At 41.6% G+C, this 144,179-nt stretch overlaps 2 protein-coding genes across 9 annotated transcripts; one reads left to right on the forward strand and one right to left on the reverse strand.

Annotated features, from left to right (window-relative positions):
* Positions 1–10,659: 10,659 nt before the first annotated feature.
* On the forward strand, positions 10,660–92,967 carry PIGG (phosphatidylinositol glycan anchor biosynthesis class G (EMM blood group)). 8 transcript variants are annotated; one of them, XM_079330880.1, is made up of 13 exons: positions 10,660–10,910; positions 13,933–14,138; positions 15,113–15,322; positions 16,824–17,012; positions 18,553–18,691; positions 22,315–22,527; positions 30,347–30,564; positions 32,972–33,253; positions 40,352–40,809; positions 47,751–47,942; positions 52,567–52,876; positions 62,608–62,771; positions 92,543–92,967. In XM_079330880.1, the coding sequence occupies exons 1-13, from the start codon at positions 10,751–10,753 to the stop codon at positions 92,766–92,768; spliced, it is 2,967 nt and encodes a 988-aa protein (XP_079187006.1). In that variant the 5' UTR covers positions 10,660–10,750; the 3' UTR covers positions 92,769–92,967. The 8 variants fall into 8 exon arrangements, 7 of the variants coding, with proteins under 7 accessions (XP_079187006.1, XP_079187011.1, XP_079187012.1 ...); XM_079330882.1 differs by lacking the exon at positions 92,543–92,967 and adding an exon at positions 65,075–69,940 and having other exon boundaries at positions 10,666–10,910; XM_079330881.1 differs by lacking the exon at positions 92,543–92,967 and adding an exon at positions 63,817–64,368 and having other exon boundaries at positions 10,666–10,910.
* A 39,481-nt stretch (positions 92,968–132,448) lies between these two features.
* On the reverse strand, positions 132,449–138,572 carry TMEM271 (transmembrane protein 271). Its single transcript, XM_079330894.1, has one exon. It carries the CDS (start codon positions 138,527–138,529, stop codon positions 137,444–137,446), a length of 1,086 nt encoding a protein of 361 aa, XP_079187020.1. The 5' UTR covers positions 138,530–138,572; the 3' UTR covers positions 132,449–137,443.
* Between the last annotated feature and the right edge of the window lie 5,607 nt (positions 138,573–144,179).

Genomic DNA, 144,179 nt, shown 5'->3' on the forward strand with positions numbered 1-144,179 from the left:
AGAGACTTCTGATGCAGCCCAATTATTTTCACTTTGGTTTTACAAGTGCTAGCCTGACTTGTAGGCAGTTTGAGGGTAAAAGTGAAAAAAAAAAAGTCTATGTTACTTCCACAGCTTCTTACTGAAACCCACATTCTCTCGTTCTTCTTCCCTATTTGATCCAGCTTAAACTGAAGGTCTTAACATAATATTCATAATCTTTCAGAGAAATCTAAGGCTCTGAAAGAAATGCAAAAATGTATTGCCTTTGCTACTTTCCTACTTCCCTTTTTATATATGCATCTTGGGATTACAAGCAGCTGCTCTCCGTTTTTGTTTGCACAACACCCAAATCAGCAGATTCTGTTCATCTCTGGGTTTTCTATATTCTGCTGAAAAGCCTGCATTTTCTAGGCAGCCATCAAGCTTGCATTTCTGCAGGAGCCCAGACTGAATCTGCCTGCCTAAAGGCAGCACCAGGTGCTTTGTTCTTGCACCCTCCTTTCCCTCATTCTGAAACCACTTCTGAAGAGACACAGCTGTCCTTACAAGGGATCTCTGCTTCCATTTGCATCATCTGCACCAGCCTGGAAGGCTGCATATTCCCACTGCTTGTACAAACAGCTATGTGGCAGTGCTTGCTGTATCCCATGGGAGGGGGGCTGGAGCTAGATGATCTTTCTTGTCTCTTTCAACCCAAACCATTCTGATTAAATGATTCTGTGATTTTACTGCAGTCCTTAAGCAAAGTCTCAGGCAGTCATTTGAAAAGAACTGCTTCAAACGTGGGATCAGTGTGCCCTGGAGGTTTTGTGAAATAAATTTCTGTTGTATAACAGAAACGCATAGTAAAACAAGAAGGTCTGAAAGCATTTCTCCATTGGTGCTACATCATATTGTGCTTTCCTTGATTTCCATAAAGAGTCCTGTTTCCTACAAGCTTCAAATTGAGAAATTCTTTGTATCAAGAATGTCTAAGAAGGCTGCTGCTTGACCACAGCTCTTGAATTTAGATATGTGTTGGTGTTCCTTTCCTGGAGCAGTCCTGACTGTTAATAGAGCACAGTGTGCCACTCAGTGCCTGACCCCAAGACTGACCCTGTGCAAGTAATCATAACTTCCCACTGAATAAAGTTCTACTTATTCTGAGTGAAAAAGCAGGTCCTTCATTAACTTTGCTGTCTTTTGCTCATACTATTCTTATGAGAGAAGTCCCCAGATGGCACTGTTTGGCCATTTAATGTGATTTTTTCTTGTCTGCTTTTTTCTTTTTTCTTTTTATTTGTTTTAATTTAATATGCAATGCCGTCTTTGAAGAAATGCTACAGATTCTCTCTCTACAGAAGGGACTGCTTCCTAGGAGCCATGGCTTGATGATGGAATTATTTATTTCTTCTTGTTTTCAGAGTCTCCCCCATGAAAACACTTCATTCTTTTTGAATGTCAGTGTTCCAGAATTCTGTGCTCTCCAGGAGCCCCTGGCTCCCACAATAGATCTCCTCTCTTGCTATAGAATGTTCTTCAAGTATTGCAGGCAGCAAGGAGCTGTCAGCAAGGCCCTGCTGTATTTGGCTATGTGGCATATCCTGAAGCATCATACTCACAGCCTGCCATCCTTCTTTGCAGCTCCAGATTCTCATACTTATACTGTCAGGGGTGTTTACATTTCTTTCCTTTTTTTTTTTTTTTAATGTCTTTTTTTATGGCTGCATCCATTGTTAAGTCACACTTCAACTACTTATAAGAAAACCAAGGTGACTTTGAGAAATTTTTCTCCAGAGTTTTAAGCTAATAACGGTCTTCTAAACTATTATTAACTATTATGATGGCTACTGCTATGGTTTGAGAAAAAGCCAAATAATTTTTCTTGTGGCACTCAGTACCATCAGGAAGGGGAACTAGAACCAGATAAAAACAGGATAAGACAATGGACAGAAATACCTGGGGAAGGATGTCATCCATAGTGGCAATGAAACCTGTTCTTGAGTGGAAATAATTAAATCTAGTAAGGGAAATGATGAGCTTCAGATGCAAAGAATGTATCTATTCAATAAAGTCATGTTAACACAATAAAATAAGGGAGCCAAATTTATAGGTACTCAGTTTGGGATTCTGAGGAATAGTGCTGACTACAATAGCCCATTCAGAGACAGGACTGATCTGTCCTGTCCTGTCAATAGTAACCTGTTTCCATTTTTATTAGTGATTTTTGGCACAAGAATTAGAACTGGATTTTTTAAGGTAAGAGCAATGATAACAACATGAACTTAAGTAACTCAAACTGATAAAATGATCTTGAGAACCAGCAGCTAGAATCTTTGTGTTCAGCTGGAAATACCTCAGAGGTCGTTCAAGAGAAACAAAATGCACGACAGCATGCTAGTTATGATCAGAGAACAGCTGGGGCACAGCTGGGAGAAGCTCTTCAGATATATCATGGCCACTGCCAGCAGAGAGGAAAGAGACTCTCAGGGTCACTTGGGCCCTGCTGAAACCTTCTTCAAACACTGTGGACAGCACTGGTCACTTGCAATATTGAAATGAGACTCATGTGACAAACTATAACCTTGGTGGGTGCAACACAGCCGAAAGGGGCCAAAGTCTGGGGACAGTGCTCTCTACAAAGTGCGAAGGGGGATGAAAAAACTGCTGGGAGTGAGAGGAGCTAAGGTGGATGACATGAAGCTCTGGCATGTGAACAAGGAATCTCCAATATGCTGAGGGCAGAAATTCACAGCTTCCTAGCAATTGTAATTAATCTTCCTGGGACAACCTAAGAAGCCCAAATAACATCAAGATGGGGTGTGACAGGTTTGTGGAAGTCAGCATGTAAGATGATAGGAAAATGATGAAGTTTGGCACCTTCATTTACTTTCCTGTGCCATATTATTTGAAAAAAAGAGATGCAATTTTTCATAGTTCATTCTTCCTTGGAGAGTTTTTGGGACTGAACTTAATAACTATCACAAGTAAAGTAATACAAAAAGATCCCTCCAAAAACAAACCAGAGAGAGAAAAAACCAACGAAAAAGATCTTGACCTGTACCTATTACATGGTGTGGTTCTGGTGTTCTGCCAGTGTTTATAACTAAACTCACAGTAGAATCTGCTGCAGTTTAAAATGGAGTGTGTAAGGAAGACTCCTACTTCAATAAAAGAGGATACTCAGACAGCTGTCCTAATAATACAAGGAATGGAAAACCTTTCTTACTAAGGGCTGAATAGAAATCTCATCTTCTTGACAGTTTTTGATTCTTGGTTACAGTAATTCTTGTGCTCATTGAAAACTTTCAAAACTCATTAAAATGAACACAAAACTACTTTTTTTTTTTTTTCTTTTCCTACTGTCAGGAGCACTGGTGGTTTTTCAACATATTCCAAAAGCTCAGACAATTCCAGTGTTGCTGAGACCCAAGTCTTATTCTCCATCCACATTTTGAGAACAGAGGCACTGAAAACAGCCTAAGTAAGGGAGAAATCCTGCTTAAGCTTTGTTTCATTTGATGGATATGCCAGAAGCTGTTTTGGAAATGAAAAAAAAACAAACAAAAAACTTTCAGTTTACTAGTGCAAGTAAGGTTAACAACTTGCAATCACTTGTAAGGAGTTCTCAACTTATTTCTTCTAGAAATATGTTTTACAGGCTTATAATGTCTCTGTGTGTCACTGGCAGTCCATCTTAACATTTTAATCCCCTTATCAACTACAAAGAAACATGCAGAGAGGCAGCAATGTTGCATGAACTGAGGAGGCAGATGGCTGAGTAAGGTAGAGAGGATCTATGAAAGGCTGGATGCCATATTGAGCCCCTCAAGATTTCAGCCTCTCAAGATCTGAATCAAACTTCACAATTTTTTTTGTTGTCATCAATGAGCAGATGTCGCTAGACAGTTATGATTAAACAACTGCACTGTGAACATTATATGCTTGGCTAGTGTTTGTTTCAAGGAAAAGGGAAGACAATCCCAAGATGAATGGGCTGTCTGGATGAGAGCCACCAGGAGTAAGGTCAGGACTGAGCTGGAGGAAATTCCAGCAGTGGTCCACCAACCCAGTGACCACTGACTCCAAACAGACCCAGAGTCAGACAGAGAGAAGAACTGCACCTGCAGACTAATTAACGCAGCAAATAAGGGGTTGAGTACTAATTAATGAAAGTCACGTGATCTGTCAAGTCAAACAATGGAAGCTGCTGCTTTGTTTGTTAAAATGCACAAATCGTGCAAAGTTTTGATGACTGGGGAGCCAGCCTTCTGCCAGCTACCACCCTGCTCCCTCCTTGCACAAACCAGAATAAGAGGTAGAAATACCTCACCTGGCTGTGTGAGTTGGCACTGTGCAACAGGGAAGCAGCCTGCAGCTGGACAAGAGAAGCACTAAAGCAAACTTCTGCCTTATTAGACCTTAGGAACCCATGAGACGTCATAATTTGCTCAATTACTAGGCGGGGGAAGCAAGAGGTCCAGGGCAGGCAACACCTGACAGCTTTCCTCCAAGGGAAACACACCACTCTGCCATTGCAGAAGCAATGGGAAAACCATAAAATCAATAGTTGATTCAGGGCATGGAGGGAAGAGGGTCCAAGTGAGATGACTCTGGCCCTTGAAGAGCAGGCAGATTTTCCCACTGGGGAGGAAATGGGCACATCTGCGTGGCAGGCTATTACTCTGTGACAAAACTAGCAGAGCAAGAAATTCTAGGTACACAGCACTGGAAGAAATTTATCCTGAAACTATAAACACTTGAAAACCTTTTTCAGAATTTACTGATGCTAGAGCTTGATGATGCTGATTAATTACCCTAGGTGACTAAAGACAGCTAAGTTGCTGTTTCTTCCCTCCTCACAAATACTTTTGCTTTGGATAATTTACCAGCTGACAGTTTCTTGTTTCCCTGACCTCCCTGCAGCCACCAACACGTCCTATTAAGGCCCCTTGTATAGTTTCAGCTTCTCCCTCAGCGATGACTTGGCTATTCAATGTGAAATTTGACAAAGTGCACACTTCAGTTAGCAAGCACACCAACAGCCTGTGCTCTCCCCATCTGCCAGCCTTCCTCACTCTCTGCTTCCTCAGCTCACACACTTGAAGAGCATCTGAGCATTAAGATGAGCAGGCTTATGATGCTGGCTTGGTACAGCATGGCAATTCCCTGCAGTGAAAACCAACACATAAAGACCTCTCTCCTGGAAACAAGCCATAGCAGTAAGAGGTGTCAGAGAAGAAGCTGGTTTCTGAAACAAGAAGTTCTTACATTATGCATTGGTATTTTTTAGCACAATGTAGTGCTTAGCTAGTAAAAAATATCTAGGCCTAAAGCACATAAAGGCAGTGTCATTGAACATCTGGCACCTGCAGGTGAATCACTTGAAAAAGAATGCTTCAGCTTAGAGAAGGCAAGCTTAGTAAGGAAAGAAGTCCATGAAGATAAAAAAATGCCTTAGTAGAATATTCTAGGAAGATTATTCTAGTAAAGTCATATGTCATGGAAGAATGTGGCCACATTTCCTACTTCATCATTGCAATTGTTTGTCACCATTGCTCATAGGCACACAGAAAGGGAGGATTTCTGCAGCATGAGAAATTCTCAGTAGGACAAAGAGCATGTGACTAAAGAAAGTCCTGTAGCACTAGGAGGATCAGGCAAGCAAGGAGGACTGGAGGGAGTTGAAGTCATCACCTGCATGCTGAGTATAATGTACTAATGTCATGGAGGAGCCATAGCTAAGCAGGAAAAGTGACAGTCCAGTTTCTTACAGTTGCAGGATTCCCTTGTAACCAGGATGCAAATATATGGTTGTTTTGTACATGTTTCTGGATGGGATGCTTTGGCACCTGATAAGGAGTCAGCTTACACAACAGGCAGTTTCCTTGGTAGGAGCATTGACAATGTCTGTTTGCTGTTTCCAGTCCTCATTAAATCTGGAAAAATGCAATATCACTGGGTTCCCTGTTCATTACGTCTCTAAAAACAGCTAAAGCTGTCAGGAAGAGCAGGAGAGAGACTGTCAAACATAAAGCACGACTGAAAAAGCTTTTACTTTAGGAAGAAACAACAGATTAGGAAAGAAAATGGAATTAAAGCAAGATAAGTGAGCAAAATTGCAGGGAGGAGAGATTATGGCTACTTTTCATGCACCATGGAAAGATGTTGCTTCAGTTGAGCCCTGATCTGGCTCCTTCTCTCAGTGCCTGCTCTGAAGGCTAGATGACTGACTCTAACTTGTGGAGTCTGTTGACATTTGGGGGCAGTTTCAGACACTTATACTACCAGAATCAGTCCATCTACTAAGTGGTTTTGGAAATGTTCCTTGAGGTTTTACTCCTTTTCATTCCCATTTTAACCAGTTAATTTAGACTGAATGAAAAATTTACCCTGGGTCAGCATCCTGCGATCTGTTCTAATCAGCAGCACACATGGGGTTCATGAGCAGTGACCCCAGCTAACAGCTGCAGCCGGAGAGAGCCTGCCTGGGTGAGTGCACAAATGCAGCTCCAAAGCCAGGGCTTTCTTAAGCAGGAATGACTAGTTACATCTCTGTACAATCCTGTGTAGAGAAAGAGGGATGCAGATATTGCTACTAAGCCATGTAAGCTTTGAGTGCAAGACTCTGGGGGAAACTAACAAGCAGCGTCTTTCTTCAATTAGTTCCTGCTCTGCAGCTTTGCTTCCCCTTCAAAAGCAAGTAATCTCATACTGCGGCAAGCAACAAATCTGCAGTCTACAGAAACAAACCAGGCTCTGCCTCCCTACAGCTCACCAGCTCAGGGGTTATCAGGGGTTATCTTCTTCAGGGATCCCTGGTTGCCTCAATCTCAAATCCCATAAGCTCTGCAAGCAGGGTTTCCAAAATAGCTAAATCTGAAGCTAGACTTCTGTGCATGCGTGCACACGTGCATGTGCGCACAAAGACAATCAATTACTTGATGTGAGTTAAGCTACTGAAACAATTTTTAAATTTTTTTCTATGTGAAGAAATTCCTGTACAGTCTCAGATTTCAGCAGCTGGGTTTACAATGCAGTGCTTCTGCTTTGTCTTTTGCCTCAGCAACTACAAATCTCTGGAGGCTTTGCAGTGCACCAGAATGGAGGAAGGAGAGTCACACTTCAGCAGACAGTCTTTTATAACCTTTTCTGATGTTTTACTGTGGCTTAAATACAGCAGAGACCTGACATACATTCAAATTGCCATGTACTAAAGAATGGAGAAACGATAGGAGAGAAAAAATTACTATGTGCCCTTCTGAATTTCTAAGTACATCACAGTGCTTTCGGAGTGTAGATCACCTTGGGAAGTCTTGTTTTTTTATTACAGTTTCACTTAATTTTGAATTAACTCTTTCTCACATCCCTTATATGCAAAAATGATTTCTTTTACTTATACATGTCAATTTTGCCACTGTCCATATTCCTGTCCACTTGTGTGTTTTCCAATAGAATATTAAATGTGTTAGGGACAAGTTTAAGAGACTGATTACAGATTACTGACTACAGAAAAGAGATGCTTATTTAAACCATTGGCATGACGTGTACACATATCTGACATTGTCAGTGTCAGAAGAAATGTGCAGGTTTCACATAAATTCACATATAATGAGACATGAAATCCTGTTAAATTAGGCCCAGAGAGGAAGAATGACTGAAGCAGTTTTAAAAGCAAGGTTGAGAGCCGCAGATACTCAGAACTTATTGACAACAGGTAAAGAGGACTGAGAGCAAAACTACAAGGGAATTAGTCAAAGTAACACGAAGTAAGAGAATGGAAAAGTTGAAAAAAACTCTGAGAAAACTGATTCCATATTGTCTGTATTTGCAAGTAGAGGAGAAGGGCAGATAGGGCCTGTTTTTCTGGTGAAAAAGTGAAAGAATCAGGGGATGCAGACATGCTGAGTGCTGACTAATGGGCAGTGTTTCATTAAGTGCTGGCAGAGGACGCAGTGACTGTTGGAAGGGGGTGTGGTCCTTCCTCGTGGGACACACCAAATTTTCATCTTACCTACTTTTTACTAGTTGCCTCTGTAAAGAAAAGCCGGAGGGATGCCAGAGAGATTAACAATACCACCTGGGCACTTTAAATGTTGGTTGAAAAGACACTTACCAAAATATGTTCCTACTGGTTTAGCAGAACCAGCGGTACATATGCTTGTTGAAGGCTGGTTGGCTTTTGGTCTGCTGATTTCTCAGCAGATTTGGGAAAATGATTCTAGAAAAGGCTTTGCACAGAGCACTGAATCCCTTCTTTATGCTCAACACACAGAAACGTAAGTTTGCTTGAGTGGCTCTTCACAATAGCAGCAGTAGCAACGTGCTCTCCTGTAGGGAAAGATGCAAATTCATCTCCCACAGGGATGAGTTGTACTGTGCTCTAAAATGCTTGCTGCATCTGATAAAAAAAACCTTCAGAATCAAATGAACTGCAGTACATTGCACCTTTCCTGAAACTGACATGAACCTTTAACCTTCCAGAGGCAATTTAAGTCAGTCTGTACTCCTTGACATAAATTGGTGCCTGCAACACTGATTGTGTGCTCACAAACTGGGAAGCATACAAGCACTTCCTCTGAATGCTCATGAAATCACCAGCTCTCAGGGCATCAATGTGTTATGCACAACAGAGGAGGTTATACCCAAGAGCTTGTAGAACAGTCACAGCAGTGCACAGCAGTGATTGTCAATATATTATGTTGTAACATGCTTGTCGACTCACAGACAGTCAGACTTAAAGTCTTGTACAACGCTCAGGATTCTCCCTGACTCCTGTAGTTAAGTGCCACAGTAATGGACTTGAAAACATGTTGCTGCAAGAACTTGCCAAATGGTGATGGTACTCAGTAAATACCCAGTGATAGGTCCCAGGGAGTGTGAATCACATGCTAGATACTGCTTTTATATATGTGGAGAAATCTTTTTTCCCAAGTGCAGAAATTCTGATCTTACATGGGAATTCAAAGGTTTGAATAATGGGAGAAAGATGCAATTTGGGGAATTTCCACTTACTGAAAGGCAAAGTAAACTTCACACTTGAAATAAAAATAAAACAGATATTTCTTAGATGCTGTTTTGTGATGCATAAACATTGCCTATATTAGGTTGCTTCGTATTTGTTAGGCAACTTTTCCTAGTTTCTGGTTGGAGAGTCTCACTAGTTCAAGCTTTAAAGGAAAGGAAACACGCCCATAGAAAGCAACAAATACAGCTTTTCTTGGACATATAAATAATGTAGCTTCAAGGCACATTACCTAAAGCCATTTTAAAGTTTGAATACAATGGCCTAAGGTTGCCTTTTGCCATTTCCTACTGATTAAAGCAACATTCCCTGCATGTTTCTTCTGAATTTCAGAAGAAATTTTGAATTTTTGCAGTGCTCAGAATCAGCTGAAGGTAATTACTGAATACTAACTTTCATGGACCTTCAGATTCATGCTCCTGCAAAGAAACAATTGAATGGTGTCTGCAAAAATGCAATTCCTTTTAAAAATAATGTTTTTAGATAATTTTAAGAAATGAAAACGTTAACAGTATTCTCAGTAGAAGCCTGAAGTGGTAAAAGTGGAGAGAAAAACCACTTAGGTAACCTAAGTAGCTAACCTAAAGGCAGCATAGTGTTCAGGGATGCTCAGACGTAAAGAGCATGAATCCACAGGGCTCAGGCTCCTTGATTTTACTCTCTGCATTTGGAGACTCCAGGAAAGGCCAAATACAAAGCTTTTATTCTGAGCCGCTCACACATGCTTTTCACATCACAGCAACTTTGCCTCACGGCAGCTGTTACAAAGCCCAGAATTAATTAATTAATTAACAGAATTAACAGTGAAACTGGCAGCAAAACCAGAAGTTGACCAACCGCAGCAGGAAAACATTTTTCTAAGCACAGCACTTGGCCTGTGCTTACACAGAACAGACCGCGGTTTGCGCGGAGGGAAAAGAGCCAGCGGGCAAGGCGCAGGGCTGCGGCAGCGACACACGGGAGCACGCAGCCGTGGGCGGGGGCTGCAGGCTATCTTCTTATTTGAGTATACATAGTGAAACCAGTACAAACTCTTCTTCACTTTGCAGAGTGTCTTCGGTTTCCTTTCTCAGAAAATCTAAGTTTTAAAACTTACTTCTCATTTCTCTGCCGTGATCTGCCTGTTTGCGTGGGGCAAGATTCTGCCTGACAAACACCTGCAACAGCCGCTGTCCAGGACTCCTTCCTCACCTGCCAAGCACTTTTTCCCCATCAAACCTCCTTTCCCTCCGGGCCGCGGGGTGGGATGAGGGGCTGGAACACGGGCCCCTGGGGGTACGATGTGGAGCTGGGTCCCAGGTGTGGGACGCGGGACCGGGATGCGGAAGTGGCAAGCGGGGGCTGGGATGCAGGCACGGGATGTGCAATGGGACGTGGGCCCGGGGAGGCGGGATGCGGAGGTGGGGGCTGGGGGTGGGTCCGGGTGGAGGGATCGGAAGCGGGTCCGGCAGAAGAGATGCGGAGACCGGAGGCGAGTCCGGAGGCGGGGTGCGGGGGCCGGAGGCGGTCAGGAGGAGCGATGTGAGGGTGGGACGCGGGGCTGTACTTCCGGTTCGGTGTCGCCGTTACGCGCTCGCGGAGGGGCTGCGGAGCCTCTGGCCAATAGCGAGGCTCGGCGGAAGCGCGCGGTGGCCGCTGGTTGGCGGGCGGCGGGCCGGAGGCGGGACCAGGCGGGAGGGGCGGGTCGCCGCAGGTGCCGCCCCTCGGAGCCGGCGCAGCGCTGGCCGTGCCGGTCGGTGCCGCCGTCGCTGGTGCCGAGCCAGGATGCGACTGCGCTCGGGGGTGTTCGCCTCCTCCTGCCTCCTCGTGCAGGCCTTGGGAGTCGCGCTGTTCCTCCGCGGCTTCTTCCCGGTGCCCGTCAGGTCCGTGCCCCGCAGAGAGGCCCGCGCGGACCCTCCCGCCGAGCCGGCCGCGCCCGGCACAGGTAAGGCGAGCAGCTGCCGGGCGCGCCCTGTCTCTCGGTGTCGCGGAACGTCTTTCTGTAGCGCCCTCGTGTTTCCTGAGCGGTTTCCGGAGCAGTTTAGAACTCACCTTGTTTTCACGTAGTTATGGATCGTAGGCAGGAGTGTCTGCTCGCAGTTTGAAGGGTGGGTTTTTCTGTTTCCCTGAGTCTGTTGGAGCCTTGATACCCGGTCCTGTTCAATGGCAAGTTGTTAAATGATGCCGCCTTAGCTAAATCTCTGCACGCGTTTCCTTGTGATCATTCGCTGGCTGTGTTGTGGCGAGATTCATTATTTCTGTGATGTTTCTGTGGTATAGGGGTGTCTTAATGCCACCCTAGTGAGACTTCTAACTCCTCAGTAGTGGCAAAGCAGCTGTGGTAATGCGGGTTGCAATACACACCGTATTGCTGTCCATCACCGTTTGTGTGAAATCACTGTCTTTACAAGTCTTGCTCTGTTCCAGAGCTGAATTTGTGAACCCAAACTTTTCAAGAATCTCTTTTAGGAGTCAGTAGAAGATGTGCTAATAATGTAGTCTTATATGTTCAGTCACAATTCACTTGGCAGCTGGATCGAGTGGTATTTTGCTCATAGAAAGCTCTTGATCGGGACACCTACTTATGTTTAACTTTGTGGAGCAGGACTGTAGCTGCCAAACTAGGTCTTTAGCTGCGTGATATTTGCTGTTAATTCTTCTGAAGTGTGTGATGTTATGCCTGTGGGGACAGGCTTACTTAAATTGTGAGACACAGTGGAGAGAACAGAAAGTTGTGTGATTTAGAGTGTGATGTGCTGGTATTGGTTAATCAGGAACACTGAAAGAATTTAATCTGATAACAGACTGAGTGGTTTCTGCTGAAAAGCAGGTTACTGCCACAGATATTTGATAGGTTGCTGTGAGTGAAATATTGCATTCACATGGGATTATTAGTAGGAGACTAATGTAGAAAGAGATCATGGGAAGGAGATGTTGGACAATTTGGTTCTGAAAGGACTGTTTTGTGTTGAAGAGTGGAAGTGTGTGCCACGGGGCTCTACAAGCAGTTTAAATTTAGGCATGTCACAAGCAAGCCTAGGTGTAGTAGGCAAAAATGAAGGCATAGAAGAACACTTACTTATTGTAGTTCTTGGTTACAGTATGTGTGCACAGGGGTGCCTGGATGGTAAGGTCTAACGGCAGGGTATTGTCTACTAAACTGTGATGCAGAAAGGTTACAATCTACTTTAGACCTATTCCAAAAATAATCTTTCTCCAGTGCTTCTGTAACTCCTGAATGTTTCACTTTGTGAGTCCTGACTGCCACTGAGTGCATGCTGTCTTGCATGCTGTGAGAGAGCTGTGATACTGAATTCTTGCAGCACATTATCGTAATAAATTCCTGGTAAAGAACCTGTTGTTTTCTTCACAGAAGTTCAGGTTCATTTAAAGTAACTGTTTTCTAAGTAACCCTGGCAGGGATAAATAAGCATGCTGCATGGCAAGATTTGGACAATGTGTTGCTATAGCTCTCTTACAGTAAATATTTTCACATGCCTTGTAAATGACTCCAAATTAATTTGAACTTCTCAGCAGTTTGACTTTGTGATAAATCAAACGGCAGGAGGAAGTTAGGAATAGGGTATATGTGTTTGTGATCTGAGTATTTTTGGTGTCCAGCAAGCTTTCTTTGGCTAAGCAAGTGGATGGGGGAAAGATATAACTGAGAGGACATTCACTGGTACCTTCTTGGTTTTCATGGAGAGCCAAAGCATGCCTGCTAAGTTAAGATAATTCAAGTCCTGGAAAAACAAAATTATCAGTTTAATTAAGATTGCTTGCAGTTAGCATTTTGTTGTTGTTGTTGAGATTTCCTTCTTATCCCTGCTGTGCCCTCCTCCTCCATTTCCTGATCTGGGAAAATCACCAGCAACTAGTCGGTCAATGTCAGTTTGTTGATCTTATCTATGTACCCCAAAATACAGTTTATGAAGTTGTTTTTGATGTTGTTGTGTTAGACACACCATTATCTGCAAAATTTCCAAATTGTCAACCACTTAAACAGATAAAAACCTTTAAAGGACTCTAAACAACTGTAAAACCCCTAACTTCATATAAAGCTGTGCACTCGATTCAGTGTGATGGTGTCTGGGTAGAGGCCTGTTGGGTAGGATACATTCTGTTTCCATTTTGCCCTTCTGTGTTTTTTCGTGATAGAGAAATGAAACCTGTAGAGGCTGGGGCAAAAATGCTGCTGTAAGGGCTGAATGTCACCGTGTGGACCAAATTCAGTGAAGATGAGGAGTTGCTGTGGCCAGAATTAAGTCCATGCAAGAGAAAGAGGTGGGCTTGAAGGCATGGCATTGCCTACTGTTTGATGCACAGCAGCATTTTTCTGTACCCACCTATATACCTCATTCAGGGAATTCTGGAGTTGGATTTTGACCTTGCAACTGTCATCACTGAACTAGCATATCATAGTCTTCTACCTTGAAGGGAATGAATGTGCACAAATCTATTTCATACAGGTTTCAGTGAAATTGTCTCTTTATTTGTAATCTTATGGTGAGATTTCGTGAAGAGTCATTGTTTATATTGTGATGTGCAAAATTGGGTGTTAGCACAGGTGAATGCAATGTCTTTTTTCTAACAGAAGTTGTCTGTGGGACACAATTAGTTCAACTTTACTGGAGAAAAAAGAGAGAAAGTAGCAGCTATTTGAACACTCTCTTACAAAGCTTTTTCTTAGTTTTTCCAATTTCATGTCACACATTCCATTCACATCTTGTTTTACTTCCTAGAAGTGGTGTTAGAGTTGTTGTATTATTCCTATGCTGAATGGCTTGAAAACTCATCTTCCTCAGATTACTTCTCAGGTTTGCTGTTGCAGCATCTCATTTCTGGGTGTAGAATTAATAAAGAATTGAAAAACACTCATTTATGTTATTAAGTTGTCTATTAACTTCTGTCTAGTCTTCGGTAAAATTTGTTGATGACTTTTATGTACTCTGGTTTTTTTTGCTTAGGAATGGTTTCTAACTGGACTAAGATTCCTCCACCGCTTTTCAAAAAAGTTGTCATTGTGCTGATAGATGCTCTAAGAGATGACTTTGTGTTTGGATCCAAAGGTAAACAGTTCATGCCATATACTACTCAAGTTGTTGAAAAAGGGACTTCCTACAGTTTCATTGCTGAAGCCAAGCCACCCACCGTGACTATGCCTCGAATTAAGGTAAGTGGGATTTTTTTTCTGTTGTTTCATTGGAAAAGCTTTTGAAGTATGAATTGTTTCATATGGTTGGAGTTGGCATAAGGGATGTGTTTGTAGTGTTTGTGCAGTCTATGGCTGAATGTTTCTTTGCTGTAGTAGTACATATGATAGAGTCCTGATTTGCCATGGGCAAGAGGTTGAGGCCAGATAAGGCCCTAGTGCAGGCTTAAATGATTGACATAGCCTCTTTATTTGTAATCATGGGAAGGCGGTAGTCTCTTAGTTGTCTTCTATCTAGGAACATTTTTATTGTATTTCTCTGTGTTCATGTAACTTCTGAGAGAAAATCCAGTTTAGTGTGAAATTGTTTTGTCATAGGGATGTTTCTGAAGAGCTTAAAAAGGAAATTCTGCCTAGTTCCAGGTAACTAAAAGATTGTGATGATGTCATCAAAATACTTGATCATCGAGGGTTGTCAGTGGTAGATCTGAGTAACACCTCTGCATTGAAGGAGCTGAGGGAGTAATCATTGGTAGGTCAACTAGCAGGCGAGTGAGAGAGTGAGGAGGGGGGAGACAGTCTGATAACTCTTTGTAGGTGAACTTCATTGCTTTTTCTAGAAGTTTTTTACTTTTGAAGGTACTGTCATTGTTAATGTTGAGTCAGTTTACTTACACCTAAATTGCCTTTTGCTGACCAGTAAATGAAACAAATGTCAGTTGTCATAGTTATCAAGTCTTTTTTTTGTCCGTTAATTTAGACAATAATATTTTTACATTCTGTAAAGCTGTTATCTCTGGCATCAGCTAGCACTATGCTGTGGCAGATGAGGTTATGTGGCAAGACAGCCTGTGTTCTTTTACTTTGTTAGGTTTCCTTACTAAAAACATAATTTATCTGCCATCTGGCTTATCGCTTCCTCCCATTTACCTTGCTACTGTCTTCTGAGCACTGGAAGTTTCTTGTTTAATGTGTCTCTTTTCTTGTTTCATTAGGCTTTGATGACAGGTAGCATACCTGGTTTCATGGATGTTGTTGTGAACCTCAATTCTCCAGCTCTGTTGGATGACAATCTGATATGGCAGGCAAAATCAGCTGGGAAAAGAATAATATTTTATGGTGATGATACTTGGGTCAAATTGTTCCCAAAGCACTTTGTGGAATATGATGGAACAACATCATTTTTTGTGTCAGATTTTACAGAGGTGAGAGGTTTTATATGATCCCAAGTTAAATAAATTCAGTACAGACAGTGTCAATTTTTGAGAATGAGTGAGTAAAGCCACCCTTGTTATGAAATATTCCCCTGGCAATTAAATAGAGATTGACTTTGTATGTCTTTTTGATGTGGGCACTGTAAATCTAAACATTTAAATCCCTCATGTGTATGCTGTAAAAAGTGTTGGTATGCTATATCAATAATCAATTTATCACTCTATAACTTTCCTTAACATACTATTTTCTCACAAACTTGTGGTTGGAAGGTAGGCTAGTTGCTTTGCTTAAAAATTCTACTATCCACATTTTCAATTTGTTATCAGATATTATAAGTTAGTGCAATTTTCAAGACGTACATTAATATATTAGCTTGGCCTCTTAGAGGTATACTTTTATAGTATTGCATCTCTCTTGTAATTGCAATAAGAGCAGTGTTTCTTTATCTTGTCAAGTAGGGAGCATAGAAAGTAAGTGAAACAAATACTGAAAATTCTTACTCTGGGCACTTTAGAAGAGTGAGTGCTTTGGCAAATTTACTTTGTTTTTGAATCTTTGTGATTTGTAATACCTCAAGCCATTGACCTGATGCTACTGACTGAAGTATTTTATTATTTAAGGAAGTTAGAAAGATCTAACGTGAATTGGAAGACACGTTCAGTTGGTTATGCTGATAAGACTTGCAAAAGCTCCAGCTTGGAGAAAAAAAAGTACAAATATTGTACTGGATCTATGGTTATGTGGCTCACAAGTGCTTTATGAAGTCCTTATTGTAGCTTACATAGTCTGTTAAAGACACAGCTTTTTATAGGTTTTTTTGCTAGTTATATGCAGACTCAACAAAGTAGTATCACATGGGAAATGTTGTAGGGATTTTTAATAACTGAAGAGAATATATGCAACTAAAAATGTATTGTCAACCTAAACAGGAAAGCAGGTGAGTTAGGCCCTGAATAGCACTTTCCAAATAGTTTTTCTTTCTCACTGTGTTGTCAGTTATTTTACTCCTAGCAAGTACAGTCTTCTTGTGTTTGCAGACTAGGCAAAATAGAGTTGAAAGATCAGGGTTTGTTGTACCTCTGAGCTTCCCATCACTAAACTGAGATTTTTTTTGTTGTACTTGTGATACTTGATGTATTACATGTGAAGTGATAATCTGGAGTGTGAAGGGTGAAAGTGACTAAAAAGTTCTTGAAACAGCTTTTTTAAAAGTTTCTGTGGAAACTTGGCAACCCATTTGCCTTGTCTGTATGTAATCTGCTGCATCTTTACCAGAAAAGGTTAAATGGGGTGAAGAATCTATTTTGTAAGGCAAATATATTTGGCTGCCTTACATTGAGCTAATATATTTTTTTTTCTTATTAGCATTGAGAGTGACTGTGATCTCATCAATTTCTATGGAATTTTGGCTATTGTGGCTAACTTTTTTTGTGCTTTATACAAGAGGGATTTTTTTTTTTTTTACTTATAATTATTTTCCTTTTCTTTGAGGTTGATGATAATGTTACCAGACATTTGGATAGAGTGTTAAAGAGAGAAGACTGGGATCTACTAATACTACATTACCTGGGGTTGGACCACATTGGTCACATGACTGGGCCAAACAGCCCGTTAGTGGGACCAAAACTTCGTGAAATGGATAACATACTGAAGAAGATCCATATTTCCCTTCTTTCAAAGGTAGTACAGCTTCCTTTTGGGTCAGTGTCCATTAGTTGTGAACTGTCATTAAAATACTTGTTGATTGTTGTTGGTAGCCTCTCTATTCACAGACTGAAGTGTTTGTTTTGTTCTTTGCCTTCCTGGGCCGTTTCCCACTGTAGCATTTTTAAGGATTTGGTGACTGACCTTAGTAACATCTGTTAACAGCTTTTTCTGGGCAGCTCTGGGAAATAACACCCTCTTGTGTCTGGGAAGAGGAGAGGAATACCTACCAAAATTCTCTCATCACTTGTGAATTAAAATGGTTGCTGGTGTGCTTTCTAGTAATGAAATTCTGCAGAAGGAGTAACGGGCATATGTAACTAATGGCTCTGATGTCCACAATTATGAAGGCATACCAAATTCTTAGATACTTGATAAATTCAAATGGAAGGGGTTGTCTTAATCTGCATTTTTTATGGTAAATGTAGCACATCTGAATCTGGTTTTAGATTTGTAAATACTGGTTGTCACTTACCTGAGCAGTCTGGATGCTGAAATACCAAGTTCCTAGTTCTAGGTGGTGTGAAACTTTTGTTCTTTATTTTTGGCTACTTCAATTCAGAATAGCTGATCATGAACTTTCATTAGTATTTTTAGTCAAGTGGATACTATTACATGGAAAGAGAGGTTAAATCCTGTGTGAGAAAGTTCTGTGAATGTTACAGTTGTTTTGCTGCTGTTTTTAAGTATCTTTGCTTTTGCCATTTATAGTCAAGCCTTTATTTCAGTTTTAGAAAACAGATATAATAAAAGTACTTTATTTTTTTTGGATAGAATAGGTGCTAGTAATAACTAGAGATGATTAAAAAGTACTTTGTTATTGAATTACTTAATTTTCTGCCACTTTGATTCATTAGATCAAAATTCTTGGTCAGGCCTCGCTTAAGTTTTTGTTTCTCTTTATTCAAAAACATACACATCATTCAACCCCATTCTTCAGGAATCATTAACAATCAGTTTTCATTGACTGTTAGATTTCAAACCCCAAGTCAGTCAGATTTCAACCTCTAAAGCCCTTGGGAAACTAGAGACTATTAGAAATAGGATTATTTTTTAATATTGATATTTTGTTAATATTTACATTATTAATAATTCAGCATGTATATTAAAACTTAGTGAAGGTGAAGAAATGAAGAGGGGAATATTTCTGTGTTAATGATGCTCTTCTGTGATTCCTGATTTTCTTCTCATGGTGTGATAGCCTTTATTTAATCTTCCAGAGAGTTTCTTGTAACTCTGTAAATTCAGAGGTTTTTTGAAAAGCTTTTTGTGTGCTTTTTTTTGCTGAGATACTGACAAGTGTGTTTGATATGAATGTGGCTTAACTTCTGAAAAATAGTTATTGAGTCACACTTAACTGCAGCCATCTCTTGTTATCTGCCCCAGGCTGAGTAAGCTTCAAAAATGAAGTTCATTTTGAAACACATTCATGTTTGAAAATGATGAAGATAATGAAATTATATAAATGAATTATGTTTGTATGGTAACTTAGATTTTTTTTCCCTGTGATTTGCAGGAGGAAGCTTCTCTGCCCAATCTGTTAGTTGTTTGTGGGGACCATGGGATGTCTGAAACAGGCAGTCATGGTGGTTCTTCAGAAGGAGAAGTGCACACACCACTCCTGTTTATCAGCTCTGCTTTTGAGAAGAGAAGTGGTAAGGATCAAAGAAGCACTACCTTTTTAGAACTGTCTTTAGTTTCAGATGGAATAGAGTTAGTTTTCTTCTTAGGAGCTGGTACAGCACTTTTTTTAAATTCAGTATGGCAATAATGTCGATAACACACTGGTGTTTTAAGTGTTTGCTTTGAATCAAGGACTTTTCTGTTCCCAATGCTCTACTATTTGAGCAGGTACAAAACAAGCCATTAAGGAGCATAGCAAGGACAGCTGACCTAAACTGGCCAAAGGAATATTCCATACCATGGAACATCGTCCCCGGTATATAAACTGGGGCTTCCAGTCATTGGTTGGGGATGGACTGGGCATTGGTCAGCAGGTGGTGATAAATTTTACTGGGAATCACTTGTTTCTCTTGGGTTTTATTCTGCTCCCTGTCTCATTTTCATTACTATTATTAAGATAATATTTAATTTTGTTTCAATTATTAAACTGTTCTAGTCTTGACCCATGAGGTTTACCTTTCCTTTCTCCTCCCCACCAGAATGGGGGGTGTGAGTGAGTGAGTGGCTGCGTGGTACTTGGGGTAAGGCTCCAGTAGATACCAGTGCATAGCCTACTCTCTTAGGATGGGAACACTACTACTGTATATTACTGTAACAACAACAGCAATAATAATTATATGCAGATTATAGTAGTTATTATTGTAATGGAAATGGGAGAGGGAAAGAGGAATAAAATCTGGGAGAGGGAGAGGAATAAAACCCAAGAGAAACATGTAATGCACAATACAATTGCTCACCATCTGCTGATTGATGCCCAGCCTACCTTCAAGCAACAATCCACAGTCCCCTGTCAACTCCCTCCAGTTTGTGTGCTGGCTGTGATGCTCTATGGCATGGATTATTCCTTCGAGCAGTTCGGATCAGCTCCTCCAACTGCGTTCTCTCCCAGCTTCTCATGCTCACTGGCAGAGTACAGGAAGTGGAAAAGTTCTTAATTTAGAGTAAGCCTACCTTACCAACATCAATGTGTTATCAACATTATTCTCATTCTGAATCCAAAACACAGCCTCTGTACCAGATACTAGGAAGAAAATTAGCTCTGTCCAAGCGGAAACCAGGAAAAGAACACACTGGCAACTCTAGTTTATATTATTCTGGAGTTCTTATTGAGAAATGCTTTGATTTGTTCTATTTGGGAAAGTCCATTCCGTGTGATCCAAAACTCTGGTTTCAGCCAAAGTTAGCATCTGTATCTTGGTGAAACCATGAATCAAGCTTTGTAATGACTGAGAAAATTGTGTATTTCAGAGATGATAATCTTTTACAGCACTATCCTATGTCAGTGTTGAGAGCTAATGAGATCTGTTGTCAGGATTCTGGGCTAATGGTAAATAAATAGGTGTAGATGTAAAATCCTGTTTGGGGTGGGTCTAAATTTTGTCTTTCATGGCCAGAATATTTTCTTGACCTCCATTCTCCTCTCTGAGACAGCTAGGATAGAGGAATGAATGGCAATTTCTCACAAAGAGGTAAGCAGAAGGAGGAAGAAAGCCCTTGGGCAATTCAAGACATACAGATAACAGAAAATAATAGAAAATAATCCTATTAGAAATAGGATTGTTTTTTAACATTAAATTGATCTGACCCTTGCAAAAGGGTGAGATGTGATGGTGCTCATAACATGACTATTAATTACTAAATCTTAAGGATGGAATATAGACCATGAGTGTGTTTACTGTGTGGGCTGGTTAATTTTATGTAATTGATGTGAATATATATATGCTGCTGAAGCTGATTTTCTACTTGTAGATTATAATAAAAATGAAACTCAGATAGTTAAAGGCAAGAGACAATAAAGAAATGGAGTAGTAGAGATTCTTTAGTCTACTTTGTAGAGTTGTGCTTAAATAGACTCCTTGACTGATTGAATCCGCACAATGTAGTTATACCAGGAGTAAATATTTTCTCCAAAATAATACTCCCTTCTGCCTTTCATTCTGCCACTTGCTCGTTTCCATCTGATTTCTTCTAAAACTGGTGTGCAGAACCTTGATTTATTTATCTTGCTGGAGGCTCCTGCAGCACAGTGGAGGTAGATTTTCCTGTTGTTTGTAAAGTTGTTATTGAGCTGCAATAGAAAGCACTGCTTGAGGAGTCATTGACCTCTTCTCAGATCTGTAAACAAAACAAAGTCAAGAGTGGATCAAAGCTTTTGGTTTTATTTTAATTTTTGAATTTCACTAGCACGTGTTGACAGCCAGGCCACAAGAGTATAGATGCTGTAAATGCAGTCTCCTGCTCACTGGAATTTTTTTCTATGAGGTTTAAACTGAATGAGAAGTTTTTACAATACAGTGAAATATATCTATTTACCTGTCTTTTGGTATAGAGTTTGTGATTTCTAATGTCTTTATACATTTCTAGCGGTTTATTTTTCATTGGTACAGTAATTAGGATTCTAGTGACTGCTCCTTATGATCCTACTGTAAACAAAATGTACTGTGGTTAATTTGGTAGACCTCAAAATAGTAATCCTGTGGGCTTTTTGCATTTAGTATGCTGTCAGGGTATTACTTGTATAGCCTTCTACAGAGATGTGTCACCCATGACTGGCTAAATGTGTTTGGTAGTTTGGCTTTTTTTAACCAGTTAAGAACTTGCCTTTAAATATAAAAATCTGAAAACTGCTGACATACAGGCACTAATGCAAAGAGGCTTTACGGATTATAGATGGCATTCTGTACAAGTATGGGATTAATTGAAACTAGATGAGAAATGAGGGAAATTTTAATGCTCTTAAAAGGAGCCTTGAGAGCAATAAAGACTATATAGAATTCTCTCTATACTGTATTTAAGTCAAAATACTCAATGCCTGAAGTTACAAAGAGGATAAAATAAAAGCATAGTAGAAAAACACGGTTACCTAACTAGTTCAGCAGGAAAAGAAACAGCTGGCAAAACAATCTTAAACAGAAGGTTATTTACGTTAATAAAATCATTCATGTCTGTAGATTTCTGTGGGACTGAAGGCGGATTCTGATAGTGGAATCTTACACAGTGCCCTCTAAAAATCACTGGGTTTGCCTGCATGTAGCCATGGATTTTGAGCCTTAACGTTCTTTACCTGATGTCTAATTCTGTTTGCTTAGCAACCTGATATTAATTAAATCTTAAGCTGTTGTCATTATATCAAGAAGCTTCTGGAATACTGTCAACATTATTTTAGATTCTCATTCTTTGTTCATGTATTAAATTAGCCCACTTTAGTACTTTCTATTGTTTCTAATGTAAAAGTTATGAAACCCTCTTAGGACGTAGGCTGCAACTTAATATTACGGTGATGTACTGGACCATCTGTTTTTTTACTTGTATAACATTTATGTTGTGTTTACAGTAGTTGTTAGCATTGAAGAGTGGTGCTGGCTAAGAATTTAATAAATATTGGATTACAGCAGCAGAGGATAGCAGCTGAAAAAGATCAGTCAGCTCTCTGCAGACCACTTAAAATAGCTGATCTAACACCAATGGAACAATTTTGAAACTAATAAGGTGCCAGCTGTCTCTGGAGAAATAGAACGGACCTGTTATTGAAATACTTCTTTTCCTCTCTCTTTTTTTTTCTCCTTTTTTTTTTTTTTTTGTTTGTTCATTCTAGCTCCTCTAGCCCAACCTGAACATGTGCAGCAAACAGATTTAGCTAGCACACTGGCAATAGGTCTTGGCCTACCAATTTCAAGAAACAGTGTTGGGAACCTCATATTGCCAGTTGTTGGAGGCAAGACAATGAGAGAACAGCTACGTTTTGTGCACTTGAATGGGTTCCAGCTAAGCAGATTGCTGCAAGAGAATACACCTGCATATGAAAAAGGTAAATTAGCTAAAAAATTGTTACAGATATACTAAAAGGAGATTGTTTATAAAACAATTTTTAAAAGTTTGGACTTCTAAATTGCTTGTATGGCGTTGCACTTTTGAGATCAATATTCAGAACAGATGTACTGAATTTAATCTTTATTGCAACCTATTTTGATAGACTCCTTCTGAACACAGTTTTTTTTTAAAATGACTACTAATATTCCTGGCTGGCAAAAGAGCAAAAATAATGGTGTAGTAAGATTAAAGTAAGTCTGCCAGTGTAGTTAAATCTTAGTGGTTTCATAACAGCTCTTTGTGATGTGTCCTATATAGGGCACTGACTCTGAGCTATTTGGAGAGTTAACACAATGGACTGAATTTTCTAGTTTAAATAAAAGGATGCTTCAAGTAAAGCTTGATATAATTTAGGGTAAGTTATCTTTTTATTTGATTTTTATGTCTTTACTTGGAATGAGAACCTAGAGAACTGCTTATTAAAAATGTGTCTATGTGTGTTTTGGAGGAAAGATTAAAAAACAAGTAGAAAAATTAAGCCTAACCTAGCAAAATGTGGTATTTCATTAGGAAGCAAGATACACATTGCAGTATAAATAATGAAGTTATTTTGATAATTTTGTGACAAAAATTGAGTCAGAGGGTGGAGGAGAACGTTTTACCATTAACATTAGAAGATGTTGTCTTAAAGTGACTGTGAAGCTTGTAAAAACAGATTTATAATCTGTTGAATTATTAAAATAACTAGATGAGAATGCGGAGTTGTTTTACAATTAGGAATAATTAAAGTGAATAGCAACATAAATTTTAGCAAAATGATCATTCTAGGTCAAGAATCAATTATCTTTCAAAATCACAGTTTCTAATCATAATTAAACTTTGTCCAGGAATCTCAACAGAATAAATTTTCCTTGTTGCAGCAACATGCCTATAGCAGGATCCATGCTCCATATCTTCTGACTTTTTTTCTGCACGGATTTCTTCACTTAACCCAGTTGTGTCAAGTGAGGCACTTGCCCTGTTGAGGGGTTTCAGGATATGACTCTGTTGCTGAAAATGCCATCACAAAACTCCATCTGACAGTATTTCTGCAAATACCGGTGAAACAGATTGGGGTTTCTACCACCTTCTGGTTTATATCTTCATTTTAATTTTATTTTTTGTCTGAGAACAGCTTAATTTCAACTTATATCTTTCATCTGAGAAATGAAAGTTAAAATAGCTGAGGATAAAAATGTGAGAATTTTTTATGCTTGCTTATGACTGCAAACTTATTGGAGGTGCTGTCTTACTGGAAAGAGTTCAGAAGGCAAAGCATCCACAGTGATTTTCTCTCCTTTCAGTAACAGAAAGTCTCAATAATATGGTGCCACTCTAGGTCCAAGTCATGGTAGCTTTTTTAACAGTGTCTTAATGTCAATTTCCAATGTTTCTGTGGACTTCTTAGAGGGATCTTGTTTTTCTTAGAATGTCCTAGATGTTCAAGGCTACGGGTTAATGCTTTGGTTTGTTCATTTAAGACTGGCAGGGAAACAGTACATTCTGTTTGTTTAGTGTTGTTTCATTCATGTGGATCCTACAGGCTTAGAAACACTTAAAGACAATGTCACCAACTCAGTGACTAATACATACAACTTAGAAGCATGCATTAATTGCCATTTGTTTTGCATGGCCTTTAAGTGAAGATAAATATTATCCCACTACAGGCACATACACATCTGTCAGGATTCCCTTAGAAAGATGTTACCTTGCAGAAAAGTTGTTATATTCAGTAATCTGATTCATGTTCAGGAAGGTTGCCTTCTTTTTTAAAAAAGGCAAAACGGAGGATCCTGGGAACTGCTTAACCAGTCAGCCTCACCTTTGTGCTTGCTAAGATCACAAAACAGATCTTCCTGGAAGACATATTGGAAACTACTGACACTACTTTGCCATGGGCAAATTGTGCCTGGCTAGTTTAGTGTCCTTCTATGATGTAGATGCATGAGTGGGCAAAGGATGTGTCATCTATTTAGACTTCTCTAAGGACTTGGCTAAGACCTCTATGAACATTCCTGCTGCTGTTGTTAGAGTGATATGATTTGAGGAATAAACTCTAATGAATAAGAAACTGGCTGCATGTCTGGAAAGTCAGTGCCTTAATGTCTAATTGGAAACCAATAATGAGCAAAAGAGTTCTCCATTAACAGTACTGGTGATCAGTGAGATAATCTTAAAAGCAACTTTCCAGCCTATAATCTGCAATTCTAAGATTGTAAATTGGGAATGTGAGGAGGGAAAATTGATCTTTATGTGAGAGAGTGGTGACAGGCATGTAGCTGCGCCTGGGAGTGGATGATGTAATATTCTGAATCATGATTAGTGCACAGACCAACATGGGCAATATTGTACGGGCATCTAGTTCAGACAGTTGGATTGTATGGAATTTGTAGCTTTTCGACAACCAGAGGAAGTCCTACGTTCACCATCCTTGGTCCTCATGTGGTGCATCAGCCATCCTGTTGCAATTTGGGCTAGGTACTGGACAGTGAGATGGACTGAAAAGCGGCTCAGCTGCTGGGGTAATGTGAGTGTGATCAGCAGCACGAAGTCCTCCTGAAGGCTGCTGTGATCAACCACAGGGATTCACTGAAGTCAGAACTATTCAACATCAATGATCTGGCCAGTGGGACAAAGTGGTACCTTAGCAAGGGAACGACACAGTAGAAATCTCTGAGGTGTTTAATGCTATACATGGGTCTCCTGCCACTCAGAGGCACCTTAACAGGCTGGAGAAATGGACTGACAGGAGCTTCTTAAGGTTCAGCAAAGGAAAATGCCAAATTCTACATCTGGGAAGAAGTAAAGCCAATGTACCAGTGCAGATTGTATTTTGATTGACTGGAAAGAACTGGAAGAACCACCATAAGGTGACTGGGGACACCCAGCTGAACATCAGGCAGCAGAGTACCTTTGTAAAAGGAAGGGCAATAGCATCCAAGGTGGCATTAGGAGGGTAGCTATCAGCTGGTCAGTCCTGCCGCTTGTATCAGTTGTGGTGAGCAGATATCAGGAGTCTTGGGTCTGGTGCTAGGCTTCTAATTTAATGGATATAAAGTGCATGGCCATGAAGGTGATGAAGAGACTGGAACATCTGTCATACAAGGAGGGGCTGAGGGTGCTTGGACTGTTCAGGAGGGGCCTTATCAATGTAGGTAATATGTGATGGGAGAGAATAAACAAGGGGGAACCAGAGTCAGATTGGTGGTCCGCACAAAAACTTTAAAGGAAACCTTTTTAGGTAAGATTTGTCAAACACTGAAGTGAGTTGGCAGGAGAGGTTGTGTAGGCTTCATACCTGTAAACATTCAAGACCTGACTGGACACAGATCTAAGCAGTAATCTTTAGCTCACCCTGCTCAAAAGAGCCTTTTGATCTTTATTTGCAAAGCATCTGAATGCTCATCAGAGTTGTGCTGACAGCTCTTGGGCTATATAATTTCTGAATTCTGCAAAGTCTGCTGCCAGGTTTTTTGAGGGAAAGAAACCCCAAGAGATAGATAGAGTCAGTTGGACATTACTCACATTTGCTTAGTTGGACATCACCCGTCTTGAAACTGCTGCTGCAGTTTCAAGCTTTCCACTGCAGATTCTCAGCTAATAGTAACAACTAGTAGAACATAACATTTCAGTTTCATGCTAAGAGAAATCCCTGTGACTGGAACTTCAGTTTAAAGTGAAAGATATACTTGAAAATACTGGCCAGGATAGCATAAGCCTTGCTGCTTTAAAAAAAATATATATTTTCAACTCTTGAGGTCAAAACTGTCTCACGTAACAAAAACCTGTAAGATTTACTGAAGGGGAAAACATGGCATTCCTGTCCAGTGCTGTAATTTACAGCACAGGGATTAGAGCACCAGCTGTTGGGACCATGAGGATGATGACTGAATCAGTGATAGTAGGAAAAGACTTGCCCATTTTAAGCTGTATCATAAAATATGAATTCTTTTATGATGGAATATTAGTTTCCTTCATAACACATGGAGATGAAGTCAGATGTCATAGTCAGATGGAAAGGCAAAATGACCTTTATAAGTTACTTCATAAAGAAGCCATGGATTTCCCTGGATTCAGCTGCTCAATTGTTAAAAGCAAAGTGTAACAGTACACAAAAATTTCATTTCATCTTCAGGTGTGTTTTTGATATATCTGTTAATAAATAAAGAGCAGAAAGAAGACAGGTCCCCCCTGCCATGTTTGCTCATATAAATGTGCATTTTCAAACTAAGAGGTTGAGCAACATTTAATAGGACTTGGGGTTTGCTTTATTGAGGTACAAAAGAATCCTTACACTTAAACCTATCTTCAAGGAAACTAAATTTTAAATGAGAAACTTGAAGCTTGACTAAGGGCTTTATTATTTAAAAACATTTTTTTTTAAATATGCTAATAAATTGTAATGTGAGGCATGAGGTTTTCCTTAGATGTGGATACCTGCAGCTAAAGAAAAAGTCAGAAAAAGGAGAATGAAATAGTAGCAGAAATTAAAAAGCTGAAAGAAGAAGTATCTAAAAATATACTTTGGGTTTTTGAGCAAGTTCATACCTCAGTGTAAGATAGGCAGCCCTAGTATCTAGCAATGCTTCCCTCATGGTCTGAATTTCTGAACATGTAGTTGAATGATAAACTAGGACTTTTTCTTTGAAAGGCATTTTCCTGTGGAATGAAGAGTCATGCTTGAGAGCAAGTTGGGTGGTGTTATTAAAATGAGTACAAGCTTTTCAATTTGGGACTGATCCTGAACTTGTATTAAATTAAAATAATTTGACTTTTACTGGGACATTTGTATATTGAAACTGGAGAAGTCACTTTTACATTATTCATTCTTTCCTTTTAAATGGAAAATCTTTTAAAATGATTGCTTCCTGTGACTGGAACTAAGTGAAATTGTTGTCAAACAGATGCTTGCAAGGCTTATCCATCTGGTTGTGCTAAGATGCTAGTGAAGCTGAAGCACAAATTGCTAATGTAATACTATGCAAGTAAAACATCACCAGTGCTTTGCCAAGTGTGCAGCTGGTCAAGCTTGCTTTGAATTTTGCTTCAGTTTTGACTTGTCTTATCAGTATCCCATATGGGAGTGGCTTGCCAATATTACCTGCCTGTTATCAAAATGCTTCTGTAACAACTTAGTGTCCAGACCCTTCTTATTTTATGCTTCCTGCATATAGATGTGCCACTGAACCAATGTAACTGGAGTTCTCAAATGACATTTGGTAACCATGGTCTTTTATTTCTGTCTGCAAGATCTTTAAATGATTCATTCATGAGGGTTTGACTGAAAGTCAACTTTCGTAACACAGACACAATGGTTTTGGTGGGCAGTTAACATGGAAGGAAGTGGATGAGAATGAAGTGAAAATGCTAAAAGGAATGATGAGGGAGACTAGTCAAGAAGCATGAAAAGGGAGCAGGACAAGAGCTGAAAATGTTGAGGGAATTTATTTATGTTTGAAAATATAGCTTGAACTCATTTCAGTCTTCTGTATAATGAAAAAATGTTATGTCAAATCTCAGTTTGATTAAAGCTCATTTTAGATGATCATTTGTGGATGTCCTCAAATGTATGAATATTTAACTCTTATTTCAAATATACTGGAAGAGAAACTTTATAGCAAAGTTAAAAGAACTAGAGGAAGGAAGTGAAATTCTCTGTGTGCACTGGCAGCTGTCTTGATACACAGGTGTTTGCTGCTGGCTGGATTGTATTTTCTAGCAGATCCCTGCAAGCCACCTGCATAGCATAGCAGAGTCAGCATGCCTTGGAGTCTACTAGAAGTCATGGGAAAACAGACTGGACATTTTGAATTAAACATTGCCTTTTAAAATTCTCACTTTGAATTCAGCCCACATGTAGATGATGAAGTGTCTTGTATGATAAGAGACTTGCAAATAGTAAGCGTGATTCTTTCATGACTCTGCAAATTGTGAATAAAATACTTCATTCAACTTCATTCACTTGAAATAAAATTTAAAACGTTTCTGGTTTAATAATGTACTTTTGCTGGAAAGGCTTAACAAAAAAAAAAGTGGTTTTTTTCCAAAGTACAATACACTGTTCATCTATGAGGATTGAAAAAGAGCTGTAACTTAAGTCTTTGTGACATCAAAGTTATTTCAGTCATTGTTTTAACCTTTCTTGTCTGAAACGATACAGCAAATGTTTCACCGTTCTTTCAGTTAAGAAGAGAAGAACTGCAAGTTACATAAAAATTTCAAAATCAATGTTTTGTACTTCAGTTGTCATTACCTTTCAAGTCAAATTGCAGGGAAATAGCAAGTTCTATTAGTGTGAAGTGAAATTAAACATCTCCTTTTCAGAAAAAAATGCAGATAAGTTTGAATTTTCATGCACAGCATAAGTTCCAGTGAGATAGGAGTTTCTGAAAGTTATGCTCTTTCCATGTGTTATCAACTGAATTTGAATTGTGAATGCATAGTGTATTCAGTGAAAATTCAGTGGTATTTGAAGAGCAGAATCACAGATTAGGTGGAGTAGGACTGGATCACTGCAGGTTATCCAGTCCAACCACCCTGTTCAAGCAGTGTTCCCCATGGCACATTACTTAGGAATGTGCCCAGAAAACTTTTACATATCTTAAGAAAAGGCCTCTCAGTTGTCTTTTCTCAAGGCAGAGGAGACCCAGCTCCCTCAGCCTTCCCTAGTAGAAGAGGTGCTTCATCATCCTTGTCCCCCTCCACTGGACCTGCTCCAGGAGCTCCCTGTCTCTCTTGTCCTGAGGAACCCAGAACTAGACACAGCACTCCAGATGTGCCTCTCCAGGACACAGCAGAGGGGCAGGATCACCTCTCTCAACCTGCAGGCAATGCTCTTCCTAATGCACCCCAGGATCCCGTTGGTCTCTTGGTCCCCAGGACGCTCTGCTGGCTCAGGGACAGTTTGTTGTCCACCAGGACCCCCAGATCTTTCTCCTCAGAGCTGCTTTCCAGCAGGTCACCCCCAGCCTGTGCAGGTGCCTGGGGTTGTTCCTCCCCAGGCCCAGGACCCTGCACTTGCCTCTGCAGAATTTCAGATGTTTCTTCTCCTCCCATCCCTCCAGCTGTTGTGGTCTCACAGAAGGGCTGCACAGCCCTTTGGGACATTGGCTACTCCTCTGAATTTTGTGCCATCAGGGAACTTGCTGAGGAGGCATCTGTCCCTTCATCCAATCCATTGGTGAATAAGTTAAACTTCATTGCACCCGATGTCAACCCTGAAGGGACACTGCTACTAACAGGCCTCCATCTAGATAAGACTTTACACTGCTGATTAAAACCCTCTGTGCTCTGCCATTCTTTCAGTTCTCAATCATCCTTCACTGTCACTCAACCAACCCATACTGCCAACTGGTGTGTGTTGTCCCCTTTGGTGTTTTCCCTAAACATCGGCTATTTGTTTATTTCCTACTGAGTTTATACAATGTGTTCTGGATAATGAGTAATTCCAGTGGACAACTTTGCTTTCTTCACCTTCCCCCATCCCACAGTGTCTGGAGCATTTGAATTTTTTGTCCTGGTAACTCATGGTAAAATTGAATGGTTATTTCAATAAGTTTGTCAATTGTTAGAGGTCTTGACAATTTATTAGGTTAGAAGTTTTGCTTTTGCAGGAAGGTAGTGCAATTTTTTACCTGTGAAAAAATTTTCAACTGCCATAGCTATTATGTATTTTTATACACTACACAAGCAAATATAAAAATATGATCACATCTCCAAGTAATATTACTTTGTTCATAGATCCTGTTGCTTCTTTTCTTTTCTCCCCTTCTTTCCAGATCCTGGATATGAACATTTTAAGATAGCAGAAAAATCCCATGGTAATTGGATCAAACTGTATTTAGAGGGGAATAATTCCGAGATACTCTTAAATCTTGGCAAGAAAGTCCTGAAGCAATATTTGGAGGCCCTCAAGACTTTGAGTTCTTCATTAAGCAAACAAGTGGCACAATATGACATGTATTCGATGATGGTGGGGACAGTGATCATTATAGAGGTATGAAAATAGATCTTTCTGTGGAAAAGATAAGTGCACAGGAGTAAAGTATCTTGTGGTTGGATATGTAATGTATACACTTCCTGGTCTTTAAAACTACTGAGTATGGGTTCTTAGGGTTGGCTGGCATTCTGCGTGGACAGGATTAATTCTCCTTTTAAAGTAAAGTCTGGCCTTTAGAATGATCAAAGAGTGCTTTTGATGGGAATTACTTACATTTTAGTGTAGCTAGTTACAGTAGATATGCAGTTGTGCAACAACTTCAATTACTTCCATAGTTAGCCTTCTATTTTTGAGTAGCTTTACTACATTAGGAAAAAAAAATCTGGCAAGTAAATGCCTTGCTGTTTCTCTATCTAATCTTGAGTGTAGCTGCTCCAAACAGGCAATACCTTATATGGATAATTTTCACAGGAATTGTTGTTTTTCCAGGAGTTGTTCCTTGTTGTGATAGATTTAGAGCCCTGAAATAAGTACTTGCTGCAGTGTTACTTCTTCTTATTTCCTGTAGTTGTAATATACACCATATCGTTAATTTTAAGTGGATCTGTCCAACTGATATTTGGGAAAAACTCAAGAGCTGAGTCTCCTTTGTCCTGGCAGGGCTCTGTGCCTTGTCTCCCATGCACTGCTCTCTGCATACAGAGTGCTTCTGAAACGGCTTTCTGGTAGGCTGCTCAGTGGGGTTTGTCACTCTGCTGATCACTTCACAGGAATGAGTTCCACGGTGCCCTTCTGTAGATGAGATGTAGGTTCTGTTCCTGCTCTGCAGATGGAAGATCTGGAGGTGGACAAAGTTTGGTGCAAAGCTGAAGGTGCATATCTTTCTTTGTTCCTTTGTTTTCAGAACCTATGCGTTCAAGCTGTTGACATTTACTTTAGATCTGAAGTACTGGACTTTTTTTTTTTTTTCTGGAATGCAGTTGTAGATGCTTACTATTTCTGGAAAACAAATCTTAAGTGTTATATGCAATCAGCCTTCATCAAAGAAATATGCAGCTACTAACCACAGAAATTTAAGACTCCAGCAAAATGGCTGGAGTTTCTTCTTTTCTCTGGTGCAATACTCAAGAAACTGCCTTGCTTTCCCAAAATATTCTTTTCTTGATATCAATTTTCCACCTTCACTGAATAAATAAGAGTAGAGAAACTCAGATGTCGCTTCAAACTGCACTGTGCTATAAATTCCAATTATCCTGCATTTCAGATGAGGAAAATACCTCTGAGACATGAACTGATAACAGTGCATTTGCTCAAAAAACCTAAATTTAGCTTGGTAGATATCTACACTTTGAGCATGTTCCTGCCATGAGTGCCATTTTTGTTTTAATTTTAAGTGATGGGCTGAAATGTAAGACTTAAGTTTTGAGTGTGATACTCAAAGCTGCATATTTTCATAACAAAATGAAATATGGAGTAGAATATGAAGAAGCAGTAGACTACTGCAAAGCTTATTTTTTTTGGCCTGCTTTACTGTATCTCACTGTAGTGTGGGAAAAATTTTAGGCATAGGTTTTCACAAATGGCAGTGAAAGATTATAGGTTGACAATGGTCTGATATGGTTGTTTTTGTTTTGATTTGTTTTAATTTTGCCCTAGCAACAGCTGATTAAGGTCAGTCTAGTCCTAACTCCATCTCTGCAACTTGCAAAGCATTTTAGTGTGTGGCTGAAGTTCCCAGTTTTCCCACTTCCTGATAAAGGTTTGTATGTGAGTAGCAGGAAGTTTCATTGTGTTGTTCATCTCTGCTGCAGCAGTTCCGTAAGAGAAAACTTGGAATTCTGCCTGTTCTGTGTGCAGGTCAGAGCAAAGTGAAAGTAAAACCAATAGATTCAATTAAGATAAGGAGAGGTACACGAAGTAAATACTGGGAGAATCGGTAAGGTAGAAGTTCAGCATACACTTGTGTGATAGTATGAGAACTTCCCCTTGTTTGGGAAGCTGTTTAACGCAGCAGGATCTCATACATATGTATTTCTCATACAGGAAATAAATTGCCTTTGACAGAGTGTATTAACCTCAGGCTTTTACAGGTGACAAACAATGGGTCAAATTTGTTTGCTTAGAAACTATTTTCATACTGGGAGTTCAAGGTCTTTTACAGGAAATGAAGGTCATACCTGTCATTCGTTGCTACAGGTAAGGAGGCAAATGATGATATATTAAACTTGGAAACTTGTGTGTTTAAGCCTTTAATAAACGAAAAGAAAATACTGGGTTCTACCATTTCTGTGATAATATTTTACTGGGGAAAAGAAATCCAACATAACTCTTCACAGGTTTTTTTTAAATGAAGTATGCATATTAGCAGACTGATGTGGATGACAAGAGCATGATTTTTTCTGTGAATTTTTACTGTTTAGCTAACCCCAGTTTTGAAAGTATTAATCCTCTGGTTTTTTTCTAGGTTCTGCTACTGCTTTTGCTTAGTGTTCCAAAAGCCCTGAGCAAGCGGGCAGAATTTGAAGTGCCCCTCTCCCCTCCACTGTTCTCTCTGCTGTTTTACTTGATATGTCTGATGCTTTGTGCTGTTCATGTCATTGTATGCACATCAGCAGAAAGTTTGTGCTATTTCTGCAGTATGTCCTGGTTAACAGCAGTTGGAGTGATGATGCTGATTTCTGCACTCACGTGTGGTATTTTATCTGCTATTGCAAAGATTTTTGAGAATTCCAGACTTCCACCAAAGGTAAGAACATGTATTAGTTATGGTTCAAAATGTCTTATCTTTCATGTGCGGTCTTTCATATACCGTCTTTTATCTTTTATAATACTGTCAGTTAAAGTTTTGTTTTCTCCGTGTGTGCTTAAAGAAAATCTTATTTGTTATGTAGTATGAATATGTATTATTTTTTGAAATTGTGATTGAGATGTGCTGTTGTCACTGTGGCGTGGTACCGACCGTGGAAGATCTAAGAATTGCTTGTTTTGACATAATTAGAAAAAAAAATTTAAAATACTGTACAGTATTTTTTGGTTGGCTTTATGAGATCAGAAACAGTTATGCTGGTACAAATCCTATGTTTTTACATAGTTAGGTTTCACAGTTGCAATTAAAGCAAGATGTAAAATATTTTACAACAATATTCATAAAGGACAGTGTTGATAAAAAAGACAGTAATGCTCTTAAGAAGAATATACTTTGCCAGTATGCCTTTTCTTGTATACGTTTTGGGTTTATTAATGTTTGGGCTTTTTTTTTATAGTTTTGAAAATGCAATAGAAGGAGCTAATTTAATCTGTCTTTTCTCCTTCTTTAGCTTAAGGCATAGAGTTTGTCAAAAATCTTTGGAGTTCTCTAAGTGTTCTCAGTGCGACGAGTTACCTTCAGTATGTTACTTGATGAGTTTTATTGTGTTCAATAGAATACAGGTAATTCCAAGAAAATAGAATTTGCAATGTCTTTTTTTCCACTGTGAAACTTAGTGTGCCAAGAGCTGTCAGTCACACCATAAAACAGCTTCTAGCTGTTTTTTCTACTACTTGTTAGTCATATTTTTCAAAGGTCTCTGGTGTTCAATAGCTTCACTGGTCATAGTACTCCATTTGATGGTGCAATCTCTGCAGTACAGTCTTTCATCAATCTATGTTTCTAAGAATCAAGCTTGGGGGTTTTGCACTTTTTTTTAAAATGTGTGACAAAACATGGCAAATACACTGCTTTAGTGATATGACAACATGCTCTATTAAGGAAAAAAGCAAACATTCTGACTTGAAGAAACATTTTGTAACAGCTGTATTTCTTACAATTCAGAAAATTCAGTATTCCTGAGCAAAGATTAATTTTGTACTCTGTGTGGATATGTGCTGTAATTCCTGAGTTTAAATTTAAATCTAAATTTAAATCTAAATTTAAATCTAAATTCTTGTAAGTATGGTTGCTAATGTATTTTATGCAAACTCTACCAGATTGTATTTTTTTTCTGTAATTTTGGGCTAGTTGTTTAGAAGAATATAAGCTTGAAATAATAATCAATGTTCCCATGTAGAAGTCTTATGTGTACTTGGTATGCAATGATAAACAAACACAGCTATGAAAGATAGACTTGTTTTTCATCTTGTTACTAGTTTTTCTAATTTTAGTAAACAGTAGAAATCTAAATATGATGCATTTTGTAGACTTGCGTAAAATTTACGTACATGCCACTTAAGTAGCAGGGAGAGCAATGACAACAGCTAATACATTTCTTCTCCAGATGGATAGTCTCAGAGAATCACAAAATGATAGAATGGTGTGGGTTGGAAGGGATATGCAAGACCATCCATTTCTGAATCCCTTCCATAGGCAGGGACACCATGTTGCTCAGAGCTCTATCTATCCTGTTCCTCAGGTATGGGTCATCCCCAGCTTCTCTGGGTAACCTGTTCTAATGTCTCAACACCCTTCCATCATCTGCTTCAAGTTCATAATACACAAATGAGGTTTTCAGCAGTGTTTTCTAGGTTTGTGTGTATGTTTGTTTTTCCAGGGCTGAGACAGATAGAAATAAAAAATACTGGATTCTCCATCCCATATTGGTCTGTGATCATATTCCTACCTAAGATATATCTGAAAATGTGGGAATCTTATATATTATGTATATATATTATATATATATATATATATATATATATATATAATTATAATTATATATATATTATATATATATATATATCTTATATATATAGTATATATTATGAAGTTTAGACAGTAGGAATTCTGGTTGGGACAAACACGACTTTGTGTTCAGACCTGTAGAAATACATTTTTGTCATCCTATTTCACTTCTATTCCATAGATGACTGAATTGCTGGATGTATCTCATTGCATCAGTCAAGGAGGCTTTGCTGTCTCTGTTCAAGTTCCAAAGAAAGCTTGAAATATTTTGTAGGTTTAGTTAGTATGTGTCTTCATTTCAGACATGTATAAAAGCAGTGATTTGGTTCTGATGAGGTTTTTTCAAGTCTGAGAGCTGTTGTAGAATGATATGGTGATTTTTTTTTTGGGGTCTACTTAGACAAATACAGAGCCGAGAGAAGGTGAAAGGAGCAGTGTGTGAATCTGGTGCTGCTTCTAGTGCAGATGTGTTCCAAACACTCATCTCTGTCTTTCATCCCCTTTCCAGTAGAATGCCTAGGTTTTGGGGGAGAAATGGGTTATTTTTATATACAATGTGTTGATCTCAAAGGGCCTTCTGTGTGAATTGTGGATATTACTTATGCTAAAATAGCTCTCAATCCAAGTGTTTTATGACATGTGCATCTCCACATTGTGAATCTATGTGTGGGTTCACTTCTGAAAGAATTCTGAAGCCCTGGTCTTCTGATGGTGAGTGTGGAATCCTGAATCTTGGCCTTTCTGCTTAAAAAAAAAGCTAAAAAGCCTTTTCTAAGCTCAAGCTATACAATAAAATTGTAGGTATTTTAAAAGTAATTAAGATAAGCTCTCCTGTTAATGGCTTCAGAGCCTTTTTCCTTCAAATTGTTTCCGTTCACTTCTAAAGATTTCTCTGAAGTGCTTCTCATTTGTAATGCTTTTCTTTCCCCACTGTGGCTGAATATAGAAACTGATTACCAAGTTCATGAATTTTCTGAAGACCAGTGCAGGCAGTGTTAGCATCTGCTTCCTGACTGTTATTTATAGATTCTGATTGCTGTGTTTCTAGCAGAACCAGTCCCTTCTTTTAATGATACTTCAGGCTTTAAATAGTTCTGCAGCCCTTTATGAATTCCAGAAAACTGTTAAAAATTCTAACTTCTTGTTCGTAGTTTCACTCTAATTGCTTGGTAGTTGATTTAGGCATGGTATTTACTACTACTGATTCTGGGGATTTTTTTTGCACTTTTTCAGATAGGAGAAAAAACTATCAGTTTTTTGAAATCAGAATACAGAAGTTAAGGCTTGTCAAGTAGAGATCTTGAGAATTTTCATTATGCAGAATCATAGTGGGTTTTTATCACATCTATAAAATGTCCTTCTTTCAATTTATTTTAAAGCACTTGTTAATGTAACAGTATTTTTGTTTTTCCTCTTTTGTTTGCTATTCTTGATTAATTCAACAATGTTACATTTTTATGCAATTGCACCTAAAATACTTTTTGCATTTTTGACTTGAGGGAGAAAAAGGCTGATTGGGTGGTATCTTTACCAGATAGCGTTGAAAAATTATCCCAAACTGCTGTGAAAATGTAGGAACAAGGGTGATTTGTAGTACTTTGTCATGGAAAAGTTACCATCATAGAGAACCAAGACTGGGTTCAGGGAGCTTGAGTATCAGGAAGGAACATAATGGTAAGTGTTTAAATTGTGAGTGATGTTGAGCATGAAAAATAAAATGTTTTTCATCTGAAAAGTAGTTGCAGAATTTCTCAGGCATTAACTGTAGATGGTTAATCACAAAAAAAACCCCAGATAACTGAAATAAGACTCAGAACACAGACTACAGGAGATTTTATTTCAAAGTGAAGAAGTTTCAAAATTTAATGATCAAAGGTGCGTGTGCTCTGTCCTTTATATATTGATACTTTTGCAAGCGAGCAAGCTATGTGCAAAGATAGGGCTGAGAGATCACTTTCTATATTGCTTAAATACTGGTGCTGATACATCAATTGTTCAAGCTGCCTTGGCTTGGGAGATTATATGCTTACATCATTTGAAACCTGGCATTTAAAGATTTCTAAACAAACTTTCTGTTGAAAGTTTTTTTGCCAAGATATCAAACAAACTGAGACTCATACAGGTTTTTTGGTATCTGGGGTGTCTGCTGAGTACCTGAGGGCTGGAAACGTTTAGCAGCTGGAAAAACAGAGCTGTGAATATCAGAGTAATACCTACATTTTAATGCCTGTAAACCAGATGTAAAAAACTAGGTACAATCTAAATAATCTAAGGTCAAACTGTATATGACACCATACTCATGGCATTCATTATAATGCACAGCTCATATATAAGGGATTAGAAGTGAATTTAGAAAACTTCAATGAAAGTATTTCCAGAATTTCTTAAGATTATCAAGGCTCAGGTGATTAAAATTTGCATCATAATTTTTACTTTTGCATAGTAGTTTAACTCTGATCTGAAGTGTGGTTTATTAGTAAATGTCCCTGGATTTTAATCCTTTGATATGAATGTAAGAGTATTTTTTTTCTCCTTTCATTGAAGTTGTGAGAGGCAAGCAGGCAAGAAATACAGATTTCTGACCCTGGGACATTTCACATTAATGCCATCATTTTAATGAGGTTTTTGTATGTTCCCTGTTGATAGTGCATCACTTCTTCAGTTTTCATATCAGTTGCTGACAGCAACCAGATACAAGAGACCAATCCTTCTATAGATTTTATGTTATGTCTTACAAAGAAGACAAATTATATCACTGACTTGTTAATTCTCATTTATTTAAGATCTCAAATTCCTTTGTCTCTGCAAACAGATGGTGCTTACATACTCATTTATTTAGTTAGCCAAGATCTTTAAGGTCAGCATGATAGAATTATTGGAATTCAAACTTGCTGAAGATCCGTCATGTACTGTTCTGGCCCCAGCTTTGTGATTTTCATGCTCTTTGGTCTTTGCAGAGACTACCTTGTCCTTTTGTTCCAAATACCAGCTTATGGTATTTTATTTGCTTTTTAGAATATAGTACTAAACAAACCTGAGTGGTCTTTGGAACACCAAAGAAATTTCAAATGCTAGTAAATTTGAATTGAACCTGAGCATTTTTTCAGATTATTAGTATTTTTTCCCCCATTATTGTTGTGTGTGATCTCATGGGGACTTTTTTGGTTGTGTGGGGTTTTGTTTGTGTGTTTGTGTTGGTTTTTTTTTTAAAGTAAAATGACTTTGATGTCATGTATTCTTTAACAACACAAGAAATTAAGGAGATGTGAATAGGTCATAATTGTAATTATAGCTCCTGCATTCTTTAACATACATGTCATTAAGTTTTGATTTTGCTAAAGTTTTTTTTCCTAAAGCAAAATTCCTGATAATGTTAACTGTCTTGCATCGTGTGTTTGTTTTATTCTGTCTTTCATTGTCTTGCTTATTGAACAAAAATACATAAGCTGCTGTCAGTAAGTCATAAATATGAGTCCTCCTTGCATTTGAGATGCTCAGAGGTAATTGTATATTTTATACCTGCTTTCTTGTTATCTGCTCAAAGGTCAGCTTGGTTTGACACTGTGCATCTTTTAATTTAGTAGGTTCTCTATGAAATTTATCCCTGTGAATATTCAAGATTTTTTTTAAAGTTTGTTCATAGGTCAGATGTAGGAGGATGATATGGTAAAAATACGCAGTTAAAGAAATGAATGTGAAAGTAGTTTCAGAGATCTTTGTTCTGAAGTAAAAATGGCATGCAGTAATTTCAGTCTGACTTTTAAAGTTTCATTTTATTAGGCGCTTAAAATACAGTTTAAGAGATACTCCATGGAATTCTGTAATAGTGCAAGACTAGATAAAATAGTAATGTATGATATTTGACAGTGTCTTTCCCAAAATTCTTCACAAGCATGTGTTGTATCATATTTCTTAAGGTATGTTAGGAAGCTTCTGCTGGTTCCAGTGCCCTCTGGTGCTTGCTTTTACTTGCTCTGTTCTCAAATTTTTGACGTGCTGGCTTGTCCCCAGCTACTTGCAGTGTCATCTTGCAGCACCCACAGGTGGGACAGGGAGTGAAGTTGAACAGAAGATAGGAGAGGATTTAGTAGGACAGGAAAGAACACAGTGACCAGGCACAGGGCTCCGTCAGTGATCTGTCTCCTGCTTATACTTTACTTTGCCCCTGTTTCCAGCATATTTGTCATTACCCTCTCTTCCCCACCTTTGACAGTTTCTAGAGGCTCTGCTTAATGAATTGGTACAGACCCACAGGCGCTATCAGATGTCTGTAACACCCGTGCACTGTCACTTCCCCCTTACCTGTTACAGAGTCCAGACTGACGCTCTTCAGTTCTACGCCTGTGGTTTCTTGTTGGCCTGTCAGTTAATGGCTGAAGAGTTTTGGTCATCTTTATGATCTTCCTTAGTGCATACTTATCATGGTTGTGTCTCTCTGTGGTCTTTTTATGGCTTTCTCTGTGTGCTGGAATGGTTCTTTACCTGATAGCAGCTATGAACTGAGTGCTCTCAAATTCCTCCTGCCCTTAACGCTTTCTCTTTAGCCCTATTTTTAGTTGAAGGTAGACATGATAAGGCAATTGCAATTAGCTGCTGAGAACAGGAAATTGAGCTAATGAAGGCATTAGACAAAAAGTATTGTTGTTTTAGATAAGCACCGTTTGTGAAGTAAATAATAGATGGGTAAAGGTTTAAAGTAGGTTTTATGATGAAAGCCACATTTCAGGCTAAGCAAGGTCAAGGGGTGCCATCAAGTAGTAACTTTGTTGAGTAGTGAATGCTGTTACTGTATTGAATTGAAGATACCACAGATTTCAACTATTAGAGAATTACCTATTATCTGTATATATCAAGATTTCTGCAGGATTTCTGTTTTTGCTTCTACAAATATGCAACAGGATGTGAGCTTCTTTTGAACCTTCTGTTACAGGGTGATAGAGAATCTTAAGCTGTACAGTTTGATTATTCATAAAGAAGTTTTATTCCTTAAACAGAATGCAGTTTTAAAAATTATTACTATGCTGTAGTGCTACGTATGTGTCACTGAAATTATTCTTTTATAAATTTTTGAAATTTGTTAAGATAGAAATAAGTTATTCTGCTATTTATTTTGTTTTCATTGCAGTAAATTGCTGTAAGCACACTGTGAATACTTTTTTTTTTTTGTCCTTTCTTTTTTTTTCTTTGCAGAGTCCTGTTGTGTCCAGTTCAAGTTGGTCAGAAATAGATGTGCTGATTCTGGCTGGAACTATTGGCCATGTGTTGAGTTTGGGGGCAAGCAGTTTTATAGAAGAGGAACATCAAACCTGGTATTTTCTTATCAATACACTTTGTTTGGTGTTGTGTCAGGAACTTTGTAGAAATAATTTTCTTCTGAAAGAATGTGACCCTCAACATAACACAAATGTGAAACAAAATTTTGATAGTATCGGGGAAACCTCTGAGTGCAAGAATATTGACATTCCAGCAGCAAGTAATTCAAAACTGGGTAAGGCCACCTCTTCATCAGAGTTGGTAAAAGGATCAGATAAGTGGATAAGCTTAGCAACCCCATGGATCATCCTTATTTGCTGTCGACTGCTTCGATCCTTGAATCAGACTGGTGTCCAGTGGGCTCATCGGCCAGATTTCGGACACTGGTTGACAAGGTGGGTATCTGATTTACTCTCACACTTTCTACCTTATTTGAAAATTAGTGCATGTTTTATTTGGTGAAATACGTATTTTTCCATATGGCCTCTGATCAGAAAGTGCTCTAAACATACAAAGCAGATAAATTATGAAGTGACATAAGAAATTTTTCATTGCTATTTCATGCAGGAGCAATTTCTTGTGTACTATCAATAATTTATAATCTTTGCCCTGCACCATGACTTATCTAATTAATGCCAATTATACATGATAGATTTATCAGAAGCAAAAAGTAAATATTTTACATGTGTAAGTCAACAGTGTCTGGTTTGAGAAATTAAAAATCACTTAATAGAATTAAACTCTTGAAATTAAGGCAGGAAGGTTCTGCATAATTCCAAACTTTATGAAGTCGCAGGAGAAGATGCCATACATATAATTTTTCCTTGTCTATCACATGCCTGTAATGTGTGAAGAAACTTTTTGAGTAACACGATAAACAAGAAAGGGAATTTTTTATGACTGAAAGTACATCAGAGAAGGACTTCTGCTTTTACTTATACCCTCAGTATTTTTGAGAACTGCAGTTATTATTCAATGATACTTGAACTGTCTCATATACTTCAGATAGGGGATGGAGAAGCAATACTTTTTGACTGTCAAGACAAGGTTTTGCTAACAGCAGATGAAGAGGCTCTACTGTGTACGATAAATATATTTCTTGCCAGTATCTTAGAACACATGGATGAAATGTCATTCATCATTCATTAAAAATGACATGAGCAAATAGACTAATATGAGACTTGGTATTTATTGGCAGCCTCACAGATGAAATGCTAATTGCAGTGACAGGCATGAGTGCTGAAAGACATGAGTTATGAGGGAATGTATTGCATTCTAGTGGTTGTTCTATACCAGAGTTTTCACCATGCATTTCTGCTCTAGAGGTGAGGAAATGAGGAAAAAATGTCATATTTCCTACATCAAGTCTATATGATAGATGACACACTCCTTCATTATGAGCTAAGCCAATGTGTGAGCAGGATGAGGTGTGATTTGGTGTGACTGTGCGGATTTTTGCAATTAATCCTGAATATTTGCAAAAGATTTATTTTCCCAATGGTGTCCTAAACCAGATTTTTTCTTCAGACTGTCAGGCCTTTTCTTTAGAGTGTTCTGGTGCCACAGGGCCATGAAACAAGGTCCTGATACTTCTGCAACTGAAAAATTTGGTTTGCTTTTACTCATGTGGTCCTCCAGAGATGTTATTTACTCTTGGAAATGTTACCAGACTTCTAAAAATTGTGTGTGCATGTGTAGACATAACTTTCAAAGATCCTGTATTGCTTTAGTGTGCTCCCACCTCTGATTTCATGGTGCTAAGTATGCCTAGAAAGCAGCAAAACCTTTTGTAGCCTTGGGCTCTGGAGGTCTCAAGGGGATAACTCAGGCAGAGTGTAGACTGCAGATAGACCAGGTGCTTCCTACTTTATAACTGAAGTGGGAAATCCTACATACCCAGCTCTAACAATAGTTGCCTGTCAGGAACTTCCAAGCAACCCACTCAGGTAACCCCTAGGCTTTTTACATCTGTTCTGGCTTACTCAGGTGTTTTTGTTGTTGTTTGTTGTTGTTGTTGTTGTTGTTGAGGAAGGAAAGGGGAGAAGGGAGGGAGGAGTCTATTTTTGTGTTTGGCTTTTGTCCCTCTGAATTGGAATTCATGTGGATTTGAATATGTCTGTATCTTTCTTTGTACTCAGTAACTCCTAACTGGAACCGTGGTTGAATACAGGGTAAGAAATAACCTTCCTTCATCTTCTGGTAAGGCTCTTCTTATGCAGCTCCACATGCTGTTGGTTGCCTTTGCTCCAAGGCATGCATCACGGTGATTGTTGATTCAAGGTCCACCCAGAGTCTCCTCTGAAAAGATGGACAGCCCCCAGTCTATCCTGATATGTGTAGCTATTTCTTCCAAGGTGCAGGAGTTGTCTCTTCCCCCCATTGAACTTGGTAAGATCCCTGGTGGACAATTTCTCTGGGCTGTCAAGGGGCTTTTAAATATCAGCAGACCCACCTACTGTATCAACCACTCCTCCCAGTTTATGTTGTGTACAGACTTGCTGAGGGCTCTGCTCCATGCCCGGCTGATGAGAGAAGACATTGAACAGTTTCGGCCAACGCCCCAAGTGCCGGGGCTGACCGCTAGTGACTGCCCTCCAGGTGGATTTTGTGCTGCTAATGACAACTCCGTGAGACCAGCATTTGAGTGCTTTTCAGTCCACCTGACTGTCCACTTTTCTAGCATGAGATTGCCTATGGGAATGTTATGGGAGCTGGTGTTAAAAACCTTGTTAAAGCTCAGATAAACAACATCTGCTTTGTGCTCTTCCACAGAGTTTGTCTCATCACAAAAAATCTGTCAGGTTGATAAAGTATTCTCCTTCATAAAGCCATCACAACTCTATTATTAAAATTGTCTGCCCTTCAGTAAGGCTGAAGTACAGCAGCTAGATATCAAAATGTCAGAATTTTACAGGTGAGTTTCTTCCTCTGTTCCGTATCAAATTATGGCCTCACATTGAGTGTATTTGCTTAGGTCTTGAAGCAAGTAGAAGAGAAAAGATTCTACATCTATACGCTCAGGCTATGTCTGATTGTTTGGCTAAAATAGTATACTGTAGGAGCTTTTGCCATTCAAGGCAAGGAACTTGCTCGCTTTCTCCTGTATTTTACCTGTTCAACTGTCAGTGTGGTGAACTAAATCATTGCATATATGTGTCTAGAAAAATAACTCAAGATGGCATGGGAAACTCTTGGCTTTCAGTTGGATCACTTCTCACTCTGATTTACCATTAGTCTTCAAGGGCAAATGGGCTGGCTTAGTGATAGGAATTCAGGAAGGAAAGTGTATACAAGTCAGCACTGCTGTTGAAATTATTGTAAGAAGAGAATGTGGAAGTATCTGCATCTTTTGAAGGGCTGCAGATAAACAGTTTTTTCTTTCTGCTGTTGTCAAGTATTCCTTACAAAAACCCACTTGCCTTTCAAATCTAATTGAGAAGGAAGCAATGATTCCCTACCTCATGTTTTGGGAAGCTTAAAAAGATTATGCAGCAGTTCAGTGTTGTGCCATAGCAGGCTAAGAGGATGTGGACTAGGACTGCCACTGTCAAAATTCTGCCTTCTCCCTTTCGTTGGTGTGATTACTTCTGCTATGTTTAGAGGGCAAGTGAAAGAACAGAACCCTTGCAGCTGTGGCACAGGTTGGCTCACGCTGCTATGGAGCTGCATCTTGACTTCAAACAATGGAGCAATTTTCAGCCTAATAGGACATGCTGACATATACTTCAGTTGCAATATAGAGTTAAAAGATTAGTAATATTTGAAGTTATGACAGTTTTTGGACTTGAATGTGGGATGTCGTTGAGTGTGTGACTCTGTTATGTCTCACTGAACAAGCTTAACAAAGGTTAGTCAATGATGTAATGAAATCTTTACACATCCTGTGCTCTAAAGTGTCTGGGAATTCTTATTTGGCCACCATGCTTGCCATTTTCTGTGGTCGAAGGTTTTAATATCTTTGTTCCTTCTCCTTCACACGATAGTAGGGTTGTAGAGATGTCTGTTTCACCAGTGATTTGATCTGGATTGAGATGATGTGTTTTCCTCATAGCATGAATTAAAATTTGGCGATAAACTGAGTTGCATAAACCACTTACTCTTCTTCCCAAAATCCTTAATTAGCATTAGCAAAATAATTGCTAATCTATAAGGTTGATTGTTATTCTGCTTTTAATATTAGTTTAATTGGCATAATTATATCTTAACAGCATTTTTTTTTGCTAATAAGAATTTGGAACCTTACTTGGATCATGTGTGTCCTTGTTAGTTTGAGTTCGGGCTCCTCAGGCTTTTTCTAGCACACCTTCTATTTTGTCTCTAAGATAAACTAATGAACAAATGGCCCGCTTTTTTTGTTTCGCTGTATTGATCTTTTGGAAATCCGTGCTCATGCTTGGGCTAGAATTTTGCTTAACTAGACAGTGCTTAAGGGGCTTAGCATTTAAAACAGAGAGACTGTTGTCCAGATTTTCCTGTTTGATGTAAGCATCAAAACACAGAAATCTACCTGTAAAGTTTTATTTTGGCTACTCGGAATGCATTTGGCAGTGCTGAAATAAGGAAGATGTTCTTTGTTATTTGCAGGCAGACTGTGAAACATGAACAATACTTTGATGGGAAAAAGAGCAAAAGAAAATCAGACAGTAGAGGAAATGAAAGAAAACATGCATCTAAATCTGACTAGAAGTCAGGTTTTCTTTTTGTTTGGTTGGTATTCAGGTAGCTTAATTTGGCTGATAATCTTGGTGGATGCTCACACTTGAAAGGTGTCAGAGCTGCACATGGCAGTGACAAGAAGCATCAGCATGGGAAGATGCTAATATATTCTTTTAATAATGTACTTAACCATCCCCAAATGCCCTTCCTCTCAAAACTAACACACCTTGTGACTTCTGTGTATTTGGTTATAAAATGAAAGAAGCAATTTAAAAAGGCCTTATTCACTTAATCATGCACATTTACATTTTTTCACTCTACTTGTATTTGCAGTAAGGAGGTGAGGTCCAAAGCAGTGAAAGAAAATGTCTTCAACTTTGGTCTATTACCAGAAGAGTGAGTGTAGACCACAAGCTGTTACAGTAGGAACATAGAGCCAAAGTGCTCTTTTTTCTTTCCCTTCTCACCAGATTTTCTCTCAGGGAGCTTGGTTCTTCACTTTCAGTTTTGTGGTTTGTGCAAAACCCAGGACATGGCAGCTGAAATAGTTTGAAATACATGAAGCTTGTTTGTGCTTGTATTTCTGAGCAGACTATCAAAACCGTTTAGAACTTTACTAAGTGACTGGACTCTGTGTTAAGCAACTACGATTTCCTTTCAAAATATGTGCTAATTACATGTACTTTTAGCTGCCTAACTGTAGGAGCCTTGACTGGAAAACCTTGAAACTGTAGGTGATTTGTGCTGACCTGACTTTGCTTGCTGTAAATACTTTAGTTGTTTCTTCAGCATATACTATGTACCACTTGAGTAGGATTTTTTTAACAGATTTGTTTGAGTCTAAAAAATTCCAAACAGAGATTGCAGAAGATTGTTACCAGAAAACCTGGACATGGAATATGTGTTAGTCCCTGTGCTAGCAGTCAAGAATGCAAACTCAATGTGCATTGAGTGTTTTAGATAAAGAGACAAAGTTGGTGAGGAGGGTGTGCTATTATTTATTGCTGATTTGTCTTGTTCTTATACAATCAGTAGCTAAGAAGAATATGACCTGAATGCTTAAAATATTATATAAATGCTAATTTGAAAGGTTTAGTGGCTACTAAATTAGTTAATTATGTTTTGATCATGAAGAAGGTGGTGCTTGCCTTATCTTCACAGGTTGCTACAGGAGCCCACTGTTACTGCTCTCTCTATGTGCAGAGGAAGAATAATTGGGATGAGAGACATCAAGACTACATTTTCTATTTCATAGTGTTCTAGATCTTATTCCTCTCACTTTTCTCCACTGGCTTTCAGAGAACAGTGCGTGTCTTGGGAGTCTTGTTAAGGTGTACAAACTACTTGACTGGTCCTGCATGCAGAACTAATGGGACAATTCATCTGCCTACAACCTTTTCTCCATGACTTTTCAAGCACAACAGCCAGAATAGCTGTTGGTCAAGCTTCTGACAAAGTGTATACTCTAAAAGTGTATACCGTAAAAGTGTATACTGTAAAGTAAACCTGTTTTAAGTAAAATAATTTTTATTAAATTAGAGATAAAACTGGAGTTTCATAAGTGTGATTGAATTCAATGCAGGTAACAACCCAGGCACACCATTAGCTTCCTGAAGTTAGTGATCTTTCATCATGGGATTTTGAGTTGTGGAAAACAGAAGATTGAGCCCGTAGCTCTCAAAATGTACATGATGTTCTTAACTGAAGGCAAATTTAACAGAAATAGTGGTTTTATATTGTTTGGGATACTGGGAATATTTTCAGTGGTCATGGGCTGGCAATTCTTGGACTACATTGGGCTTTCTGAAACTACGTGTTAAGGGATGGGTGCAGATCTTTGCCTTTCCCCATTGCATTTTGCAGTGCTAATTCCTACTATTGTAGATTTAAATATGTAGCACGGGCAGCATGCACAGTGAAATGCCCTTGATTCGGGAACAAGTGTTACCTATTTAGGGTGCAGGGCAACAAACAAACAAACAAGCGACATTTGTGATCTTCTTTGCCAGTGATGCAAATTTTGTGTCTATCTCTTGTATGTATTGACACAATAAAAGGTGCTATACTTGCATAAGGGAATCATATTGGGCTAATAAGTTTGTGTGTGTGTGTGTTTTTAACTATGTAAGTATATTTTTGGTCATTTTAGGTAGGTAATGTGTTCTATATGTAGTAGGATAGGTAATGTGTTTAAAATCAAACAAATACATATGTCATTATTTCAAAAGACAGTTCTAATCCTGTAGTGCAAAAGTCTTTTGTGTAGTGCTAGAAAATGAGATGCTGTAGTATAAGAAAAACATACTTTTTCAAAATGTGTAAGTAACAAAACCCTAGTTTAAAAGCAGTAGACTCTTTTTCATTATGCAATATCCAGCTCCATTTTTATATAATTTGCAGAATAACTAGCATATGGTGGAACACAATAATTACACTTTTAAATATGCATGCTTGAATAGAAAACCTCATTAATAAAACTGCTTTTCTAAAAATACAAAAATATTTTACCATACCTCTTGGAAAGTTCATAACAGATACCACTGCAGTGATTAATTTGGTGCTGCGTTAATTAATACAGTTTATTTAATACAGTGCTGTACCTAAGGCTTTATCAAATGTGTTTAGCACTAATTACTGTTTTAAAAGAGGGGTTTTTTTTGTTTTGTTTTTATTTTTCCAGCTCTGAACATAAATCTGAACTCTCCTTCTTGGCTGCAGTCTCCCTTCTTATGATCTTCTTTCTGGTTCAAAGAAGATGCTCCCTGGTTTCAAAAATTGCTATGGCCCTTGGGCTCCTGGGAGTCTACAGTTACCGGGCAGCTATTGGAAATGTCATATTTCCATGGCAACATGGTGGCAAAGATATTTCCAAGTAAGTTCATCAACAGATAAGTGACTTGTTTCTAGCAAGGTGTTGAACACTTTGGCTATCAGGGGATGAGGTGGACAGAATGTTCTAGGTTGGAATTGCATTCTTAGGAATAGAATTGGAGTTTGTAGGTGACCAGCATTGAATTTTTGTAGTGTGTGCCAAATTTTAAGATGCATAAAGTGTCTTTTGCTGTGACAGATGGGCAGCCAGTCAGATAAAAGTTAATATGAGGAAAATCTAGTAAGTTGTACTCTATATTTTTTGCTACAAAAAACTCCAAATGCAACTCTTTGTTTTAGATGGACTTGCCATATCTAGCACTGCACAAGCCAAGCTCATTTATCTACTTCGTAGTTTCAAAAGTGCTTAGTAGCTCCGAGTCCTTCTTTACCTTACTTTTCTTTTGCAGTTGAGTGTTCTATAACATGGACTTTCTAGAAGTAACCATGCCCTCTCAAGATCTTACCTGTGCAGGACAGTGCATAGTAAGGATTTTTAGTCTGATGCCAAGTTTCTTAAGAAACTAATCAGTGATTGTAAGGCAGTAACAGTGTTGTGGAAAACTTCCAGAGTCAGTGGGAACATGTGATGAGAAGTAGGAGATTATGAAAAAGAAGCTGTTGAAACCATTGTCTTTTGGATGCAATGAACTTTCTCTTGCACTCATTTTGAATTTTATATCAATACAAATACTATCGGAGCTTCTTAGTGAGGGGCCAGAGACTCACAAGATACACAGAAATGGACAAAGCCCTACAGCTTGAGGTCTTACAGCATAAAGAAGATCAGATTTGCTAACATGGCATATTTTACAAGAAGTATTTGGTTATATGTGTATCGGGATATATTTGCATGCATTCCAACTCTCCAAATATTGAAAATAATTCTAATTGTATACTAGTATTAAGTTACCATTATGTGTTAGTTCTGCTTCATGAGAATCCTGTGCAGGATTTGGCTCTATGCTTGAAACATGCCTCATATTTGAGTGTGATCTCTATTTTGTTTTGTGTTTCAGTAAAGCCTTGGAAAACAATACTATCCTTGCATCATGGTACAGAATATTAAATACAGTAACTGAGCCACAAATAAATTGTGATTACAGAAATAAGTGCAGTACTTGAATACTGAAGTCAAACATTTACTTGAAACTTGTTCATTCTGTAGTCAGCATATGAATCTCAATTATTTCAAGAGACAAAGCTTTTTGCATTATTTCTATTATTAAATAAATAGTAAACACAGTGATTTACTAAATTGTGTCAGAGCTTTATATAAAAACCGAGTGAACCTTCCATGGTACACTGTGGCACACAATTCCCTTATACACCACCATACAGTGGTGCCTGTTGTTTTGTGTAAAAACAAACCAGCAAACAATCCAAAATGACCTTGTGTCTGAGCCTGCCAGATCGGGACATTGTCTCTGTTGTAATACCTACCAGTGCACAGAACAGGCTGACTTAGGGCTTCCAGCATGATTCCTGGCAGTGGCCACTCACCTGCTAACATGTGGGCTTCTCAGTACTTCTAGGTACAAGGCCTAGTAGAGAGGCATGCTTTGTCTAAGATCACTGACTCATCAAACATTATCTTCAGCAAGGCTCCCAGTACAGCATGTCAAAAGAGATGGTAGACAAATCCTAGTGGATTTCAGATGATATGTTTATGCAGTGATACTAGTTTATCTTTATTAAATGGTTGATGTGATATGTGTGATAAAAGCCTGTTTAAAATACAACCAAAAAAACGTAGGACTTTAAATATGTCTAGAGGGATCTTTAGTGTATTCATGGAATTGCTCCAGATCCACGTGCAAGGTAGAGGTAGTTTTGTGTAATATGAGAAAAAGTTGTAGGCAGCCACTGCATTTTTTCATGTGTAGTGCATTCTTCTCTAAGATGGAGAAAATTTGCTCTTTTTACCACAGAGTTTGGTTTTTTTTTTTTTAATTGTAGTCTATGCAGTGAAAAAGGTAAGTATATAGTATACTAAAACAAACAAAATAATAATAGTGCATTTGCTGAGGAGCATTTTTCTAGTTTGAATCTCCATCAACTGGTTAATTCCAGTTTCACTCAATTTACTGAATAGGCAAATATCCCAATCTCTTTCTAAAGTTTTACATCTAAAGTAAATAAATGGTAATAATTACATCAGACATACCAGAGACCATGAAAAGAGGCACTGAATTTCTGCATTAGCCAAAAACGTAGGAATTCTCTAAACTTTACTGTTTTTTAGCTTTTTTTTTTCTTCCCCAAAGGAAAAACCCAATGAGTAATACAGAGCTTTTCCAAACGGCTGCTATTTAAGGGAATAAAGCAGCAAAGCCCTTTTGCATAGGCTGTTAGGTATAACTTTGAACGATTGAAAGGTAAATGACAGTGCACTGTATCCAGGCTTAGGAAAACTACATAACCATTGTGTCATTGTTTTGCCTTTCTTGATTTTGTACAAAAAGAAAATTGCATATTTAAATGCTCTTGCTTATTATTTTTCCTCTTGCTTTTTCTCTCCTGTATGTGAAAAGAAAGATTGAATTCAAGCTTATTTTCAAATAATTGGCTGAGAAGGAATGGGACCTTTCTAAGAAAAGAAAAATATTTATTTACAAAACTTACATTAGAAATTTTGACTAGTGGTGTTACATTGGTTACATGAATATAACTATAATTTTGCTATTTTTAGAGTCCTGGTCTAATACTCCATATACTGCTGAGTCCAATTGACTCAGGAATCCTCACTTCTGAGCGAATTATGTTAACTTTGTAGGAGACCATGCTCACTCATTACTCCTGTAATGAGAAGACTGATAGTATGAGATTGACTGGTGTAGCTGCACTCTGCTGTGCCTCAGACAAACAGACCTGACATCCATTTCATGAGAAGCCAGGGACCCCCCTGCCCCCAGCACCAGCCTGAAGGAAGAGACCTCCAGGATGGAGGGGAGTGAAAATGAGTTTCTGCAGGTGAAACCCCACCTGACCTGCCTCACCACCTCAAGTATGCAATCAAGACAAGGCCCTGGAATCTGAGAACCAGGGAAATGAGGACCAGGGAAAGGAAAATGTGGGTGAAGATCCGTCGAGGTTGATGAGGTTGTCATGACACAGCAGTTTATCCCCCACATCACAGCCTCCTCAGTGAAGAAAAAGAAGGGCAGTAGTCATTGGTGACTCCCTCTTGAGGGGAATGGAGGGTCTGATATGCCAAGTGGATCCACTCTAATAGGGAAGTGTGTTTCCTCTCTGGCACCTGGATAAGGGACATCACCAAGAAACTTCCCAGCCTGGTGCAGCCCACTGATCATTATCCACTGCTGGTTTTCCAGGTGGGTAAAAGACCAAGTCCCAACAAGAAGGGTGCAGGTGATCAAAAGGAACATCAGGGCCTTGGGGACAGCTGGTCAAGGGGTCTGGAGCACCAGCTGTGTTCTCTTCTACCAGTTTCATGGATTGATTGGGGCAAAAAACTGGAAAACCAAGCAGATGAACACTTGGCTTTGAAACTCATGTGACCAGCAGAGCAACCCCAGGCACCAGCACAGGCTGACCTGCTGGAAAGCAGCTCTGAGGAGAAGGACCTGGGGGTCCTGGTGGACAACAAGCTGTCCCTGAGGCAGCAGAGCGTCCTGGGGACCAAGAGACCAACGGGATCCTGGGGTGCATTAGGAAGAGCATTGCCTGCAGGTCGAGAGGGGTGATCCTGCCCCTCTGATGTGTCCTGGAGAGGCACATCTGGAGTGTTGTGTCCAGTTCTGGGCTCCTCAGGACAAGAGAGACAGGGAGCTCCTGGAGTGAGTTGAGAAGTGGTCTCTGAAAGTGGTTAGGGGGCTGGAGCATCTCTTTATAAGGAAAGGCTGAGGGAGCTGGGCCTGTTCACCCTTGAGAAGAGAATGACTGAGAGACAACCTCAGCAATGTCTCTGAAGGAAAGATGTCAGAACTCTTCTTCGATCCACGCTCTTCCTGGCAGTGCCAAGCAACAGGGCAAGAGACAATGGGCAGAAACTGATGCACCGGAAGCTCCACTTGAATATGAGGAAGAACTTCTTTACTGTGAGGGTGACCAGACACTGGAACAGGTTGCATGAACATGTTGTGGAATCTCCCTCACACGAGATATTCAAGAACTGTCTGGACACAATCCTGTGCAGTATACTCTAGGATGACATTGCTTGAGCCTTGAGCAGGAAGGTTGGACCAGACGACTTGCTGTAGTCCCTTTCAGTCTTAGTTTCTCAGGCCTTGCACTTTTAGAATAGCAGGTCACAATTTTTTAGCTTACTGGTTGTTGTTCTTGCCAGCTTTTTTGGACAACATGCTGTGTTTCATTCAGAAGTTGGCTTTCGCTAGAAATCAAGAGACAAATGAAATTATTGGTGGTGTGAAGATAGTGTAAGTTCTAATTACACTTACAACTTGCAATATACTTTTTTTTTTTTTTTTTTTGGTAATGGAATTGCTTAGGGATTTGAAAAATACTAGCCTTGGATTTAACCTGCTTGGTGGAATTGGTTGGTCTTGACCTCTCTTGAAAATCTCTGAAATAGGTATTAGTAAGTAACTAATCTTGCTGTTTTACTTATTTATTCATTTTTTTCAATTTTATTTTCTCTTTAGGGGGATTACTGAAGCTCGTTTTGTTTATGTCTTTGTTCTTGGCATAATCTTCACTGGCACTAAAGATTTATTAAAGTCGCAGGTTATTTCTGCAGAATCCAGCACGAAGAGCACGGGATTATGGGAAGTATATAGCGGATTGGTTCTACTAGCAGCTCTCCTATTTAGACCTCACAATTTACCAGTCTTGGTGTTTTGTTTGCTGATTCAAACAATGATGACAAAATATATTTGGATACCATTGAAATTTGATGCAGCACAGATTACCATCATGCACTACTGGTTTGGCCAAGCTTTCTTCTATTTTCAGGTAAGCTGAATATTTTCTCCACTGCAGAGGTGGGAGAGGGAATAGTTTTTCAAAGAAATTTTGTCCATTGTAAATCAAAATGCTAACTAAATATTACAGTGGAAGAATTTATTGAGTTCTCAGAAGGATTTAGTTTCTAAATGCTTTTTTGACATTTTGTTTTCAGAATCAGGGAAAGATGCATACCTTAGTGACTTTTTCTCAGTGTAGATTTCCAAAAGTGTTACAAGGATCAGATGCTTATACTAGGACTATTTTGGTCTGTTAATGGGCCTCGTAAGTACTTTTCAGATGGTAATTAATTTTAAAATGTCATCTGAGTTGATTAATACCTGTAAAAGGCAGGTGTCTTTTGTCACTGGTTCTTGAGGCTTACAGTAGGTCTGTATACTGTTTAAGACTGAAGGAAAATGCAGTTGCATATAACATCTCTTTTGAGAACCAGAACTAATTTTTTAGTACATCAAATGATATGTTCTTTCCTGAGGAGCCTTACTAAATTCTGTCACCTAGTTCTCTGTGTTGCAAATAAAAGTTGTAATTCCACAAAAGCTTTGCTTTGCATTGAAGCTGGAGAGGATCTGTCTACTTCCAGTATTGTTGGGACCTTAGTGTAGCAGGCTGTGTAAAGAGGGCATTTGTTAACCTGGGAATCAGATTTAAGAGATAGGGTTTACAAAATTTCAGTGTGGGACCTTGGTTGACTTTGCCTCTGAGGCATGGCTGGGGATGTTAAAACTCTGGTCCAGCTTAGGGTGCTTTAAATGCAGATTAAGGGTTGGCTTGACTGAGAGGAGTTTATGTCCAGATGGGAACTGCTGATGCAGGTAAGATCATCAGGATTCATCCCTTCCTACCCATTTTTCATGTTCAGAGGGCATAGCATGTCTGGGATGATTGGCTTTTGCATGTTTTGAATGTTACTCTTCAGACAGTCAGCTTTGATTACAGCCTTCTGAGAGCACCCCTTAATGCACCTGGCAAAATGCTGAAGACAGAGCCATCTCTGTACTGAGGTACCAAACAAAAACAATTGCCAGAAATCTAATGGTGCAGAGGCTGGCAAGAAAATGCTGGTCATGGAAAAGAGACTAATAAATAATAGTTCAGATTTTTTATAAAGCAGCAAATGGTTTATAAATGTTTTCAGTGATGCTGAATTCTTGGTACACATGGCTGAGAGTTTCACAGAACCATGAAATTGCAGGAGAGTTGAAGCTGGAAAATGCATCTGGAGATCATTTAGTCCAACCTGACCCCATGAAACAACAAGTCAAACAGACCAGGTTGATCTGAACTGTGTCCATTCCCTGTTTCAAATACCCAAAAGTGTGAAGACTCTGCAAGCTCTCTGAGCAGTTGGTCCGGCTTGGCCGCCCTAGCTAGTAAAAAAAGTTTTTTCTTATTTTAATCAGAACTTCTTGTATTTCTGTTTCTGTGTATTGCTTTTCATCCCTTTGCTAGTCACTATCAGGTGACTGAGAAAGTCACAGTCTGGCTACATTTTCTGTACTTTCCCATATCAGGTATTTATACACATTGTTATGATCCCTGCTGAGCTTTCTCCTCTTGAGAGTAAAAAAACTCAGAGAGTTGCTTGTATGACACGTGCTTTGTTCCCACCATCATCTGTCGTGCTTCAGTGGACTTTTTGTGGCACACCCATGGCTTTTTCATGGTGGCAAACCCAGAACTGGACCCAGGCAACCAAATGTGGATCTCACCACTGCTTATTAGAGAGAATGGAGATCTCCCTTAAACAGCTGGTGAGGCTCTCCCTTAATGGATGTTGTTGGTCTTTGCACAAAAAGGACAATGGCTGGGTGATCTCTTCCAGACTGCTTTCTATTTGATTAGTTCCCAGTGTGACCAAAGGGCATGAATTTATTCCTCCCCAAGTGCTGGGCAGGCATTTCCCTTTGGTGCACTTGATGAATTTCATGTCATTTCATTCCTTTAACCTGTCGAGGTGCCTCTGACAGCACCTCTGATGGCAGCAGATCCATCTGTTGTATCTACCACTCTCCCAGTTCTGTATTGTGTGCAGTCTTCTGAGAGAACTCTGTGTCCCACTGCCCAGGTCATTGGTAAAGATGTTAAACCATATCAGCCTCAGTGTCAATCCCTGTGTCTGATCACCAGTGACTGGCCTCCAGCTTGGACTTCCAGCTGCTGATGCTCCACATTTGATCAGTTTCAAGTCCACACGAGTGTCCAGTCTGGACTGCATCCATTTGTTTGCCTGAGATGATGCTTAAAAGTGCATGTGAGGTGAAAGTGCCTTAGATAAATGCAGCCCATATATCTTAGGCCAGTATGGCATGATGGAAAAGAAAACAGAAGCTTCTTTAAAGCAAGAGTTTTGGAAGTGTAATGTGACAGGTTAAATGTTGTATGTGTTGTGCTCTAAATGATGCCAAAAATATGGGATAAACTTTTCTGGAAGAATTTACATCAACTTTGAAGCAGCTAGAAACATCTGCCAGAAATGAGCTGTTAAAGCTATCAAGAACTTGATACATTTTGCATTTGACTGTGCTGCGTCAAAGGATATTTTTCTACACCAATATTTATGCAAGACCAACAGAAGATAACAGTTTCAGCTTTCTAGTGGTCTTACACTGGTGTTATGGGAAAGACCACTCTTTTTCATGATTAATGTTTTGCAGTTTCAGCTACCCTTGCAATTGAGTTTTTCTATTTTTTTGTTTTGTTTTTAGAAGACCGGAAGTAGTGATTTCCATTTTACTTGGCTACAAATTGTGTTTTTGCACCTCCTGCAGTTTCAGAGCATCTGCCTAGGCCCCATCACTCTGCTGGCAATTCTGACATTTCTTCTGGAAGAGTTTCCTTTGGAAATAATAACTTCCAGTATGATGCAGATTTCAGAAAACTTCAGGATATTTGAAAATTTAGTTCTGACAAGGAATTTCTTCCACATAGACAGGTTGCTGAGTCACAGCATCCAAATCTCATAAATGAGAAATTCTCTACTGCTCTCTTCTGAGCCAGATTTCTAGTTGGGTGTTTGTGCATCTCCCGTCACTGTAAGATCTGGAAAATGATCTAATCTGGGTGATAGTTGCTTATCAAAACTTCTGTTAGAAGCATAGCAAAGCTTTTTTCCTCATGTTGTTTCTCATGCTGCTTTGTATGAAGTAGAGCAGGTCCAGATAAGAAGCTGCCTTTTTGTGTCCCAAAGCTTTGAAAAAACTGTTTTGAGTTAGCAATGGCTAAGCAAAAATTTCAAAGAATTCTTAAGCTGTTTTAGCACAGGACCCTATAAAAATACATCAATTTCAGAAGAACATGCTAACAGTCTTCTAGAATTTTTTGGTGTGTCTGTCCACAAAAATTAAGGTATGTGCCTATTCACAATACCCAAGTCTGATTAAAATGATGAATTGTAATAGAACAGAAAGGATTTCCTATGTTGTCTCTCTCTTTAATTCTCTTTTTGCTTTTCTATTTTCAGAATGTCTTAGAAATGTTTCAGAAATAGAGAAATCAATTCTGCTAGTGAAAAAAAGAACTTTTAAGGGTCAAGACAGATGGAATTTTCTTTCCCAAACCCTCCCTCTCACTCCTTAGAGAATAAGTTTTTGGTTCTCTTTTAAAAAATGTTGTGAGTACATTTATATTAGTTGCCTTTTTAAGATGGAGATTAAGAGTTTGACCAAAATACCCATCTTGTTCTTTTATTCTCTGATGAAAAAACTTTTGAAGGTATGGAAAGAAACAAACTGTATCATACAAGGGTAAGAGGGCCTTTTTTTTTTTTTTTTTCTCCTTTCACACTTGAAGGCAGTTATCTGGTAGGCAGAATATTACCATGGAAGAGTAGAGTGGTTGAGCTGGTAGTTCATAAATTACAGAGGCTACAAAAGTGCCTCAAAATCTAATTAATGCTCTTTTCAATTTGTAAATTTCTCTCAAGTTTACTCTGAGAATAGCCTTTCCACTCTGGGTCCGTATTTCCAAGGAATGGAAGGAACTTCTTTCAGAAATTGTATGTAATTTCATGCCTCTTTTATGTTGTTTTTCTCAGTGTGGCATTCTGATCTGCATTATCTGGGAAAATCAAAAAGCTGGCAACATACAAAACCAAATTAATTTATTTTCTTAATGTATTTAAATACATTCTTCCCTTTCCTTTGAGTTCTGTCTAGAGTATGAATGACTTGTTGCAAAGGGAGAAGTGCTCGGTTTGTACAGCTTAAAATCAGGATTCAAATGTTTCTTTGGTTTATTAGTGACACATAATTAATGGACAACTATAACTGCTAGTCACTGAACTATAGATGCAGGAGCCATACCAGATATACAACAGGTCAATTTTTACCAATATTTATGCCATTTTGTGTACCTTATTTGAAAAAAAATCTATCCCCTGCACTGACTCACCCAAGCACGTGGAGGTAACCTCTCTCCTTCAGGTATGTTTTAATCTCTTCTCATGACAACACAGTTTTCCCTGTTTACTCACAATTCCTTTGATAAATGCAGACATTGTATTCCTTGAGTAAATTATGGAAGCTGGAACTCTGGATGGATCCATACTGGTTTAGTAATTATTTGAATAAGTCATTTGATCTTTTTCCTTTACCTTGAGGGAAAACCAGGAAGGTCTTTGCTTGGTGACAACTTTCAGATCCCTTCCTTACTTCTGTGCCTCCTAATAGTGTGACACCATTCTTACTGAGTACAGTTCACATGTCCCAGGTTTAGCAACTACCTGTCCTGTTCATGAACATCAGTGCTGAGTTCTTACATTTTGACTGATGTAGGAAAGGGTTGTGTTTCAGACAGAGCATGTATGGTTTGTTCTCAGATACTGAATAAACATTAAGGAAATATAGCTGGGCTGTTTCTGCTGGAGGAGTCCATCAAATTCTCACCTTCAGTATTGACCTCTGTTCAGTTTCCTCTTGGTAAAACAGTCACTTGTTTACTGCCTCAGGAGCAAGCAATATCTATGCTAGAATTCTAGGAGAGAGGTGTAAAGGAAGTACAACTGTATAATTAGTATGATGTCTACTGCTGGCATAGATTTAAATGTCTTCCTTGACTTTGTTTCTCTAAGTTTTGTGGTCAGTAGAGCTGTCACTATTAGACTGAGTCCAGAGTGGTTCTAGGGTTTTAATTTCCAGACAGGTATAAAGATCTAATGTAGCGTACAAAAAAATAGCAGGCTTATGGTTGAAATGCAAAAATTGAAAACCACTGAAATTTGTTGGTGATGTAGATCACATTGGATACTAAATTTAAACTGTCCTAGCTAAATGGAGCAGGAGAAGAGAAATATAAATGAAATATGGAATGCTTCCATCTGGAAATAGGAGAGAGGTTTAGAGAACTACTTCTTGCACATGTCTTGGTGTGATTATGAAGTAAATTAGACTTGCTCATGTTGCTGAGTCTTTATTAAGTCTTGGTAGACTATATGGTATATAATGACTGAAGCACTAACTCTGTCTTGCTGAGTATGGATTGTAAGTGATGGCCTTTTGAATATGGTAGTAAAAATAGCTTTGTTCAGGGTAGCATATTTAATGAATGAGGCACTATTCTTTCAAAAAAGTAATGTAGAGTCCTTTGAGACTTCTTGCAAGTATATCTGTGAAAATCCCAAGTGTACAGAATAAGCAAGGCTGACAGGAACGGATAGTACTTTTCATTTATCAGTTTTTATAGCTGATGAACAGGGGGGGAAAAAATAAAGTGCCTGGATGTGCAAGCTAATTTTTTGATTTTGAATGTAAGTAGGAAAAAAAATTTAAGGGTGAGTTGAAAACAAATGCCTTGATCTTACATTTGGTTTTGTATTCTACACTTCATCTGTGTCTGAACCCTGAATGCATCTCCTGTCTCACAGTTTAGTTAGCAGACTTCAGGGTCATGTCCTTGATTGAGAACAGGAGCTGATGGGAGAAAAGCAGAGGGAGGGGCCTGGTCTTCTTTCCATTCTGGTTGTGCTTTAATCTGATGCTTTACTGCCTGTGTTGTATCCCAGCAATGTAAGCAGGTATGTGTGTGCTTGTCTTTTTATCTGCCCTGGACCCGGTGGCTGAGCTTTCTGGCCTAATCTTGGACTTGCCTTTCCCTACAGACTTGCAGTCTCTGGGCTGCAGCTAGCCCTGATCACTGTCTCTTCATCCAGCCCTGACCTGGACGTGCCACTGAAGAGTACTGATTTACTGCTCTCACCTGCCTTGTTTTCACACTCATTTCCCATCTTACCTTCCTTTGCAGAACCAAAGGAAGTCACTTTCTGCTCTCTGGTAATTTGGATCTAAAAGGCAAATTTGTTAAACAGTTGTAAATTAAATAGGAAGACTATGTGCGATGTCACTTTTCCAGCATTTTAGCAGGATTTTTGTGAATAGTAAGCAGAGGAAAAGGTTGCTCACACAGGTTGTGCTGTCTTCATGCTTGGAGGGTTTTAGAGATTGTCTGGATAAAGTGCCATCTTATTAACGTGAAACTGTGTAAACCCAGTTTATTTTCTCATCTTGTTTAAGTATTTAAGGTCTTTGCTTTATTTATCACTTTGTGTGAATAGATGAAGTGAAACAAAGTTTAAAATGCTCCAGTATTATCAAAAATAGATTAAATTAATATATTTAATCAGAATACTACTTATATTATTGCAAGCCTGAGAACCTCCTGATGAATTATGCAATGAGCTTGAATAATTTATTTTCTCCTAAGCCACAACTCCTAAGAGTTGTCCACGTCTTATAACTCAGCAGTCATTTCCCAAAAGTATGTTGTATCTTTATCATTACTATTTTTCCTTAAAATGCAGTAAGAATAGAAATAAGTAACTTGTTTGTGCTCTCTTTAATTAACGAACTCCTAAAAAACTTATATTGTAGTAAATATTGCTAAAAATATTTTTGTTCCCTTGGATGAAAGCTCATAAATGAACAAAAATTCCATGTATTTATTTATTTATTAGTCCTTGTGGGGTTTTGTTGCCGTACTTAGAGCAGTATACCTGTGGAATGGGAGAAAGAAAATGCAGTTCCACTTTCTGGTGGTTTTTATCACTGGAGGAAACCAGAAGAGGTTTGTACATTTTTAGAATAATTTATATCTAATTCATCTCACCTTTAAGTTAAGAGATGGAGTGAATGACATTTTAAAGTGACTTCAACATTTCCTTGTTATAATTTCAAAATATAGTAGGATAATTTGTCTTGGAAAGAACTTCAGCAGTCTCACAGTTCAGTCCCATTTTCAGAACAGTGTCAGCTGTGAAGTCAAATGAGATGGCTCAGGGTCTTAAAATCTCTAAGATCTGTCTGGAAACAGCAGAACCTTTCTTGCAACCTTTTCTGAAATACTAGAGTGATATGTTAAAATAAAAGGAGGCACTTATTAATTGTATGGAGTATTAGAATTTATAGCTATGATAATTTAGTGTTAATACATGAATTTGTCTTGGAGAAAGATATCAAATGTGAAGCAAAAATGCTTCTTACTGCTCACTAGGGCTCTTCTGGTGTCCAGTAGTATCCATGAGGCTCAGCAGATTCATGGCAGGAGCAAGATGTTTGGACGTTTCACAGTGTGGTTGGAGTTGTGTGTGGATCCAAGTGTGTTCATCCTTGTCTACAGCTATGTTACTTTAAACAAAGTCAAAGACAGATGTGGGGAAGGACTTGAGGGGCTGACAAGGAGAACATGTTCCTTCCTCCAGGTTCCTTACTTGCCCTGACTACCTCCAAAAGGAAGTACACCTTTTTGCTTGCACTGGTTCTGCTGGACCAGCGGGATGTGCTGCAGCAGTGCACTTATTCTTGCTTCTTCTCACATGCAGTGGCATGGGCAATTGCCCCATATTGCCAAAGATGAGCCATGTGCATATGGATTAAACAGCACAAAGAGACCTTTCAGCTCCTCATGACATGAGCAGGAAGGATCTCCTGATGTCTCAGCTCTTCTACTCTGCACACATCATGCAGAGAAGGGGAATGAAAAATAAGTAGATGTGGTGGGTGAAAGACCTGCTGCTATACCCATCTATATCTGTTAAACCTGAGGAATAGCCTTATTTTACAGCTTTCTTTTCCAGTCTCATATTACAGGCTCTAGAGCACAGGTATTCTTTGTTTTTTTTTTAAAGCTGCTTGTCAGTAGTTGTGCTTTGCTTTACTCTTGGCCTTTCTGGACATTACACTAAATTCCTAACAGTGATTATACTGGTGCAGTGATTTACTACACTGGCACATGATGAAAGTCAAAATGAGGAAAACTAACAGTCATAAGTCAAGATTTTTCTACTTCATGATATCTCAGTAAAATCCGTACCATGCAACCCTCTGGCAGACTCAGGCTCCCCTTACATTCTGGAGTATCTTCATGGCAGGATTGATGGGAATGGTGACTATTTAGAATGAGCTCTAAATGGTTCCATCAACATAGATGCCTTTTTTTCTCTTAGATTTTAGAGCTGCCTCAGTAACAGGTTTTTATGCTGGTGCCTAGTTAGTTATGTACCTAAAATAGCTGCCTGTCTTTTGTGCTTCCCTGTGTGTTCTGGGCTTTGTGACAGAAGTGTGTATTTAATGACAGCACTTCCTTGCTGGGGTGACTTGCAGTTCAAGAGAATTGCAGTCACTAAGGTGATCTGGGGTCAGGTTTGAGGGAAATGGGAGCCACCACTCCTCATATGCTCTGCTGGGATTGAGTCTAAGGCGATTGGTGGTGGCAAGCCTTACATTAATGTTGTTCTGGGATTCTGTAAGTGGAAAAAGAGGGTTTGATGGCTGTTAGAATATCAGTGCTGTAGAAACCGATCCATTGCTCAAGGTACAGCAAGACTATCTTAGAGCTTTCTCATTCATCTGAGGAAACCTATCTCTGACCTGTTAATGTAAGAAATACTCTGCCTTAATCATAGGGAGTGTTTGTTACTTTAGGGGGTAAAGTTGGGTACTTTCGGATTTTCAGTGGAAAACACCGCCTTCAATTTTACACTATTTCTTGTTATTTAGTGGTCCTGGTCACTGGAAAAGAAAACTAGATAAACCATACTAGACTTTGACAGCTCTTGATACTTTAATTGCAGTATGTTCCTTCTGTTTTTCTCTTGGTAGGTTTAAATGCCTTTTATTGATGATTCAGGCTATCTAGACTGACTTCTGGTCTATTTCAATGCAATCTTATATGGTGTAAAGATTTGAGAAGGAGAAACTTCTCTGAATTTGCCTGTCCTAATCTGTTTACATGCAGGAACTTGTGCCATGAGGCAGGCAGGTGGGCGATGTAATGTTCCATTACAGCTCTAAATTAGAGTCCTGCTGTCTCTAAAGGCAAGAAGTATTTATTTTCTGGTGTAATTCTAGGCAGCAGACCTAAAGTCTTGTGTTTGAACCTTCTGTGATGAAAAATGCACCTTTTTCATTCAGCAAGTAGAGGTGTTTATTTTAAATTCTTTTTTTTTTTAAATGTAACTTATTAAACAATAGGCATGTTAATTTGCAGACAAAATAACACTCGCAAAATAGCATGCTGTTTATGCTTTTGTTAATCTGTAAATTCTAATTAAAAGCACTTGTTTGGTAAGCTGTTCTGTTGAAATTCAGATGTAAAGAATATAGCTGTACTGTAAAGCAATTTAAAGAGTCAGTCCTTAATGAGTGCAATAATTAATATTATTTTAATGTATTTTAAATGTATCTTTGGAAGTATTTGGATATTTACTGTTTTATCCCTATTTTCAGGGAAATTCAAATGGCATTGCTACTGTGGACATTTCAGCAGGTTTTGTGGGACTAGACAGCTATGTGGAGATACCAGCTATCTTCCTCACAGCATTTGCAACATATGCAGGACCTTTCCTTTGGGCCATCCATCTGCTGTGCTACTTGAGTTCTGAAGTTAACAGGTAAAAATTTTTGAACTAAAGTAATGCTCCTCTATGTAGATGTAAATACCATCCATAGAGTGTGTGTTTTTTCAAAGAAATTTTTGTTTACATAATCTTTTTGCCTGAAAGTTAGTTTTGTGTTTAAAAAATGCATGCTTCTTTTTTCAGTATAAGTTTTTATCACCTAACTCTTCCAGTTCCATTTTACCTGCAGAACTTTTGCTTTGGGAATATACATGTACATTGAACTAATTTTGTTTCTTAATGAGTTCTCAGTTTGCTGTGCTAAACTACTTTAATTTTTTCTTTTTTTAATGACAGCATGTTCTGCCTAAAACCAATTTTCTTGAGACCTTTTAAGTTAGAGGCATGAAAAGGGCTTTTTAAACTTTTAGAACAGAACTCTAACTTAACTAACATGGTGTTCTTTGAATGTCCTTCTTTTACATAGTGACATGCAAAGTTTTATAAACAAAACATATTAACATTATTGTATGTTACTGGTTATTGCAGTCATTTGTAGCTAAAATATTTGTATTTCTCTAGGTATCTTGTTTGGTGAATGAGTTAAAGTAAAATGAATTATTTCATTGGAATTTTAAGAAGACAGTTGTAAAATGCTGATGTAATTTAAGAGTGTGCGTATAAAGTCCAATTGGACTCTCTCATTATTCAGGGTATTTAAACTGAGCATTACAATATGTTAAAATAGAGGAGTTGTGAATTCCATAATGTATCATATCAATGCAAAAATGCCAAAACTTAATATACTTTCACAGAATTGAGATTTGACGGTGACTAAATTCTTACCATCTCAGAGTCTTTTCTCTGTTATCTACCTTTTTTTCAGTGATGAAAAGAATAATGCAGTAGGCTTGGCAGATGGGATTTTAGACAGTATTTAGTATATCACAACTTTTTGCTTTAGGCATTGTCAACCTTGGTAAACCTCTGACTCCCTTTTATCTACAGAGTGTCATCTGGTCTCACCCTGTCAGTGATTTTTGCTTTCTAGCTTCTCTCTTCTCTTTTTGCATCTTTGTTTTGGGCTTTGCCTACACAGTGTACTTGTGGCTCAGTTGTGTTCATTAAAGGTGTAAGGAGATAGGATCACCAGCTGACCAAGCTGCACAGACCAATGGAGGATTTTAAGCCAGGGAGGACCTGTTCTAGCAGACTAAATTTGTGCACAGTCACTGTGCCTGTTGTTCTGGATTAACAGGCTCCTTTAACAGGTATTCACAGTGATTAACCTTTGTTCACTGATTTGCCTGTCTGCTACATGGCTCTCTAAAGATGTCTAACAGTCTCTGCTTGGTTGCTGTGGGTTTATGCAGACCAGTGCTGGGCCATTGTATTGATCTACTCATGCACTCCTTAGTGTAAATTGAGACTCAATGTAGAACCTTATTTCTTAGTCTGAGGCCAGCTACCTTAGTCTTTAGTCTTAAATAGATTGATACAGTCTAAGTACTACTGTTTGAGTATAATACTACTGAAAGCCAAGCTTTTCTATGTTCATTCTGGTATTTTTTTGCTTCAGGAGGAGTAGATGTGGAGTACACTAATTATTGATGTCCTGATTTGCATAACCCCAGAAAGTCCATTCTTGAATTTTCCTTACTACCTATTGACTTGACACTGTTTCTAATGATCCCCAGTTTAGCTTTAGTTACTGCTTTGCTCAGTCAATAAATTTTTCCAGTATCCAAACTCTTCAGGTTTTTTCCGTTCTTTCAGCTCTGTTAACAAAAGAATGAACATGCACATATAAAAAGTTTTGCTACTTTTCTTCTTGTAAATATGTGACCCATGAATCTGGGTATTGCTTGCATTCTATGATTGTCCTGTTTTTCCCAATTCCTTTATACGTCTGCTGTGATTTTTTTTTAAATAGCACTGTGCCATTTAACTGTTCACATATGTGTTTCTGCCATGTTGGGTTTTTTTTGTGGCCCCACTCTCTGTTCTTCATTGTCACACTTAGGTGCTGTGGAACTGACACTTCTTGCTTGAGCTTGGAGGATTCTGATCAGTGTAGAGAACACTGCTTTGGCAGCATTGTCTGGGAAAGGAGAAGAAAAAAAAATTAAAGAACTGCAGTTTTATTGTTGTTTAAAACCTAGACTGCAGACTGTGATGAGCACTAACATACAATGAAGAGAAAATGATAACATGCAGCATGTTTTTTGAAAGCTCTTCTGACAAAAAACTTTTGGTGACAAAATCTTTGAGTATCTGTACTTATGTTGCTTCAAATAATATACATCTACAGTAGTGTTGGTTGTTGTTCTGATGTTTTTCTGGTTGAATTTTTGCAGATTAAATCTCAGCTAGTAGTGTTGCCAGGTACAGTGCTGGCTTAACCTGTTCTCAAGTGGGTGGCTTTGGCCTGTAACACCCACATCACTTATGTAAGTAGTTTCCATCAAGCAGCTTGTGTCTGTAGCCATTTTAAGGTTCATTTGGGTCAACTGGTAAGGCTGTTTCCTCAATAAAACAGTACATAAATATGGACTGGAATCTCTAGCTGCAGGGGCATGCTTAAATTGATATCTTAATCGGCTCTGTACATTAATGTTAATATAGCCCCAGAACTTGGGCTATATACTTTTTATTTTATTCTTGTGCTTTGTCATTGCTGTCCAAATGATTCTTATTACTTGCTTGTTACTCCTTGGAACCAAAGCTGAAACTGCAGAAGGCAGGAGGTTGGTTGCTTCATGTGTTTTCTCAAGTGTGTAGGGGGCTGAACATTTTTTAAAGAAGTGCTAGATGCTTCAGAATGTTCTTTATAAAAGCTTCTTATTAACTGCTTTATAGCAGTGTGCCTTGGTCAGTGAAATTCAAACCCCTACTTTTTCATGTGGTCCTGAGAGCAAGATGAAAATGTGTCCAAAACCACTCAGCAGTGTAATTCTTAGCAGAGAGCCTTGCAGTCTGCAGCCTCTTTAAGAGCTGTTGCATCTGAGGAGGTTGGCCTGGATAGGAAAGCCTGACTCCAGGGCTGTTGTTAATTTCAGCCACTTAGCAGAGCCCATGTAATTTACAGCTCCATCAGTTGGGTCAGCTTACCAGAGCTTTTTGCTGAAATTCTTTGAAGGTGTGTTACATTGGGCATCACTGCCTAGGGGCAAGTACCTGTACATACCCTTCCTTCTTTTGGCACTTTGCATTTATGAAGGCACAGAATACTTCAGTTTGGAGACCAGCCTTCCTGCAAAAAGAAGGGTCAGTCAGAGCAAGCAGAGATACTCCAGGGTCTTCTTGAGCAACCTGTTCCAGTATATGGCAGCACCTGGAGTTAAGCAGTTATTCACTCATGTTTAAGGGGAATTTGTTGTATATCGTTCATCCTTTCACTGATCACCAGTGAGAACAGTACGAGTATGTCTCCTTCACTTCTGCCTATGAAACATTTATTAGCATTGGTGAGAACCCTGTCAGACTTTCTCTGCTCAAGGTTAAACAGTCCTGGCTTTCTCACTTTGTTAGATGCTCCAATCCCTGAGACATCTCTGTGAACCTTCAGTTCTTTTGCTCCAGTACACTGATGTCTGTCTTGTATTGGGGGCCCCAATACTGGATCCAGAACCCTAGATGTGATCTCACAACTGCTCAACAGAGAAGGAAGATCATCTCCTTCAACCTGCTGGCTCCATTTTCGCACTACAGCTCTGGGTTGGTTCATGGGTACATTGCTTGCCTGTGCTCAACTTGTCTGTCAGGAATCATGTATGTCCTTCTCTACCTAGCTGCTTTCCAGATGGTCAGCCCCAAGCCTGTTCAGATGAATGGTGCAGAATTTGGTGTCTCCCTTTGTTAAACATCTTTAGTTTCTTGTCAGTCCATTTCTCCATCTGCCAAGATGCTCCTGACCATGCAGACCCAGCTCCTGCACAGACTATTCCTCCCAGGTCTGTATTGTATGGAGATTTGCTAAGGGGGCACTGCCCCATTGCCTAGTTCATTAGTGAAGACATTATTAAGCAGTTCTGGCCGCTGTGTGACATCCTGTGGTTGATCACTGGTGACTGGTCTTCAGATGGAATTTCTGCAGCATCTCAGTAGTTTTTCAGTTCACCTTATTGCCCACTTTTCCTGGCCTGGACTGCATCAGTTTGCCAGTGGAGATGTGATGGGAGACATTAAGAGCCTACTTGTGAGATGAAAGTGCATTAGATACATGTACACCATATGCATTTTGCTGGTATGATAAGGTGGAATAGAAGATAAGGAGGTTTTCAGACAGTACATTTGCTGTAGAAATGTAGTTGGAAGTCCTTAAATAATTTGCTTTCATCTGAACAAAGTCCTGAAACTGGCGAGATAGTCTCCTCATATGGAAAGGTAAATGTGTTTCTAAAATAATTAAGTGGCATGTGATAGACACTAACATGGATATTACTGCCACTTTTAATCCTTCAGGCTCTCCTGAGAAACTTGGCAGCATAAATGTGAAGGGATTTTCACAGACAGAAATAGAAAGAACTCTTTAGGTTCAGTCTCCATGGAAACTGTGCAATAACTCTTGAAACTATTTTTGTGATGGGGAGTACTGATTAAACTGATGCCTGAACTTAACCAAGTGTTCTGTGTATGACTTGCATGAATTCCTGCAAGCACCTGGATCATGTAAAAGGTAGTTTTTACAGTGACCACACTATTGCTCTGATCTGAATTAGAGCTTTGTGTTTTTGGGTCCTTACAACTGGAAAAGGATCCATGCTGTTGGATAATTTGACCTATATTATATGACCTCACTGTGCAGTACACTCCAGATGGATTCAGCTTCCAAGCTCCTACCCAAACAAATTGTCATGTGGGTGATGTTCACAGTGTTGTGTAATTGCCACTCTTTCAGTTAGGCATCATGATAGTTTTCAGATTACCAGCGCATTAAAATCTGTGTTTTAGTTGGTTTAGTTAGTTAGGTGTCAGGGTGAACTGGTGGGCGTTTCCTAGCACTAGAAGCCTGCATGCCTATTAGTTTTTGTTCCTCAGATATCAGAAATTGTAACTGTGCTTTCACATTAGCAAATGGCTGTCAGATAACAAAAATGTATGTATGCCCAACAGGAAGGTGTTAATAGTTGCATAACGTGAGTGTTATGCCTTGACTATGTTAATGTAGAACTTTGGCATAGCAAACTTAAATTTTGCTTTGAATTCTTTTATAATGCTGATCTAAACAGAATTAGGATGGTGTGCTGGCTAAGGAATTTCAGTAACGTTAATTTTTGCCATTTTCAGCCTAATTTGTTTGATTGATTGAGTCCCCTGTTCACTACCCATGTTAATAAATGAATCATTTTTCTTTCTGATGTAAGCTGACCGTGCAGTGACTGTTTCAGTATACTTATTTTTTGACTCCAAGGTAGAAAGTGGAGCCCTCCTTAAAGACGAAGGACAATCCAAACATTTTCCACTGAACCCTTCAATATTTTATGCAAGTAGTTTTTAATTCTTCTGTTTAATTCCATTCTCTCTTACTTAGGTTAACTAAAGCTGAAAAAATGTTGGCATCTAAGAGTACATGCTGCTGCTTTCTCTAAAATTATAGTTCTTGTTATCTGTTTTACTGCCAGCAGTCTCATTCTCTGAATAAATAAAAAGAAATACAGAGGTCATCTACATATTTGGTGATATGCATGGAAATCTAGAAGTCATGGAAATCTGACTAAAACTGGGCTGGAATTTTATTGCCACAAGCTGCAAGAGTATTCTACTCACTTAGGTTTTTCTTGAGATGCTGTCATTGTACAGATGGCTGAAGACTTCCCTTGGACTTTGTTACTGCTCTGTGATGGATACCTCTTCATTCATTCCTTTTTCATGTTGTTGAGACACTGACTTTTCCTATGAGACTTCCTCCAGGTAGCCATGACTGTCAGTATTGAGAAGTATTTTCTAGTTGGAAAAGGATCCAGCAAAATAGGGTTGCTTCTGTTGTAAACAAATAAATTGCTTCAAAGCCATTTGCAAAATAAACATCATCCTTTTACTCTGTGGATCAGTTTTAGGAACTGAGTATTCTGTGTAAATATTAAGGAAAGTTATGTGAACAGAATTTATAAATACACAGATTTGGGGTAGGTTAGGTTACTTTTGCTTTCTGTAGATAAAAGTAAATGTCTGAAAGGATTTGGAACTTAAAAAGTTATGATCTAATTTTTGGTGGAGCTAACATATCCAACATGAGGTTTGCTTTCCAGTAATGGTTGATGACCCTAATTGGGAAGTTGTCCTCCAGTGTGCCAGCTACTGCCCAAATCATTAAGACTTATTCACTTGGCTTTTAAATGGTCTTATTGATATAATTGCTCTGAGATTTGTTCTCACAGACAGAACTGCAGTCTTAGGTAGAGACCACTTTGAGTAACATCAGCTAAACTTCTTAATTTAAATGGTCTTATCACTTTTTCTTTGTGGGTAATACTGAATTGAAAGGGTTCTGAAAATCTTTTTTGTGTCTGCCCAAGCTCTGATTTGAGGTTGTCATGGTTACATTGTCTTCTTCCTCTTGTTCTTCTGGTTTTCATGTTACTTTTGCTCAAGAGTGCGTAGCTGAATTGACAGTTCTCATTGCATCTTTAGACCTGCAACTGCCTGCAGTGCAAGTAGGCAATACTGCTTTGCTGTACAAAAGGCTGCAGTATTTGTTCTTCAGTTTTGTTTGGAACCTCTGTGTTGTGAGACAGTATTTTTCTGCCATTCTGTATGGTTACATCTCCCAGTGTTGCTTACACAAAAGAGTTCATTAAATGTTAATGCATGCAAAGCTTACTGAATATATTAAGACAATTGGTATTAACCATGTTGGACATGAGTAACCTAGGGGAAATTTTGTGTTCCAATGATAAGCATGCAGAGTATCCTCAGAGAATAATGACAGTCTAGTCAGAAACTGTTAGTGGGAGACAAAAAGAACTTGAAAAGCTGAAAACGATAACAATGAAAGGTTGGTTAAGTTTTGTGTCTGTAAATAAACTTACGGCTGTTGTTACTGAACTATGGTCACTGGAACATAACAGAGGAGAGCTAACTTTCCTCAAAGTTGCAGGATAATAGGTGGTCTTGCAGTGTGTTATTTTCAAAAAACAGATCATTCTGCAATAAGTGGAATTTTAGTAAATTTGTATGAAGGAGATTAGGTTTTTCTACACTGCCATGTAAGAACATTTTGATTAGTCAACCTAGCTGATTGTAGATGGTGCTGTTATGAAATGAAGTTTAATTTTCCTGTGTGTTTTCCTGCTGTCTCTGGCTCACTGTCCTTCATTTTATCTTGTTTGCTGTCTCTTCTCTCATTCCTCCGTATCCCTTTCTTTAGCTTGTTTGTTATCTTCCCTATTCCTGTCTTGTTATCTCTTGTCACCACCATGCCACCCCGCCCCAAACTTCCCTTCTCTTTGGACACTTTGTATCTGTTTCTTATACTTTTTCTCCCTTGCATGAGCATCATCTCTCTCCCTCTCACACTTGCATCAAGACTGCTCCATGCAGACTGAGGAGGGAGACCAATATGGAAAGCATAGAATTACAAGAGTAAATAGTTATTTGTGCATATGAGGTGTTCCAGTCAAACTGAGGCACCTGGATATGGTTTAATACCTCTGTGCATGCTCCTCTCTCAATGTGTCAGTCTCTGTCTGGTGCTACACCTGTCTTCACTCTGCCCCCCCTCAGTTATTCCTCCCTCTTGCTTTCCTACCCTGTCAGATACATGCCCTTCTTGTGCACTTTGCTGGTTTCTCATGACTGTGCTTTCATCACCCCTCATGTTTGAGTTTCCCATTTTTTTATGTGCAGACTTTTCCCACTTGCCACATGTGTGTGCTTCCTGCGTCCCGTGCGTGTGCTGGTTATGCTTACCTCTCTCTCATGGGCTTACCCCCTCTCATGCTCTCCTCATCAGGGCACTCATGTCACTCTGATGGATCTGACCCCTTGCAAGCCTGCTTCTTCCTGCCTTGTGCTTCTGCTTTAGCCTTCCTCCTCATGCACTTCCTCACTCACACTTCATGGCTCCCTGACTCCCCATCATAGCCTTTTCCCTTCTCCCTTGCTCACTTCTTTCATCTCCCAGTCGTGCTTGGTCCTTCTCATACATGTGTTCTTTCTGCCTTATGTACTGTACATCTTCTCTCACACACTCCTCCTTTTCTCTCACATACCTTTCTCCCTCTCTCTTACTTTCTTCTCTCACCTTTATGCTCTTTCCCTGGCTGGCACACTTCTCTGCTCTTCAGTGTGTTCCCATTTGCAGCTCCTGCCTTGTATGCTTCCCCCTCTCATGTATGCAACACCCATTGCTCATACACTTTCTCTTGTTCTCCCTCTCTCATTTGAATGTGTTTTGTTTTTCTCCTGCTTCCCTGTGCACGTTCTATCTCTTGTGGTTTTGTCTTGTGCATCCTTACATCTCTTTTTTCTTTTTGTGTCTTCCTTTCCCTTTTGTAGCTTTTCTCCTTTCTTGCATTCTTTCCCATGACTCACAGATTTTCCAGCTCTCACATGCACTCCAATACTTACTTCCAAGTGCAAATTACTTGCACTCTCCTTCTCTGTCCCATGTTAAATCTTTTACCTGGGTTCTCATCTTCCCTCCTACCCTTCTTTCACTTGCCTTTTCCTCCTTTCATTCACTTTGTCCCTTTGTCTTTTACTTTCTTCTTTGTGAGCTTTCCAGTCTCTGGACAGACATACTTTCTTGCATGCACTCTGCCTCCCCTAAGCTTGCAGTATCTCACTTGTGCTTTCTTCTTCCCATTCATCATCTGTCCTCTCCGTCTCTATAGTTTTTCTTCTAAATCTGTAGAGCTTCCCCCAGCCATACTTTGTTTTTGGCTTGTGTTGAACCTTCTTTTCTTCCCTCTTGGATCTGCATTTCCTCTCTCTTGGGGATTTCCTATCTGCCTTTCAAGCTTTCTTGAGTCCTTTCCAAGACAGAGTGGCTTCCCCTCCTCTCTTCTCTTTGGCATTGTCTCCACTTGTTCCTCTTCTCTGTTGTTCCTTTCCCACATCTCTTCTTCCCACTCTCACTCTGAGGCTTCTACTCTCTTCCGCTCTGCACCCATATTTCCCTCTCTCTGATAGGCTTTGGCTTTTTCTTATGTGCTTTGCTTTGACTGCCCCTCATCTGTATCTTCAGCTGTATCTTCAGTGATCTGTACAAAGGGATTAGATCACCCTCTGTCAATTTACAGATGACACCAAGTTAGCTAGAAGTGTTGATCTGCCGGAGAACAGGAAGACCCTGGGGAAGGATCTAGACAGGCTGGATCAATGGGCCAATGCCAGTGCTATAAGGCCAAGTTCCAGGTTCTGCCCTTGGGTCCCAACAACCTACAGGCTGGGGGCAGAATGGCTGGAGAGGTTCCTGGTGAAAAAGGACCTGGGGGTGCTGGTTGTCAGCAGCTGAACATGACCCATTGAGTTCTCCAGTGACCATAGATGTCAATGGCATCCTGGCCTGTATCAGCAATAGTGTGACCAGCAGGACCAGGGCAAGGATTGTCCCCTTGTGCTTGGCACTGGTGAGGCCATACCTTGAGTCCTGTGTCCAGTCCTGGGCCCCTCACTACAGGAAGGACATCGAAATGCTGGACCATGTCCAGAGAGGGCAGTGGAGCTGGTGGAGGGTCTGGAGCACAAGTCCTGTGAGGAGCAGCTGAGAGAATGGGATTATTTAGTCTGAAGAAAAGGAGGCTCTCTACAGTTACCAGAAAGGAAGTTGTAACAAGGTTCCTTTCTTATTCTGTCCATTTGTTCTTGTGCTTTGGCCTGTAACTCTTGCATGTACTTTCCTCCTCTTGTGTGTTTCTTCTTGGATGCATTTTCTGTCCCTTGTACACTTCCCCTCTTTCAGGGGGAATCTTCCATTGCCTTCTGCATGTCATCTTTACAAGCTTGTTGCCTCTCTCTCACATACTTTGTCTCTCATGTCAGCTTTACCTGTCACATGCTCTGCTGTTCCCTCATTTGTGGTTTGCTTCTTATTGTCATGTGCTTTACCTTTCTCTCTTTTTTCCTCTTTCTGCATCTCCCTCCTCAGTGTTTTGTGCTCATGCTTTACCTCTTATGCATGTGCACTTTGTCTCGTGTGTGTGTGCTTTGCCACTGTCTCCCTTGTACACATTTTGCTGTTTTGTCTTTTTTCGTGCTTTGCAGTTAATGTGTCAATTTAGGCATTTTACTTTCCTAGTCTCTCTTGCTGTAGTCTCTAACATTCTTCTCTTTCATGCATTTCCATCTTTCAGTTTTTCTCTCCTTGCAGTTTGGCTCTCACTGTCCCCCTTGTGTCACTTACTGTCCAACTCTCTGCCTCACTGTACTTCTCTTCTGCTCACTATCCCTCCTTCTGAATCACACCCCCCAACCATTCCTCTCCCTCCATAACTTTCCCTCTCACTCTACATCTCTTTTTGCCTCCCTCTTCCCTATCAATCTCTCTATCTTAGGCCTCTGTGCTTCTCTTCCTTCATCTCTTTTGCTCTGTCTTCTATCTTTCTACCTCCCTGAGATGAGCTTTTCCTCTCTCATTTGTCTCCCTGCCCCCCAGCTTTTTCTTTTCCAAACATGTTTTACCTCTCACTCTCTTCTTGCATGATGTTTTTTACCATGCTTGCCTTTTTACATTCTCCCTTGCTTTGCCTCTTTCACTTTCTCAATTCCTCATGTGCTTTCCCACCTCTCTGACAGGTTCTCACATGCACTTTCCCTCTCTTTCATGCTTGTGCTTTCCCTACAGTGCTTGCTATTTTTTGCTCTCAGCATCCCACTGCCTTCCTTTCTCTATCTATGTGTCTCTTACTTTTTTTTTTTTTTGTCTTAGATATGTTTTCTCTTCCCCCTTCTACCTCCCAGTCTCACTCTTATTTTTCTTCTCTTTGTGTAGCTTCTGCCTTAGTCTCTGCTTGTCTTAGGCTTTCTCTGGACTCCTCTCCTCTCTGCCTTCCGCTTGTCTCTCTTCTTCCCTATTTTCCCTCTTAGTAGTGTGGTTTTTTCAGTCAATTCCTTCTTATCTCTCAGCCTTTGACTCTCTCTTGGCCATGTTGCCTCCTTCCCAAAGAAACTGTCTCCTTCTTGTAGATGTGCTTCTGATCAGCCTTCCCTTTCACAGAAACCCTCCCCTCTCCTAAACCGTAAACATATATGCTTTCTCTTACATATATTGACTCTCACACATCTTGCTTCTCTCTTGGTTTGCTTTTCTCTTATGTTCTTCAGGCTCTTGTATGTTTCTTTTCTATTTTTTCTGTCTTCCTCACTTTTCCTCCTTGCTGTCATCCCATTGACTTTTCTTTCTCTTGCTCTTACTTTCCCTATGTATTTTTCTCTCTACTGTCTCCAAATTCCTGTTCTTTTTGAGATATGCTTTCCTTCTCTTTCAGATAGGTTATTCCTCTTCCTCTTACATGTTCCTGCTTTTGCAGTTTTCCTCTTTTACTTACATCTTCACACTTGTGCTTTCTTGTTGTTGTGCCACTCCTTACTATCTGCTGCTGTCCCTCTCTCATATTTCTCTTTTTTCTCTTTCCCTTTCATCTTTCTCATTCCCTTTTCCCCATCTTATGCCCTTCCTACCCCCTTGTTTTGCTTGGTTTTCTGTCTTCAACTGCCTTGTCCCCCTGCCTCTTTTTACCTCTCTCTCAAACTGTCTTTGCCTGTGACTCACATGCCACTCCATCACTGAGAACTTTCCGCTTTCTTGTGCACACTCTTGTTCTCATGCTTGTGGCTTCTTGTTTGTACTCTGTTCACTATTTCATTCCCAATTACTTACTTCCTCCCTCTCTTACTTACTCTCTCCTGAGCCTTCCATTTGTCTCAGACACGTTTTCCCTCTCTTTCGGTTGTGCAGTGCCATTCTTTGGGATGTATTTTCTCACTCTCTGGTAAGCTCTCCCTCTTGACTATGCTTTTTTCTTCTGACTTGTTTTCCTCATCTACTTGATGGTGCACACTCACTAGCACTCCCTCCAACATGCTTATTTTCTCATGGTTTCTCACTTTCTCCTTGCCTTCCATGTTTTCTTTCCTCTCTTCCATGCACGCATTCCAACTAGCTCACCTTCCTTGTGCATTTGCTTGCTTTTGCCTTTTCCTTTCTTCTGCTGCACCTCTCCCTGACACACATTCCCTTACATCACTTTACCCCATAGATGCTTCACTTCTCTCTCGTTACCTGAATTTCTGAATGTTGTTTCTGAATGTTATTGTGGTACGTGTGCTTATCCCTATGCATTTTCCTTCTCTTGAACCCTTTCCCTTCTCTTGTCTTCTCTCTTGGACACACTCTTCCCCCACCTCATCTTTTCTGATTTTGCATTTCTCTTTCTTACTCTGCTTCACTTTCCCTCTCCCTCTTTTGCTCTGCTGTTCAGTCTTATGTTTTCCCCATCCATTGCATACTTTTCCATCCCTGAAACATGTTATTGCCCTCACTTATACTCTTAAACTCTCTTTGGTTCATTACCCCTCCTTTACTGCACAGCATGCCCCCCACTACCCCTGTGTCTGTTGGATGCACTGTCACTTTCTTGAATGCACTTCAACACACTCTTATACTTTGGCTTTCTGTCTCATGTGCTTTGATTCTCTTGTGTGTTTTTTATCTCGTGTTTCCTTCTCATTGTTTTGCATTTTCTTTCTCTGTAGTGCATTCGCAGTCTCTTTCCTCATGTTGCATGCTTTCTCTCTATTACACAATTTCTGTCTCCTGATTTCAGTTTTCCTTTTGCTCTTGCTTCCAATGCTTTGTGATTTTCCTCCCTTTCTTGCATGAGCCTTTGTTAAGCCTTGCTATTCACATATCTGTCTTGCTTCCCCCCTTCACCCACTCACTTCCATTCTCCCCCACACTCTTCTCTATCTCCAGCTTGATTTATTTTCATTTTATTTTTATTTATTCGCATTACCTCCCTCATTTGTTCTCTCTGGCTTACCTTTCACCTATGTAATCTTTCCCCTGGCATATTTTCCCTCTCTTTCCCATATTTTCCCAAAGTTGTCTACTTTCTTCTCTCTTAGCTTTCCCACTTTCAGGTGCTTATTTTTCATCACATGCACTTTGCGTTGCTTTGTAGTTTCCCAGGCTTGCATGTGCTTCTTCTTTCTCTTGCCCTTTCTTATACCTCTTTCTTCCTCTCCCTGACATGCTTTCTATTACACAATCCCTTTCTTTCCTGCTAGTACTTTTCCTCCCTCATACCTTATCTCTTGTGCTTCCTCACCTTCATTCATGCTATCCCTCTTTCCCCTTCTTTTTCAATCTCCTCCTTTCTCTCACTTTCCACTTTCAATCTCTTTTTCCTCTCCTCCCCCCTTACTCTGTCCCTCCTTTGATACTCCTGTTTCCCCACTCTGTCTCTCTTTACTCTGATTTTACTCTATCTCGGACATTTTTCCTTTCACATTCACTCTCTCATGTGGTCTTCCTTATTTATTTTCTTTGCCTCTCTCACACTGCTTCTGACATGTCCTTTGGTCCCTCTGTCACATGCTTTCCCTCTCTTGAATGCTGTTTCTTTCTTTCGCACTTTCCTTTTCCCACTTCTCTTTGTCATTTTTTCCTCCCCTCTAGGTGCTTTTCCATCTCAGACACCTTTTCTAATTTAATGTGTGCACTTTCCCTCTTGCTCATACTTGCAATGTCTTGCTCATATGCTCTCTACTCCTGTTGCTTGCCATCTCTTCCCATTGCTTGCCACCCTTACTTCTCCTAAGTACCCTTCTCTTTTGCCCTTGTTATTCTTTCTCTTTGTCTCTATCATTTGCACCTTAGCCTCAGGCATGCTTTTCCTCCCTGATGTGTTTGTTCTCCCCTTTCCTCACAGATTTCTCTAAAGGGGAGATGAGCAGGTGGTCCCCTTCCTCTGGCAGCCATTCAGGTGCAGGGAGAGGCTTCCTCTGGCCATCGGAGGTGTGATTGAAAGAAGGCTCTAGGGACCGTGGTGAACAGGGGTGTGGCACGTGTTTGAACGTGCAGGCAGGGATGCAGCCATCCTCCTGCTAGTGGGATTTTTATTTTGTGTTTGCGTTGGTTGGTGTTCTGCTCAGTCCCTTGAGTGGCAAGGACAGATGATGAAAGGAATGGAAGAACCTGCATGATCGATAAGTGGGCTGATGCCATCAGCAGAATTTTGGGTTCTTTGATCATGGGGCCATTTTTACAGCACCTGGCATGCTGGAGCCGGATGGGCTCCATCTGTCTACTAAGGACAAAAGGATTCTTGAATTCATGATTTGGTAAGACTCATTTAGAGGGCTTTAAACTAGGTTCAGAGGGGGAAGGGAATGCAACTAGGCTCTCCAGAAACAAGCCCATGGGTGGTAAGCCAGAGTCAGGGGTGAAATCAGCAGTCCAGTTGAAGTGCATGTACACTAATGCACGCAGCATGGGTAACAAACAAGAGGAGCTGGAAGTCACGGTACAGCAGAAAAGCTATGACATAGTCACTATCATGGGAGTGTGACAGGATGACTCACATAACTGGAGCGCTGCAGTGGATGGCTGCAAGCTCTCCAGAGGAGACAGGTGAGGAAGAAGAGGTCGAAGGGTGGCTCTGTATATTAGGAGGGACTCTCAACACCACAGAACTTGAGATTGATGATGGTGCAGTTGAGTGCCAGAATCAAGGGGGCTGTCAACAAGGCTGACATCCTGGTGGGAGTCTGTTATACACCACCCAGCCAGGGAAAAGAGGTGGATGAACTGTTCTATAAACAGCTGGAATATGTTTCACAATCACCAGCCCTTGTTCTTGTAGGTGACTTTAACCTGCCGGATACCTGCTGGGAACTCAACACAGCAGAGAAGAGGCAGTTTAGGAGGTTCTTAGAGTCTGTGGAGGACAACTTCTTGTCACAGATGGTGAGCAAGCCTGCCAGGGGAGGGACAATGCAAGACCTACTGTTTGTAAACAGAGAAGGGCTGGTGCGAGATGTGGTCATTAGAGGTGATCTGGGGCACAGTGATCATGAAATTATAGAGTTTTCAATCTTGGTGAAACAAGGAGGGGTGTCAATTAAACTTCCCCGCTGGACTTCCAGAGGACAGACTCTGGCCTATTCAAGAGACTTATTAATGGAGTTCCTTGGGAAGCAGCTCTACAGGCTAGGACAGAGTGGCTGGACAGTGCCCAGGGAAAAGGGACCTGGGGGCACTGCTCAACGGTGATTGAAAGTGAGCCAGCAGTGTGCCCAGGTGGCCAAGAAGGCCGATGGCATCCTTCTCTCATGCTTTGCATCTGCTGCTACCCCCCTCTCTCTGGTCCTTTCTCCCCAACTAGTGCTAGCCAGCACTCTTCCTTTCCCTCCCCCTTCCTTCTCTCCCTTCATTGTTCCACATGCATTCCCTTTCTAATTGGCACACTTGTTCATGTCTCCTTCATCCCATCTTTCTCAGACATGTCTTCCCTTAATCTTTCTAGTGTTTTCTCTCTTACTTTGATTTTGCCTCTCTCATTTGGCATTTCTATTACACCTTTGCTGTCCTGTAACTACTCTTTCTCAGGTAGTTCCCTGTCTCAATGTTTTCTATTCTAATCTCTTCACCTCATATCCCTTTCTCTTGTATGCTTCATCTCTCTTTCACACTTCTCTCTTTTGATTTTATTTTCCTCTTGCTTCCATTTTTACCTGTTCTTTTCCTCCCTCTACCTCCTTGTATTTGCATTTGCTTTGCCATTCTGACATTTTGCCTCTTTCCCTCTTCTTCACTTCTACTTTTTTTTTCTCCACTTTCCCTTTCACTGGCTTCCCACACCCTTTTCTTCTCCCTTTGCCCTTTACCTGTGGTGCACCTTGTGCCTGTCTGTCTCAACAGCCTCCCTCTCACATGCATTCTTCTTACTCTCATGTGTTTCCCCTCTCACATGAATTCTGCCTGTCATGCTTGCATTATCTCCCATTTGTGCTTTTCCTTGCTTGCTGTTCTCATTCTCTGGCACTCCCCTCTCTCATATGTATTACTATTCTTCACTTCTGTGTCTTCCTACTTCTCTTGCATGCTTTCTGTCTCACAAAATTACCTTTCATGTTTGCACTTTCAATGCCACTTGTGCTTTCTGTTTCATCTAGTATCAGTGTTCCCTCTCTCTTGCTGTCACTTCGTCTTTTTTTGCTCCCTCTCTTTTTCTCTAGCTTTCCCTCTCTTCCTCATTCCCTCTTTCTTATTGTCTTCAGTTCCCCCTTACATCTCTCTTTCTTTGACTCCCACCCTCTGTCACTTGCCTCATCTTTCTCACACACTTTCCCAGTAGTATGTGATTTGCTTCCCTCTCACCTGCCGTGTCTCTCTCTGTCATGTGCTTCCCCTGAACTTTGCATGGCTAACTGATGTCATGTTCTGCTCACGTCGCACTTTCTCACACCCCTTCTCCCTCTTCAGCTTATCCATATTCCCTCTGCTGCACACGTCTTCCCTCATGCTATCATCCAGTTTTATTGTCTGGTATGTGGCTTTTGTCTTGGGCATGCACTTTGTGCTCACCCTCTAATGCTTTGCTTCTCTTGCATGCTTTTTCTTTCCCTTGTGCTTTACTGTTTCATTTTTTATCTTGTGTCAAGTCTTTCTCTCTCACTAACCTCTTCTCTCACGCTTTCCCACCTTTCTCACATTTTTTCCTCTTGGATTTCCCTCTTGCTTGTGCTTCCTGTCTCTGGCTAATGCTTTCCCTCCCTAGCTTGCTACTTCTATTGCTCTCTGTCCTCACTTGCTGCCCTTCACACTTCCTCTAGCTTTACATCTCTCATAGTATGTTTCTCTCTCTGTCAGATGCCCTTACTGCTGTCCTCAGTGTTCATGTCCTCTCTCTTGAGTGTGCATTTTCTCTCTCTTGGATGCATTTTGACCCCTTCTTTTGCATTCTATCTCTCGCTTGCATTGAGTCTTTACTCATTTGTGTGTGTCATCTTTCTCTTGCATGCCCTTGCCCTCTGCCACTTTGCTCTTCTGCTGCCCCCTTTCTTGCATTGCTGTGCAAGGCACACGCTTCTCTTCTTCTCTGTTTGTACTTCCTCTCTTACTCCTACTGTCAATTTCCTGTGCTGCTTCCCTCTCTCTCATGATCTTTTGATCTTTTATTATTTCTTCTTGCTTTCCCTTCTTTCTCTTCCTCTTGTTTTCCTTTCCTCTCGCACATGATTTCCTGTTTTTCTTCATCTTTCCCACACTCTTCCCTCCTCGCACTTTGCCACCTTGCAATTTTCCCCCTTGCATGCTTCATGTCACTCACTTGCACTTTAGCCCCAGCACATGCTGTCACTCTTGGCTGTGCTTCCTGTGTGTCTCTCATTTAGTAGCGCTTCTCTTACTCTCTACTGCTAGTTCCCTCTCTCTTGGCATTCCTGTCCTCCGTAATTTAATTCATCTTGCTGCCCCCTCACTTTCCCACCAAAACTCACCCTAACACTCTCTCTCTTGCTTCCTTACTCTTCTTGCCTCTCGTGCACCTTAGCACTCACTGGCATGCACAGGTTCTGTCACTCCCACATACACTTCTTCCCCATCAATCTGTCTCTCCTGGCATCTTTCCCTCTCCCTTGCACTCCCTTCACCCCTCTCTGGACATCCCTTCCCTCCCACCCACTGTACCTTTGATTCCCCCTATCAGACATCCTTCACCCTCTTACCATCTTTTACTTTTTCACACACTTCACTCTATCACTTTTTTGCTTGCTTTCTCACACTCGCCTCACAGGGCTTCCCTTTCTGTCATGCTTTTCTTGGCTTCTACTCTTCTGCATATGCACTTTCCTATCCTTATTGCACTCCTTACTTTTTTTTTTTCCTTTTTATTGTGGGTTGACTCACACATTTTGTTTCTCTTTTATACTTAATTGTCTTTACTGCTTTCTCTTGACCACACTAAGTTTCCCAGTCTCCCAGTATCCCATTCTCTCTTGTTTGTACTTTTCTAATTTCATGCACACTGCCTTTTTCTTACCTGTGCCTTCACTTACTCTTTCACTTTCCCTCTTCTTCTCTTTTGCTTTCTGTCTTTCACATTCCATCCCTGCTTATTTTTTATGCTTTCCTTTTGGTTAGTTCTTTCAGTTCCTAGAATACTCTCTGTCTCATGCCTGTACTTTGTTGCATGGGATTTTCCTTTGGTCTACAGCAGTTTTCTTTACCTGCCGTTGTACGCTTTTCTCCCTTGTGTATGTTTCTCCTCCCTCTGCCTCACACTCTATCATTTGTTTTCTTATCTTTCAAGTTTCTACTCCCTTGCATGTCTGCTTTCCTTCTCTCTCTATACTGTGTCCCCCTTTTTCTGCATGTATTTTTCCTCTCTTTCTCCATCTAACAGTCTTCTGCTTCCTCTCTATTGATTATTATTACCCACTTATTCTTTCTTTTGCTTTCCCTCTTGGGCGCACTTTCTCTCCTTTATGCAGCTGTTTTCCTCCCTTCCTGTGCTGACTTGAAAACTTTATGTCTCATTTGTGTACTTTCCTGTTCTGTCATATGATTGTGATCTTCCACATGTGTATTCCTAATAAAAATGTCTTCTGCATAAATTCCGTCTCATTTTTTTAGCCATTTCCCCCACCTTTCCCCTCTCTGACACCTGTTCATTCTTTCTGTGTTACCTTTCCTTTCTCTTGTGCACACACACTCATTTTATCTCTGTGCTTACACAGATTTATATGCTCACACACACAGACATATTCAGTGTGTGCTCCTGGTGTGCTTTCCCTCCTGTTGTTTTTCATCTGTCTCTCTTTCTCAGTTTCTCTTCCTCAGTTTCCTGATAGTATCATGTGCATTCCCTTTCTAATAGGATCTTTCACTTCCCATACAGGCTTTACTTCGGTTTGCTCAAGTGTCTCTTGTCGCTGATGTGAATGTTGATCACTTTTATACTCTCTTGGTCTCTCTCAATCAAAATATGTTCCTCTCTTGTGTGCCCATTTCCCCTCTCAGATACTTTCCTTCTTGACTGAACATCTGTCTGATCCTCTTTCAGTCCCTCTTGCATTCTTTCTCTTCCTATTGTGAAAGGTTTCCTTTCCTCTCTTACGTGTTTTACTTCTGTCCTGTACACCTCTTCCTCTCTAGGACTCTCTTCACACTTTCCAATAAGGTCTTGATTTATCTTCCTCATTTTCTCTCTTCCAGCCACTTTTCTGCCATGCAGTGTTCCTTTAATGTGTAAGCTTACCTTTCCTCCCTGGTGTACAGTACATGTCCTCTCTCTGGCACCATCACTTTCTCATTGATGTATTTCCTGCCCTTTCTTCTTATGATTTTTCTCTAAGTTACACTTATCCTTTCTCTGCTACGTGGTATGTTACAGTTGCTGTCTCATCCTTTCCCTTTTTCCTTTGCCTTTTTTCCTGTCTGTCTGCTCTCTCCCCTGTACTTCACTTGTCTTACATGTCACACGTTGTAACATTGGCTGGTGTCAGGTCCAAGACAGAGACACAGCACTTTATGATCCATGTGACAAAAATGTTTTATTCTTATGAATTCTCTTTAAATAGAGAGTTTGGAGTTCCAGGGTAAACACACATGATTGGTTGGGAGTTTGGATTGCTCAGCTTTCTGACTAATTTTGTCTGCCATATGCTTTTTTTTAACCGTCACACTTTCCCCTCTTATCTTGTATGCTTTCTCTGTGTCAGACTTGCTTTGTATCTCATGTTTCCCCCTTGTACTTTCTGTCTTGCATTCCTCTCTACTCATGCATGCACTCTCTAACTCTCTCATGTGTTTGCTTTATAGTTTCTTATAGATTTTGTGTAATTCTGCTCTCTTGTGTATTCTTTCCTTAATTTTGAGCATTTTTCTTGCACATGCGCTTGCTTGCTTTCCCTTTCTCTCACATGCACTTTTTCTCTTTTTCCTTCTTGTGCTCCCTCTCTCTTGTGCCTCTTTCTGTCAAGCTCTTTCCCTTTTCTTGCATATGAGGGCTTTCCTTTCCTTTGCACATTCTCTTTTGCTTCTGTTTCTTGCCTTGCTGTGCGTTTTTGTGTCTCTCTCCTGCAATTTTTGTTCTTTACCTCATGTCATGCTGTCTTAACCCCTCCCTCTCTTCTATATCCTCTTGTTTGTTCCCCTGTCAGTCTCTGTCTGTGCTTGCCCTTTACCTCTCACTCTTCTTTCCATCTTTCTTGTTCTCTTACCTTTGCTCTTCTTCCCATCTTCCTGACTCACTATATTCCCTTCTCCTTTCTCCTCTTTTTTTTCTCCTCTTCCAATCCCACTCTAGCTTTCTTTGCCCTGCTTATATTTATGTTTCTTTGGATGTCAGTCAGTCTGTCCCACATACTCCTTTCTGAATCTCTGAAATTCTCATTCTCACTTTCCTTCTTCCTTTGCATATCTTATTGTCTTTGCTTTCTCTTTCTGCCATTTCTATTCCTCTTTTGTCCCCTCTTTTTAAATCCCATTTTCTCTTTTCCTTCTCCCTCAGTCGCCTCATTGTTCTCACATTCAGTCCTTGTCTCTCCCAATGTCATGCCACCCCATCCATACTTTTCCTCGCCTCACTCTGTCTTCCTGTCTGTCCCTCTCTTCCTTTTTTCTGCACTCCTTTCACAGTCCCTGCTTCCATGTCATCTTGCCCTCCTGCCAGCCTTTACTTACCTAACTTCTCTCCCTTCAGTGCTCTCCCCACACCCACTCCCTTGCCCAGTTTCTCCACTTTCTTTATTTCTGTTGCACATGTAGTTTTGTTCATGCACATTCTTTTCGCCTTTGTATTTTCTTCTTTTCCCCTGACTGCCCTGTCAGGGGACAGTTGTTTCTGATAGTGAACCTACACCTTCCTGTACTGGAGTCTAATGCTGTTTGTTCTCTTCTGGAAGGGATTCCATGCTGATCCTCTGGCTCTTTCTCCATGAGGATTGGGCACAGACAGGAGGTGATGTTCCCAGGACACGACCACACACTGCCAGACTGTGACACACCCAGTTCTAACAAAATGAAAGATTGCTTTAAGACAGTAGTAGTAAAGGAAAAAAAACCCAAAACCCCCACACTAAATAAAGAACACAAGCACCCAAAAAATCATAAAAAGATAAGGAATAAGAATAGGAATATTAGGAAGAACCATTAGAAGTTGAAGCGATGAAGGAGAAGTAGTACTAAAAAAGTGTAAGGATAAGAATAAGAATAAATCAAAATAAGAATAAAATTAGGAAAGGAATAAGAAAAAGCTTAAGTAAAATAATAAGAAAAAAGTGTAAGACAAAAAGCATTAGAAAAGGAAAGCACATATAAGCAAAAGCATTAGAAAGAGAAAATAAAATTAAAAATAAGAATTAAAATAATAAGAAGAAAAAGAATAAGAATAGGAATAAGAATTACGGTAAGTATAGGAACAAGAAAAAGAACACAAGAAAACAAGAAAACCTATAAGAACAGAAATAGGAAAAATCAGAATAAGAACAGAAAGAAAGAAAAGAATAAGAAAAAAATGTAAGAAAAAGTATAAACCAAAAGGCATAAGAATAAAAAGCAGAAAAGAAAGCATAAGGAAAAGCAAAAAAAGAAGAAAAAGAAGGACATGGACAAGGACAATGACAAGGAAGAACAATAGCAGGAACAAGGAGAATGAGAAGAACAAGAAGAATGAGAAGCAGAGGCAGTGAGGATGATTCATAGTCCCTTCGAGAGCTCCAATGAGCACTCCCCGTGCTCATTGCTCAGGCCTTGCAGTAGAGCATTGCACGGGAGGCAGAGTGTCCTGCAAGAGGCTGTGTGAAACTTCCCCCAGACAGGGCTGGTACCTGGGTGTTCCCTTGGCCCAAGTGTCTGTCAATGTGCTCAGCTCCTTGTTCTCAGGGCACCCTCAGCACCAAGGAGACCTTGTGGAGAGTGTCGCAGGACGACGTTGGCATGCACAGAGGGATGAAGTTTTCATCCTCATCTGTCCCTGTCTCGCTTTCTCTCCCTGTTTACTTGCTTGCTTGCTTCCTTCCTTCCTTCCTTCCTTCTTCCTTTCCTTCTTCCCTTCCCTCCCTTCCTCTTTCCTTCCTTTCCCTCTCTATACTCTAAGTGCAAATTAACATCTGCAATCTTCTGAAAGTTGTGTACTGTCTGTTTACATTTTCTGTCTCAGAGCCATTACAATTACAGTATCACCAGAACTCTGGCATGAAAAATCCTGTGCTGATTTGTCTTTCTTCTCAGCTAGGAAGAGGGTCTGTAGCTACTAAATTAAGGTATCTTCATCAAAAATCAGATTGGTTTGGAATTAATTACTTCCTGAGATGCAACCATTTTTGTTCACTGTTCGTTTTATACTTTACCCTGTTCATTTTACACTTAATGGTATTAGCAGTGTCTCATCCTTTGCAGAGATCGTAGGGTATGGGTTTACAGATCATGCAGATCCATTATGTTTTCCAGAGAAAGTATGTGGGGCTCTACAGTCTTATTCTTATGCTAAGTATTGTTCTTAAAAGTAATTTGCACAAATCTGAATTATTAAGAAGTCCAATACCCTTATAAACTTGCCAAAGTACAAAGTGTGTATGATACTTGGGCTTAGTAAGAGTATTCCTGTGTAATCCCAGAAGACATCTCATTGCACCACAAGGAATAAGGAGTCTCTGAAGATGAATATGCTGTGCATTGTGCTAGAAAAAAGCTATGAAGAAAGTTGGGAGCAATATTCTGATACAATACATGAAGTATACACAGTGCACACTGTATACACTGAAGAAATTACCACATCCCCCCTTTCTCTTCAGTACTTTGCATGTTTGTTCCTCTTTATTCTGAAACAGATTGGAGCATAGTACCAACTTTGTTTCCTCTCTTAAATTAGGAAGAGCTGCATGATGATTTTGAACTCTGAGTGGTTTATGCTGCTGCTCAAACAGAAGCAGAGTCATCCAGAACACTACTGGAAAGAGAGGGTCAAATTTGTAGACTTTTGCTTACATACCTCTTTATTGTAGCAATGTTTCTAGATATAACCTGTACTTTTGCTGTTATTTGCCTAGTCCTAGTTTTTTCCTTTTTCACCATTAGTTTTCTGTTCTCATCTGTTCTATGGCCAACATAACTACTTGGTTCTGGTAGCTGTGGATAGGACTGTGCATAACGTACTGTCATTCTGCATTTATCTGGGATTTTTCTATCTTCTTTCCTCACACCTTTTCTTGAAGTTAACAAATTCTTCTTGAATGTGTGTGTTACTGGGATGGCAGGAGTAATTTGAGGAGAGAGCTGTTATTTTATTTAAGTCACAAGTTTAAAAATAGTTACTGTAGTGGAAAGATCCAAGAAAGAATTGACTCTGCCCTCAGTGCAGAAGAGTGAGCATTGCTTTACAGAACCACAGAACACCCCAGGTTGGAGATGCCCTTGAAAGATTATGTGGTTCAACATTTTCTGGGAACAGGAGCCTCCATGAGATCATCTGGCATTCTGTCCAGTCTTGTCTTGAAAATCTGCAGTGATGGGGATTCTACCAAATCCCTGGCAAGATTGTATCTGTGATTGACTATTCTCACTGCAAAAACAAGTCATTCTTATACTGAGATGAAACCTCTCCCAGCACAACTTGTACCCGTTGCCTTATGTTTTCTCCTATGCACCACCTGGTGAGGAGAGTACTTCCATCCTTTGTTGCCATCTTTAAATAATTAAGTACAGGAATGCTATGATGAAATCTCCCTGAGTCTTCTCCATTAAGAAGAGACCTAACTCCTATCGTCTTATACTGTAGAGGTCTTTCATCCTCTCCAGTCTTTCTTTAGTGTCTCTCCAGCCTGTCCATGTCTTTTTGGAAGGGTGGGGGACCAGAAGTGGACACAGTACCATAAGTATGGCCTGACAAGCACTCAGTAGTGTTGGGATAATCACATCTCTCCCAGTAGTGCCCCTGAGGATGCAGCCCAGGACATGATTTGCTGTTGATGCAGCAGTGCTCTGCTGGCTCATGTTTAGCCTGTTGTCACCCAGTACCCCCAGATCCCTTTCAGCAGCACTGTTTCCCAGCCACATACATCCTAGCCTGTAACCTGGGCTTTGTTTAATTTCATACAGCTCTTGATAGCCTGACCAGATCTCTCTGTAAGACAGCTCCCCCTTCTAATATGTCCACCTCCAACATCCAGTTTAGTGTCAACAGCACTTTAGTGAAGGTGCTTTCAATCCTACCATCTAGACAATGAAAACATTGAGCAGTTTGGGCCTCAGTGACTGGCTGCCACACTGAGTAAAAAACACAAATCGCCCATTCTGGCCTTTCTGGCCAGTTTCCTATCTGTACTTAAATAAATTGATTTACCTTCCTAGAAATGCCTTGTGTCACTGTCAGTGTTTCTTGTTATACTGGTATATTTTAACCTGTTAAATTTGAACTTAATCAAATAACTTGGACACTAACAGTCTCTGTTAAATTTCTTCAGATCCCATCTATCAATAACAATTGTCGGATGCAATTTTTCTTTACGGCTTTAGCTAAGATCATGAAGAATAACTGTTTGTTTATAAAGATGGACAGGAAAGTCTGCAGAGATACCCTAACAGAAAATCAAGCTATAAATTTCCATGTTATTCCTTGTATGTATTATGCCAGTGTAAAATGTTTTGGGTTTTTTGCCTACTGGAAGATTGACCAGTCCTGGGCTTTAGGATTTGTGTTTTGCTTCTTAGGACAGTTTGGTTATACCTTGCTGCAGTAAAATATGGGCCAGTGTCAACAGGAATAGGTGGATTTGGTTTTTTGTTTGTTTGTTTGTTTGTGGTTTTTTTGTGGGGTTTGTGTGTGTGTGATTCTGTTTTGGGAGGTTTTTTGTGTGTATGTTTTGGTGACTTTTTTATTATTTTGGTTTTTGTTTTGTTTGCTTTTTTTTTTGTTTGTTTTGGTTTGGTTTTGTTTTGTTGGGCTTTTGTTGGACTTTTGGTTGTTTTTTTCCTTTCTTTTTTTTTTTTTTTTTTTTTTTTTTTTTGCCTATTTTGCTGATGTGAAGCTCATAGCACAACTGATGATGCCAGCAGTGAGAACAGAAAAAAACATTTATATAATTCTATTTTTTGTACTCTTGATGCTGAAATGAAGAGAATAGAAGTTTCAAAGCCTAATAGCTTTTTACACCTAAATCTTTGTGAGAACCCTGTACTACAGTCCACATGTACTACAGTCCCCTGTCACTTAGTGCCACAGACACAACCTTGCTTGGGTAGTTGTATCTTCTCTGCCTTTCTTACTGGGAAAGAGAATGCAAAGGGCAGAGAAAAATCAGTCATCCCCAAGTTCCATCATTTTCATGGCAGCACAATATACTTTACAGCCTTTTTATCTTGCTGACAAACCAGGGTTTTTGACATCTATGCATTGATAGGGTGTGGCGACAAAAATTGTGACTTCATAACATTAAAAAAGTTTCTACCAGAGTTAATAATGTAAATTTCCAGAGGACTCTTGGTTCTCTTGGAACTTCTAAAAATGTAAAGTGTTTTGCCATGACAATGCAGGATTGTGTTCTATAATCTAAAATAGTATTGTGGAATTATACTCAGTGAGAGTGGGACATGTGGGAGAGATGTAGCAAATTTAATCTTGCTGCTGAACTGGTTGACACTTGTGGAGATCAGAGAAATTTCTTACACGTTGCAGATACTCTTAAGATGTTGGAAACATTTGGAGTGCTATATGATTTGTTTCTGAGTGCACCCCTTCATTAGTATATGTGGGGCAGATGAACGAAATGCCAAGTTGAGCAGTGCTGGAGTCACACTAGCTCCCAGAACCACGCTGAGAGTGGGCTGTTCCCAAAAGGAGATTAGGGATACGACTTAGAGCAGGGGCTCTATGGCACAGATGTAATAGGCATAAGCAGAGGCAAGGATGACAGAGAGGTCTTCCATATGGTTTCCAAGGAGGTTTAATTCCAAGGAAGGGTCAGGGATCAAAGACAGAGACATTGGCTGTGCAGGGACTTTTAATATGCAGGAGGTTCTTAGGGAAAGTACAAATTTTCAGCCAATATGGGGGAAGGCTGGGGAGGAGTACAAGGTTTGGTTTACAGTACATAACCCAATGAGAAAGCACAGGTGGAGGGAACAATTTAAACAAACCAATGGGGCTTTGAAGATAAGGGGATTTCCAAGCAGGGGGGTGGCACTAGGTGGGATTGATGGCAAACTTGCTGGAACAAGGGGCAGGTATCGGGTTAGATTGGCAACTTGGGAGGAGGACACTAACTGGAAATGAACCATTAGCACAGGGGTATCAGAACAAAGCATTCAAACTGAGACCCACCCCAACACCTAGTATTTTTCAGAGGGTGCTAAACAGGTAGATCTCTGAAACTGCAGAGTGCCTAGAAAGAGAAGTGCCACTTAATACTATAGAAGATGTTAGTACAGTAAAAATTGCCTTCAAATAGGCAAATTCAGTATCTCCAGTAGGAGATAACTTAGGCAGTGATATTCAGCTAGAAAAGCAGGGGTCAAGGGCAGAAATGCTGGAGAGTAGCTTGCATTGAAAGGATTCAGCACATTCATACTGAAACTGTACAGAACGACCCTCCTCCTCCAACTGTAGAAAAGTGACAATACTAGGGTATTCCACCTCATATGCTTACATATTTCTGAACTGGTTATTTTATATGGTGTGCTGGAAAAAGGGTTGGAACACTGTCAACACTGTAAAGTGTATTTTAAAATTCCTTGTGGATGCATTTGTAAGGCTGTCTTTGGAGATTTTTTGCTTGATTTTTGAGCTACAAAACTTGCTGTCACTAGCTGCCAGTAGCTATATAAGTAGGATACATGTTTTCATAAGAAAATAGGGGTTGTTTTTGTTTGGGTTTTTTGTTTTTTGGAGTTTTTTTTGTTTTGTTTGGGCATCATAATTTTTTCATTTTGCAAGCCTTGTATTAATCATCTTAGCGACGTCTTAGAGATGGGTTGAGAAGTGAAGGATTTGCGGATGAAGTATCTACAAATAGGGTTTAGGATATCCAAAGAGTGGTAAACCTATTAATATAACAGTTTCTTTGGTGTATGTTACTACATATTAAATATTTTCCATCAAAAAAGACAATTTTTGCTGAAAGTTGATATGTTCTCTAGTGCACACTTGATGTTTACATGCTAATAACATCATGTTTAGTGATTTGAATCTGGAGTGTTCTTTGCTACAGAACTCTCCAAAAACATTGCTTTTTTTCCTGGATCTCACATGAAGTTTGAGTGTGCTTTGTCATCTGTAGCAAATATGGATTTCTCTTTCAAGTTCCCATAAGCTAACTTCCTAGATGAGCTGCATATTCCTTTCTGTTGGATTGTGCAGAGACCTTAATAGTGGGCTGGTTTTGTCAGAACATGGAGATACTGTGCATAGTTCATATCAGTCTGTGCTCTTCTCTTTTAAATAATGAAAGGTATTAATTGCTGAAGAGACGATTTAAGTGTGGACTAGTTACAGATTGATGCTTTAGATGTATCTTGTGTTTTCCATTATTTTAATTGAAAACAGCCCTGAGAATTTGCAAGGTTATTCATTACTGGCTGGTCCAGATCATAAACATGAGGATACATGAGTGGCATCCCAGCCAGCTTTCTCTCTCCTCCTGGTTAATTCATTTGGAGTAACTCAGAAACCAGCTGAACTTGCTGGATTGTCATGGTCATGTTATCAGTATCTGCCTTCCATGTGGCCTGGAGATGCTGTCTGCAGTGTGTCTGTAGAATGAGGAGAAGGAGCATGCAAAGGCATTACTATCAGCTGTTCAAATTTTGACCCTGGCCAAAGTAAGAGGAAAGAATGATGATGTGCTTGAAGAGCTAAGTTGTTGCCTTCGGATCAGGCCAAGTAGAACTAACTGCTTGTGCTCAGTCATTCCAGTGCTCTATCCACAGCGATGCATGTGTGAACACTCTCACCAGCTCTGAAATAAACCCTGTTATTCTGCTGTTGAATCCCACTAGCAGTTTAACTGTGTGGATACAGTGTGCTTTTGCTGCCTTCTCTAAATTGCACCACTGCATTGTACAGTGTAAACTGTCCAAGTTTTCCCTCTGAAGGTAGGTGTCTATGTCATCTTGAGAGGTGAAGTGAGTGCTGAGAGCTTTTCTAAGTAGAGGTAACCTATAAGTAGAAAACAGCTATTTTTATAATACCAGAATACAGAAAAAATTGTATCATTGAGCTGGGGATGCATCTATATGGTATCAAGTCCATTTTTAAACTCTAGAAAATGATTTTAAGAAATACCTGTTAGTCTGATTGAAAAGACATTTCCTCTTTTTATTCAGTGGTTATCTGACTACTACAAATACTATTTTTACTACAAATACTGTTTTAACTCATATCAGGGTGAAAACAGCTAAGACTAAGTGAACTGCACTTTATTTAATCCTTGTCAACAAAATCAGTTATTAAACATAAATCTAGTTATTTACAGAAGCAGAAACAGGGACCAGTATAGTTCACTCCCAAATCTCAGTTTCCTTGGCTAAGCAGCAAGGGAAATAGTTTTCTTTGAACTGAATGTATGTTTTCAGTCATTCATGCCTGCTGTTCTTGATTTTAAAACTGCTTTCATGACCTGTTTTTCCTTCTACTGAAAGCCTTGGGAATTTAGATCTTGACTTCACTTGAAAACAGGGCTATATCCTAGTTATTTTTATTTAGAGAATAAGAAGTTTAATGGTTTATGTAAAATACTGCATTCTGTAGCTTACTTAGTCATAAGTGACTAATTAACATCTTGCAGAAGTGCTAGCCGTGTTAAATTTTTATTACTTGGAACAAGATTAGAATTAAAAACTGGGAGGAGCAGAACAGATTCTCAGATCAGGATTTCACTGTAAAACATTTCCACTCTTTGCCTGTGTCTTCTTTTGGGAACTCATGATGTGAAATTTTGATGGGGAGAGGAAAATGTTCACTTATTATTTCAGTGAAATGTTTTTTTCCTTTTGTCTAAAGGGGTAAACATCTGAATCTAATGTGAATTAATCTCTGCAGATATATTTTGAGCAAATTGGGCAGGGCCATCCCAGCATAATTTCTTTCAGATGGTGCCTCAGGAGAGGGGGGACAATCAAAATGCAGAAAACTTTTCAAATCCCTTTTCATCTGACCCTTGTCACCCACCAAAATATATAAATGTGGCAAATTTGGACTATGTAGGTTACAAGGGGCAGACATTTCTGGGATGCAGTGGACCCAGCTGAGCTAAGCAGCTGTGACAGGAATGCAGTGTATCACTCCTGTGAGCTAAGAATATGGTATTCTTTGGAGAATGTTACGTTCGTTAGCTTTGAGAAGTTTCCAAATAGCACAGTTTTTTTTGTTGTTTTGTGCTGTGTTGCTGGCTATGGGCAGCAGTGTACTCTAACAAGTTTTGTGCTCTTTACAGGGGGGGTGCAGATTCTATCTGGCTGTTGAACAGGTTAGGAAGCTTAGTGAGGAGTACTGTAGTCTTCTCTTCCTTTTACCATTCAATTTCTGTGGAATGGCACTGTAAGGCCAACAGGAGACAAAAGGTGTCTTGCAACTGTTTAATGGAAGCTTTGACAATTAGAATAAAATACGTTAATGCACAGAACAGTCTAAGTGTGAGCTACTGGGCACCTTTATTGCAGTGACATTGCTGTGCTTACACCTGACATACACATTATAGGATATATAGAGGTGACAAGAACGCATTTTATTGGTTCATCATTGCATTAGTAGTCAGTTCTCTAACACAAAGTGGAGATCTTAGAATAATCCTTGTGTTGTGAAATAATACTGAAGAGGGGCGGAACTCCAGTATGCTTTCTCAGTTTGCCTGAGAGTGAGCTCCTCTGTTTTTGTTTCCAGGAATTCTGCAGCAGTGGGTCACGGCTGTTTCTGCTATGCTCTAATGCGTTCGATTCCAGTTGCCATCTACATTGTTTTGGTGACAGGTCTGCGCTACCACCTGTTCATATGGAGCGTCTTCTCGCCAAAGCTGCTGTATGAGGGAGTGCATGTGTTCATCACAGCTGCTGTCTGCCTCTTCTTCACAGCAATGGATCAGAACCACACTTACAAGGTGCAAGACTGAAGTTAAGTGGGCAATACGTGGTTCTGCATGGCAATGTCCACTGTGCCACTGGAATGGAAGAAGGAAAAAAATCAGCTTTAAATTGTTCTGCAGATTTTGAAGAGCAAATTGTTAGAAGAGTTGTTTATTTTAGTCAAGATCAGTCTTGTGTGAGTTTGCTTTAAAAATATTGAATTGAAATAAACTGTTTTTTCATGGATACCTTTTGTTCTATAGCTGTCATTATAGCACTTTCCAAATAACAGAATGATGATACTACATGTTTTCAATTTTAAAATATGCATCTTAATATAAATACAGACCAGTGCCTCGTGGGCACAGAAAAAATCCTGTGTGCATACATTTTTTTTACCTTCGTAGACTACAGAATCCTAAAAATGTGCAGGATTTCTATGTGCTGTTCACATGATCCTGAATCCATTAGCCTCAGGGGATTTTTGTGTTTGTTTTCGTTTTAGTGGATGCATTGGAATAATTACTAAATTTTTATTGTACAAACCTCCCAGGTAAGATATTTTGTTTGCTTTGCATAGGCAGCAAGGATTTCTGTTTAAAAGCAGCGTTTTTCATTGCAAGATGAATGTCATCATTATTTGTAATGGATTTTGATCTGCACTTCAGACAATAAGAAACACTTACTGTCCAACACAGTAAAAAATCTTCTGTGGAGTTACTGCTAAAATGCTTTTTCTTCTTATCAAGGTATAGATGATAAATCAGGTTGGTGCAGCCATCCTGAACATTTGATCATGTTTTCCACACATGGGTAGAGAGCTGTGAGCAGTGGACAGGAAAACAATTTAATGGATTAAGTTGCCAGGAGAATAAAAGGTGTAGAAGGTGTGTTTGCAGTTTGCATCACCACCTCTCTAGTGACCTATCTAGTCATCTCACTTGAATGTGCTGTAATTAATTTCTAACTGTTGTTTTCCTTGCTTATGTCAAGAAGATATATGTTAATGACTATACTGACTATCAGTATTTATGTGGGGGCTTTTTTCCTCTTAGTTTTGTCCATGTTTTTTGTCCATGTTAGTGGCTAATATGAGTTAGTCTAAATATGTTCGAGGTATATGAGAAGCATACAAAGACCTTTTAACTTTTGTTATAAATACGGAAAAATAAAGATTTCAAGACCGATATATCTGACAGTACAGTTGTTAAAATCACTGATGCACTTTTTCTTTCCTGTAACAGATAATGCAGATCTCAAAATCTAGGCCTCTGGTTTTTATACATTAGTAATAGGCCATCTTGTTTACTAATAATGAAATATGTTTTCAGCTATAAAACAATTAAAATTTTCAATACACTGGCAACATATTGCTCTGTACCTGGAGGAGAGAGTACTGTATCTTAATGTTATTTACTGTGTCCAGCTGGAAGATTGAAAATTAAATACTTTTAATAAATCAGTTTTTACTGCCAAGTATGGTTATTTAAAACAGTTTATATTTGTGAATATGCATCTACCATTTTCATGATTCTCAGTGGTTTTTTGGTTACCTGCTGGCTAGCAGCTATGTCAACATTATCAACATATTCTCTGTTTATTTATACTGTTAATTTGTAAGCAATCCTCCCTAAAATTCATATGGAGTATGTTTATAAGACATTTGAGTCAGAGAGGAAGGGTGCTAATAAAGAGATGGAAGGGATAGAGAAGAAGTTGTTTCTGGTGTACAAAATCCTAGAGCAATGTGGGATGACATTTACAAGGTCTTTTAGTCATTCCTTCTGGGGTTTTTGATTTTTGTTTTTGTTTTGGTTTGGTTTTTGTTTGTTTGGTTTGGTTTTTTTAGGGTTTTTTTGGTTTGCTTCTAGTATCTCTTTTAACAAATAGTGAAATTGAAACTATTGTGTGTGTATTAAGATGTGTATTGTTTCAGGTTACTTAGTTAAAGGATCAGTGTCACCCTTCTCATCTGAAGTTGAAAGATTGGATCCAGTATTAAATGGCTTGGGAAAAGGGTCATTTAGGTCTTCAAGATCTGGAAAGGAAGGAAGAAGAGACTGTATCTCTATCTCAAGTTAACCCATGAGTTTGCATGATACATGAAAGAAACATGGTGCTTTAAACTTCAGAATTGACATTTTTATTCTTTTTCACCCTTTCCCTTTGGGTGTAGGCAAATGAAATAATGCTTCATGAGCTTATGGGCTCTTGCAATGCAAATCATAGGCAGTGAAGGAATGAAAAATAATGCTTCATGAGCTTATGGGCTCTTGCAATGCAAATCATAGGCAGTGAAGGAATGAAATAGTTCTTGCTGAAGGCAACCAGGTTTTAGCTGGGGGGATTGTGTTATAATAAATTTATTTTAAATCAACATAAAGTTTTGGCATTTGATTTGAATGTGCAGAGAAAGTAAATGCCTGAACACAAATTCTTATCGCAGTAGTTAGTTGTTCCACCTCACTTGTTACATTCAGCATATTTCAAACCCTCTGACAAGGAGACAAGTGACGTGGGAAGCAGGAACGCTACTGAGATGTGTTTTGCCCTTCTGAGCATACCAGTTCCTTCTGTCCACCTGTAGTCTCTGCTCCAGTGTGGGATCAGCCTGGACTTCTCAGTAGTGCACAGGCACAGACTCCTTAAATACCTTCAGAGCAGGGATGTTTTCTCTGCTTGGATAGTTTTAAGTATTAAATGTTAATTTTGTTAAATATGTTAAATATTTCCACTCAGCACCTTCACTGCTGGTCAGACAGTAAAACCAATTACTGTGGTGTATAGCTTGCTCTGCTAGATTTCACTAGATCACCACCAGTCAGCACAACTCAGAATTTGTACCTAATGTCCATTGTGGTCCCAGGGATTCACAGTGGTGAAGCTTGGGCATCATTCTTGTAAGTGAATTCAGGTTTAAGAAAAAAATATTAAATCTGTTTGTGTAACAGGTACTCTATGTCTGTATTTCTGCTCTCTAGGAAGAAAAGCCTCCATCTTCCTTGGCTCTACATGAGCCAGCACAAATTCCACAGTGTGAACCCCAGCCTTTCTGGCAGAGAGGGCGTGTGTGGTAGGCCACTTTTCCTCTGTGGTTCTCACTGTAAGGGTCAGGGCAGTTTCTGGAGTACCTCACATCAGGCATTTGAAAACTAAGCAAGATTTCACTCCACAATTGCACGGTCACAGGAGGATGGGCCACAGTTGGAAGTTAGTATGAAGGGCTTCCTCTAAAAAACCAAGGTTTTCCTGAGTGTTTCTCCAGAAGGAGGGGAAAAAAGCTGTGATCCCACTGGTCAGTGGGGCAGGAGAGGGAGCTGGCCCATGTTATTACAGGCCTCCCACTCCTAGCTCTGAAAGACTGTGATCAGGGGAGACGTTTGTGAGGCTGGGATTGCACCATTACACAAGTATGGAAGGTCTGGGAATATAGGAATAGAGTAATAGCCTCTCTTCAACCCACAGGTAGGTGATACAGGGGGAGACTCTTTGCCAAGAGCTAGATGGAGGGAAAATGACTCAGTGTTTGCAGGACAATTTGTGTCTGGCCAATGGGTACTTGATTTCTTCTCTTAAGAGATGACAGACTTTGTGGAGAATGGAAGAGCACTGGATGTTGGACAACTTGAGCAAGGCCTTCAGGAGGGTGTACTTGGCAGCCACACGCTGAGCTAATAAATGAGTGGGCTTGAAGGTGGACTGGATCTCTGGGCTCTGACTTCAGTGGTCTGAGTCATCCCATCTCAGCCTTGGTTGGAAGAGAAGAAGTCATATGATACTAGGGCAAGGCACTTTTGGATCATTCTTAAGCTGGATGAGGGGAGAGACCAGAGCAAACCTAGAAGTGGTACCAAGTAGGGGTAGTGGTGTATATGCTGAAGGGGAAGACCATCCTTTGGAGGGAGCTTGGCACAGTGGAGAAGTGGGCTGCTGACAGCCTGGGCACATGCCCCTGGCTGGTAATGCATTGTGCAGGATGGGGGCTGTGGGCTGCCTGATCCTGTTCCCCAGCTCTCCAGTGTTCGAGAAGCAAACACTGCATGGACACTTCATCCAGTACCTGGCCAAAATCCCTGCTCTGTCACCCAGACAAGGGAATGCCAGAGATTTCCAGCTTCTGCTGCTGATATCCAGACCTCTGCTCCTATGAGTGAGTCCAGCTTGGAGTTCACTGCTTTTCACACACATCTATCAAGAATAGAAGATACACTCACAAAGAAGTAGGATTTAATGAGAAGATTTAATGAGGGGCACTTGGCAGTGATGAAGTGAAGGACTCAGTGAAAGACACAAACTAGAGGCCTGTTTATACAGAGTCAGCACTTTTTATCTGCATTTTCCTCTCCTTATCGCATGGTTTTTCACTTGTGAGCCATTTTGTTCTTTCCTTTTCCAGGCCTTTTATTTCTTCACCACCTATTATGTAATGACTTTCATGTTCCCCCAATCCCTGCAAACACATGCCATAAATTTTACTGAATCCCGATGTGCCTTTTCCTATAGATCCCATGAGTCCTATGCTCTTCCAGGCAGTAAATTCCTTGAGTCTGCAAGGTGTTTGGGAGGAGACATTTATTTTTTTGACTAATCCTGGTGTTCTTCACACCTGGAAAAACTGTTCAATTGCTTAGTGAATGATTATATTGTCATCTAAATAAATTACTATAAATTGCTAATTGAGCAATTAGATTAGCTGAGATCCTCAGCAAGTCGTTGCCCATCTGACCTTTGTACAATCATGAACAGTGTGTTACCGCCTGACTTTGCAATGCTTTATACCTTGTTTCAGCCTGGGGAAGAGGATGCATCAGAGACCTTTTGATGAAGTTATCTCCAGGGAGGGGAGGCATGGAGGTGAATTCTTCCCCCAGGGGCACTGGGAGAGCCTCAAAGCTGCAGTATAGGACATTTCCAGGAGGTCAGGGGACTGCTCTTACCTGTGTGTTTATGAGGCGCAGGTCTCCACCCTGGGAGATCTTCCAGCACTGGACCAACCTCATTTAGTTGCCCCTGCTGTGGGTTGGAAGTTGTACTATGTGTGCTCCAAACATCTCTTCCAGCCAACATTCAGCAAGGATTCTATGATTTTGTTGTGTTTGAAGTTGTCTCTGCAATTTCTTACTGATAATTTCACAGGTTTCTTCCTGAAGTCAAAAAGCTTTGTAATTGATTTAATAATTTAAAAATAAACAAAAAACCAAACAAAACAACCCAAAAACCAACAAAAAAGAAAATGTCAGTGTCATTTTAAAAAAAAATAGATAAACATCACAGTTGAAAATTGTTGTTAATTTCTGTAGCCATGCATTTACATCCTAGTTGTAATGTTACCTGCCCTTCAGTGCCTCTGTAGCTTGTATATTCCCACGTGCCCTATTCTGTCATTGCCTCTGTTATGATTCAGATAGTTTCTCAAAATGTTCAGCTTGCCTATCAGGCCTGAAGTGAAACTGACTGTGATTTCTGCAGGTCCATGCTGAGTATGTTTAGTAGGACACACATAGGTGACTGACTTTCTGATGTTGTTTTTCTGTTTTCATATTGAGGAATAGGCCTGTGGACATTAATTCCTTTTATTTTGCCTGATGGGAAACAGAAGGTCATCCCAAAGGACCTGCTCCCTACCCCTCAACATTTGATGAAAAGCTTGGGTTGCCATGAGGAATAGCCCTGTTCCTTCAGCTGTCTCTCCCACTCAGTGTAATACTGCTGTCCTCCCCACTTGGATGGTACTGAGGACACATTTTCAGTGTGATACATTGGTTAAGGTGTAACTCAGTGAAATGCTCGATCTGTTGCTCGAAGCACTACAGTTTTTGCATGACATCATTGTCATCTGAAGAACTAAGGATGCCAGCCAGTAGCCATGGGCCTTAAGCATGGTACTTAGTCTCAAGATGAACTATACTGATGTCTTGGGCTTTAGCTTTTGTATTTTTCAGACTCTATGCTGCTTGGTATGTAACTCTGAAACATGTCGGATGTTAGTAAAGTCTCTTCCCAGGTTAGTTAGACAAAACAGCCAGCTAGACAATCAAGGAGACCCATTACCCAACAACAGCAAAGGGGCAAGCCAAGGGGTTGACATTTCATAACCTGAAGCTGTGGTTGGACATTTGACCCCAATACCTGGATGAATCAAAACTTATGAAAATGTAAATCTCATGACCAGAATGCATCTTGGATTTGACTTGGGTGTAGCTCTGGCCAGGCTCTTGCACTGCCCAAGGTGCAACCTTTCAATAAATACCTATTTTATTCCTTTTGCTCTGTCTAGTCTCTGTTCCAGGTCAGCCTTTCCAGGCAGCAATACATGACAAAACTTTAATCACATGTGTCTTATTTAGACCTCTGACATTACCAATGCAGTGTGTTGTATTTGCTGATGTCTGTTGCAAAGACTACTGGTGATGCGGAGTCTGACACAGTCCCACTCACATGGCAAATATGCACCCAGGTCTGCATGTTGGTGTATTGCTCACCAGCAGGAAGACATGAGGTTCCAAACATTCAGAAGACCCTGTACCTATTACCCTGAGAGCTGGTTCTATCTGTCAACATAGGAAGACTTGTGCTCAGTTTTTCCTAATGGAAAAAAATAACCCTGAAAAGCCATCTTTAGCGGCTGAAGGAGTTCCCAAAACAGCCCTTCTTGGTCTTAAGTTTTTGCTGACCTGCAAAGGCTGTTTGTGTGGGGTGGTACCCTGAGAAAGCTGTCTGTGGCCACAGAGACAGCACTGCAGAGTGGTGTAGTGTCTGACTTGCTGTTTTGGCACAAGTTGGTTTGCATGTGGCTTTTGGTTTTGAATAAATATTTAAGAGACTAACATGAGTGGAGCCAACAACCCAGAGCAGTGAGCGACTTAGGAGTGGGTGAGCAGCTTCTTAGATTTTGGTTGCACATGAACTCACCCTACACATCAGTGGTCAGGACCTTCGGCAGTGGCACTGAAAGCCTAGTTCCACCACAAAAGCCATGCTGGAGGTGCATGTCAGTGGAGTAAGTCCCCTGGTCCTTCCCTTCCCTTTCACAACTGGAACACAAGGCAGCTGCTGAGAAAAGACGGAGGCTGGCGAGAGAGGATTTTCACAGCTGGAGGTGCAGTTACAACTGGAGCTTTTTGTCCACAGCTCTGACAAAGACATGTTTCAGGGAATGTGAACACCTCCTTTCTGCTCTGTGTAGGCAGAAGGTCTCCAACACTGCCTGTTTAATGTTGCTCAACAGTGTGTCTCAGCACATAAGTAGTGGCTTCCCTCCCTCTTTGCATAAGGTTGTGGAGATCCACCAAGGGAGGGAGAAGGGAAGCACTGCCTCAGGGACCCCAGCACAGCACAGCACAACACAGGACAGCCCAGCCTCAGGGACCACTGCACAGCACAGCACAGCACAGGACAGCACTTTGTGTTGTAACCTGCACTGAGGTTCCTGTTTGTGATAAATCTTTTGGTGATCAGCAGTGTGGGGCACAACTTTGGTTATAAAAGCACAGTAATTTGGTGTGTGAAGCATGTGAAAGATCAATATGTGAGAGGCACTCTCGGCTGTGTGTGATTAGAAGCCCCATCATGCCTGGCAGGTCTGGGTGCACCAAGAGCAGCCTGGGCAAGCCCTGTGAGGCCACTGGGGCTCCTTCCCAAGCTCTCAGTAGCAGGCTGAGATGATTCCCTGATGGGATGCGAAGAACGCTTCAGGGAAAGCAGAGCTGTGGTAAGGGATGTGCAAGGATGAAACAAAATGGTAGTTACTGAGAGCCATGGTGTTGAATTTTTCTCTTGTGAGGTAGTTTTTGGAGGATGGGCTATCCTGTCAATCTCATCTGCCTTTTCAATGCATGCAGCATTTCTGAGTGAGCCAAAATGAATGCCTTTTATAAAAACCTGAGAATTTAAAGAGAAAAAAGGAAAAACCAACCAAGCAAAAAACCCAAAACCAAACCAAACTAGAAAAATCATAATAATCAGGAGAGCTCTCTGTCTTTTGTCTGGAGCCAATAGTTCAGTTACATATAAATTCACAACAGCTGATTTTCAATAGGCTTTCATTTCAACATCCTACTCAGAAAGTTTGCTAGTAGAGAGAAAGGAGAACAGAAGGAAACAAAATCTATGTGACCCTATTTGTACTGCTGACCTGTTTGAATCAAACCTGGAACAAAATAGAGTTCCCATATCTCATAGCTAAAAATCCACAGTGTCTCTGGTACAAAGTTTCCAGGGCAGGTCTTTGCTACTGCTTTGACTTCAGCAATGCTTTTGGCATTGCCTCCCATAACATCCTCATAGGTAAACTCAGGAAATGCAGATTAGGTGAATGGACAGTGAGCTGGATCAAGAACTGGCTGAAATGACAGAGCTCTTTGTGAGAAGGAGAGTAGAATCCAGTTGGAGGCCTGCAGTGGTGGAATTCCCTAGGGATCAATACTGGGTCCAGTCTTACTCAGCTTGTTTATCAACACTGGGATGGAGGGATAGCATGAGCCCTAAGGCAGCTGGCAGATGATACAAAACTGGGGCAGTGGCTGGCACAGCCAAAGGCCTTGCTGCCACTCAGAGGGACTTGGTGGGCTGGAGAGTTGGGCAGAGAGAAACCAGATGGGCAAGTTTAGAGTCCTGGAGCTGGGGATCAACAGTCCCAGGCACCAGCACAGGCTGGGGGTGACCTGCTGGAAAGCAGCTCTGAGGAGAAGGACCTGGGGGTCCTGGTGGACAACAAACTGTCCCTGAGCCAGCAGAGCGTCCTGGGGACCAAGAGACCAATGGGATCCTGGGGGCATCAGGGGCAGTGTGGCCAGCAGGTCAGGGGAGGTGATTGTTGCCCTCTGCTGTGCCCAGCTGAGGCACATCTGGAGTGCTGTGTCTAGTTCTGGATTCCTCAGAAAAAGAGAGACAGGGAGCTCCTGGACAGGGTCTAGTGCAGGCCACAGAGGAGATTTGGGGTCTGGAGCATCTCTCTGATGGGAGAACGGAAAGAGAAACTGTGAGACCTGGGCCTGTTTATTCTGGAGAAGATTGAGATGGGATCTCATCAATGCATACAAATATCTCCAAGGCAGGTGCCCAGAGGATGGTGCCAGAGTCTTCTCAGTAGTGCCAACTGTAGGGGTCTGGTGTGCCTCCCTGGCTGCTCTGGGGGTGCAGGGCCCCCCTGGTGGACCCCTCTGAGACCCCTGGGTTTTGTCTGGGATCCACGGGGTCTGGATTTGGCTCCTTGGGAGAATTTGCCAGGGAAGAGACACGGAAGGTGATGACAGGTGGAGTGTAGGTTGGAATGTTGGAATGTGGTGTAGGTGGGTTTTTGGATTGTTTGAATTGGGAGCCGTGTGGCCAGGATGGAGGGTCCTGAGTGTGGTGGGCTTCTTCCTCCTTCTTCTTTGTGCCCTCCATGTTGGGGTTGCATCCTGGGAGCCGTGGGTTGGATGGGGAGGGAGCTGGACGTTGTGGAGAGGTTGCATGGCATTGGGGAAAATTTGTAAATATTGTGTACGTGGTTTGCAGTGTAGGGGCCTTGGCACAGCCCCCCAGGGGTTCTTCTGCAATGGTCGACCTTCAGAGCAGACCTGTGTTGGGCTGGCAGAAACATTTTTAAAGATAAGATTAATAAACAGCCCTGAAACAACATAAGGTTGTCTCAAGCTGCTTTCTTGACAGTGACTCCGAGAGAACCAGACTTCTGACCACCTGCATATCCTCTCTGGGGAGGTCTCACATGTGAAGAGACTCTCAGGGACCAGACACGTGGCGTTCCTGGGTGGGCTCGAACCACCAACCTTTCGGTTAACCATAACACAAGAAATTCCCCCTCAACACAAGGAGGAATTTCTTTACATTGGGTGTGGCAGAGCACTGGAACAGGTTGCCCAGGGCCTTGCTAGCTCCCCTGGTTCTGCTACAACCTTGTTTAAATGAGAAGTGGAGAAGCTTCTCCAAGTTCCTTCTTACTCACTAAAGAGACAATCATCTGACAAATGTGCCTCAGTAGCAGAATTTTACTGAGTTCTTGATGAAGGCTCTTATCTACAGCCATGGTCAACACCTGCAGCTCTGCCTTATCATCCTTGTAGTGGAGTCTGGACAGCTGCTGCCTGTTTTGATTCCTGAGTACAAGTGCAGGATAGAAATGAGTCACCCTTTCCATCTTTCCTCCACACTGCTGCATCTGTCAGGGAATGTGACACTGTCTGCACTGGATTCCCATCTCAGCAGAAAGGGAGGCAGGAGTGTCACACAGCCTGCCTGAGACTGGGACAGTGAGTTGGGAATTACTGCTTTTTCCTCTTCACTGAATGCTGTAGGGATCTGCCTGGGGGCTGTCTGCCACCCAAAGGGACACACAACACTTTCCTAGCTCACAGATCAGCAGAGACAGACAGATGAAGGCCTGACTTTCCTTCTCCATTTTGTGGATAACTTGTGTGGAGCCTGCTTTCTTGCCAGAGGGTGAATTTTGCTGAGCAAATATCATAATACCAAAAGTATAACACGTGCTATATACCACAGCTAGCAGACAGGTATAGACAAACAAGATATTTAAAGCCTGAAACTCAGAAGAGAAAATACTACATGATTAGCAAAGTAATTTTACTCTATTTGTAACAAATGTGCTCATTTGCATGAGGAGTGCAATGAACGTAGATTAGATGAAACAAAAGCACAGAGATTGGGCAGTTTTCCTCTTTCATGCAAAGACTATAATTAGTCTGTATTTTGATATGTGATGGTTTGAAAATATCTTAGCTGAATACAGAGCAAGTGTAGCTTCCCTGGAAGTGTTTCACCTGCTGTTAGATGCTTAAATTGAATTGCTGGATTCTTTTCATCAGACCAATTAGATTATCTTACATTCTTACATATGATGTTCCCCCCCAAACCCCTCTGAACATACTGTTTCCTGGAATGGGCTTTTAAATTGGGCCTTGCTTATTCCCACTGAAATCAGGGGTGTTTTGCTCATAGTGCCTAGAGAGTCCTAAGTGACAAATAATTTCCAGTTGCCATCACTGTAGTCTGTTACTTGCTTGATGCTGTATTGCTTGAGATTTATGAAGTACTCTTGGAAAATAAAGACCAAATCAGTTTAATTCTTCATTTGAAATGTCAATGTCATGCTGCTTTTATGTAAGCATATGCATATTGAGCATTATTTTCTGAGTGTAATTGCCTTAAGTGCTGTTGATCATGAAAAGAGAATGGTGCATTCTCTAATTCAAGGGTATCAAAGATCCAGATCGTGAAAATGCTTAAGCATGTGGAGAAGGCCTTCTCAAGGGATGACACAGACATCCAGCTACTCTTGTGTTCAAGGCTGGGGTCTGCATTTAGCAGACTGATACTAGGAGAGACACTCTGCACCTTATGCCTGAGCAGTGCTGGTTGTTGGAGGGACAGACTTGGCAGGAGAGGAGAAGTGATGAGAACAGTTGCAGTCAGGAAAAGAATAGTGTGGATTGAGTGTTTGGAATCAGATGGAAGTAGCCAGATGGGACACAGAAAACACCAGGAAGACAAATGAACAGAGGAAAAAGAGGAAGACTCAAATATGTGAATCCAGTGTCAGGCAGTGATCCTTCAGCTTATTGGTGGCAATGTGGAAAAGTTAGGTTGAAATCTGTTTTCAGGTGTTTCTTGAGGGCTTGTGACTAACTTCAATCTACTCTTTTTCTGAATTGAGATGCAAAGAAAAGTAAAGGGGGCTTGAAAATATAGGCTGGAAAAAACAACCAGTGGTGGAAAATGAGTCTAGTTTGCAGACCAGTATCATTTGTAAGAACTGCCAATTAAAACTCCCTGCTATTACTGAGAACTCTCCATCTCATGGAACATTCCTTCTGTTCCACACTGGATGGTTTCTTATGAGCAGCACCCCACAGTAAGTGTTAGAGTGCTGGGATCTCACTATGTCCAGCCTCACTTGCTGACCAGCAAGCACTTCATGGGATCCTGTCATGATCCTCCTCCGTGCACCTTCAGACTCGCTCACAGCAATGTGTCTTGATGTGATGCAGGTAGAAAGACAGCGCAAGAAAGGCATGGGCCTAAGCACATCCACCTAGTGGATCCAGAGAAGAGCCACAAAAATGATCAGAGAGCTGGAACACTTCTCCTAGGAGGATAAGAGGAGAGAATTTGGGCTGCAGCCTGGAGAAGAAAAGCCTCCTAGAAGAATTACAGCACCATCCACTACTTTAAGGGACCTTATAGGAAAGATGGGGGACAAACATTTTAGTAGGACCTGCAGCAATGGTTTTGAACTACAAGAAGGTGGATTTAGAATTAAGAAAAAATTCTTTACTGTGAACGCAGAGTTCAGAGAAGCTGTGGATGCCCCATTCCTGGCAGCAGTCAAGGCCAGGCTGGGAAGAGCTCTGAGCACTCTGCTCTAATGAGCTGTGTTCTGGCCCATGGCAAGGGGTTTCTAATCAGATGACCTTTGAGATCCCTTCTGACTCAAAGCATTCTGTGATCCTAGGGTTCTGTGATTCTATGAGATTTAGACTACATATAAGAAAGAAATATTTCATGATAAGGGTGGTGAAACACTGACACAGGTTTTCCAGGGAGGTGGTGGTTGCTCCATTCCTGGAAATATTTGAGGCCAGATTGGACAGGTCTCTGAGCTACATGATGGAGTTGAAGATGTCCCTGTTTATATTGGGCTACAGGACCTTTTAAGATCCCTTACAAACCAAATTTTCTATGATGCCATGAAAATCAGGAATAGGATGGGAAAGCTGTAAATTTAATGTACAAATATGCACAGGCATTGCACTCTGATCATTGCTGGAATTGATAGTACAGTGTCATTTCCTTTTTCATGCATGTATGTTTCACAAAACACTCATTTTATGGCTCCTACTTCCCAGAGATGCTTACTCCTTCAAGGTAATGTCTCAAGAAAGGTTCTGTCACAGCTCATGAATGAAGGATGGAATGAACGAATGAAGCCAAAATTATAGAAAGTGGTTGAGAATTTGCATTGCTTTAAAGAGAGAGAGTTTTACTGGTGAAAGAAGAACACAGCTAATCTGTGTTCTAGAAACCCCATATTTTCTGAACAAAGCCTTCTATATGAACATTCAAAATGAGTGGAAGACAGCACCTACATTTGCTTGTTTTGCTTATTTCTGTGTCACCACTTCTAGCTTTCAGGCAATTCCTACCCTCTCTTGCTTTAATGACAGAAGCTGCTGAGTCCTAAAACTACTCAGCTGCACACAAACCTGCTTGTGGGAGCACCACTGTCATGTGCCTCTTTCAGGGTGCATCTCACCACTTTATGCATGCCTGTCTGTGTATGTATTTGTTCATCTTCTGATTTCACACAGCTATGTTGAGAGAAACTAAGCTATGTTTCAAGAGGAGAAAAAACTGTTTTGGATTAGTAGTGCTGTGCCTCTACTTTCACAGGGCAATTACTGCCTTGTTAGTATGTTGACAAAAAGGGCAGGGGGGAGTTTCTGGGATTCTGCTCCTTTAAATGACAAATTATTTTTTTTCCCCAAATTAAATGACAGAGATAAAACTCACCCTCTTCAGCATGCTTCTCCATAACTGCTGTCTGTTATGTGGAACAACACTTACAAAACCATGAGTGTTTCAGTCTGGTAACTAATGAGGCTGGCAGCATACTCTAGCATGGAAACTACAGCTGGTCTAGCTCTGATCCTGTGGGAAGAGGCATGAGGAGGGCTAAAGGGGAGCACTTAGCCTATCCTTTCTTCTGCTGTGCAATGTATTTGCTGAAAAGTGAGCTTCTACCCATGCCCAGCTTCCCCAGTCCAGACTGAATTCACAGCACTGATTGTATGGTTAGAGGTAAAACTTGGAGTTGGGTCACAAAATGGAACAGAAAACTGGCAGTGGTGGGTTTTTGTCCAGAGCTCTTTGATTAGAGCCCCAGTATGGCCAAGATGAGGAGAGAGTCGTCTGGGTCCCCCCAGCCCTAGGCAGTCAGGAGCTTTAATTGAAATGTGCTTTTACCCTTGTGGTTTGACCCTGGCTGGATGCAAGGCACCTACTAAGTGCACTCTCTCACTCCTCTCCAACAGTGCACAGGGAAGAGAAAATGCAACAAAAGGTTCATGAGTTGAGATCAGGACTGGGAGAGATCACTTGCCAAATAGCATCTCTGGCAAAACTGACTCAGTTTGAGGATAATAACTGAATTTATTCCTAGCAAAATCAGAGCAGGATAATGAGAAATGAAGTAAGTATTAAAAAACATCTTCCACTCTTCTCCCCTCAGCCCTTCCCAGCTCTACCTCCTTCCCCAGAGGAGCAGGGAGACAGGGAATGGGAGTCAGTTCACTACACGTTGTTTCTGCTGCTGCTCAGGGACAGGAATTGTTTCCCTGCTCCAGTGTGCCATTCCTTACACTGGAGACAATTCTCCATTATCTGCTGCAACACCGATCATTCTTACATAGGGTGCAGTCCTTCAGGCCCAGTCTGCTCCAGAATGGGTCCCATGCCGGGTCACAATCATCAGGAAATCTGCTGCAGCTCCTCTCTCCATAGGTCTGCAGATCCCTCTCAGGAACTTATTCCAGCACGGGCCTCCCACAGGGTCACAGCCTTCTCCAGGCACCCACCTGCTCCAGCATGGGGCTCCTCCATGGGCTGTGGGCGGATCTCTGCATCCCCCATGGATCCCCATGGGCTACGGGTGGATCTCTGCATCCCCCATGGATCCTGGATCTCCATGGGCTGTGGGTGGATGTCTGCATTCCCCATGGATCCCCATGGGCTGTGGGTGGATCTCTGCATCCCCCATGGATCCCCATGGGCTACGGGTGGATCTCTGCATCCCCCATGGATCCTGGATCTCCATGGGCTGTGGGTGGATGTCTGCATCCCCCATGGATCCCATGGGCTGTGGGTGGATCTCTGCATCCCCCATGGATCCTGGATCCCCATGGGCTGTGGGTGGATCTCTGCATTCCCCATGGATCCCCATGGGCTGTGAGTGGATCTCTGCATCCCCTGTGGATCCCCATGAGCTGTGGGTGGATCTCTGCATCCCCTGTGGATCCCCATGGGCTGCAGGGGCACAGATGCTTCCCCATGGTCTGTCTGTACCATGGGCTGCAGGGGAATCTTGGTTGCAGCGTCTGGAGCAGCTCCTGCTCCTCCTTCTCCCCTCACCTCAGTGCCTGCTGAGCTGTTCCTCTCACATATTCTCATCCCACTCTTTTCTGGCCACAATTGCATCTGCACAGCAACTTTCTTTTTTTTCCTTCTACAATATGTTATCACAGAGGCATTGCTATAACTCTTGGCTGTCCCAGCCCTGACCAGTGGCAGGTCCATTCTGGAGCCTTTCGGCATTGGTTCTGTTGGACAGGGCCATTCTTGTACTCTCCCCACCACCAAAGCCTGTCCACACAAACCAAATACAACCTCCACCTCCTGACCCTCTTTCCCTTTGTATGAAGCAAGGTGTCCCTTTGTGCGAAGACAGTTTGTACAGGTCAGATCTAGAAAAGACACGATTTCTTGTAAAGGCAAGACATGCGAGAGAGAGAATAAATTTTATTAGCTAAGGCAAAAATCAGAAGAGTTCTTGTATGCATGTCTACAAAAAGAATTTGCATGTGAGGGAAATATAAGTGATAAAAAGTTTGAAAGCCAAAGAAAAACATGTGCCACATTCCAGAAACTCCAGCTAATGACATTTCCTTATATGGCCATCTGCAAGGGCTTGTGTAAGAAAGCAGCTTACTACACTGCAGGTGGCAGAGCAAAGCTCTGGAAACATCTCCCTTCCAGCTGATGTGCAGGAAGGAAGGGCTTGGCAATTCCTGCAGCTCTGTGGAAGCTTTCAACTGGTGCTTTTACAGACTAATGTCCTTTAAGCTAGGACTCAGCAGTCCCATCCAGTCTTGTGAATGTCCATGTTCATGTAAGTATCTAGACAAGAATGATTTCTCTGGTCTGTCTGCTCCTCTGGTAAAAATATTTTTATTTATATATATTTATTTTTATTCGGTGCATCTTTTGCACTGAAAGCAACATTTCAGTGGTTCCTTGCAACTATTGGAGGCTTCACTGACCTGAAGACAACAGTTTTCCAGACCTCAAAGAGAATTTGTGAAGAAAAGGCAAGAACTTTTTTAGCTGGATGAAGTGATCAGGGTTGTCTTGTCCAGATGAAAAGCCTGAAAGAAAAGCAGCACAAGCTTTCAAGAGTACTGTCAAGAATAGGGTTATCTGAAGGTATGCATGGATCTCCAGTGTCTAAGAGGGGAGCAGTTCTGTAGGCTGTTGCCCTCTCAGGTGCCTCCAAAAAAATCAAGAGGTGAGTTGATGAGGAGCTGGAAGGTGAGGGTGGCACTTCTTGTGGATGTCATTTCAAAGAGGTAAGGAGGACAGAGGATGAGACTCCCAAACGAAATGGAAGAGGGGGAGTCCTTAATTTCTGTGCTTTACAGAAAGCCACCACCATTTTTCCAGGTGCGTACATGCTCATTTGGGAGATTTCATTGTTCAGTGTGTGGAGTTCTGGCACAGATGGGTTATGAGGGAAGACAGAAAACCCATATCCCTGATGAGGGCACTAGCACTGCCTGGGGGCAGCTGTTACTTCTGCCTTAGGAAGCTGTACCTCGAGGGCCTCACCAGCAGAGCGTGGCAGGGAAGGAATGTGTGAGATCCTTGGTGTCCCTCTGCAGACAGGATGGGCCAGGGCAGGTGTTTCAGTGCTTGTGCTGGGGCAATGGCGCTGCGGCGTGTGAAGGTGCGCGGCTGCACGGGGGCTGCTGGGCAAGGTGCAAACTCAGCCCTGGTCCTACACAGGTGATTTCAGTGGATTTGCAACAAGTCCTTGAAAGCAGTTGCATGCCCACACACACTGTATAACCCCAGCCCCTGTCTTACAGAGGCTGCTTGGGGACAGAGCAGCTGGAGCTCCCTGCGTGGAGATGTGCTGTGATGTCTCCTGGAGAAGTGAGCAACAAGCCAGAAACCAGCCTTTACATTCTCTTGTCTGCTGTGTGCTGCCATTAATCCACTTCAGTTTATTTGGCAGCAGCGATCAGAATGAATTAATTTGGGATTTTCAGGCTGTTGAATGTTTTTCCTCAGGCAGCTTTCTGTTGAGTACTGGGCTTTGGGGATTAGCTGCTATTTAAAGCAGCAGTGTGTGAACTTTCCTGATGGCTTGTGCTCTGTCTGTCCAACTGAGACAGAGGAAGAAGTGATGTGTGTGGGTGCTAGTCAGTGCTCTGCCTTGGCTTCTCCATCCCCCATGGGATTGATCTCATTGAGTTTCAAGGATGTAGGCTTTCAAATCTGCCTGTGTGCTGGGGTCTGCTGTGGCAGCTGGAGACCTGCACAGTCTTGATCTCTCCAGGAAGAGAAGATGCTCGACAGCCACTTTTTTGGGGCTAAAGCAGCTGCTTTTTGCTGTTTGCTCTTGATGGAGACAATTCTATCTGCTGCTTCTGCTTGGCAGAGCTGTCCCAGTGGACCAGTCTTCGGTGTCGGAAGTAAAGCAGCTAAATAGATTGAGCTATGAAAACGTGTCAGGGGAGTTTGGGGAGTGCTGCAGGGGCATGAGGAGCTGCTGTGGGAGAGAAGCTGTCTCCAAACTGTTGAGGGCGTAAGCAGGAGCCTGTGTCCAGGGTCCTGAAGGCCCTGAGCAGGGTCTGCCCTCTCCCCAGCCCAGCACCAGGGTGGGCAGGGGGGCCACAGCAGCAGCACTGAAGAGGGTGTGCTGTGTTTCCCTGCCTGCCTGAGCATTCCAGCTCGCCATTCTCACCTTTCACACCTGCATGTCCACCCCTCCTTCTTACAGATTCTTTGACTCGGGTGCACACAGTAAGGGTCACAGCAGTCTGTGAGAAGAGCCTGGATCTGGAAATTAGTTGCTGAGAGGCAGGTGCTTACAATCTCACAGAGACTGACATCTGCAGCCTGACTTTCTGATGGGCAGAGAATATCCTGAAGGGTTTAATGGCAACCGTTTGGAAACAAAACAACAGAACTATCCAATAGGCCTGTGTGACTGACATCAAGTTTTCAGCTTCTTTTTATGTCCAGCTCCAGTTTTCCTCTCTTTTATATCACAAAGTAGCTTTTCCTTTGTTTTGCAGTGAGATTTTAAAGGTAGTGCCAGGATGAAAAATAGAGAAGGTGCAGTGGGGCTTCTGGTCTTGATCTTGCAAATGCAGTTGCCTGGGGTGCTGCAGCACAGGGTCTGTGAGAGTCACAGAGGAGGCTGTGTTTGACCACAGCTGGCCCAAATTTGCACTGGCCAGAACCTGATCACCAATCCTGTGTTCTGAAGCTGTAGCTCTGTTTCCTCCAGCAGTTGTAGGAGCAAGCCTTGTACTAACCCTCATACAGATTTATCCTTTGACCTTACCTGTAGCCTGTGGTTTAGAAACATGAATCTGTTTTGTAAAACATTTAGATAAAAATCAGTGCTCATCCCCTCACCCCACACCTTCCTGTTTTCAAACTAGGAGTTTCTAACTGGACAGAAGTATAGGTCTGTGACAAAAAAGACAGCAGCTAGAACTGTCCTGGTGACGGATTTTGTATTTGCAAGTTACTATAGAAAACTTTTCAATCCAGAAATAAATTTATCTGGCACTTGTTTAAATTGGATTCTCTGAAAATAGCATGAGTTATTTTAGAAATCTTTTCTGCCTTGAGCTTCTTAGTACCTATTAGGAATTTTTAAGTGTGCATTCACTATGCTAAAGGAATAATGGAGAACTCAGAGCAACCAGTTCTGTGTGGGATGCTTAAAGCATTAACATATTTTGAAAAGATTATTTCCAGAATAAGATACCTAGAGTTGGAAGTGATCATAATGTGAAATTCCTGCAGTTGAAAGATACAGAGTGGGAAATGTAGAGAGCCATGTATATGTTTTGGGTTAGGATTAGGTGTTTATGTGCGCACTCTTCCAGCCTACTGCTATAGCATTATTAATATCCATTCCTACATAACAGATTTAAAAGTTGTTCACTCTAACAATCGGTGGCTGTGGTCTAAGAACTTTACATGGAGATGCTAAACTAAGTTCTGACAACTCAAAAAATAATGTTCTTGTTATTATATAGCTGGTTTTATTGTTTTTCCTTCTGTACATTGGAGGAAATTTTCCTTTCAGTGAGAAAACTGCCACTGATTCCACAGCAAGGAGAACAATCCTTTGACTGTGTCTTTATTTTGGATGGAGGAGTGTGTGCTAGAGAAAGCCACATGATACTGGGTGGGGATGCAGAGAGTGATCTTCTGTCAGATATGGCTTTAGCCACCTAGGAGCCCTGTGAATTTGGAAATGTTAATATTTGCTTCTCTCTGAAAACCTCAGGTAGCTTCAGGATGCCCAGCTGATGTGGTGAAGGAGTACTGGGAGGAAGGGTGGGGGACAGTTGTATTACAGGCTGGAACATCAGCTACTACTGCAAGGTAGGGGCAGCCTGTAGGGATGATGAAACTAGTGCCTGTTTTCTCTTGTGAGTCACAGGTCCACACCTGAAACTCTCCTTGCAGCATCCAGAATGGATCCTCCTCTCTTTATGCAATCATGTCCTCATTTATGGACCTTTTCCTGTAATGTGTGCTTATAAAGAACTAAACTTCCCCAAACCCCCATTGTGCATGACAAAATGTTTGGCTTAAGCCACAGCATGAAAAAACTCTTCCTCCTTGCTTGTACTGCTGCTTGAAGCCATCGATTTAGGCATAACCCTGCTACTGCTCAGTCCTGAGGGACAGAGGTTTCTGTCTCCTGCTTGGACTGCTGCAGCTCTTTCTTGGTCCACCTCCTTACAGAAAGTTGCTGCTACTCAATCAACGAATTCACTGCAAACACACACACACACACACACACACACACACACACACACACACACAGAATTTCATAGCTCTGCATGGCTCTTAATCCAAAACCCAAAACCTAAACATGTCTGATCTGCATTTTTTCTAAAAAGTGACTGAGTTAATTTCTTCTCCTTATGCAATGAGCTGACAAATGTGCTCTTAGAAATGAAGGATAGTGTCTGCACTTGAGATTTTCTTCTTACTTAAAATTAACTCAGCCCTCAAGTTTCTTTGTGTTATGTTCAGTGCCTTGCAACAGTGCCTCCATATTTATCAAAGGAAACGTGAGCTTTTTGAGAGTGTCACGAGTAATAGTCAAGCCAAACAGCTACTGGTGGGTATTATAATACTTTACTAGTTAAAAATGTTTGTACAGCAAACATTTGTTGACTAAAGAGAGTTCTGGAAAGGCAGTAAAATGAGTGCAAATCAAATTGAAAGCCATTATGGTCATGTCTCACCTGGCCCACATTAAATGGATCTTGAGAGAGTGTTTGAATAGATCCCTGTGGAACTTGTCATCAAAATGCCTTCTAAATGAAAAGACATTAAGCAATTGTTTGGCTAAAAATGTTTCCCACTGCTCTTCATGCCCCAGTGCCTCTGAGTGTTTTGGTCTCACACTAGTGCTAAGCAAAATCTTTAAATGTGTAGTAAATAAGTACCCTGGAGAAAACACACAATGAGGAAGAAAAGCCCTAGTTGCCTTTGTGGAGTGGTCCTTCTTTCTTAGCAATCCCTGATGACAGGCAGGGGACTTAGGTCAGATTTCCAAGCCCAGCTTCCCTTTTGCAGCAGTGGGAGGCATCCTCTTGTTCCTCTGGGCAGAATGCAACCATGGAGCAGAGCTGGGACAGACCCTTTAATGCATTAAACAACTCAACAGCTGGAAATACCTTCAAGTTTTTTCCAGCAACTGGGCATAGAGAGGCAATGTTAATGCACCTTCTTTTCCTTGCAAGGGGCCGCTCTGAACTTCACATCAGTGATTGAGACATTGCTACTGGATGAAGGAATGACACAGGTTTGGAGACTAGCAGCCTGCCACCTTGGTCAAATCCTGGTTGCCCCAGGTGCTCAAGGGATACACATTGTCCATGATGCAGGAATATAAAATGAGGTGGGATCTGGAAGACACTCTTTCCTTCACATTATGATGTGAAATTGCTGAGCTGTGTCAGTGCTCGGTGGATGGCTGCACCCTGTCACAGAAGGCATGGCAAGGGACCAGGAGCATGGATCCTCCCTGCAGTGCCACTGTTCCATGGCCATAGAACCACTTCCCTCCTTGCTTTTGCTACACAAAGTACAGAGCTTGGGGCTGAATCCCACTCTGGCCTGGAGAAATTGTCTTTTCCAGGAGGTTCTGACTAGTTTGGCATATTGCAGTCAACTGTGACATGGGTGTGCTGGTGGCAGGCAGCAGGAGCCCTTCTCAGACTGGCAGCTAGGGGAACAAACCTTGCTGACCTGGCCTGGGATGTGTGCTAACATATCCATTGATGGGTAAATCTGCCTTTGTTTCTAGGAAGAGAAGGGATCCTCCTGTCCACTTTAAGGAGACAGATAACAGTGGGATGCGGTGCTGGATTGAATCAAGGCATCAGGGGAGACAAAAGACATTACAATGCTAAGGTTGTGATAAACACAGATTAGAAAAGAATTACTGAGATACGTGCAAAAGAATCTGGAACTCATTTGAGCTGGGTGCAGACAAGCTGTTTGGACAAGGTCTTGCCAATGAAGAAAGCAGCCCATATACAGCATGACAGATTTTATGCTGGATATTCACCCAGAGGAGTATCCTAGAGTGGGTCTGGGATGCAGCATTGGGATAGGAATGGAGCAGCAGTGTCACCTCTGTGCTTGCTACTGGGGCGACTGCAGCAGAAATGCTGTGTCCAGCCCTGAGGCTGCAGCTCAGAAACATGTTACTGATTTGGTGGAGGGTCTGAGAGGAGAGAGAAAAACAAGTAGGATACCAGGAAACTTGCTTTTGCTGTGAAACTGTTGTGAGTTCAATTTATTTGAATTATCACCCAGTAGACCACTGGCTGACTTGATCCAAATCTGTAAGTACCTGTTGAAAACAGAGATGTGATGACAGAGGGCTCTTCAGTGAAGCAGGCAGACAGATAACAAGACCCAGTCACTGCAGCTTAAAACAAAACAAATTCAAAGCTGAAGTGAAAGGCAGTTTTTCCCATCTGGGTTAATTGAAGGCCATGGTGGAGTCTCAGTACTTTTACAGAGATTATCCTCAACATGGAAGGGGGATTTAGCAGACCAGCAATCCCTACCTTGCTATTCATCTGGGGAAGGCTGGCAGGGTAGTGTGGGCTCATTTTAACCCCACTGTGGCCCAATCTTCTTCCCCAGAGTGACTTGCAGGCATTGCGTCCTTCAAAGTGGAGGAATCACGTAGGAATTCAGCAGCAATGCCTCACCCCCTGGCTCATCTCAGGGCTTGTTTTACTGCTCTCTGGGGGCACGGGGCAGGCTGGACCACTGGCAGCCTCCATGGTGCTGGTGCTGCAGGAGGCTCGACTTCCTGGTTGCTCGACCAGGGGTCTGAGGTGAAGGCACTGCCCCTGTTGATAACCCCCAGGCTGCTCAGACACTTGGATTCTAGAGAGGGGACTGCCTGCAGGATCAGGGATCTCACACCATGTCCCTTCCCTCCTTTATCTCCTTGCATAATCCTTTGCCCCCCCTACTCCTGCTGGGCCCCAAACCTGGCTGATCCAAGTGCAAGGCAAGCTTGTCCTTCTTTGGCTTATGATGCTGAGAGCACAAGGGAGAGAGAATTGAGGGAAAAGGGCCACAGCTGGATGCCAGGTCACCCTTTCCTCTGTGCTAATTCAGGAATGGAGAGACCATGCAGAAAGCTCTTCCTTAGCCTAGACAAGGCAGGCCATGGACAGAAGAAGAATTGGCAAGGCACATGGAATATGAGCATAAAATCAGAGCATATATATTTGGGCTGTCTATGTTGCCATGACTCTAGATGGTCTGCAAAGTACAAGCACCATCTTAGGTGAACTTGCTCTGTCCTGCTTGGGACTATCACAACCCATTTCATGGCAGACAACTCTCCTGGGTTCTAGATTCCATACTCTGTTGTGTGCACCCTGAAACAGGATAACTTTTTGGGAGTAGGTCTATAAGATGATCATGTCTGGAGACAATAATGGAAAAATTATCCTGTCAGCTGTGCATTTTTCCTCCAAAATGGAGTTCGATTGAATGAAATCTTTGCTGTCAATCTGAGATCAGAGTCTGGGGGTGAAACAGATAGAGCATGAACCTGAGGTGTTGACATGGCTTTGTCTATGGCTGTATTGAAGCAATTTACTGCTATTCCTGCTATTGGATATATTAATGTTTTATAAGACCTTGCACAAAAGCTCAGAGAGGATTTCCTTTCTAGCTGAATGGCCAAATTCTCACAGGTAGCTCAATGGGCAAATTTTCACTGTTATGCCAAGGACTTATTCTAGTGTTCAGGCAGCTATGCAGAGCTCTGTCCTAGCCTGGAAGTAGCTGTGGAAGTAGTCAATACTGTCTCTGAGACTGTATGACCTTTTGAATAAAAAGGGAAAGCACAGAGATTTTCTGAGAGCTGCTCTGCTCCACTAGGCAATAACTCACCACATTTGTTAATAGCAAAATGCTGCTCCCTAGCAAAGGATTTTCTGCTCTTTGTGAAATATTCACTGCAACACTGAAACACTCTAAAGAGGCAATTTTTTGTTTGCCAGGAAGAAGACTGTAAGACTCATTTGGGTTCAACCTTTCTTCCCTTGGGGGAAGGTTAGAAGTCTGCTGTATGCATGATACAAGTTGCTTTTATACCTAAATTTCATCTAGTTCTAACACATACCATGGAGATGATAATGAGAAGTGACTGTCTATTACCCAAAGCTATAATGTTCTTCTAACCAGAGGTCTAATGCTGATTCTTTCTGTGTCATAAGCATTTCAGTCTAGTAGCTGCAGACCCGAGTGACGTGCCCTCTGCATGCATCTCCAGTGGCCCCACAGCTGCATATGCCAAATTCATGTTTTGGAGGAAAACATGTTTTTCAGTTGTCCAGGTTCCTCCTGATTTTTGGTCTGTGGGGAGACTGGCTGCAGCTCCTGGGATTTTCTCTCTCTTTCTTTACTCCTAGTGCTTCCCATGGTGGCAGCCTTCTTTCTCCACTGACCATGTCTGTACTGCTTCCCAGGGTAGGGAGGAGACAGCAAGTGCTGGGGCACAGTGAGCCTCGGGAGACGCTTGCAGCTTCCTTTACTGACTCCAGAGGGCCTCTCCTGAGTTTGCAATCCAAATGGCTTTGGACTGGATAAAGGCAAATCCTTCCCTGGCAGACTCTCTGGAGACTGCATGTGTGCTCAGGGCTTGAATCAGCAGAAAAACTTTCAGTGTTATCCTTTGAATAAGGAATGGAAAGTCAGGCCAGTAGTGACAAGGGAAGCCAGAGAATGAGTATCTGTGAAGCACAGGGAGAATAGAGGAGGAGAGAAACAGGATGGCTCTTCTAAGGTCTTTGATATAAAATTCTGTAATAAAAGCCAGAAAGACTTGCTTTCTGTTGTAAAAAAAGGCGATTTTATAATAAGTGAGTAGGAGATTTCAGTTCTGACAGGATCGGCTGGCTCTGGGTTTGTAAAACTGTTATGCTTCCAGCTCTTTCACATATACCATCTATGCTGAAAATGATGTTTGGTTGAAATCTGCCACATTTGGATGTTTGCCTGTAACTCCAGATGTTCAGTGTCCTGATCAGAGTTGTTATGCAGAAATTTAGAATTGGAGCACTGCAGAGGAAGTGGTGTGTTCCATGCAAGTGCCATATTTGCTACACACTGAAATTGATGTGTTGAATCTTTGGTACAAAATGCAGAGGAAGATCACTCAGGATCCCAGGGGTTCATTGCACAGTGTTGTCCATGATGGGACGTTTTGTGCAGTGAGCTGGACACAGAAACATAGAACATAGAATGGTGTGGGTTGGAAGGGACCTTAAAACATTACTTAGCTCTGAATCCCTGCCCTCCATGGGCAGGGACACCATCCATTAAAACACCTTTTTCAAAGCCCCATCCAACTTAGCTGTGAACACTTCCAGAGATGGGGCATCCACAGCTTCTCTGGACAACCTGTTCTAGTGCCTCACCACCCTCACAGGAAGAATTTCTTTCTAATATCTACTCTACATTCTTGTCATTTAATTTTAAACCATTTCCCCTTATCCAATCACTGCATGTCCTTATAAAAAGGTTTCTCTCCAAGCTTGGACAGGATTTCTGTCCCAGAAAATCCTCCATGAGAAGAAACATGGCAGGCCTATTTGGGGGGAACATATATGATACTGAATGATTAAAGTGTTTTCATGATTAACAGGATATTTAAAATCTCTGCTTCACAAGATAAGAGAGATTATCTCCCCCCTGAGACTATGATCTCCCTTTTGCTGGAGAAGTCTATAAATGGAATGGAGGAAATGCTTGGCTGGGACCAGAGATCACAGATCACCCAGCTTCAGTATCCAGTCTTGGACTATGACCAGTGACAAATGCTCTTTTGGGCAAGGATAATATGGGAGATAACATCTGGACACAATTTGGCAATTCACCTAAAATCCTGTTCCTGCTACCTCTGGCAGCTAAGCTTTCCCGTTTTGTTTTTAGGCTGCTGCAGAGTTGAGTGGCTCTTGTTCTGTGGTGTGGGAGTAGTGATTTCTGCTGCCCCAGCTCTCCCTCCTCAGGGGCAGTCAGTGCCACTGGCCACACAGGCCAGGTGTCCTTTCCCTGCCCTGCTGTCTGCCTCTGGCCCTTTGCCCCAGGTGGCCACCTCTGGAGCTGTCACCCTGTGTGAGCACCAGCACTTCCCACTCTTCCCCACCTCTCCATCACTGATGCTCAGAGCACACCACCTCAAGCACCTTCCTCTTGCAGTTGTGGTTGTCTTTGCTGACCCTTGGGAAGAGAGCTTGCAAAATGTATCTTATTTGCTGCGAGCTGGAGAGAAGGTAAATTTTAATTACTCTCTGAAACCAATGGGTTGGACAGCATCTCCCTGCAGCCCCTAATGCTGTGCTTTCTGTTCTCTAAATCAGGTGCTTTATTAGAGCCACTGTAGCAGAAAATGAAATGTAAAACTGAATGTAGACTTATTTTAGAGACAGTAGTAGCAGAATTAAGAAGGGAAATATCTTTGACTTACTGGTGGAAATCATTTACGAAGAAATTGGAATAGTTAATTAGAGAAAATTATCTCTATCTAATTCTCAAAGGCTAATTTAAATGCTCCAGTCTTTTTCATGAAATGAAGATCTATTTTAATAACTTAGATTATTATCAAGGAATGTAACTTTAGTGGTAGCAAAACTTTTCATAAATTTTCCATGAAAAAATATTGTTAAAGTGGCATCTGAATATTATGACAGAGATATAAAAATCATAGTGGGCCTTTTTTAAAAAAATATGATTTTATTCTTGGAGGGTGAAAGGTTGGTGGCAGGAGGAAAACAGGGAGAAGGATTTATGAAGCATTTCAAGTTTTCATGTACACTGTTAGTGCTAGAAACTTTTGAGACCAAAAGCTGTATCCAAGGGATTCCTGAATTTTAAACTAATAACAAAATAAACATTTAACCTCTTGACAAAATTCCAGGATTTGTCAGAATGTCAGTAAAAATACTTGTCTTATACAGGGGGTATGATATTGCAGGTTCCCAAAGCATGTTGTTTTGTTTGGTTTCAAGTAAAGAAAAGTCTTGTGTTGATTAGCTACCCTTCTTCAATTTAATATTTTACTCAGGCTTTCAGTTGTTAAAGTAAGACCTTGGGAGTAATGTTTGACAACTTTCCCAAAGCAGAATTCTGTCCTTCATCTGCTGAAGACCTGAGGTAAACCTATTAAGCTACCTTTGGGAAGGATGAATGACATTTAGTCACTGGGTAGGTAGCACAAGTCTCATGACAGTATCTGCAGTTACCTAATGAGAAGTTGTAGGCTATTTTTTTTCCTTTTGGAGAAGCATTTTCTATGTAGTTATGCATCTTCTGCAGCAGGCATACTTTTCTTCATCTAGTGTAAATTTTGCTTTTCACTGAAATTTTTGCAAGGGAGTGGGACAGATTCTGCCAAGTTTGTTGAAAATAAATATGCAGTGATTTGTATTTTCAGTAGAATAATTCCATTCTGCCAACATTACAATAATAAACTTGCCTTTATTTGATTTGGTTGGTTGGTTGATTTGGTTTTGGGTTTGGTTTGTTTGTTTGGTTTCTTTTATAACCTAGTTCTGACAATACTGTGTTTTGAAAAACATTAGAAGTGTGGACTACTTTCCAAAAAAGTGATCAGTAGTTCACATCTTTGTTACATAAATGTGATGTGGCAGCTTTGAGACAAGAATACTGACTTGTAAAGTAATCTTTCTACCTAAAGTCTTAACGTTAGGTACTCTAGGGTAAGTGAAATTCCATGATGATTCCTTTGTGCCAAAGCTGGTGAGAAGGGCATGTACTGTTCTGATGACTTCTTTTCCAACTCTTTACTAGCATCTAGCCCACAATTTCTGTAATCAGGATCAAAACCAGTATTCTTCTTAAATTACCAAAAGGAGTTACAAGAAAGCAATCAGCACATTCAGTCCTATGCTTTCAGGCAGAGATTATCCTTCAGCTTCATTGGAGGCTGGAAAGAAACAACCTACAAGCAGCTTACTTGGTAATAACCCAATGCCCAAGACTTTTGTGTCTTTCCATGGAGCAGTGGGCGCTACCCAAAGGATTTTAGCAGTGTACATCACTGGAGTTTTCTGTGATACACTATATTTACAAGTGCAATTAAGCACTTTTTGAAGGGATTATGTAATAGCACATGGGGCACGTGGAAAGTAAAGCCAGATTCTGATCTCATTTGGATTAACATTAAAGTGGAGCAAACACAAGAATTTAAGCAAAGATAATTCAACTACAGCTAGTGTACAATCTGAGTGCCAGTCTGCTCCAGGGTGCCTCAGTCCATCCTCTCAGCCCTCTTCCCAGTGCTCGGGCACCCAGCCAGCTGCTCACCTGCTGAGCTGCCACAGGAGGGTGGATGCTGTCTGAAGGATCACATTGCTTGGCCCTTTGTTTGCTCTCTGGTTTGCAAAGCTTCAAACCCATCAGTGCAGATGCCTGCAGACTCCTGCCAGCTGTCCCCATCAGAGGGCATGTCAGCAACGTGGCTGTGCCCAAAATTATGGCTTCATGCATCCTCTGTGGCATATGTGGTGCCCTAAACGTGACAGTGCAAATAGCTGTGGGGAAAGGGAACTTGCAAGGGTAGGATGCAGCTGCAAAGGCAGCAGAGACAGAAAAGTCTGAAGTGGCATGGCAGAGAAGAGGTGGGTAGAGTGGGTATGAGGTGTAGGGGCAGAGAATATCAGTTCTTTGAAAGGCTGGTGAAGGGAAGAGGCAGACAACAGTTAAAGTGGCTGGATCGGTGTGGAGAGCTTTCAGTGAACAGTCCAAAGGGAGAAGGGGAAGTCTCTCCTGCTATTTTTAGCCAAGCAGCTGAATTACGGCACTTGCCTGCCCGCGGGGGTCAGGCAGTAATGGAAACCACCCTCTGAGCAGCACTGAGCAGAGCAGGGCTGTGCTCTGCCTGCTGGCAGGGCTCATCTCCAGGAGCTGGGATGGCACGTGCAGCAGCACAGCCTCCGTGGGCTGGAGCTCAGGGAAAGGAAAATGCTAAGGGATTGTGTGTGCTTGGGCAGCTGCTGGCCATCGAGGGTGCAGGTGGCCCTCCCCTCCTGACTTCTGGAGCAGTGTGTGCTCCAGCCCATGGCAGGGTCCCCGTGAGCCTGGTGCTGCCCAGCCAGCCTTCTTCCCTGCTCTTGGGGCAGCCCCTGCTCCTGGAGCTTGTGTGACACTTCATTTGGGTGTATTTGGTAAATCCTCAATTATTGAGAGAGACTTTCTTCCTGATTCATCATCAAGCACCTTGTTCTTTTCCAGAGGGCAATTCAGTGCAGCTAAATTAGGTTCCTGCCTTGCTTTGTGCTTTGAAAGAGCCCTTTTCTCTGTCTAATGACTGCAGAGTACATGCTTCCAGCTCACATGCTTAAGTTAGGTTATGCTGTGTATGTACTACTGATTATTCCTGGCCTTGTTGAGGTGGCATCATCTCAGAAATACAGATCAAGGATGTGCCTAGCTGAGCAAAATAGAATGGGAGATGATGTATAAGGCTGAGGGTGACAAAGGAAGAGAGAAAATCAGAGGAGTCCTGACATGAGTGTTAATAACACTTTAAAAGGCTTGGGTTTCCTTCTCTGCAGGGAATTCTTGGTGTTGTATTCTCAGAAGCCATTTTCAATGATGGTGGTTCATGAGGAAGTATAAAAAATCAGTCCATTTTACAGATATTTTTGTTTTTAGGGTTTTTTTTTAACTTTAATTATTTTCTTTCATCACAACCCTGAAGCTGTTGTTTGGAGAAGAAACATATGAACTGGCATCCTTTTTTCATCCTTTAAACATCTGTGAAGAGAAGAGGAGGTGAAATGTAGCAGGTGATTCGACACTGCAAAGATCATATCTTTTATGCAGAACATGGCCATCAGGTTTCATTTCTGGTTTTGCAGTTTTGAGTTATCATCCCAAAGGGTGGGCACAAGGGGCCGACAAAGGATAGGGGTTTCATGTCTCTCTGTTGAGGTAACCCTTTGCTGGGCCTGTGTGGCTTGGGAGCAGAGGTTATTGCACTGCTGCTTGTGGTGCCCTAGGATGGGGCAGAGATGATTCATCCCCTACAGATTAAGAGAGGTGTGAATGCAGTAAACACATCCTAAAGGGGCAGAATCTAGTGAGAATGGGCTCTATCAGCATCACAGAGCACCTCTGGGGACAGAATGAGCCAGCTCATTCTGCTATGTCTGGTGTCATTGCTTACCTTGTATCTGTGGGTATTATATTGTGGTATGGCTTATGGTGAGAACAAATGCCCTGCCCAGAAGCTGCCTGGAGGGAAGAAGGATGAGCTGGTGCTGAGTTACAGCAGAGCAGGACAATCCCCTCCCTTGCCCAGCTGTGATGCTGTCCCTGATGTCCCAGGACACAGGTGGCCATCCTGGCTGCCAGGGCACTGTTGGCTCATGTTCATGTTGCCATCGACCAGGACCCCCAGACCCCTTCCCATGACACTACTCTCCAGCCTCCTGTTCCCTAATCTGTCCATACATCCATGGTAACCCTGTCCCATGTGCAGAAACGACACCTTCCCTTGTTAAATGTCACACAGGTGGTGATTGCCCAGCCCTGTAATTTGTTTGGTCTCCCTGCAGAATATTTCTTCCCTTCAGGGAGTCAAGACTTCTTCCCAATGTCTCCCTTGGCTCTTGAATAACTGTTGAGCACTGCCAGATTCTGAGGCAGGCCTGAGAGCAGCAGGTAAATGTCTCCTGTTGAGCTCAGATCTGCTGTGTGCCTGCTGGCCCTGGGGAGGAAGGGTGCCACCCCACACACCCTGCTGGGCTTGGCTGCTGTGTGATCTTACTGTAGCACCTGCTTTGTATGTCTGAGAGGCACCTCCAGCTCAGGACTGCCGGATCTCTGACCTGGTGCTCCCTTCCCTCTGCACCAGACGGAGCAGCCTGAACCTCTGGAGCACCAGTGGGAGCTTAGTGGTGGTGTGGCCAGCGTTAATAGACAGAAGCTGGGCTAATAACCTTCTGCTGCATCCCACTTATGCTCCAAGGTCTGGGCTCTGTGTGCCAGGGCAGGCCCAAGGTGGGGACAAGATGTCATTCTTCTGCAGGGCAAGTTTCTGCAAAAGGAGAAACACGGGAACTCCCTTTCACAGGTGAGGGAAAAGCATATGAAAAGCAGAGAAAAATAAATGTTCCAATATCAGTCACTCAGCATCTCTGTCCTGGTTTAGGAAAGTATGTGGAATGAGAGGTCACACCACCTTGGCCCCCACCTATGCTCTGGCTGATCTTGGGGACTCGCAGGTTAACTTTTCCTGGAAGGGAGCCAGGAAATTAATTTTCCCTGGGGATGCCAGTAGCAGTACCTGCTGAGAATAGGCAGTATTCTTCTCACTGAAAGGCTGGAGATGGGCTTATCTGCCTTCACACTATAGGTGGCCCCAGTAACAATGGATGATTATTAAGAAGATTTTGGAGATGACTAGTAGAATTATTTTAATATTGCTGAGATTTTATTGTAACTGAGATGGGTTAGACCACTGAGAGCCTTGGGCAGACTTTTTTATTATTGCTTAAGCTGACATGATAAATCAGTGTTGGTACCTGGTCTCAGCTAGATCTGAAGCAGTGACTGTCTGTACCTGCTGTTCTGGTTGTGCAGATTCTGCAGATAGGATCTATGCTGTGATTTGACATTAAATATTTGGGGTATAAAGAAACAATGAGATTTTCAGGAAGCTGAAAGCTACATGAACAAGACTTCAATGATGTTGCATGTTTGAATCTTGGCTCATTTGGAAATTCAACAGATAAAATCATCTTCAAATTTTGCTGGCAAAGGCATCACAGTTGTACTTGGAGCACTTTTGCCTTTCTGGCTTTACTTCATAATTCCAGCCAATCTGACATTTCTTCTTCTGCTCTTCCCCAGCCTGCATCCTCACAGGCAGCACATGGGCCACAGTGATTTACAAGAAGGTATTTATTTCTTTGGCTTCAACTCAAAATCTAATTTGCTATGTGTATTTTGAGGTGTGCATAAACAGATACCTCAGGCAAGCAAGGAGAGCGACTAAGAGGCAAGGATGTGCTGTGGATGCACCCTGGGAGTGCTGCTACCTTATGTAATGAGGACCTGGGTTCGATGTAAGCATGAGGTCACAGCCTTGAACACATCCCTGCCTCTCCCAGCAGGACTGAGCTGCTGACACCCAAAGCAGCTTTGGTGTTGCTTCAGTGCTGCTGTAGTGTCTGCACAATAAGCAAGGCTGACTCTATGTGGTTTTATTGCTCTCTTGCCTGTGCCAAACCAACCCTAGGTAATACCTTGGTTTTGGGGACAAATGAGGGGTAAAGGAAACAAATTAAAAAAAAAAAGAAAAAAAAAAAAAAAGGAAAAAAAAGAAAAAAAGAAAAAAAGAAAAAAAAGAGAGAACATAAGAGAAACTGTTGGTAGCAGTTACTGTTCAGTTCAGACAGATGACAGCATTTTGTTATCCCTTGCATTGTATCCAGGGGAGTCTCAGGAGCTCCCTAGCAACAATATAGCAGGAAAAGGAAGTGTCTTAATTCTTGGGGCTAATGTGTTTGTGCAGGGCTTTTGGCCCACGGGCACTATCTGTTCTGGTTGTAATGGCACAGAGAGCTGCTACCTCCTTCCACAATACTGCCAGGCAGCAAAAACGTCAAAGGCAGCAGTGTCTGGATAGAGATAGAGGAAAAGGAGCAGGCATCGTCTACGGAGCCAGGTGGCCAATCCATGAGGAAGAAAATACTTCTCCAGTCATTAACTGAGATGCATGGCCAGTCTGTGTATTTTATAGAATAAAGCTGTTGTGATCTCTGTTTTATCTGTGCTCTCCTAAAAACTCATCTTTTCAAGTTCCTTTCCTCATTTTCTATCTCCATTTAATTACTCCTTTATCCATATATGTTTCCTTGTTTCTGAAGATGACGTATGTGATCCTGCCATTGTTCCTCTTACATGGCAAAACAGGAAACCATACTATCTATGTTTCCTCAGGATTGGCTTTATTAGGAATTCCAAATTTCCTTGATGGCAAAGCTTGCAGAGGCCTAATGTAGACCTCTAAAATAAGCAGGTACTGAGATCCTCTAGGAACTGAGAGACCACTGACACTGGAGATGAATGGCTCCATGTCGAAGTGTCACCTTACAAAATTGATTTTAGATTTTTAATTTTGAAATTGTGCTTAGACATGTCTCCCCTTTATTATACATGGCATCAGTGCATCTTTAAGTTCCTCTGCATTTGGGATTTATTCACCTGTTGCTATTCCCCTGAAGGGCACCAAGACAGGGAGAATTTTGCACGAGTTTCAACTTTGGCTAAAGGCAGTACCTTAGAGTTGGTGTGGCCCTCTTGTTCTTCCAGCCCTCTGCTTTGTTCCACTTGGCTAAGCTGACACATAAATCTCTGTAACCAAAGCTGAGCTGTAAACAAAAAAACACCCTCACTCTCTCATCATAAAATCTTGGAAAAAAACTACTGTGTTGCTCTGTAAGCTTTGTTCTTGGCAGGCACAGGTGCATCTTTTTCCAGAGAAGGGATGACTAGGAAGAAGATCATAGGTGGCCTCAGTTGCCCATGGGACTGGTAGTTCCCTTCTTTGGCTCAGCAGGGTGCAATTTCCACGCACCATGTTAAGATAAGTGCTGCAGACTCCTGGAACAGAGTGTGCCTTTCTGGTTGGGGATGTATGAAGCATTTGGTCTAAAACATTGTGGTTTTCCCCTAGATTATTTGGATGATTGGAAAGGGATGGAGTGTTCTTTCCCCATGGCATTCATTGCTTTCCCCTGTCATGACACTGAAAGTTTTCCTCACTAGAGGAAATGTGGACATAGCTGTGCAATTTTGCTGTACTCTAGAGTGCTCTGACAAGAGGGGAATAACATTTGCTTCACCACAGATGCACATTGCACTGCAGACACCTTGTCATGGTGCATCTCTCCTCTATTCAACTCTGTTATGGATACTTGCATATTATGACACTTCCAACACCAGCAAGGTATAATTTTGCCAGCTTCGTATCCATCCACTATCTTCTCTGCTCGGTCATTTGAGACGAATCTGTGTCCCCCACCCAGTTTGGTGCTATTGCAGCATTTCTAGCCATGATGAGCTGAGCAGAACTTGGGCTGATGATTCATTACTGGAAGAGTGTTGAGCATACAAATGAGAGGGTACAATCAGCAGCAAGGCTTGCTTTGCATATTTCTGCTCTGCTTTGCTTCACCAGTAGGAACATTTCTCAGACCAGCCTGCAGTCCTCTGCAGCCCTGATAGCAGACTCTCTGGTGATGTAGCACTGTAGAGACTCCTCTGACAGGCACAGGCAATGAAAGGAACCCTGTACTTACTGAGCATGAAGTGCTGTTGGCATGCACATATGCTAAGCTCCTCCTTTCCTGGTGGCCTTTGTCAGTGTGTTTTATTAGTCAGGCAAGTGAGGAGCTCAAACAAAGACTGAAAGAAAAAAAATAATGCACATATGCATGTCAGTGCCTACCTCATATAAATCAGCGTGCAATGATGAACCATTATTATTTTTGTGCTTCTAGCTACTTGTGGATGGCCACAATCCAGATTAGATGCTCTCTGTGCCAGTACATCTGATTGTCAATAAGAAGCAGCTGGACTCAGCTGAAGCAAAAGCTTTTTCCTGCATATGACAGAAGAGTGTTGCTAAAGTTGGCTGACTCCCGGGCTGTGTAGGATATATTCCAACAAGAATGTTGTGGATTTTTTTGCTAAACACTTTCCAGCTTTTTTTTTTTTTTTAAAGAAATGTACTCAGGATTTTGCATTTTGCAAAGCTGACAGTCAGCATTTTGAGTGATCTTTTCTCCTTCTGGTGATATGAGGTAGGGTTTTTTGCATAATTCTATTGACTGTAGTGATTTTATTTCCATTTGTCCACATTGAAGAAGTCAGAATCAGGACCTGACATTTATCCACTGGTGGCTGAAAGGCAGGTGGAGGTGGAAGGGTATAAACATCAGCCAAGAAAACAGAAGGATTAAGATACCATCCCTGTTACAGAAAAATCTCTGGTGGCCAGCAGAAATTCATAGCTCACTAAAACTAGCAAGTGGTGGTGTGGTAATCAGCAGCTCACCCATTTTCATGCAAGAATTTGAGTACAAGGACTCTGCATCCAGCTCTGGGGTCCCAGCACAGAAGGGACATGGACCTGTTGCAACAGAGAGGCCACTGAGATGATCAGAGGAATGAAGCAGCTCTCCTATGAAGAAAGGCTGAGAGATTTGGGATTTTTAAGCCTGGAGAAGAGGCAGCTTCAGGGTGATCTAATTTGGCCTTTCAGTAACTGAAGGGAACCCACAAGAAAGGGGAGAGATATGTCCAAGAGCATGTAGTGACAGGCCAAGGAGAAATTACTTCAAACTGGAAGAGAGTGAGTTTAGATTAGATATAAGGAAATAAATCTTCACTGTAAGGGTGGTGAGGCACCGAAACAAAGAAGCTGTGGCTGCCCCATCCTTTAAAATGTTCAAGGCCAGGTTGGATGGAGGCTGGAGCATCCTGGTCTAGCAAAAGTTCTCCCTGTCCGTGGCAGGAGTGTTGGAACTAGATGATCTTTAAGGACCCTTCCAATACAGGCCATTCCATGGTTCTGTCTTTCTCTGATTTATGATCTCTTTAGGGAAGCAGATGAGCTGGACTGTTATGCTGCCTCCCAGGTAACAAAATAGCTTGTTGTCTCTTTGCATTGGTTATTTGTGTTGAGGTTGAAGTGGTATTTCTAGGGTGAAGTGGGTAAATGTTTGTTCTGATGATGCACTCTGATGCCCATCTCCTCTGAGCAATACAGATATTCATAGAAGCGAGGAAATTTAGCTCGCAATAGCTCAGGAAACTCACTCTTTCCTATTTAGAGCCCTAATTAGAGCAATTAATCACTGCTGCTTCTGCCATCTAAGCTTTCAGGCTAGAATATATTGTCCTCTCTTGTCAGAGCAGAAATGTAAAAATGGTTTCCCTTTACCTGACACTTTGCCAGTACAGCCTTTATCAGTGTCTGCCTCCTACCAACTTCTATCTTTCCTGAAAGCTGGAGCTGAAAATGCAAAGAACAAAATTATGTGACTGTTCCAAAAGAAAGAAGAAGTGGGGAATTTCAAGAGATCAGCTTTAACTCTGTTTACATATGTTTAAGCTGGATCACTCTGTTTGCATTACCTTTCCTGGGAATTTCTTTTGGGTTTCCATATTGCTGTAATAAGGTGACCATTTTGGGGGCAAATACCCTGACATTTGCTGCATACAGGGGTGTTCTTTCCACTTGATGCAACTAAAGCTACCCCTCACAAAATCCCTGCCTATTGAAGTTCTCTAGGTATGTACCCAGGAGAGGGCAGGATGGGAATTTGGTTGCCTCTGATCTGCTCCTTGCCTGGTCCATCAGTATTTAATTTGACTGGATAATGTGATTGTAATTCTGTTCCCTCTGCTTCCCCCTGTATCAAATGTGCATCAGGTGATAAGCTGTAGGCACTGGGGATCACAGGACAGCACCCTGGCCCTGTCTATATCTAACTACAAAACTCTGTAAGTTAGGGAGATCAGTGCTGTGGTCTCTCTTCTGTGTGTTCTTGTGATTCCTCCCCTGGGAAACAAAGGCACTTCTTTTGGCACCTGACCTGGTGTGCTGCGCCCTTGGGTGCTGCTGAGGATCTCAGGGGCCTGCAGCATAGAGTGAGAAGCTGAGGATCTGAACAGTACCCTGCTTGCCTTTTTTTCTTGAGAAAAACTCTGGTGGTATCTCTGGTGGTATCACAGGCCTGCAGGTTCCACTGGGGCCCCTGAAGGAGTGTGACAGAGGAAGAGCCAGGTGTGGCTGCACGATGCTGGCAGTGCCTACACTTCTGCTGAGATTGAGTGGCTGAGTGGGGTGCTCTAATGTTCTGCTGCAGTGCTGAACAGAATGGACGTGCTTGGCTCTGCAGTGGCAGTAGGGAAGATGAAGATGGCCATCTGTCAACAGCCAGCATACACATTTTTCACACACACACATATTTCTCACACACACACACCCCCACACCACACACACAGCTGGAAAGTCCCAACATGTAGCTATGAACACAGAGGGTACTGGACTGAAGTCTAATCTAGTCATGTGTAGAAGTTTTTTAATATCATCTAGAGACTTGCTGCATTTCCAGTTGCATGTATAAGGGAAGTTGAAATTCATGGTCTTGTTAGCCTTTGCTAACATTATGAATGGTCTGACAGTAGCATTGTGAAATATCAATTTTCTTTTGGTGTACTTTCTGCTGCTTCCTTATCAGTCAGCTTCAAAACCTCTTACAATGAAGCAATTCTCTGAATCTGAGATGTTAACACTAATGTTTGTCTTTTTGCTGACCTTGATGAAAAATTAATGAACCATGAATGAATCAACTCTTCTGCCCTGTTTATGCTTTTTTCCTTTTTATGCTTGGATGCCAAGATGCATTTACTGAAACACGGGAACAGTTGTTTTTTGACTTTCGAGATAAATTCATTCAGGAAAACTTCCAACAGGGATCCTCATTCTTGTGCCTCTGGATCTTGCAGACTTTAAGCAGACAAGAATTGCCACAGCCCTTCAGTGAAGAACAGCCTAAACCAGCTCATAGCTCCTGTAATGTGCCAAATACTGTTCATTGCTCATTTCTATTTATTGCCCCACCAGCTGATTGAGTAATTCAGTACACCATTAGCAGGGTCTCCCCTAAGCAAAGAGGCAAGAGACAGTGTGCACCTGAGCTGCTCCTTTGGAGAAGCTGCTAGAGGGAGCAAAGGATAAATATTGAATCTAAGACAAGCTTAACACCTCTGTTGTAAAGGTCTGCAATTGGAATACTTTGTTTTGTTGGAGGGGGTGGGAGGGGGTAGCAATAAAGACATTTATTGCTCTTCCCATTCCACTTGGTTTGAACAGCTCACTTTAGCAGAAACGAGGCATCTCCCCAAATGCAGCCAAGCTCCTGCTGCACCCCAGGACCACTGCACAAGAAACCTGGAACTTGCATTGTGACAGCAACCTGCTTTCCTCATTGCTGTAGCACAGAACAGCGTTTGGGCTGTGCACATCCCACCTTCCCCTCCTCGACAGGCTGACTCCCAGAGCTCCCTGCACGTATCCAGCTCCCGGATTACTGCGTCACAGGAGACAGATGTTTGTTCCCACCGGCAAGACAAGCTCCATTGCTTAGGGGAACATGAAGCTCAGTACAGTAAACAATGGTCCAGGTAAGCCTGGATGATGATGGTGCCTTTCAATACATTTCTGGTAGCTTTCCAAGGACATTACTGATAAGGAAGTCTCTGTGCTAGCCAAACACATTTCTGTGCAGCTATCATCTCCCAGTTTGTTGAGAGAAGCACCCTTATGTTCCATTCAGGATAACAAACCATATTTCTTAGCAACAGTTTCACAAAGAGCTGTATCAGAATCTCTTTCTTTTTGATTTAGAGCAAAAGATGAATCAGAAAGCAGAAGATGATTTTTTTTTTTCAGCCTTCTAGTCTTATTTTGGTGGTAGTAATTTTTTTCAATTCTAGTGATTTTGAGTGCCCAGATCAGGAGGATATGCTACTGGAATTAACATAGCTTTTGATTACACATCAAAAGATTTTGGACAGATTAAGTAGTTTTCAACACTTACATTTCCTTTCCTGGGAGTCTAATTTAGACAATCTGCATACACCAGTAGCTTCTGTGTCATTCAGGAAATGGTAAATACACGAAAATGCAAGGAAATAGAAAATTCTCAGTGGTTCTTTCCTTTCCAGTGAAAGTATGAGCTTCTTTAGTAGGACTTTTCCATGTTTCTAGGAGCCATTGGACCTAGCTGTAGCAAGATCAGCTTCTACTCATATATACCACCGACAATCCCTTGTGTGGGCATTCGTTTTAATCATGAATGGATGGCAGCTACATAGACCTTGAGACTTTTACCTCATGCAAAACTCATGACTGTCTGATTGACTGGAATTCTCTCTTTTTTTTTTTTTTTTTTTTTTTTTTTGTAGCACAATTTCATGCTGTTGCCTCCTTCATTTGTGAGGAAATGCCAGAATTTGAACATTGGCAAATAAGTCATCTTCACCATGTGTCAAATTCCTTATATGACCTCTACAAGAACTGGTGGCAGTCAGTAATTTGTAGGACAGATCTACTTAATCTCCCTAAATTTAATAATTTAAATGCCTGGAGATTTCATTGAGTATTTTTGTGAGATGAGCTTTCATTTAAAATGTAGAACCTGAGAGAAAAAGCAAATTCTGAAAGAACCTTCTCTAAACCTAAGTATTAGGTTTCCAAAAATATAAATTCTGGAAAATAATCCTTTTAGATATTATAGGTATTCTTCCATTCTCCAATATTAATACAAAACCAATGAATGTTTTGGAATGTTTAGTCCTCTGAACCCATTAAGAGGATCATGATAAGCTTTCTCTCCTCCCACACTTCACTTTATCCTCTGCTAACAATGGCCACAGAGGAGACAAACTGGTAAGGATGCTTGAGGTATTTAGTAGGTGTTTAAATTCTACCTGCTGAAGCGAAGCAAATGATTCATTTGCAAAGACCATAAAATGAAACTTCCCCATCAGACAGACCCATGCCAGAAGTAATCCCTAAGTGAAACCCTGGGAACGTCTGCTATGTTCTATTGCTATGGGAATACATCTACACTCGACTTTTCTGTGTTCTGGTGATGAGTCAGTATGTGTTTTTCACTAGAAGTGTTTCCTTCCACAAAGCTTAAGGAGGTCTTCCAGACACCTAAAATTCCACAACCAAAGTAGTGGTAAACTGTAATGTCATCTCCGCTCCTGCCTCAAGGTAAATTCACTGAAGTTTAAGGTGTTTGGGTCTGAAAAAAGAATGAAACAGGATAGCAGGACTTTCTTCTGCATAGGAAATTCACCCAGGAGTATCTTATGGCTGCTTAGATGACTTGATCTTCAATTACAGACTATCCGGGCTGACACCAGGGAGACACAGCCATAAACTTCAACTGAACTTCACCATGGTGCCTGAACCTTGGCTAGAAAGTACATAGCACACCTGGCAAAAAGAAGTGAGGAGTTACTTAGGCCATATTACTACAAGACAAATTTGAGGTTTTCACTCTTTGAAAGCTGTGCTGGGACAGAATTGCAGAATTTTAAGAATGAGGGCACAATATACTCAATTTTCAAATCTCAGATTTCTTCTAGTTATTTTGTTTGGGCAGTGCCTCCTTTGGGGCAGGAAACACTGTATGCTGAATTGTTACAACAGGTAATTGAAGCTTTTCCCCCACAACTCCATTAGTCTGTGGACTTCCTGAAGTTTATCTGTTATCTGCTAAACTGTTATTAGATGCTGATTCTGCAATGTACACCGAGCCCTAGCCCCATGTCATTAACTACAGAGAGATAAATAAGGAATTTAAAAACCGGACAGTGACGATGACAAATTTGAATCTTACCCTTATGCATTTTAATTGGAAATATGCACCTGCATTAAAGAGAGGTAACTCTAGCACATGTATAGAGTGCCTTCATATGAAATGAACAGATTTTTACCAGCAGAATTTATCTAAAATATTTGAACATCTTGTAACTGAGAAATACCTGACTTATAGAAACAGACTCAACTTCATGGTAAAACCTGGAATTTTATATCATAGTTTCACTTGTACAAGTTGTAAGTCTCTGTAAACCAAGTTTTTGTAATGAAAATGGTAATTAAATACTAGTTTCAGTTGTACTATTAGACATCCACCTAAGACAATAAAGAATATGAAATGAAGAGCATTAGGCTTTTCTTATAGGATATGCTGTGCTTTAAAACTTATTTTATTGATCCTAAAGTTACAAGATCAATTACTGACATTTTCTTGAGGATCAATCTTGGATTAAATGGCAAAATGAAGAAAAGGTTTTCATATGTACTATATCCAAAAGCAGAAACAGATTGCCGTTCTCATGTGAACATTCAGAAACCTTTTCTGATTATTAAACAGTATGTCTGAAATATATCTAAATTATACCAGCCGCCATAGCACTTTTTGGTGAACCAAAGAAGTCCTACAGTGAAATCAAACTTTTGAGTAAAATCTGTACTATTTTAATACAATTTCCCTCTAACATAATTTTTTCCTGTTTTTAGATTCATGTATATTCTGTCTGTCAATTACAATGCAAAGTATAAGTAAGATTTAAGCAAGGATGTTGGAGTGTGAAAATAATTCATGTGAATTGCTAATAGGCTGGTGGGAATAAATTTTTTCCACATGAAGGCAAATCCTGTCTCATCAAAGAGAGCAGACTTGATTTTCCACTGTTTGAGACCTTGACTAGCCACTATTACCTGCAGAAGGGACACGAAAGCTGAGAGCAGTCTGCTGCTAAATCAGTACTTCACTGTGACCAAAACAGTAGCATTGAGCCTGTTCTTCCCTCCCTTTGAACAGATGAGAGTAAAGCTGGAAGCAAACTAAAACAACAAGCCGTAGGGCAAAAAGAAGTCTTGTCATTACTTCAGGTAGGCAAAATGGAGATTTCACAGCACATACATGTTTCTCTTCGGTTCTCCCTGGTTTTGCTACTTAAGGCAGAAGCCTTGCAGTTATCACCCTTCAGAGACATTAGGTTTGCATTCACCTAGACAATCCTGGATTGTGATGGAGAATGGGAAATAAAGGGACAGTAGGAGGCCTCTCAGGTAATTAACCTAAGCTCCAATGCTTCCCACACCAGCCTATTTTCAATTTTGGCACAGTATAGTTTATACACTCTAACATTATTGCTCAGAAGATAGAATGATGATTCAGGTTTACTAAAAACAGCTTCACAATACTGCAATCATGCCTGTGAAGCTTCATCTCATATCCTGTATTTATAAGTTTCTTCCCACTGAGAAATAAATTTGTGTGGTGTTTTGTTTTTTGTTTAATCAGAAAAGTTAATCACCAGATACCTGAAACACTGATATACCATCTTTAATAAAACATGGCTTGTTTGGTCAATTTGCCTGCCAATTCCTGTTCCTGCTTTTAAAAACACGTGTATAATACCATAGGTGACCTCCCCTAATACTGCTATCCATACAAATCACAAATAACTGAGAAATAACATGCCACTGCTGCATCCTGTCATGCCAGAAGATCAAGATTACTTTGAAGATTATTTAGAGTAGGTGTTACATATCATTTGTGCCCAGATCCACTGAAGTCAATGAAACAACGCCTACTGGCTTCTGTGGGAGTCTGACTTGGACATTATTCTGGCAATTTGTCCACCACTAAACCAAACTATTCAGGGATAAAAGCCCAAATGAAGAAAACTAGAATTTTGGGGATTAAAACTGAGCTGCAAATAAATATTCTAATTCAATGGCATCCTGAAAAGACTTAAATAAAACACAAACACACTTACACAGGCATGTACACACACATACATATAAAAAAAAGTTATGACTTTAACAATCTTAAAAATCCATAGTCTAAAACTGTTTACATTAAAACAATTGAGTATAATAGGTAGCTTTCTTGACTTTCCATTTATTTCCCTGAGCACTGATCTTTGGAACATCTGGAGTTTCAGAATTATCTAGTTCATAATTCCTAAAATAATTATCTTAAGTAAAATGCTGTCTTTTTATGACAACAAAATCAATTCCTTAAGTAAAACTAGGATACAACTTCCATGAACTACAATGTACATAGCCAATTTTTCAAAAACCAACTATTATTACACATTTGCATCTGTATTTAGGCACCTAGCTGGTTTGTCTGCTTTCCAAAATCACTCTGCAGTCTAGAAGTTCCCATTTAATTCAGTATCAGGTACTATGCTGTCTCATAAACTCATTCAATTGGAGACCTACATGAGAATTTAGCCTCCCTGTTTTAGTTACTCATTTTGCAGAATCTTGTTTTTATGAGCAATAACATATGCTATGGAATTAGTCTTGTCGAGAAATCAGTATTATAGGCAAAGATTGCAGGACTTCTCACTTTCCCACAAGGGGTTAAGAAGGTGCATCTGCAGAGAGGCAGCATAAAACCAGTCTTCAGTACTAAAATGGGACTTAGCTAGGGCATATGTTTTAGACTGGCATTCCACACCAGGAAATCTGCCGGCCAAAAGGAGCTCTATTTTAAATGTCTGCTATTTAGAACTACTTGACAAATTGGCAACTGCTGCTTTTCACTCTTCTCTAGATTAGAGCTTTAATTGTGAGGTTCACAGACATCAGTTTGCAACTTTAAGACTATCCAGGCATTCTGCATTTTAGATTATACAAAGTGTGCAAGTCAAAACATTTTAGAAAACAACAGTGCAGATATTTGAATATTTTAGAATCAAATCTCTCTCTCTCCAGTTCTAAGGCTGCAAATTACGTCAGCCTCTCTGCAGCTAAAAAGTTCAAAATAATTTTCCATGAACCACAGAAATAGACTGTAACTTAGCATACTCCTAACTCTCTCTCCACTCTGCCTCCCCTCCTCTCTTCCACCTTCCCCCCACCCCCCCAGACCCTGGGTAGCTGATACACTGGCATTATGCAGCAGGCTCCAAACACAGGATTAACAAAAAGGTTATTTTGCAATACTTCATTTCAATATGCCTTAACTCGAGGAGGGGTTTTGAACCAATATGCAACTAGGAGAGCAAGATGCTTTTTGGTTCTTCGTGCAACATGAAATCAAGCCTTTGTCTGTTCTCAAATGATGTAATAAAACATGCCGCATCTGATTCTCTTCAATTAACACTTTTTTATACTCTCTGGTACTGGCATTCCACAGCAGAACCCAAAGGGAGAATTTAGCACTTTTCTCTTTGCAGAAACCCTTTTTAATACCTCAAAGTTCACAAAGAGTTAACAGCATACGATCCCATCGTTAACGATCCCATCACTTCCCCCCTCCCCCTTTTCAGAAATTAGACTGGCCTTTCTTTAAATAAACAAACAAAGCAAGCAAACAAACAAAAATCCCTTGCTTTAAAATAGGAGTATAAATACTGTTTTGAAAACACATTTGGAAGGTGTCTTCCAGGATGGTTTATATATTTTTTTATCCTTTAAAACTGTGACTACTGCACCAGTTAAGGCTGTTTACAATAAATATATTTTTTTCAAATAAAACTTTTAATATTCAAGCTTACCAGATTGATGAATTGTAACAGCTAAAATGGAACTCTTTACAAAGTAAACCATGTAGTTGTACAAAATAGAATTATACCCTTCACCTGTGCAAAACAAAAAGAAATCCTGCCTTGCATTAAAAACACGGAACCTGTTTACAAAAAGGAATGTGTACTACATTTGGACTTCCTTTTTAACTGCCATATCCTAGCAACATCTCAGTTATTTTAGTAAAGGAACTAATCATCAATTTTAAACTGCAGTGAATTTACCAAACATTTTCACTATAGACTTCTGAAAGCTTTTACAGTAAGAAGTTATCAACAAAAGCAGGCACGTTAGTGTACAAAAACGTTGTTGATTTTTTTCCTGTTTCTTTTTCAAAGTGCAGGTTTTTCTCAATGTGCATCTTACAAGACCAACGAATGTTTTAACTCACTAAATCTTAAAACAGAACTCAATTCTCCCAAGGAGTAGTGTAAACGTTAAAGATCCCCAATACACCTCTAGTAAACGTGACACAAATGTCTCTGCGTTGTTTAGAAATTTAGCTCTTTTGAGAGGTAAAGAAGCTTCATGACACCTTTTCCTTACACTGGCTGGTTATCATAAATGGGTAACTCTGGACTGCTAAAGCTGGAGACTGATGAATCACTTGAAGGGAACTAAACTTGGCTACAGAGGAGAGGCGACGGGAGGAACCAACCCTTAGGCGTTTCTTGCGCAGCCTTCGGAAAATTCAGCCGCCGGAGGACGAAGGGTCGCGTGGGGGAGGGAAGGAAGGGGAGAGCAAGGAGGGAGGGAGGAGAAGCTTCCGCAGAGCCAGAGGCACGGCGGCACGCCGCCTGTGTCCCGCTGCGTCCGCGGCGGCGGGACCATCCCGTCGGTGGTGCGAGAGCTGTCCCCGAGCCCCGCGGCGGCGAGGGCCGACGGGCCCGCTCCCGGCTCTCCCGGAGACCCGCGGGTCGGGCGCGGAGCGGGGCGCCCCGGCGGCGGTCGGCGCTAGGTGCCGTGAGCGCAGGGCTCCCCGGGGTAGATCTCCTCGTAGGCGGGGGGCTGCTCGCTGGGCAGAGGGTAGCAGTAGGGGTAGGAGGCGTTGAGCTCGGGGTCCATGGGCGAGTAGCCGGGCAGCTCGACGGAGGGATGTCCGCCGCAGTGCACCTCCACGCCGGCCTCGTCGAAGACGTGGAAGACGCCCACGTTGATGTAGGAGACAGCCTGGAAGGGGCAGTCGCCGGGGCTGAGCTCGGGCTCGCCGCCGGAGAAGAGGGAGCCCTGGCTGTGGCGCGGCGCCCGCCGCCCGCCGCCGCCGCCCCTCCGCCGCCGCCGCCGCCCGCCCGCCGCCGCCGCCGCCGGGGCCGCTCGCCGCCGCCGCCGCCTCCGTCCGCGCTGCTGCGCGGCCTTGTAGTTCTTGACGAGAAGCAGGTTGAGCAGGCCCAGGAGGCACTCCAGCGCGTTGAAAACGGTGGAGAGCACCAAGCCTTGCTGGTAGTCCCGCAGCTTCTGGCAGCGGAGCGCCGCGGCGGTGCCGTCGGGGGCCGCGGGTCCGCTCCGCGGGCGGGCCGCGCCGCCGGGCTGCAGCAGGCAATAGTGCGAGTACTTCCTCTCCACCAGCGACACGGTGTCGCCGTCGATGACGGCGCCGGCGAAGGCGCTCAGCACGCCCAGCATGAACACCAGCACCCCCAGAAGCAGGAAGTTCTGCCGCCCCCCGGGCGACGCCTTCTCCACCGGCCCCGACGGCGCGGCCGCCGCCTCCGCCCCGCCGGGGCAGCCGCTCGCCGGGTCTGGGTCCCCGGCCGGGGCCAAAGCAGAGGCCGGTGCCGGGGCCGGAGCCGGTGCCGGCGCCACGGGCGCCTCGTCGGGCGGGCGACAGCAGAGCAGCGCAGCGGCGAGCAGCGAGAGGCCGGCGGCCAGCAGCAGCCCCGAGTAGAAGGCGCCGGCGGCGGTGCCCAGGCGGAAGGGCTCGCCCTTGAGCTCCGAGCCCAGCGAGAAGCACTTGAGGCCCACGGCGGCGGCGCTGAGGGCGCAGGCGAGCAGGAGGCAGCTGGAGAGCGCGGCGCAGGCTCCCCGCACGCTCCACTTCATCCTCCGCGCCGCCGCCGCCGCCGCCGCCCCGCCGTCCGCCTCATCCTCCTCCCGCGGCCCCCCCCGGCCCCGCGGCGGCGGCGGCGCGGCGCGGCGCGGCCATGCGAGCGCGGCGCTCCCCGACGGGGCGGCTGCGCCTCCGCTCCGCTCCGCACGGCAGGCAGCTGCCGGCCGCAGTGAGCCGGGCGCGGCGAGCGCGCAACGCTCCCCCCACCGCCTCCCGGTCGCCGCCGCCTCCTCGTCCCCGCCCGCCCTCTCTTATCGCGGCGGCTGCGGGGAGGCGATTAATTATGGATGGGAGCCGCGGCGGGCGGGGGGACGGAGGGGGCGGCCCACCGGGCCGTCGCGGGTGGCGGGGGCAGAGTAAGACCCCCGGAGAGGCCGGGGGCGGCGGAGCTGCCCAGCCCTCCCTCCCACCCGCGGGGCGCGGGGGGGGGCCGCACGTCACCCTCCGGCCGGACCCGCACCGCGGAGCGCAGCGAGGGACGCGCGGCTCGGGCAGGGGGTGGCGGGGGTTTGCACACCCCCGCGGGCTCCGTTGCCGAGAGCTGCTGCTTGTCTCCGTGTCCCTGCCTTCTCTCCCTCCCTTAATGTTATTTATTTATTTCTCAGCTCTTGCGCTCGCCAGGAGGCCGGTGAGCCTCCGTGCACCGCCGTGACCGCGTTGCTGTGTGTCGCCGGCTCTGATGCAGCCGGAGAGCGGACCGAGACCCACACGCGGTGCTGCCCGGCACGGCTCCTACGTGCCCGCGGGGCCGGCGGTCCTCAGCAGCCCTCCTATTTGGTGCACGGCCGGTGAACCCCTGTGGGATTGCACCCCGTGGGCGGCGGGGCTCGAGGGACGAGTGGCCATTGCCGCACCCTCGGGACGCGCCGTCCGGGAGCGCCGGCAGCGCCGGGGGTGGAAGCCGGTCTGGGGGTGGTGGTGCCATTTGCCCCGGTACAGGGTGGCCCGGCGACTCCTCGGGGAGCACCTGCTCCTGCAGTGGCCTTCTGAAAGAAAGGTTGGACCCTCAGCCTCGGAGCGGGCAAGACCGGCAAGGGGTTCTTGAGGAAGGCTCTTCCTCGCCAGTCCCTGTATCTTCCGGGAAGCTGTAGCCTTTCAGCTCCCCCATTTTCCCTATCTGGCGTGCGCACGCCAGCCTTGCTGGGTATTTTTAGCCGGCGCCACTGATTAGCATTCAGGGGAGCAAGCGAGAGAGAGAAAGCAGTTTTCCAAATCGTTTTCTCTTCCTGCAGCGCAAGTGCACCTGTTGGTGGCAGGAGGGGTGTGTGCGGCGTTATCCGGTGTTCAGCTTTCTGTAGAGATGCGACCTTGCTCGCTCTGTCCCGCTGGGGTAGGGCCTCTTGGCATCTCGCTGAGGAGCAACAGCACCAGCTGTAATCTCGGGCAGATGAGTACAGCTCTCCTCTGCAGCAGCTGCTGCTCCCCGAGGGGGCTTCTGGGTCCTGCCTGGGGCAGAGGTTCCCCAGGGACACTTGGTGGGAGGCTGCTCTGTCTGGTGTCCAGCTCTCGGTTGCAAGGTCCAGAAGCATCGTTGGCTCAGTATCAAAAAGTATCAAAGGATGTGCCATCCTGTGCCGTAGGACCACACAGACAGGGGAATTTTGCTCTCTCTCCCCTGTTCCCAAAGGGCCCATGGAGCACTGAGTATGGGAGAAAACACAGAAGTCGTGACCGGCATTCTTGTGTCCCTGGAGAAAGGAGTGGCTGGGTATGTGTCTGTGTGAAGATTTTGGTATAAGACCTGTAACTCTGGCTGTGTTTGTGGTGAGTGACTGGACTGCTGGGGGAGATCTTCAGGTTCTGAGAAAGAACTCATCCCACCACTCTTAAAAAGGGAGTGCTTGAAAGTCACACAGGATTTTATAAAATATAGCACCTAGCTCCTGAGATCTCTGTTGAGCATCAAAATATTGCTTCAGCAAGCACATGTAAACTCAACCCAGCCAGAGAAGCCTGGTAGACACACTGTGTGGAGGGTGAGGAGATGTAGTTAGTGGGAAGCAAGCACTTAATGAACATTCTACATATATGTAGAATGGGCAAAGTGCCTTACTCTCTGACACACAACATAAATTTACATGTGAGGGAAAAGTGTGATGTATGTAACTTGACTGTCAAGACCTTAAAAATTAACTATTTGTTGTGAATGGTAAGAACATTATTAAACACTAAATAAATACAAAGCTAAGAAAAGTTCTAAGGCTTTATGCATCAATTTGTTAATCAATCTTGAATTTAAAATGGTTAGAGCAGAAAAAGCAAGCCTTCCATTGGTGGCAAATTGTTCCTTTTTTATACAAAGTGTTTATTGATGTTTCTTTCCTTCTTGTTTTGGCATCTGCCAGAAGTGGGCAGCAAGGCTTCTCCAGTGTGGTTCTTTTGGTGTTCCTACAGCTCTTCCAGGTGTTCAGTCTTCCTCATCTTGAATGTCACCTAAAGAAAGGATCTTTTCTTCCCTGCGTTTGTGATGGGAGACTGATATTTGATTGCATCCCATAAAGCTGTGTGATGTGAGTGGCCAGGCTAACACACAAAGTTAATAATGAAATTAACAACTCTGCTGTAGCTTTTTATTCCTCCTGTGGAGCAGCTTGCTACTGTTAACCTTTTCCAGATCTTGCCTGCTTCTCCCCAGAATGCCTCTTTGTCTTCTGAGCACGGTGTTCATTATGCAAAGACAGAAGTTTTACTGCCAACTTGTTTCACCACATGTTACTTATTATTCATAAACTTCCTGTGTTTCGCTGCCATTCCGAATTAGCCCAGTTTTTCACCAGGTTATTTACAGCTTTGCGCTGTGACACATTTTCAGTAGCAGAATACTTTCAAAACACACACTTACAGATACACATATACTCAGAGTATGATCATATGTGCATATACTGCACACTGAAGGTCAGTTCTCTGGATAACAGGTCCAAAACTGTTGTAATGATGCTTTTACATTAATAATAGTAGACATAAGTCTCTATAAAACATCTATATACCTGAATAATTTGTTGATGACAATTTGCTTTACTGTAAAAAAAAGGGCTGACCTACCAATGCAAATAAAGGTCACTGAAGAGTTCTCTGGACTCCAAAGGGTAATGCTGATCACCTCAGCCCTATCTAGTGGCCCCTTCTGGGATGGTTAGGATGCCCATTTGCATGTTCATAGCTGATCCATGTGTGTCCAATTTCTCAGTCAGGTCTGTCTGCTAAAAAAAGAGTATCTGTGTGCAACAAAAGATGGGAGAATTGTAAGCCACTTTGCCACATCAGTCTATCACCTCAATTAGTTGCTGCAGGTAGTTTTGAATATCTGACAGATGTTTTATCACTAAGCTTTATTAGTAATTCCAAAATTTATAAGTTGTTTTCAAGAGCTATTCTGGTGGGCTTTGGAGCAAGTGTATAAGGTTTTGTAGGACAACACCAGCCTGGAAGATATGATCCCACCAGTCCCTTCACAATCATTGTCTGGGCTATCTGTGTGCTGCAGTGGTAGTCATCTATGGCCAGCTCCTCTCTCTGAAGAGGGGTTGAAGATCTTTGGTTCAAAGTCTTTTCTGACTCACAGGGGAGCTGAGGGAGCTCTGCTTGTTGGGTTGGGTGCCTTGTTGGGAGCAGGCACTGCCATGACCAACAATGTGGGCTTGCTCTGCTTACTGTGCATGGAGCTGGACATTTTCAGTAACATGCACATCAACCTCTTATTAACTTTTTGTGGTGACTCAGTGGCACAGAGGACAACAGAGCTATTAATTATTGGCACTCTAGGCTTGAAACTAAAATGTATATCTGTAAAATAGATGGAGATCTTTATCTTATGCCACCAAACTGCAAAACATTGCGTTGTTCTATTGTCTGCCTCTTCTCCCACGCTGTGTTTATGGTAAGATATATGTGTTGTTATTTCTGTGCCAGTTTGATAAACGGTTGTCATAGCTTTGACTATTCAGTCATGATGACTGTGTAACCTACCATAACTTATCCTGTTTCCTACTACTTCTTTTTTTCAGTTTTTCTTTCTTTCTTTCTTTCTTTCTTTCTCTTTTTCTCCCGTTTCCATGGGGGACATTATGGACTGTAAACTCACTTTGCAAAAATTGCATTACATCCAGTTACAAAGAATACATTAGAAATTTGAAACACTGAAGGTGAAACCTATTGTATTTCTTTTTGGTTCTTCTTCTTTTCCATTTACAAGGTCCACAACTGTATTTCTGTGTGCTTGAGGCCTGCTGTTCTCTCATTTTCACAGTATTTTATGGGAAAGACTCATCTCTGCAGGGAATTTATGGAGAACACATGCTAGAAAAGGACCTACATAAGACTGCAAGTCTGGACCTAACTGGTCACTGGGCACTGAAAAAAAAACATCTGCAAATGTTTCTGAGTAACATTTCAAATAGTGACTGAAGAGGTTGGGAAGAAAATACAAGGATTTAAAATAAAGAAAGCAAAGCCTATGCTAGGAGCTGAACATGTAAGGCTTTCCTGGCAGCTGTTAGTGCTAGGAGCTTTGGAATAAGGGACAAAGTGTTTGAGAATTTAGGGTTATAAGAACAACAACAAGGTGGTTTGCAGTCCAAGATCACGGTATAATTTAGGTTGGAAGGGACCATAAGTGGTACTTAGTCAGACCTGCTCAAAGCAGGCTCATCTCTGGGGTTGGATTGGGCTGCTTGGGGATATTTGATACTATTTGATACATTACTTCAACAAGGACTTTCTTACCTATGTCACAAAATCGTTAAATTATGACAAGTTTTGGGGAAACTAATAGTTTCCTGACTGCTGTTCTAGTGTGACCTGGGTGGTATTTTGTTGCATAGCTTCTAGGAGGTTGTTACATTGATCATAAAAGATTGTTGAACACTTTGCCAGCCAAAAAAGGTCTCAAAGTCCTTCTCATGGGGGTCTCAGTTTATTTTCAAGTGTGTTTCTGTTTAGTCTTTCACAATTGATATATTCCCTTATCTTTGAAATCAGTGCTGTACAAAGGCTTGAGACTGAGAAATCCCTTAGATTATAGTTAGGCCTTCAGCATAGACCTGAGCAGCAATTATACATATGTGCTTTGCTTTGTGCTGAACAGTGAGCGTGCTACTAAAGATATTAATAAGTTTGAAAGGTCTGTATGGTTTGGTGGCTTAACCCCAGCCAGCAACCAAGCAACATGCAGTGACTCTCACTCCGCCACCATCGGGACTGAGAGAGAACTGGAAGGGCAAAAGGTAGCAAACCTGTAGGCTTTTTGATATAAAGATGGTTTAATGGGGAAGGAAAAGCTGCACACACAAGGGAAGAAAAATAAGGAATTAATTCACCACTTCCCATCAGCAGGCAGGTGTTTAGCCATTTCCAGGACAACAGGGCACCATCATACCTGACGGTGACTTGGGAGGATGAACACCATCAATCCAGATGTGTCCCACTCTTCCTCCTTCTTCCGCCCACTTTAATATAAAGCATGATGTGAAATGGACTGAAATATCCCTTTGGTCAGTGTAGGTAACCTGTCCTGGTTGTGCCTCCTCCAGACCTCCCAGGCACCCCTACCTTCCTCTCCAGCTTGGCTGTATGAAAAGCAGAAAAGGCCTTGGCTCTGTGTAAGCCCTGCCCAGCCATAACAAAAACCTCTCTATATCATTAACC

This window comes from Erithacus rubecula (genome assembly GCF_903797595.1).
Source record: "Erithacus rubecula genome assembly, contig: SUPER_Z_unloc_1, whole genome shotgun sequence".
Classification (NCBI taxonomy): domain Eukaryota; kingdom Metazoa; phylum Chordata; class Aves; order Passeriformes; family Muscicapidae; genus Erithacus; species Erithacus rubecula.

Excerpts from the sequence above, each read along its gene's own strand:
- TMEM271 (XM_079330894.1), bottom strand. The coding sequence starts at position 138,529 with ATGAAGTGGAGCGTGCGGGGAGCCTGCGCCGCGCTCTCCAGCTGCCTC.
- PIGG (XM_079330880.1), top strand. The coding sequence starts at position 10,751 with ATGCGACTGCGCTCGGGGGTGTTCGCCTCCTCCTGCCTCCTCGTGCAG. Across the intron at positions 30,565-32,971 it reads GGACAGTGATCATTATAGAG|GTTCTGCTACTGCTTTTGCT; the intron begins GTATGAAAATAG and ends GTTTTTTTCTAG. Across the intron at positions 47,943-52,566 it reads GGTGGCAAAGATATTTCCAA|GGGGATTACTGAAGCTCGTT; the intron begins GTAAGTTCATCA and ends TTTTCTCTTTAG.